Consider the following 144,179-nt stretch of genomic DNA (forward strand, 5'->3'; position numbering starts at 1 on the left):
CATACAACTCCTGTAACTTGGAAGAAGTAAATTCAGAATATAAGTCACCTTTATGGAATTGGAGGTTTTATCTTATCTACAGCTGTCATTTCTGAAGTTATCTATCTGCTTTACCTACAGAAAGGCTAAAATTAAACACTATTGTCCAGAAACTGGTCTTATATCAGAGCCACCTAAATCATCAGAATCTATAGGAATATGTACTTTAAACAAACCTTCACTCATTTAATATAATGCAGCAGATCTTAGTCCAGTGCATGACAACCACTGGTGTAAATAAATAAGAAAAAACAAAAAAACTCGACTCTCACTAGTGATGTAAGATAAGCAGAATGAAAGAATGAGATATAACTTTTTAAAAAATTTACCAATTGGTAAAATTGTTTGTTTAAAATACAATACTACTCAGTGAGGCTGTGAGGAAGTTGATACTCATATTACTTCTGGGGAAATCATAACTGATGGAACCTTTCTGAAGGCAATTAAGAGATAAGAATCCAAAAGCCTTCAAAAAAAGCACATTTCCTTTGACAAAGCAATTTTCCTTCTGTAGATCTGTCCCGAGGACATAATCATGGATATGTGTAATTGTTTGGTTATAAAATTTTTCCTCATAGGATTTATTTACAAATTGCAACAAATAAAAAATAAAAAGAGAGAATCCTCTCTGTGTAAAAATACGCAGATTGGTTTTTGTCTATTTAATCAACATTTAAAATTATGTTGTAGAAGACTAAGGATTCAGATACATGTAACTACTAGATTTTTGAATCTCTGTCTTATGGGGTAACAAACTGTAAGAGCAGGGACTGTGCTGATCTTTTTCACTGCTATATCCTGAAGGCCTACAACAGGGCCTGGGAAAACATTTGTTGAATTAATACCTACACCAATGTTCATATTGTATAGAAAAGTCAAGGATCTGATGCTATTTTATAAAAAAGTGTAGATAATTAGAAGTCGATTGGTTTCCTCTGGTTGACAGAATTGTAGGTAAAAGCTATTGTCTTCTTTTTACTTATGTATAATATACCACAGATATATTTCCATGTTAGTAAACATAAACCTACATCACCATTTTAAACTCTGCACAATAGTATGCCATTATATGAGCTTACAAATATTTATTTGAACCATTATTTAACATTAAAGTTTTAGGTTGTTTCAGATTTTTCAACATAATTTTTTTTTAAGGGCTACAACAAACACCCCGGGCTTATGTGTATTTTGAACTTGTCTGATTTTTTTTTCCTTAGAAAAAAAGGCTCCAGAGTTAGAATTAGCATGTCTATTTTCATCTGTAGACGATCTCTGGCAAAAAATTTAGCTGTTCATTGGAATGTATACTCTATTTAGATGACACAAAATAACCCCCTCCCCCAATTGGAATGTCCCAGTGAAGTAGGGACAATCCTGAGAATGGGGAGATGGCTATAAAGGAGGCCTCTTCTTGGGTACTCCTCCAAAAAAAAATTACGTAGACAAAGAACATGCCCTGTGGACATGGTCTGAACGCTACAGCTGGACTGGCCCAGCCTGGTCTTCCTGCCAGGGCTGAGACATTTGGTCATTCTATTTTTTCATGTATTTTCAAGGGAAAAGATTTCATCATTAGTTTACATAAACCACCACTGGCTACATCACCATGATTATAAAAATGCTCCAGTTTTCATTTTAACAGTCCTATGTTACGTGCTCGTGTGGACATGTGTGGGTTGCTCATAAGACCGGCTTATGTTTCAAATGTTACTGAATTCTGAACATATTCAATGTAATATTTTCATAAAATATCTACAAAGTAGACCTTGTGTTTATACCCCTCCTTTATTTTTGGCCAGCAGTCCATGAAGCAATGACTATATGTCAAGGACAGAATCTGTCTTCTGGAAGATGAAGAAGGTTGCTCAGAGAAAGACAAAAAACAGCAAACATGGGAGAGCCATAGAAGGACATGCTTAGGATCATCTCTGCTCTCCAGGTACCAAAACATCACATAGGCATCAGTGAAAAAATAGTGACAGAGAAGCTGATGGACTTTGGCCGAATTATTAAACAATCCTGGAATTATAAATAGTAGCTTTTCTTGTTTTTGTCTCTATTTTTTTAATTGGTGCTTTCAAGCACCAAATTGGAAGAGCTAATCAGTGGATAGAATCAGAGAGAGGTGGCGATAGCAGTATTAGAGGTTTGGGAAGTGAAACAAATTTGAATGATCTCACCAGTGTCCTGTGCGATGGGAATGACGGCAGTCCCTTGAATTTCTATGAATGGTTTTCTGAACATTTTCCTTCTAAGGCCTGAGGAAGTGACCAAAGTTCTGAATCATCCAGAAAGCTGAGAGGATAAGGCTCCTGGGAGGGAATCATAGCAACCAATTCTAACTTCCAGTGCTTGGGAGGAATCCTAGCAAAGCAGTCACTTCATTTGTGGCTCCATTTTTCTCTTTCACAAAATGGGCTGACAATCTCCTACCTGCTTCACCAGGGAGGAGTAACAGCCAAATCATTATGCTCCTATTAGAAGATGATGGCTCACTTCTTGGAGGCTCTGAAACTCTTCCACACCACTAGACAGTCTCCCTAAGACCTGAGAACATGGTCTCTGCCTCACCTCATATCATCCTGGTGTGTGAAGACCAAAGAACAACAGCATACACAATTCCCTAACAACTTCAGCTACAATACCAGCATTTTTGTTTTAGAGATGTAACCACATACAAGGCACATATTTCCTGATACACACAAATAAAAGACTAATGCCTATTTCATTTTCAACTGAATTTTCTTGAGTATCTACTATGTGCCAGATACCATGGTAGGCATTTTTGCATATTTTATCTTATTCTACCATCATCATTTCCCAGCAAGTAGTTATTATTATCTTCACTTATGCAGATGAGGAAAGAAACGAAGGTTCAATTGCCTAGCTAACTGATGGTACATCAAGCAGCCCAACCAAAATCAAATATCTTCCAGAACAAAATAATGTTCAAAGAAAACCAGAAAGACCTTTCTAAGGAATCCTTTCCTTCTTCCTTTCCTTACTTTCTCCCTTCCTTCTGTAAGTTTGTGAGTGTCAAGCCTGTGCCAGATACTGTTCTTAAAATGAAGAATTTTCTTCCTAACATAAGGAAGATGGCAAAGGACGGGCTCAGTGATTGGTAATGCTTTCAAAAGCAAGCAAGCATAGAATTGGTCTCTGGATCTTACTGGACAAACTAAGGGCTTGCATTGTGGTGGAAAGGGCATGAAATTTGGAGTCAGGCAAATCTGACTTCCAATCCTCTCTGCCACTACCTAGCTAGGTGAGCACGGAAGGAAGGGCCATATATCCTCTCCAAGACTCTCAGTTTCTTCACCCGTAAGGTCAATATAATATAATTATACAGCACCTTAAAGGATTGTTCTGATCATTAACAAAATAAGGTGCTTTACACTTGAAAAATGCTCAATAAACAAGAAATAGTGGTGTAGCCATGTGTATATATTTTAATGATTTCCATGTAGGCAAAGGTCCTGCCAAACTGCCTCTGTCTGGGAGGTCTATCCGTCTGCCCATCTGCAGGACTATCTTGTTTGACCTCTCCCAGGCATCCAACGCTAAGTCTTAGGAAGCAGGGGTTGGGGGCATCTCTGTGCATGAGGACGTTGCAGAAATGGCACTGAGGCAGACTCCATCTCCTTTGGCTTGCAAATCCCTGCTCCTTTGGCTGGCAGGCACTTCACGGGGTGGAGGGCCAATTCGCCATGGCGGTTTGTATCTGCAGCAGGCCTGACAGGCTGGGAGAGGAAGGCGTTAATGTTTTCTGACAGGCGACCCCTAATTGTGGGAGCTTTTCTTCTCGGCCTTTCTGTGAAATTCTGACTTAGGCGAGCAGCATAACCAAGTGGTCAGGCATTGAGCCTGGCTTGCACTACACTCAGCTGGGGAGGGGGGTGCTGGAGGTGGGGGGCGCGCTGGCCCCGCATTATTCATGAAGACTTTCAGCTGTTTTTGTCTTTTAACTAACCTTTGAGTTTGATCAGAAGGCTGGCCGGCCTCCCTTTCGCCAAAGGCCCTGCTGGCACCTGGACAATGGAGACAGACTGTTTTTCCTAGTAAAGAGATAGCCGGGGAGCCCACGGGCTGTGTACTGGGGGGAGGGCTGGGGGAAGGACATGCCAGCTTTACTTCTGTCTCCTCTTTGGGAGAGGGGTGGTTATTGATAGAATTTCCAACTCCTTAACACAAGCAGCCGCCCTCTCTGACTGCTGCCTCTCCGGCTCAACAACTTCATCCAGACAAACGCACACAGTGGGCTGGTTTTCTGACTTTCTAATGCCACATTCTCTGTCCCCAGCAATATCGTTCTTCCCTTTCTCCCACCTGCCCTCCCTCCTTGCAAAGGGCCCTTTGGCTGGAGTAGGGCACTAAGCTAAAAGTGTTTTGTTTTTTGTTCTTTCTTAATTAATGACGGTGAAAAGGAAAGAGCAAATGAGTGAAGAAAGGAGAGGGGAAGAAAGAAGAAAAGGAAGAAAGAGAAGTAAGGGAGGAGAGAGGAAAGTGGCTCGGACGGCAGACTGAGAAAGACTCAAAGAAAGGCAGGCAGAAGTGGTTTGGTTCAGAGAGGACGTGGAGGGCGGGACCCAGCCCGGGTCCAGTCGGGAGAAGGCGGTGCGGGGCAGCGCCCCAGCTCAGCGGAGCTGCGTCCCGGGCGGCGGGGCAGCGGGCAGCCGGGAAGGGAGGCGCTCTCTAAGTGCTCTCGCTTTTGGCAGGTGCGGAGCTTTTGTCCCCTGCATCCACTTCCTGCTTCGACAGCCCGGACCCAAGGCCCAGTCCTCTCCAGCGTACTTTGCAGAAAGTGACTCCCTTCAAGGAGCGTGGGTTGGCGGCTTTCCCCCATCTCATCCCCAAAATAGCCCTGGTAGCCAGCGCATCAAAAGCAGCTTTGTGAGCGGCCGCCCGCTGGCTGCCTGGAGGGGGGCGCACGCGGGACATTCTGGGAGCGCGTCCCACTCCTCTCTCCAGCCTCTCTCTGTGCGCTCTCTTATTTGTTCTCCTCGCCACATCTCTGCGCTCCTGCACTCTCTCTTTCCCCCTCTTGTTTTGCTCTGCTTGTTTCTTCATCTCTCCCCCCTGTCTTCCTCCTCCTCCCCACCTCCGCAATCTAGCCTCGATTTTCTCTTCCTCTTCTCTCGTCTCCCACCTTCCTTCCCTTCTCTCTTCCAATCTCTCTCCTTTTTCTTTTCCTCTCTCCTGTCTCCCTTCCTCCATCTCTCTCTCATCTCCTACCTGTTCTTTTCTTTCACACCTTTATGCTCCAGGCCTGTCCCCACGCCTCCTCTCCTCCCCCCGCCATCCCCGCCCCCGCGTCAGGTAGCTGGGCTAGCATTGCGAGTCCCCGGCGCGCGCAGCTGACAGCGGACGCATGCCTGCAGCCAATCACCGCCCGGATGCGCTGCAGCTTGAATAAATCATTAAGCCTGACACCCGCTCAGGGCCTGCGCTCCGAGCTGCAACTTGCTTCCTGCCATTAACCTACACACCCTCTTTTGTAACAACCTAATCTTGCATACAGAGGAAGCAGGAGTATAACTTCGACCTGCGCTAGAGCCAAGCCGTTGGCTTTCACAGGGGGGAGGGGGGGGAAGAACTTTAGTGTTATGGAACCCACTTCTGTGTGTCCTTACCTTTGACTCCGGATAGCCTGGAGTTTCTGGGGAAGTCCGAAAAGGATCATTTCTTGGCTCAAGAGTGAAGAAAGGGAGAAAGAAGTTCAGAGACTTTTCAGAAATAAGTAAAGGATTGCCGAGATTTAGTACACCAGCGAAGCATACTTAGTGTTTGTAAAAGAGGTTGCAATAAGCCATGCTTCCTGGAGAGCTCCTATCTCTAAGGTACAAATTAAGACAATTAAGTTCTAGAAATGTTGATTAAATTTAATCATTTGTCCCTCCTCTTTTAAATGAGTGCATAAATGGTCAAGTGAATGAACCTGTGAAAGAAAGTGTACTAGCTTCCCAACAGCAAGAACACCTTTGTTTATCTTAATGGCAAGTCCTCAGCACCATCCCTCTACCTGGTTCATAAAGATCATGAGAGGCAAATATCTCTTGCACTGATATAATCATTGGTAGCTCTAAAGCCCTTTCGTTTTCTATTCATCTGGTGATGCAAAGGGAGGTGTTGTTACCTGCATTTTCCAGAAGAGAAAACTGTAATTGACTTTTTTTTTTTGGGGGGGGGACTTTCAGGTAATTCATTCTTGGCTCAAAAAGACAGTGATTTTCTAAAGTTAGATGTTGCATAGAGTTAGGTTCACCTCTATGCTACAAAGTTTCTTACTGATACCCCTAGGAGTCCCTGAAAATTTTACATAAAACTAGTATATCCTGTGGGAAATGGCCAATGTACCACTCAGGGTTGGCAACAGCCAGTGGCACCAGGGTAAATGAACAAAGTTTAACAGAGAGACAGAGATGTGGGTGGGGCTTATGGGAACCAAAATGATGCAGCACCCAGAGACTAGTAACAAGGGAGAGCTATTACCACCTTTGAGCCTGAAGGGTCAATAGGAGGAAGCTGTTACTGGACCTCAACAAGAGTTGTAGCTGTGGGAAAGGAGACTCCTGACAAGAGTCTGTGGCCTTAGACCAAGGAGCAGAGCCACCGCCAAAGCAACTGAGCCCAGGCAGGGAGAAAGCAGGGATATAAACACCCAACCTATTTCTTCTCCCACCTTGTACTCTTGTGCTGGTGCCACCCACTGGCCAAACCCAACACAAAGCCAGAAATCATGGCAGCTCTAGTCATGAAATCCACAAAGATCAGTCTCCTGAGATTCAGAAAAGAGCAGAGAAAGGTGGCAAGTGCATCTGGAGGGAAAAAGAAGAATAAGTAACACAGCTATGGATGGAACAGAGCAGACTAACAATTTGTCCATTTGGTCAGCAAATACCTATCTTTCTAGGGGTGGGGGAGATAACAGTGAACAAGACAGGTAAGGTCTCTGTCTTCAGGGAGTTTGCCATCTAGTGGGGGGCAATTGATAACAATCATATAAACAAACAAAGATATGCGGTTTTGAGATAATGGTGAATGTCAGGAAGGAAAAACAGGATAATAGGTGGAGACTGATTGTGGCAGATGGAGAGCTGCTGTGGATAGGGTGGTCGGGGAAAGCTTCTCAGAGGAGGTGGCATTGGGGTGCCTTGAGGTAAGGAACCTGGACTCCCAAGGAAGGTCTACCTTGATTCCACATCTACTCCCAGACTTGATTCTATGTGCTTTGTGGGTAGGAATCAAGTCTGGGCTATGATTTAAATGCATCTGACTAGTCCTCTGGAAAATGAGAGACAGAACTGGAAGATGAGAATAGCGACAACAGTGGGCACTAACATTTGCATACAGCTTGTAATCTCTGACATAGGTCTTTTGCTAACTTCATTACATTTTTTTTTTAGCTAGCTGTTGTGGGTACCAAGGAACTGAGCTGTTAGCTCTGCATTGGGTCATCCCCAGCCTGCAAGAACAGCAACGTGGAAATGCACATTCTAGCCCTCTCTCTTGGGGCATCTCAGCCCTACTCCTTTGAAGGTCTATGCAGCTGCAGAACGGTTTCTTCTTTCTTCCTTGGTGGATCTGCCTCATATGAACTTGAGATAGATTCTTCTTCATACGTACCCTCCTACTTTCAATTGAAAAATTTAAAACGTCCGTGTCAGGGAGGTGAAACGCGTGCCCCAAGTAGCCCTCTCTCAGCCTCTGATAATACGTGCATACAACAACTCTGCAGCCAACGGCGGGCCCGTATTTTCTTTCTCTCCCGCACTCAATGCTCCTCCAGGTCGATAGCAGGCATGTCTCCAGTCTTAACTCGGTGGTCTCCAGGCCACTTTTTTGAATAGGTAAGATTTCTCAGTCAATAAAGTCAATGCCAGTTTTCTTTCCCAGCATCCTCCTCCATCAAAAAAGAAAAAAAAAAAAAAAGTGAGGTGGGGACCAAGACGGGGGAGGCTGCGATTGCCAGCCTCTGGGGTCTACATTTTGTATTTCGCTGACAGCCCAGGGCCGCTGCAAAGCCCGCCGCGCAGCCAATGGGCAGCGGTGATTTATGGAGCTGACTAACGCCGGCTGAATGCGGCCTGTCAGGGCGCCGTGAAAGGCTCCCTTCCCCGCACAAGCCCCGGCTTTGTGTTGCTAAGCGATTAGAGCAGATGTAATGAGATTTTGCCCAATCCTCGCTTTGCCCTTTCCTAGCTTCTGCAAAATTGTGTGTGTTTTTGTGAATTTTTCCAGTTTGCCTTCGCGTTGTGGCAAACAACAGCTAACTTTGCCTCGACTTTAACAAGACTGGCTATTTCCCATTCAGAAGGGAGTGAAAGAACACCTGTCCCCACAGGAGAAGGAAAAAAAAAATCCCCTTTGTGGGGGCCGAAACATTATCCTAATGTTATATTCATAGCCATAAATGACTTGCTACACTTTCTTTGCATACCTTATCTGGAAAGTTGCAAAGGAGCTAAATTAAACCAAAGAGAGATGGGGGCGGGGTGGGGTGGGGGGGACGCCTAGCCCCGGTCCTCCAAATGAGAAGATAAAAATAAAAGCAGGCATCACAAAAGCATTACTCCTCTCAAGTAAGCTCTAAATTGGCCCACTGCTGGCAGAAAGTCCGATTATTTATGGCGATGAGGAATTTACTGATTTTTTTCCCTTAATTACGTTCATCTCTTTGAAAGGGACTGAAGCCTCAATGTGCATTCTATAGAGGGTCATTTAACAAAATGACATCAGACGCTGTGGCGTGCTCCGCGCATCGCGGCTTTAAAAAATGATTATTCTGTGCCACTAAATGGTATAGATGTACCAACACAGACTAGATTTTTAACTCTGGAAGACGTGCTGGCTACCCGTTCTTTGTTGGGTTTTGTAAGATGCATTTTGCGCTCGGCTTTCCGCTTGGCTGGAGACACGCAAACTGAATCTGCAAGTAATGCAGGCGGCGAGCGAGGAGCCGGCGAGAGGCCGAGTAGGATTCTAATCACGTCTTTGCTAACTGACAAGAAGCAAGCCAGCCAAAAACCCACCAATTTCTTTTTGAATCTTGGTAATTGGGTACTTTTACACGCAGCTCACGCTATTCGGATAGAGTCACAAGCTTAGATAGGCCAGTGTCTCAAAGCGACCACACATTTCTAATGCGTTTATTTGTTAAAATCTAGCTCCTTCTGGAAGGAATTTATATCATACATACCTTTTACTTAAAAATCAACATGGAAAGTGTGTGTATTGGGGGAAAGGAGGAGAAACTGTGTGCCTGGAAGCGAAGGAAGAGGAACATATTCTCCAGGGAGAGCTGCTATGTGCAGAGGGCTGCCTCCCCAGCCCCCAAATTTCCACCCATGATTTCACCCAGCCCTCCCTTAGTTTCACGAGGAGACACTCAGAATAGGGGTGTGGGTTGGAAAGTGGGGTGGAAGACCCTCTCTTTCCAGTTCACTTTTTGGGGGATTTTTAAATGTTCAGTTCTTTTATCAAAGTATGATACAGCTATTAACCACCACCTATTCTCTCATGCATATGTATATTTGCAAGATAGAACGGGAAGAAAGCAGTACATTTTCTACATTCATCACTAAGTCACTACTTGGGTAGGACTGGCTACAGCGCTTATCTTTGTCATTCCTGCCACTTAGCGTGTTTTGCACCACCCTCTTCGCCCCCCACCCACCCCTTTGCTTTGGCATTTCAATAACTTGTCCAGGGGCATCAGAGTCAAAGAAAGCTTAGAGGCAGCTGATTATTTTCATTTTGAAAAAAGGAAAAAAAAGTTTTATTACGAAACTAGCTTGTATAAAACAGGGTTATACATATTTTTGTAAGTTTGTAATAAAACAGTAAGAAAAAAAAGGCAGTGATAGAAATTTCCAAAAGGCAACCCATCAAAACCAACTGGCTGCCACTTTGTGTTTGGACAGTAGCTGCATAAACTTTGTTCTTCTTGAACAGTATTTAATAACATCATTAATACATTAACAACGTTTCTATAAAGTAAGACACATTGGTGCTGAAGTACAACTGGTGGCCTTTTGATCTCACCTATGAGGAGAGTTCTTTACAAAACCACATAGGGGAAATGGCAGTTGTAAGGTGGACTACACATCTAAAATATGCAGAGGTAATAGCATTACATGTTAAAGTATCAAGATATACACATTTTAAACCATTTGTACAAAAACTTCTATAAATTTTTTTTCTCTCTCTTTCTCTCTTATGTACAAAAATATCTTAATATATCCCCAAACTGGTTAGGATAGATACAAATAGATTTTTCTTATAATAAAAAAATTCACAAAAGATTGGAAGCATTCTATGATGAAAACAGTAGAAAAGACATTGTGAGGGAGATGGTAGGAGTTTGGGGATGCCCCCCCCCAGACGGAGCAGGGTTTCAAAGGACTGAGTAGAACATAGTTTCACTGTAGACTGATGTCTTCAGCTTATTGGGGTGGGGGTTACTGAGACGAAAGACACCAACTCATTTCTAGAGGGCTACGAACTGCGCTTTGAGAGAGGGCGGGGAGGTGAAGGCGCCCGAGCCAGCGCTTTCAGCTGTGCGTGTTAGTGGTGGGTGGGAGTTACTATAGTGCGTCTGCTGCTCCTGTCTGCCAGGAGCCCACTGCTTTTGCACACGAGCTGCATTTTGCGCGTCGACTCAAGTCCTAGTCGCTCTTCATATCTCCTTGAATGATTGGAGTGCAAAGATAGTGTTCTGAGCGCAACCCTGTCTTCTGAGGGCCTTGCCTCTTAGGCATGCGTGCTTAGTTGCTGTTGGGGTTGGGTTGGTTAGCTGTTTTTGTTTTTTTGCGGAGTTTTTTTTTTTTCCTTCTTCTTCTCTTCTCTTCTTCTTCTTCATTTTTTTTTTCTTTTCCTTTTTGCTCCCTCCCAACGTCGCTGACGCTGACGGGAAAGCACTAAAGACAGCAGGCTGTGCGGTCACCCTGCAGCAAGGAGAGTAACGGGAGAGGTTAGTTTACACTTGAAGGCTAGTGGCGGGGGAGATGGAGGTTTGGGGGAAGAGTCTGCCTGGTAGAACCCCTCTTTTGACACATCCCAGTTCTCGGTTTGCCAGCGAGCATCACCGCACCTCACCCCTACTACCCTCCATTGCTTGGAGAAGTGGGCAAAGCCACGTTCAGAGGCCAGTGCTAAAACTAACAAGCTAGGATTTGAAATTGACAAACTTTAACAAACGCTTTCACTGTAACTCCCCCCATCTCCATGGAGACAGCCCCCCTTCCACAGACACTCAGAGGGAGGATGAAGACAAGAATACCCCCCCCCCCCCCGTGCATCCCCAAATGCAACCTACCTGCTTCCGAAGTCCATTCGCACCAGGGCCTGACCAGGCCGAGCCCCTCAGAACCAGTTGGTGAAGTCGAGCAGCTCCTGCTCCTCGGGGCTGAGCGGGTCGTAAGAGCCCTCGTCGGACGAGTAGGACGACACCGGCGAGCCGGCCATGGAGTTCAAATCGTTGGAGTAGTTGGGGGAGATGGTGGGCGACAGGACCCCAGCCTGGAAGGCGGCGCTCACCGCGTCGTGCTCGTCGAGCAGCTGCTGCAGCGCACGGATGTACTCGACGGCCGAGCGCAGCGTCTCCACCTTGCTCATCTTCTTGTTGGCCGCACCGTTGGGGACGTGCTCCCGGAGGGTGGCAAAGCCCAGGTTGACCAACTTGACGCGGTTGCGCTCGCGCTCGTTGCGACGCGCCACGGCGGCCGGCTGCTGCTGCGGCAGGCTGTAGCCGAAGCCGCTGAAGTTGAGCCGGCGTTTGCAGCGCATCAGTTCGGGCGAGGACGAGCGCTGTCGTTTGACTTGCTTGGGCGCTGACTTGTGACCGCCCCCTGAGGGCTGGCTGTCGGCCGTGGGGCTCAGCTGCCGCGCCTGCTGCTGCTGCTGCTGCTGCTGCTGCTGCGCGCCCTGCGCCGCCGCTGCCGCCGCCGCCGCCGCCGCCGCCGCCGTAGCAAAGAAGCAGGCTGCGGGCGGCAGGAAGGGCGGCTGGGGCTGCGGCTGCGGCTGCTGGCCCGCGCCGCCGCTCTCCATCTTGGCAGAGCTTTCCATGCGCAGCGGCGGCCAAGGGGGCGCGGGATCTGAGCGAGCTGGGACGCGAGGTGCGGGCGCGCGCGGGGGACACAGACAGGACTTGGGTGCACGAACAGAGACAGAAAGAAGGGGAAAGATGAAGAGGGAGCCCCGAGGAAGTTAAAAAAAATACAAAATCCCCAGGAGACTTCCTAGAGAGGGAGCAAAGAAGGTGCAAACGCTTTTTCTCCTCTGTCTACGCCTCCTCCTCCTCCCTCCCCTCCTCCCTTCGCGGGTTGGCTTCAGGAGCCTCGCGTGGCGCTCGCGTGTGAGGCTGTCGCTAGCGCCTTCTGGTTTCTAAGAAAAAAAAAAAGCAGAAGAAGCAGCAAAAGTCAGTACTGAGCGCGCTCTGCTGAGTCTCCCGTTCCTCTCCCACTAAGGCTGCGCTCTCTTGCGCCGGGTCTCGGTCTCTCCAGCCGTGGCTCAGGCTGTTTTTATTTTGTTAACCCCCTTTCTTTCTTATTTCCTTCTTTCACTCGCCCTCCCTGGCCGGCTCCCTGTCCGTGCGCCTTCCACGTTCCCTGGCCAGAAGTGAGAGAGTGCTGGGCGGCCGGAGTGCGGCCGCCTTTTCAATGGGACACCCAGCCCCACGCGCAGCCCTGGCCCCGCCTCGCCCCCCACTCCCCGCTGCTGCAGCGAGCGGCTGCAGCCCCCATTCCCCCCTCCTCTTACCTCCTCCTCCCACCCACTCCCTAAACTCCCCCTCCTCCTCTCCTCTCCCCCCTCCGGTTCCCTTCGCCCGCTCCTTGCAAACTCTCCATTCAGCCGGGTTTGTTGTTGCAGTGCGTGCGCCTGGCGCGTGCCGGACTCCCGGCTGAATAAACAGGCGGCGCGCTCGGGGCGGGCTGCAGCGGGGGGTGGCTTTGGAAAGGGGGGGGCCGGCTTCGCAGAAGGGACAAATAGCCCTGGAAATTGGGGTGCATGGGTGGAAAGATTTGGGGTGAAATGCCCTTGGGGTCTCCTGAGAACGTGCAGCAAAGCGCAGGGAAGAGTTTGGGCAGAAAAGTGGCACGGGGCGATGAGGAAGATTAGGAGGTAGTGGAGCTCCATGTTTCCTGTTTTCTTCTCCTCCCCACTGTTTTACTCTTGAGGTTTTTCGCTGACCTTAGAAGTTCAAGCAAGTTAAGGTTGAAAGATGGGAGGAGGAATCTACGTCCAAGACAGTGAGAAAAGTGCTGGAGTATGTGAAGACTTGGGTTCTAGTCCTGAGGCGTCCTCTCACTAGCTCTGTGGCTTTTGGTGAGTGGCATCCTCTCTGAGCCTCCGTTTCCTCGTCTTTGGCCACAGAAGTTTGCATGGTCTCAAATGCCCCATCCAGCTCTAAAAATTAGGATGTGGTCCCCACCACCGAGCAAATATAGAGGGGACCCGAGGAGAAGGGACACCGAGGGGCGGTTATGATCAGTGCTGTAGGTAGGTGTATGTGACAGGACGCCCCCCTAGGGTGACCTCCCGGCCCCTGTATCATCGCCCCCCCCAAAAGGATTATTTCCTGACCAGCTGGGGGGGCGGTTATAAAGAGGGGAGACCTCTAGGATATTCCCGGATCCTCTGAGAAGAAACATGGGGAGCACGGGGCAGGTGCTGGAGCTTGGGGAACTGGACGAGCTTCCCCAGTTGTTCTGCCGCAGGCACCTCGGCGGCCTTGGCTCAGCCTCCATCCCGCCCCAGGCGTGTGCCCGGCGGGCCGGTGGCAGGCGACTGGGAGCAGAGCCCGGCGGGGCCGCGTGCTGGCGCCGCGAGGGAGGGGGAGGCGCTTGCAGCAGTTGCTCGGCCGCTTGGACAGCGCCTGCCCAGCCGCCCTTCCTGGGCCCTCGGCCCTGGCTGGCTCTGGCCGGAACCCTGTCTAGCTTCGGGACGTCTGGGGACACGGCGCTGCTCTTGGGAAAGCAGACGGAGCAATGGACCCCATCCCTTTAATGCCCTGCTGGGTAGAGAGGCTGGGGCGAGCCTCCAGGCGCGTCTACACAGGCAGAATTGAGCGGAGGTCCATCGTGCATTTGATTTGTCCAGCAGAAATAGTCTGTTTGATCAGGTGAATTATCAGGATCATTGCTTCTCATCGATCTTCGCTTTGTGGAGATGGGTTTTTCTACAGGGCTAGTGGGCGTGACCAGGGGGCCGCCCTTGGTGTGTGTGGCTGGCTATGAGTGTTTTTGGAATGATAGGGTTGGTGGTGGGCAGTAAGGACCAGTGGCTCCCGAAGTGAATCATCTCTCTTCGCTGCCTGTTTTCACTGCCTGTTCGAATGGGTAACTTCGAGAAGTATAGGATGGAATGGTGCCAACAGAGATCAGTTCTGCAACCCTCCCCACCCTCATGGCCCCCTTCCACCCCAGAGTAACCTGTGGCTTGCTTGTCTCACAGGACTTTGCTAAAGCCCCTTGAATTTACAGCTCAGGCCTCCCCCTTAGACTCCCAGGAAAGGAGCTGAGAGGTCTCCAAGGTCATATTTGTCTTCTCTTCCCAGAAGTGTAGGAGGTAATTACACCTAAAGTAGAGCCACACCACTCAGCTTGGGCATCTTGCCCTTTCCAACCCAAGTGAGCCCCAGACCACCTGGAGAAATAGGGATAATTCAGGCATTCCCCACCCCCACGTGCCTCAACTGTGAGCTCTTAGAGCATGTGCCAGGAGGCCACATGCCTGTTCCCCTCCTCTTCACCAAAATAGTCAGGGCTGGGGGTGGGAGGGCTTGTCCCTAACAGGGATCCATCTAAATGTGCTTCCTTTCACATTAAGCCGAATCATGAGCTCCATTCTAAGTCAGACTCTGTCATTCCACACTTGAAAAAGGTCCAGACTCCCAGCTCTACCACTCTTGTGCATTGTAATCTTGAACAAGTCCCTCTTCTACTGGCCTCAGTTTCCTGATCTGCACAAGAGGGGTGTACACTAGCTAGTTAAAAACTCGTATCTAAGAGAGGGGAAAATTTGCTGGTAGCCAACATGTGTTCACAGTTTCCCTCTAGGGGACTTGAGCTCCACCTATACACAAAGATCGCATGCAATTACCAGGGACTTAAGGCCAGAATCCCCCATCCCCACCCCAAGCACACATGTATACCATGATATGGGCACCTGAATGGAAGCATATAGTAGGGAAGCCTTCTAGTGATCCTGCCTATGGCATCAGCCCAGGAAAAAAGATAGCAACCTTCCTGCCAAAGCTACTGAAACATTTGTTCCCATTTTCCCAACTCCAGCCCTAACCAAAATGCTGTCCTCACTGTCTCCTCCCTTGTGTACTAAGCCTTCTTTTTCACATGCTTTGCAAAGCCTTCTAAGAACCCAGAGAATGCTCTTCAACACTGTCATCACCACCTTCTCTTCCAATCCTAAGGTGGAGCAGTCTGGAATTTTTCTTTAGGGGTTTACATCTCTGCCATTGGGGGATTGTGCACTACCTAGGAGAGTTTTCCACTGATACTGGTTTTCTACTTGTTTTCACCAATGTGGAGCAAAGGACTGAGACTCAAAAGCCAAAATTAGAATCCTGCTTCTGACCCTGTGACCTAGATTATCCATCCCCCTTCCCCTCCCTGCTCCCCACCAGAAAGAACTGGCTACATGCTCTACTAGGGAGACTTCCAGAAAGCAGATTGACCTGACTGGGTGTCCGAGTTCTGTTACTCAACAGCCGTGTGACCTTGAGACACACAAGAGTCTCTGGTTTCCTCATCTGCACCAGCCAAGAGTTATAATACCTACCTCCAAGGGTTGTGAGACTTCAGTAAGATGTGAGTGGAGCACTCCAGAGCAGGTTTAAACAGGATGGGATTAATCAGAAAGTCAGGCTCACACAGCCCACCCAGGAAAGGGTCCTCTCTCACTGTCCCAGCACCTCGAGGGGAGTAATTCCTGTCACTTTTGAGGAATGGTGGTGATGGATCACAAATCAAGGTGATAAAGACAGGAACCACATTTTTTAACATGAACAGTAGTAAGTGGGATAAAATATGGAGATGCTCTGTGGCCTTTACATGCAGGGAGCTTCAGCAGAGCCCCTGGTCCTGACTTCCACATCAGCTTTCTGTGGCTCCCTTGCCACGCAGTGGGCCTGAATCCCTACAAGTCCCCAGAGTTTTACTTGGCTAAGACACTTGAACAATGTCCCATTTATCTGGGCATGGAGGGAGAAGAAAACAATTCACAAAAGGAGGGTTTGATACCTTCATCCATAAATGGAGCAGTGGCACTCCCCTTGCCTATGTGTCAAGGCTGTTATGAGAATTAAATCAGATGTTGTTGGTTAATTTGCTTTGCAAATCTCTCCACATATATCAGGGATTGCCTTTTCATTCCTCCAAATAGCAGCATTCAAACAGTGTTCTGTTTTGTAAAGGGGGAAGGCAAGACATTGAACCCCTTTGGGGAGTATCACCCAGAACATATACATTCCAGAAAATAGAAAAGGTTTTCTTTCTCCTTCAATGCAATAAGAGACTTAATTTCAGCACTTTCAGGCCTCTTTCCTATGTCAGGACACCCTGGAGCTGAATTATACTTTAGATAAGACCTTATCTTCATTCAGCACCAACGTTTATAGAGGGAGATGGCTTTTCTTGTGATCTCGTCTGCTGCCCTCATATTGGAGACACTGTGCTCCAGTCTCCTGCCACCTTCATTTCCACTCACGACTGAAGACCACGCCAGTGCTACCTTTGCTCACGTGCTATGTCCAAGCTCCAGGATTATGCACCTTCTCTCTGTGAAAAGGAAATATGTCTCATCTCTTTGAAAAATGCCCCATCTATGCCTTTTCTTTGGAGAGAGAGGTTAATATTAAAAATGAAACTAGAATTTCCATGGGTCAGATAATTTAATAAAGTTATATTTATAGTGGATCCTGAATAAGGGTCAAAGAGTGGACAAACATGAGCCTTTGTATTCTAGATTTGGTCACAAAATTGTTCACGAAATCTTCAGTTTGGTGGGCAACCTGAGTCTCAGAGGCCACGGATGCTTGGAGAAAAGTGAGTGTGCATGGCAGTCCTAGTGTGTGTGTGTGTATTCCTATATCTATTCCTATATATATTCCAATAGTTATAATTAAGTTAGGGCCTCTGTCCTTGGCTGTGTGCAACTCTAAGCCTGTGCTAGATCATGCACCCAGGGAAAATGAAAAGGACATGACTGTACAATCTAGTGTCTCCCAGAACAGTATTCCCAAGGTAACTTCAGAAAAAGCTGCTAGCCAGCCTGAGTTTAGTCTGCAGAAGCCTCGGAGGAGGGCCTGTTCAGGGGGCAGAACAGCACAAACCACGTATTTGGCTTGGCCCAGCTTCCTGGTCACAGCAGCCAGGCCTGCACCTGCATTAAGGAATCCAGGCTTCTAACAAATCTATTCGCTTTTTCAGTATGCCTTAAAAAGAAAAAGGAAAGTTGGAAAAACAAAACAAAACAAAAAAGCACAAACTATATTTTATTGTGCCTTTTTTGGTTAGGGAGGGAAGGTGGAGGAGGAGGAGGTAATTTGCAGCCACCCTCACAAGTCCTTTTGAAGTTCTCCAAATAAGGAGAAGTAACGCTAAGTCTTTATTTTTTTCTAAAGCCCCATTTACATTATGATTAAATACCTTCCTTGGATAAGCATAAAGAAAGTCGTTAATCTATATAGCTCTCCAAAGAATCAATACATTCAAAACTTTTGTAGGATTTGTTACACTCTATTTTGTTACAGTAGGCCAGCTCCTCTCTGTCTAGGCACATGGCTCTCCTTCCCTCCCCTCCCCACCTCCTCCAAGAATGAAAATAAAGTAAAGGTCTTTCATGGTAAACAAAACCAGCTGATTCTTCACAGAGAACCCCTGAATAGCTGAAAAAGAAAAAAAAAAAACTTACAATAAATGGTGCATTTTTTTCTCTGCTGGGTATAGTATTCAAGGATCAGGGCAGTATTCAAACAGAGGTCCATTTTTTGCTCAGCAAGAGAGTTTAGAAAAGAAGCGTGGAGTCCATTCAGAGCTCTCCCCCCTTCACAATCGAAGGGCTCTATGAAACCTATCTTCCATGCCTTGTCAGAGTGTTTCTGGGGACCAATTAGTGCTTTGTTGCACGGCTTCTTTGCTGAATCTTTGAGCAGAAAAAAAAAAAAGCTCTCTTGAGTCTCCCCTTATTTTGACCATTTCAGTCATTACTCAGTGTAATAATTAATATGACAACTGGACGCTCGAGTTTGTATAGAAACACCTCAGCCACAGGAGCGAGCGTGCAGTGGGTGGTAACGAGCCGCACATCAGCCCGAGAAGCCACACACACAAAAAAGGGAATGAATGGCGAGACAGAAAGAGAAGGAATAAAGATAAAATAGTTGGCACAACGCAGGGGAACATAAAACAGACTCGAATGGGGAGAGGGAGGGGGAAGGGGGACAATTAGAAGGGGAGGGGGAAGAAAACCACCCTACAGAGGTTAACTTATTTTGAAACTGTTTTCTGAATAGAACCGTGGATGTGAGCGGCCGGATTTCAGCCCATCATATTTCCCCCCCAAGTTTGTGAACCCGCCTGGAACGCGAGGCTGGGGGAGAGGCACAACTTGTCAGTTCTCTTGGAAGGTGCACACAACGTGCTACCCAGCCCAAGTCCCCAGCCCCTTGCTCCGTGTCGTGTTTGACTTCTTCTTCTTCTTCCCCCCTCCCCAAGAATTCTGCACCCCTTCGCTCCAACTTCGGTCTTAGGAGTTGGCAGTGGAGAAGCTCGGGAGCAAGTGTAGACGAGTCGGATGAGTGCTGCACTGTTATCCTGGGGATGAATTTGGTGAAAGGGCATTCCAGATAGACCCCCAACAACTCGGCCACGCTGACTGGCGGCGCGGCGTCTCTCTGGGCCCGCGAGGGGTCTCCCCGGTCGCGCGCAGCAAGGCAGGACCCTGCGCCCCGGCCCCCGCGCCCTGCCCAGCTCTGCCGCCCCGCTAGCGCGCCCCGGGGTGGGGTTGCAACCCGCTCCGTGACGGCATAATAAATAATTAGAGGGTTTAAGCGTGTTAGCCACAGCTCATGCTAATGAGCCAGATAAGGGCTCCTGCTAACCCGAAGTGACAGTTTGCATATAGGAGGGAAGAAAAAAAAAAGCCCTGCTATTTTTCCCCCAACTTGATTGCTCCTTCTCAAATTTATACGTCCCCAAATCCCTTCCCCCATTCCCCTGATCTCCCTCTCTTCGCAAGCCCCCACCTTCAGCCACACAACACACACTGCCTCGTTTTGACCCTTTCTCAGCCTTTCACCCTGCGAGACCGCATTGTGACGTCACAAGACCCCGGTGCCTACATCTGACCTGCGCGGAAAGTTCACTCTGGGCGCGCTCCAGCCAGTCTCGGCCCCCAGGCGGAGACGGCCTTTGTGCCTCTCCTTACACACTGTGAAACGCGCCGAGGCTCCCATCCACAAGGAAGGACTTTAAGGCTCAGGGTCAGGGGTTTCCGAGAGCCCGTGGGGGCTAACGCGCCCTTGGGTGCTCTCTGCGGTCAGCAGGGCGAGGGGAGCTCCGGGCTGGGGCGAGGAGCGCTGGCGGCGGGAGCCCGGGAGCTCCTGCAACGCTCCTGCCGCAGCAGCAGGAAAGCAGGGGCAGTTTACCGAAGTGACTGAGGTCAGTCGTGTGTCCCCATTGTGTGGCCACGTGTCCTGTGTCCATCACCACCTCCCCAAAGTCCAAGCTCAGCCCGACTCCTTGCGGTGCGGCCCGGGAGTGCTCTGGCCTATAAATCAACCCGGTGGCTGGAGCCGGCTCCCCTGAGGCAAACCTGGACGCCGGCCCTGCCGGCCAAGGGAAAAGTTTCTCCTAACAGTGGAAGGAGGATGCCGCCGCAGCCTGGGCGGTGTCTGCCACGGAAAATGTGCCCCCCAAAAGGTTGGCCAGTTGACTTTCTTCCTCCTTACACTTCTTCCCTGGGCCTAGTATTTGCAGCATTGGCAGGGGCTGGTAACTGATTTTCAGCCCTTTGGGGAGGAGAAAGGAGGAATGATGGCGGTGGGGTAGGGGTCATGGAGAAAAAGAGTAATTTCTAATAGGTGGATATTCACTGACATGGAATCTTAAAGAAACAGCAACAAAGACAAGATTAAATGAGTTACTTTTTGTGAAATATCGACAACAGTGCCTGACACATAGTAGACACTGGATATGTGTTAAATAAGTACAAGCATACTGATATATATAACACGAGGTTATAACAAGAGGTATATGCTATTCATTTACGATGTTAGAAAATACCATTGAGATCTAAAAATGATCAAGGTTGATATACTTACTGATTCATCAAATAACTATGGAGCATAATCAGAGAGAAATAAGACACAATCATAGCTTTCAATAAACTTTAGTAGACAGAAAAGAAGGTGTATATGTATGTCGCTTCTCGGCCTTTTGGCTAAGATCAAGTGTAGTATCTGTTCTTATCAGTTTAATATCTGATACATCCTCTATCCAAGGACAATATATTAAATGAATTTTTGGAGCAGGGAAATGGAATAGGAGCTTGCTCCGTCCACTCCACGCATCGACCTGGTATTGCAGTACTTCCAGGAATGGTGCACCAAAAAAGTAAAAAAAGAAAGAAAAGAAAAGAAGGTGTATAAGAAAAGAAAGTCCATTAAAACACGAAGTGGGGGTAGCAACGGAGAACCTTCAGTCCCCAGGCACCATTCTCTTTGTGTTCCCACCTTCCCCCATCTGCCAGGCTACCCCCCAAATAAATACACAATCTAGGTAAAAGCAATGGATTTGTTATACAAACACATCCTAAAGTCACCTCTTCTCCAACCAGATGGTGGCCCCTAAGCTTCTTCTATATGACAATTCATGAACAGACACTGATGAACTGAACACACATACACACACACACACACAGAAGTCACTTAAAGACACAGACTCCAGGAAGTTCTGGAACTTTCTAGCTCTGTGAACCGTGGCAAGCTGCTCATCCTCTCTCAGGCTTTACAAAATGAGAGGGTTAAGATGCCTCACCTCCAATTCTGACTATACAGGCAATACAGGCATGGCCACATGACCCTCTAGTGGCAACCACTCCTCTCTGTGAACAAACGTTTTTGCTGTCCTTTTCTGCCATGAGCCTTCAGGGGGCAGCTGACGTCATCCTCAGCCTTCCAGACGTGAGGTCAGTCCTTGCTGGTGCCAAGATTATGGCTCCTGGGAGTAAGAAGGCGGCACCATGCGGTCGGTATGCCTTTAGTCCTGGGGACCAGAGCAAGAGGTGCGCCATTGGACGCATCGGGATGCACGTGCAAAGGGATGACACTCACCTCTGTCGCCAACAGCTTTGCATGGAAGTAGGATTCCCCTCTACAGCCTGGACAGTTCTTGGTCTGGGATTTGGGTGCCCGGAAGCGATCGAGCCCCATTTCCGAGTTGTGTGGGTCGCTCGCCACCTGCTGGTGATTTCCCAAACTGCAGCGGAGACTGTGAAAATTCTGCAATTGGATTCATTCAGTACCACTCAATTCGATTCTATTAATTCTTCTCCATACAGTTCAACCACAGAGCACTGTCTGTATTGCTCTTCCCCACGATTCACAAATTTGAGATAAGTGAGATGTCTGTTAATATTAAGATTCCGAAGCTTCATCCGAGACCCACCAAATCAGAATCTGGCCAATCGGCTCTTCCACAAGCTACGTGGGAGTCCTTTAGGACACTGAAGATGGGGTACTATTTTCCTAGAGGCATTCAAGGTGCTAAGACACAGTTTCCATTACGCGGACGCGTGAATAACTAATCTCTTCTGTTAAAGAAGTTAAGATAGTCCTATAAATATGCAGGGGGTCATCCTACACTCTGCCTCCATAACCTAGCTCACACGCTCACGCCCCAATCTCCACGTCTTAACAACTTTATATAGATAGACAGATACTGTATATAATGTAAATTATAATATAAAGGAAGGACGAATGTATATAATGTAAATTATAATACACACATAGACACGGTATGTGTACACATGTAATGATATATACACATAAAATGCACAGTTATGTATTTAAAGCATTTCCCTCCTCTCTATCACGGACATCATTGTCTTATTGCAATATTCTCCCAGCTCCGGCCATCCCATGTCCAGTTTCATCTCCCTCAAATACCTTCTCCTCACTGCCACAACAATAATCTAACTAAATGACATAGTCACACATATGAAATGCATGAAAGCGTAAAGAAGTGGTACTTTATATCACATCCGAGACAAAGTGCTCTTTTCAAAGCATAACATACCCCACTGCTCTTCTGCTCAAAACCATTCGATAGCCTCCCATGTTCTCTGGATGAGAGCCGGCTGCCCTTGAAGCTCCCTAAGAGTGGGAATTCTGCTTCACCCGTTTTGCAGGCCCAGCCCTCAGCGTGGTGTCCAGACTAAGGCAGGTGCTCAGTAAACACTTGTTGAATGAATATATGGACTTTGGGGGCCAAAGTTGTTTAGAGGGTGTAAGGTGTATGTATCTGTGATACAGAAAGTGGCGTGCAAAACACTTTTAATTAATTTAATGGACTCAGAAAAAAAAAAAATCCTCCCCTTCCTTGCAGGTCTGAGGCCTCATTTGCCACCTGGCACGGGCTCCCTGGGATCACCAGTGATCTTTTCATGTGAATATCTTCCTCGTCTCAAACAACTGGGTTTTCTCTCCAAGGAGTACTAGGAGCTTGGTGCATGGCAGGCACTTCATAAATGCTCACAATCAGAGGCATGAGTATTTCCACAAATGTGTGAGAAGGGGAACAGTGAGGGGAGCAAGGGTCCTGTGTTGGTGAGTGCTAAGGAACTGGGTTGGTTGGGTAGGGTGGTCTGGGCTATGGGAAGCCTTGAATGACAGAAAAATGGTTCAGGTATGATGGCCTGAGAGATTTTTAAACAGAGAGATAACACCATTATATTCATGGAAGATAAGTCTGGAGCTATGGAAGAGGGATTGGAGGGGACAGACTCTGACTACCTCAAACCCTTTTCCAAACATCACGTTTTCCTGAGATGATTCAGCATGTGTGCCACCATTTATTCTTTCCACAGATACTAGAACGTAAGCCCTGGGAGGGCAGGGACTGTGTCTGCTTCATTTACCAGTGGTCTGCAGTGTCCATACTGGGCTTGCCACATGATAGGAGCTCAATAAATACTACTGCATAAACATTTATTGGATACCTCCTATATACAAAGCATGCGGTAGGTTCCAGGATGCAAATATTGAGAAAAGAGACATAGTGCCTGTTTTCAGGGACTTTACTTAATATTTCATTTTTGCAAGAGGGCAGCAAAAAGGCAATTCTGGATGCAAAACCGCTATGTCAACAGTGTGCTGAGAGAGACCACCGGTAGGGGCAGCAGACTCCCTTGGGGGAAGCGAGGCAAGAGGCAAGGAAATCCAGGGGAGCAGCAATGTTAGAAGAGCTCCCACACAGAAGTCATCAAAGCTTTGCATTAGAAACAATTCCTGAAACTTAGATCAATCAGTGAAGATTAATGCTATGTCTCTGTGAGGCTCAGGGTAGTCTTTCTACCTAAGAAATCTTCACCCTCCCCTTTTCTGCTTGGGTATCCTCTTCCTTCCCTAACTATCACTATCAACCCTGGAGCCAGCCAGGGCACCTGCTGCCTCCCACAGTACTAACACCTAACACTTACCCACCCTATGGCCATTCCCCTCTCATAAGCTTTAAGCTGGGTGTCAGCAGAGTACTTTCTTGTGTGGTTCACATAATTTCTGTGTGTGGGAACATCTGAATTTTGGGAACCTGAGGCTTACAAAACTTTGGCTCTCTATTTAAGGGAAGAAATACAAAAATTTTAAATATAAAATTAGGTAGGAGATGAATACATCTTCAGAACAGAAATCTCAAGAAATGACACATTATTAAAAGTTGGCAAAATGCCATACATTCCAGAAAAAAATGAACACTATTTTTTAATTAATTACCTAATAAACCTCTACAGTAACTTTTCTACATTCTTTGGTTCATTCTCTTTGATCATGTGATAATTTTTACTCTCATCTTTAGAGGGAATGAAAAGATAATTCATTTTTTTCTGTAACATATGATTGAAATTTTTTATTATTGGGTAGTATGGGTACTTAAGGTATATTACTTGACACACACATATACCAGAACTAGTAGTTGTAGAACTACCATATATTTGTGCCATACAAACCCAGGAGTTCTGATAAGTTGATTCCACACAATTCTCATCAAAAAAGGAAAAAAATTAGTATGTGCTTGTAATTGTTTATGTTTGATCGTCAAGTATATTCCTGACAAGGAAAGAAATTCTGTTTAGACCAGGGATTAAAGAGAACCCAACACCAAAGAATATGATCTAAAATGCCTGCTCAAGGCCTTAAGACCCAGAGACTCAGCACAGTGGACAGCAGGAGTGTACCTGGAACCTCGTTTTCCATCTCAACAACCAGGAAAACAATGCTCTGTGAAAGTGGCCGCGAATGATGTCAATATATCCACTACCTGCACACCAAATATATCTCCATTTTAGCTTCTTCTTATCTGGATCTCGAAGATGTCTGTGGCCACTGCACGTGGGGAGTGTGGTAGAAAGGATGTCAAAGTGGAAAGAGATGTCAATCGTACCTGACTGTGGTTTAACTATGGTACTTTGAAAAAACTTACAAAACTAGATAACCATATATAACCAGCTAAACCCACTTCTAGGGTCCCTCCAAGAGCTTTGGAGTCTAAGTAGATGCAGGACCTTCAAGTTGAAGCTTCATTAGTTCCGCCATGAATCTACCTCTGGGCCTGTGAGTAGGTGGTAAACACATATCAAATGAATAAATGAATAGCAGAAATAAAGAAAAAAGGGCGTGGAATTTGGGCTCAGATGGCCTGTATGACTTTGAACAAATCGCTTAACTACTCAGAGTTTATTTCCTCATTTTCAAACTGAGAATAACAATCTGTACCTTTACAGATAATGTATTTGAAAATATTCTGTACATCAAAAAGCAAAATACAAACAGAAAAATTGTTTTTAGAAATACAACACATAGAGGAAAGTCTAGGTTCCCCTCCCTTAATATCCAGTGAGTCCTAGTTCCGCAGGAGTCTTCTCAGCCACTATCCTGGAGAGACCAGCTCAGATGGATCTCTTTGGCCCTTCCAGAGCAGGGACGGAGCCATGGCTGAGGACGGGGTTGTCTGGCTCCATACACTTAGGAGTCAGCGCAGACCTGCTTCACACCCTCGCCCACCATATCTAAACTAACTCCTTTTTTCAACCTTATAAATTTTTGTCAAATCTAGCCCACTTTCTTCATCTCCACCCTCACTACTTTAGTCTAAGGTGCCATGGCCACTTCTCACCTGGACAACTGCAGTCGCCTCTTAACTGCTCTTGTCCCCTACTGCACTCTCCTGGCTACAGCCAGTGGTCTTGTCAAAACACCCATCTCCAGGAGCCACCCTCTGGCCATGCACTTCAGTGGCTTCCAGCCCTTTCAGGATGAAGATGAAAATCCCTTACCATGGTTTACATGTCAATCCTGCACGGCTTGGCTGTCCCTAGCTCTCGAGCTGCACCTTCAACCATGTTCAACATCGTTTCCACCACATGACCTCTGCTCATGCTGATCCCCCTGCCTGTAAGTTTCCAGAAGGTCCTAGGTTCTCCCCTCGCCCTTTCATCTAGATATTTACTACTCCATATCCTTAGATTAAGAAAACTTCCTGGGGAAAAGTTCTTGGAGTGTCATGTATATCTCCTTCATGGCACTTGTTATGATTATAAATTTGAATTTATTCTTGTGATTTGATTAATGTTCATTCCCTAAAAGGAACATAAACTCAGGGAGGCAGTTGCATGCCTGGAACCTGGAGCAGTGGCTGCATTTATAGCTAGAGCTGAATAAATATTTTTACGATGTATGAATGAATCTCACTTATTTCTGTTAATAGTTCCCCAAGTGTCTCCTTAACCTTAGAGTTCAGTCAGGTTTCCCCCCAGTGAGACGGACACAGAGGAATGAGAGAAGGAATCATACCCAAGATCAAGTCTGTGCCTTACCAAGAAACTGAGCACCCCGTGGTCTGATGGACTGAGTGCCTTAGTATATTCACCTCCCAGAATGTTTACTAGACCAGTAATGACTGCAGTCACAAAGACTCAAGTTTTCAAATTGTCAAACCTACCAAGTCTCTGCAGAGGCCAGGGGTTTCTGACTGGATGATGTGTTTAAACCACTCTCCCCTTCTACTAAGTAGTTTGTTTCCCTTGAGAGACAAAGGGGAAGAATAACAGGGACTTCTTCTAACCCTGACATCATCTCAGATCTTTTGCTTCTTATCCCACAAGACCACAGTATCTCAGACTAGAAATAAATCTCACTGGACCCCAGAAAGCACGAAGGAAGATGACCTCTGCAATGTGCCTGGTACTAAAGACATGTTTAAGTGCTGAATTAATTTTTATGTTTTTCTCTTCCCAGAGAGAATGAAATAGAATAAAACTGAGGGATATTTCATTTATCTCTAACTAGAAACCTGGCATAGCTTTGGGCAACTTCTCTAGGCAAACTACTTTTTTATCTTTACAACTTTTCTGCCTCATAGACGTGTAAATGAGAAAGTATAAATATGACAAACAAAATATCACTCTTAATCTGACAATCTAGACAAAATGCCTCTTCCTGGGTTGGATTCTTTCTTTTTTATTTTTTTCCTTCTTTCTTTCTTTTTCCTTTTTTATGTGTATGCTTCTTGACGTATTTACATAATGGAGAATACAAGGCTTTATATCTTACTTTTATCAGTAACTAGTTTAATTGTGTTGATTTTAAGATATCATACTTTTTTACGATTTTTAAAATAATATTTTGTAGCTGCATCTATTACATGAATGAATTGTAATTAATGTAGTTATTTCCTTAGTGTTGAAGATTTCATTTCTCCCCACACTTTTTAGAGTAATCTTGCCCCAAACTCTTTTGTGTATATTTTTCTACATTTCTGATGATGCTAATAAGAATCAAGTGCTTAATACGCATCAGGCACTAGGCTTAGTCCTAGGAATTTAGGAATACTAAGATATGGTCTCAGGTCTAGGAAAGGAGACAGAAGAGTGAAAATTAAGACCACAGGGGAGTTTGTGAGTTGATGGTGGAAATTTCAAGGCATTATCTGAGTCAAGGAGAGGTGACCACCTCTGACTAGGAGCAGTGAGTCAGAGAAAGCTTTTTGGACGTGGTGGTACTTGAGTTCGCCAACTGAGTACCAACCCTTGCTCCCAAGCTCGTCCATTGTGGTGGCCTCCCCTAGCTTTGACCATAGATTTTTCTTCAGACCAAACTCCATGCTGGTGCTCTGCTTGGATTTTATGTCCTCTGCTGTGTTAACCAGTGGCTGAGCCTGCTCTGCTCCTATTAATAAGTATCTTCAACTCCTAGTGACATCATTCCCCTGCCCTCTGAGGCATCTGGATTCAGTCCAGCCCTACTTGTGACTGTGCTGCCATAGTTATAGTTAGTGGGGTGGCGGTAAATGTTTAGCAACCCACCCACCCTGCCCAACCAAGACAAACAAAAAGTGTTGGCTGATTTCCATGGTATGAGTAGTCATACTGTGATGTCACTGAACACAGAATTAGGAGCAGATGTGCCATGGCATGTTATTATGTAGTATTTCTACCACACAGATACAACGGACATAAAATAACCTTAACAGCATAGATAGTAATAAAATGCAGTAAAATAATTGGAAGAAATGTGTTTTCGGTATTTATTACCTTCATTTTTTAATATAACTTATTTAATTGCCAGTTTACATAATTTAGTTTTTAATTGTGATTGTGTCCAGCAACACAGTCATGAAATTACTGAAGAATAATCTCTGGAGAATCTGTATGAGCTGTCTTTAGCCCACCACTGGTTATGATGAATTGATCCCCTGCTCACCTCTCCAAACTGAGCCAACTCATCTCTCCTCTTTATTCTCTCTACTTCAGCCTCAACTGACCTGTGCATGTTCCTCAAAAAAGTCCCACTTGCTCATATTTTAAAGATTGTGTACAGGTGTTCCCCCTACCAGAAACCTCTTCCCCAAGTTCTTTGCACTTGGCACCTTCCCATAATTCGGTTCACGGCTCAAATGTTACCTTGTCAAATAGATCTCCCCTCAACACCTAACTTAAATCAGCCCGCTCAAAACTGTCAGTCTCTTACCTCTTTTTAAAACTTTATGTCGTGTTAGTCATTATAAGTACTGAGTTTATCTTGCCATTTTTCATCTATTTGTTTAATGTTTACGTCCCCTAACAGAAGGTGAAATCACTGTGAATAGTAACCTTGACTGTCCCGTTCATTGTGTCTACAACAGTGCCTGCCACATAGTGTATCTTCAACAGTTATTCATTGAATGAATGAGTGCATGAATGACAACACTCAGTGATCTCACTCAGATGTTGCCCAGAAGGGATGCTAATGCAATAGCTCCAGAGTCTTGAGATTATGTGTGTGTGTGTGTGTGTGTGTGTGTGTGTGTGTGTAGACCTCAGATCAAATTCACTTGATTTACTAACTGATTTTATTATGATCCAATGTAATGTCTAAGTTCTGCTAAGAATTCCTGGAATAGCTGCCTGAAATCTTATTTTGATAAAAACCATGACTTCATACCTTAATGACATTGAGTTTGTGTGGGCGTTGGCTGATAGTGATCTAAAGATTTCTGGGTTGTCTGTGGGAAAAATTAGCCTGAAAACAAGGATGCCATGGAAATGAGGTTCTGAAGATGCTCAGGAACCAGGCTGACTTTGTAGGACTTTCCTTAGTTTTTGCAATGATACATTAGTGTTCTCTAAATTCTGCTGAGGAAAAGAATAGTTCTAGGACAAATAAATCCATCTTAAATATCATTCCCATGTCTCTTATAATATTGTTAGGATCAGATTCAGCTGTGAGTAACACAAACTAAAATCATGAGTTTAGGCAGAATATTAATAGAAGTTAATTTTTCTCCTACAACAATGTCTAAGTCATCAATCCAAGACTGTAGAGTGATGCTTCATAGTCTCAACAACAGGATCCTTCTATCTTCATCTCTTTCTCTCTCTCTTTTTGCTCTGGAAAGCATGGCTCCCATTCCTAAATTTACCTCATAATCCAATCAGGCTGCTCCTGCTCCAGTCCATATTTCTGTATCCCAACCCATAAGAAGGAGAAGATGGAAGGAGAAGCACATGCCTCCTTTAAAGGGCACTTCTTAGATGGTGGGCAGACTACTCCTTCTTGGATTTCTTTGGTCAAATATTAGATATGTAGCTACACTCAACTGCAAGAAAGGATGGAAAAAGCAGTTGTTATTTATGAAGCCTTGAACATAGCTAACATTCAGAGTTTCTATTTCCATGAGAGAGAAGGAGAGAAAATTGGCCAACTAGCTGTATATGCCACAGCTCCTTTTCTTCCCTGTCAAGTGGTCAAGCAGCTCTTAGACATCAGTATAACTTTGAGGCAGACTTTCCACACTTCCATGACATTGGCCAGTAAGTAAGAGCAATGAGCCCAAATGAATTTAGACAGTTTATTGCTCAGGGCACCATAGACAATATGAGTTTCATGTTTTCCTTGATTCCTATTGTCCCTCAAATCCCATGGGTATCCATACGAAGTGGATATGGATGGATGCTGGGCACACAGTAGGTCTGTTTCACAGCTGAGGAACACTGAGCTTAAGATACTCTCATATAGGGTTAAAAATAACTAACTACATATATATATGTATATATCATATATACAAAAATACAATATATATAATCTCCAAGAAATATATAGATATTATATATATATACACACACACTTACATAAGAAATAAACAATACCTACTCTTTGCTAGCATGGCTTATCACTTATAAAAATAGGTCATATGTTCTTGGCCACAAAGAAATCCTCAATAAACTCCAAAGAATCAAAATAAAGATTGAACTCTTTAACCATAATGTAATACAGTTAAAGATAAAAACGAAAAATAAAAAATATCCCAAGTACCTTGAATTAAAACAATATATTCATAAAACCTCTTGGAATATTTGAGAAAATTATATTCAAAACTTAGAATGGAACAATAGTGAAAACATTAAATGTAACAAAGTAATGGAACACAACTAAAATAGTGCTTAGAAATACATCATTTTCAATGTATTTATTGGTAAACAAATAAGTTGAAAGCAAATGAGCTAAGTGTTCAACTCAAGAAGTTGGGAAAAACCTAATAAAGCAAACTCAAACAAGAAAATAATTTAAAAAAATGGGGAGAAATCAGTGAAATAGAAAACAACACAAACTTTAGAGAAGCTACATTTTATAAATGCTGATTCTTAACAGAAAAACATCTGGCAAGATGAGAGAAGGTGTAAATAAACAACAGAGCAAAAATGAAGAAAACAAATGCAGACACAATAGATCTTTAAAAAATAAAAATGTTTATTTCAGTAAGACCTTGAGAGACTGAATTAATATCTGGAAAAATATAAAATAAGAAGAAATAGGAAACACGAATAGATCAATAATAGTGAAATAAATTGAAATATAATCTACTACTTTTTCCTGCCTCTTTCCCAAATTTCAGACCCAGTATACTTACAAGAGGGCCTACAAATCATCAAGAAACAAATTTCTATCTTCATAAGATATTTCAGAAATTATAAAAGCAGAGAAGGCCATACAATTTCTTGTATACAGCTACTGTAATCTTGATTTCAAAATGAGATAATGACAGTACAAGTAATGAAATTGCAGTTCCACTTCACTAATAAACATAGATGAAAAAAATCCTACATAAAATATGAGCTAACCATATCTAATAGTGTACTGAAAATTAATATATCGTGAACAAGTGAAGTTTATCTTAGAGTCCAAGAAAAGTTTAATGTTTGAAAAATCTATCAGTGGAATTGACCACACTAATAGACTAAAAGGAATACATCACATAATTTTCTCAGTAAATGCAAAAAAGGCATTTATTAAATTTAATACTTCGTGATACAAACAAACAAACTGTCTCAGAACACTAGAGACAGAAGGGATGTTTTATACATTTGATAGTGGTTATTGCATCAAAAACTTAAGTCAAGCATAATAGTAATGGAGAAATTTTAGCTGCATTCATAACAAGATTTGGATCCAGCATATATGCCTACTATTACTGCTACTGTTTATAAAATGCCCTCAGATTAACCAATAAATTCAAAGCTAAACCAATCAAAATAGCAGCTGAAATATGGAATAATAAATGTGCATTAATAGATGAATAAACTGGGGGGGAAATAAAAGCTAAAAGGGGACTTGCCAACCAAATAATAAGATATACTACCAAGCCATACTGTAGTGATAAATGCGGGATGGTTATGACACAAGACGAGACACAGTGGAAAAACCAGTGGAATAAAACTAAACATCAGAAACAGACGCAGGTACAGGTGGGATCTTGAGAAATTGCGCGTGTGGTGCCAAAAGTCAAAGAAGCATCTTCTGCTTTGCATCTCTGAGACAAGATCTGAGATCCTTTCATCTTGTCTCTCAGAAAATTCCACATAAACAACGTCAAGGAGGAAACGTCTTTGTTCATAGTGTTGACTCACAATGTGGAGGGACAATAAAAAACAGAGTCCATACACAGAAGAGGTGCAGGTAGATTAAAGATCTAATTGGGAAAGATAAAACTATAAGGATGATAGAATAGAGAAGAGGAGACTCTCTTTGTAACTTAGGGGTAAAAAAAGGAATTCTTAAACAATACTCCAATGGCACAAACCATAATTCTTTTTAAAAAAATAGGCTTTTATTATATCAGAACTACTTGTTTTCGTTGTTCTTTGCTCAAGGAAGGACACCAGTTGGTAGCAAACTGATAGTGATATATTGGGAGATGATATCTTCAGTGACTGAAAAAGGCACAAGACTCATTGACATTTTTGGCCCTGTGTCTATAATAGACCATATAAATTATTGATGTAAATCAGCAAGACAGGCATCCTAGTAAGAAAACAGGCAAAGGATATGATGATGAACTATTCATTCACAGCATGGGAAATCTAAGATAGGTAAGTGTATAAAGAAATGCTCAAACTCATTAGTTGTAAGAAAAATTTAAATTAAAAACAGCAACAAGGCCGGGCGCGGTGGCTCACGCCTGTAATCCTAGCTCTCTGGGAGGCCGAGACGGGCGGATTGCTCAAGGTCAGGAGTTCAAAACCAGCCTGAGCAAGAGCGAGACCTCGTCTCTACTATAAATAGAAAGAAATTAATTGGCCAACTAATATATAGAGAAAAAATTAGCCGGGCATGGTGGCGCATGCCTGTAGTCCCAGCTACTCGGGAGGCTGAGGCAGGAGGATCGCTTGAGCCCAGGAGTTTGAGGTTGCTGTGAGCTAGGCTAACGCCACGGCACTCACTCTAGCCTGGGCAACAAAGCAAGACTCTGTCTCAAAAAAAAAAAAAAAAAAAAAACCAGCAACAAGACACCAATTTATGCTGTTCAGATTGGAAAAAAAATTCTGATCTTTGGAGAATGCCAAGTATTAGGGATACCCAACAACAGGAACTCTATTGCCTGCTGGTGGACATGTGACCTGGTATGAGCCACTCTTTAGGGCAATCTGGAAGTACTTTGTGAAATTAAGAATGAGTGGTCCCTATGACTCAGAATCCCAGTCTTCTATCCCAGAACATTCTCCCCTCGATCTGTAAGGGGACAAGGATGAGGATGTTTATTATAGCATTGTTGGGGGGGAGGGAGGAGAGTTTGAGACAACCTAGGTGCTTTCATCACTGGGGAATAGAGAAGTCAAATGTGCTGGATACACATGGGAATATTCTGCACCATTTAGACAACCAAAGAACTAGATGTATGTTCAGCAACATGGCTAGATCCTAAGAACACAGTTAATAGAAAAATGTTAGAAACTATGCAATCTATGGTACACTTACATACTATACTAAATCTATAGTGCAACAACATCACATGTCCATGAAAAATACACATAGGCACAATCATTTTTATGTATTTTATAAGTTCAAGGCTAAATATCAAACATATTCAAGAATTTGCCTCTGGGAAAAGGCAAGTTAGGAGTGGCAAATTAAGAAAAAAAGGAGAATAAATAAATAGAACAAGAGAGGGGTCATGTACATTTTAATTCTGTGCTGTGAACTCATGGATTATAATTAACTTAACCTTCTGCACATGAGGTTCAACAAAAAGGGATTGGTAAACTTCCAACAGTTGGGAAATCTTCAACTTCCAAATCAGTGAAGGTCAGCTCTAAGTTTTCCAAGTACACAACTGCTCATCTTGTGACATGGCGCCCACGTTTGCATGGCCATGAACATTATCTCAGTGATATACAAGCTGACTTTGTGGATGCAGCTTTTAGACTTGCACTTTCTCCTCAATTTCCTCGCACCCAGAACAGCTCTCATTTCAGCAACACATTGTATTCCACCCAAATCTAACATGAAGATAGCTTAATATTCATCTACAAAATTTATGGCACAAGCAATCTCATATTAAATGAATTTTGATCTTAGTGCATAAGAAATTCTCCATTTTTGCCAGAATCATTTCTTTAAAAGAAGTTATTCGTTTTTGTTTTTCTCTGAGGCAGCAAATGATTAAATGTGCTCTCCTCCCAGCCCACACCTGGGGCATTTTTATGTGAGATAGGATTAAGAAGTCCATTTTCAGCTGCTGTGGGATGAAAAGAGGAGAGCTATCATTTTGTTGTCTCCAAAAATCATGCTCTCCTCATTCAAACAGGAAAAAAAAAAAAGTATTTGAGGGCCAGGGCCTTGGTGGAGGGTGAAACATAGTTTGAATTTGGGCTATTTATTTAAACTTCCTGGGCCTCAGTTTACCTATTAAGAGGAGATGCATAGTGCATAGGATTGTTGAAGGGAAGAAATGAAACCAGGCAGCTGGAGAGCTTGGCACAGTGTCTAACACACAGTGTGCATGCAAATAAGCAGCTTTAATTTGCTTTATTTACTGTTTGCTTTTATTTATTGCGTGCCTGTAATATTTCAGGTGCTGTACATTCATTGCTCTTTTTAGAACATTAGCAGCATCAAGGGATGAAATAATGTTTGTAAGGCAATCCAGGGGTTGAGGAAAACATTGCATTTTACATTTACTAGAAAAATCCTGGAGTCAGATAAAGGATTTCTCTTGAGGATGGAGGTCAAGGTCTTGGCCAACTATGTTCAGTAACATCGAGCTTCCAACTTACCATAGGAAATATTACTCAGGTACCCAGGTCTCCTTTTGGACAGAAACTATACTTATTATGTCTATATTCTTAGCAGACAGCAGAAAGCCTAGAACATTATAGAGGCTCAAGGAATTCTATACAACAGCCCTAAAAATTCCTCTTTTGAATGCAAAAATAAAAAACCAAAGCTACACAGCTAATCAATCAGTGATAGAACAAGGAGTTAATCCACTTGTTTTGGATCTCAAACCTGACGTTTTTACTTTTTCCCTTTTTTTGGCAGATGCTTGGTCATTTGGTCAAAAAATAGTGGGAGGAGAAGGGGTGGATTTCCAGCAACCTCTGTTATTGGCTTGTTTTCTCACAGACCACTAACCTTTTCCCAGAAGGTATTAAGCAGATGTTTAAGACCTTGAAGCCCCTTTCTGAATCTCTAACTTCCCAGTGCTCTTTTATATTCTGTTTTACTTGCTGGCCACTCATGCTTTGCCGCTGTTCCCTCAACTGAAAAACAAAATGTGGTGGATGACATCTTCCTGCCTGCTTGAAGAAGACTACCCCCAAACACCCACCAGCTCACTGCTAGCCCACCCCCCTATTTTATTTTCTTCAGAAGGCTTAGCCCTGCCTAAACTTATCTGTTTATTTTCTGCCTGTCCATTTGAATTGCAACATGACAGTGGAGGCAGAGTCCTCTATTTTATTCACTGCTGTATCCTCAATGCTTCCAACTCCACCTGGCCTCCGTCATTATTTGAAGTCAAATTTATGCAGACATACTTTTAAACAATATCTTCCACTTTACTGAGTGTTCAACTACGTGGCAAGAACTGTCCTAAATTTTAATGCATTTCTTCATTCCTATTCCTATTCACATTCTTAAAACATTCCAGCAAGGTGGCCCCACCATCCTCTTTTCTGAGCTCTCAGCGTTTCTGTAAATACCTGGAGAACATGAGGCTGGATTTAAGCCCCCATCACTCTTACCTTTGCTCTTTAGCTACTGTGCTCAGGGTTCGCAATGTCATCTGCCTGTAGTTTTTCTAAAGCCAAAGCACAGCGAGGCAGTTTGCTTAGTGGTTAATATGATAGAAGGGACAAAAAACAAAAACAGAAAACCACGACTGAATTAGGATCCCGATTCTGTATCAGTGGGGGTGGGGGGTGCACAGATCATTTTTGGATGCACGCACCATAATTGTTATCATCAGCCAGTCGCAGGTTTTCTCCAATTGCAGGGAACTCGCTTCCCAGGCTTCTGAGAGTCCAGAAGTGTCGAACCTGTCTAATCGACTGGGTTTGTGGGGCCCTGAGCTCCCTGGCGTCTTCCCATTGTGCGGGGCTGGCGGCCAAGTCAAGCTTCTCTGGCCTCCGCCCCACCTTCCCGGGCCCCTCCCCTCCTGGCCTCTGTCCAAGGCAGGTGACTCGGAGGAGCAGCAGGTGGGCTGCCCTCGCCCACTGCGTCAGAACGACGCCCACCGGGAGGTTACTGTGGGGCACACGCGGCAGGAGACACCCCCTGGAACCTCTCCTCTCCTCCCTAATGCCACGTTAAAACCCTCAACCCCACGTGCTGTTTGCAAATCTACCAGCGACTGAGGGACTGACGCTGGGAGCTAGAGACCTCACTCTAGAGCTAGAGACCTTGCTCTTGGAGCCAGCATGTCAGCTGTGGTCCTGGAGAACAGAGGCTTGGGCAGGAAACTCTCCGACTTTGGACAGGTGAGCCAGGGCCTGCCTCAGATGCTCAGGTAGGGGAGTTTGGTTCCCTGCAGGGGGGAAGAAAGAAGTCTGAGAAATGTTGGTGTAACTTAGTTTCATAAGCTCACCAAGAAGTCCAAATTCATTTGAAGATGAGAATGTCTAGCAAGTCAACAGGTGAGACATGTCCTCAACAGTTGTTTCCAAGTGGGACAAGATCAGTCCTATGTGGCTTTCAGAGGAAAGAGCGCTGCTTTAGGGATCGGGGGTCTGGCTTTCAGAGCTGCCACCAACTAGCTGTGTGTCTTTGGGAGAGTCACTGTCCCTCTCTGTTTCATTTCTCTTCTGTATACTGAAGAAGCTGGTTCTTAATGATCTAGGGTAGGAGATGGGGGTCCTTCTAGATCTCTTCTGTGATGCTTATAAAGGGTTCTCAACCAAGTATTGAAAAGGCAAAATTGTGAGAAACATCTTCTCACATTGGGGAAAAGGTGAAGCATGAAGAGGAGTTGGACAGAGACTTACTCAGACCTGGGAAGGGAGAACTAAGCAGAAAGGAAAAGGAACGGGAGTTAGTTAGCCTCCTAGGTGTAGATCGTGAAAGAACCATAAGTTGGCTTGGGGATAATGCCCAGGGTGTCCTCCATTCCCCAGGATTTGCTGGCATTCTCTTGAGGTGAACGACTGGAGAATACATTCTTTAGTTTGACTTCTATGTTCACAGCAAATCATGCTCCTGCACCCCAAGATGCAGCTGTGGGAGGTTATCTGAGACTGCAGTCCCCTGTCACCTGTAGGATTAGGGAGAACAATCCTCTGTATAGAACAGGGAGACTGGAGAGAAGAGGAGGGTGGGTGTTAAAGTTGATATAACTAGAGAGACTGCAGAACTTTGGACTGACTTTCTTTGGATCCTAAAACAAAGATTTCCTGTGCAAATGGTGTGTGGTGCTGGGAAAACAGAAGAAGTTGCTGTTGAAGAGGAACAACGTGGGAGCCAGACAGATCCCAGGACAGACCCCAGCTCCATCCTGCAGTTAGTTTCTGTGCTGCCAGCAGTAGCGCCCCCATGTCCACGGGAGGGGGTTAGGTGCAGCGATCTGGTTAGGGAAGCATGGGGACTTAAAGCTCTATTCATAGAGCACTTAGGAGGTTGAGAATACACAAACTGTTACTGCCAATAGCTGGGGCACTAGTAAAGAGGAGGGTTTCGAGCATGCCCTGGCACCACCTCTGCATTTAAAGCAGCGCATATAACTTAGCAGAGCTTCAGGTTTATTCATTTGAAAAACAGGAATAAAAATCTTCATGTCCTAGGTGTGGTATGAGAATTAAATGAAATAGTGCTTATAAAGCTCTTAGCGCAATTCCTGGAGCATAAGAAAGTGTCGATGTGTTGGTCTAGACAGAACTGATTTGTTTGTTTAAGAAACTGATCTTAAACACTGGCAGGAAGGATGATCAACATGTCAGGCACTGAAGCTGGTAGAGCCTATTCATGGAAAAATCTACTGAATGTGGAGTCAGGAGGCCTGCCTTCTCATCTTTGATACAATGTAATAGGGAAGTCACCTAATTGGGGCGAGGAGGCTGAGTTTGACATCTGTAAAATTGGGGAGGAGGATGTTGGACTGGATTCATTTTTAGGACTAATCCTAATCCTTCCAGCTCTGACGTTCTGCAAAAGAGACACACTTTATGCCTTCTTAAAGTTCCCAAACCAGGTAAATACACACTGGATGGGATTTGGACGCAGTGCAGACTGTGGGAAGGCCCCACCATTTGATGAGGGCCCGTGATTGTCAAGTGCTTCACACATGCAAAAAACATGCAAATTCTATAAGAGAGGTTTCGTGCGTTCAGTCATCCAACAAAGACTTATTGAGCACCTACTGTGTGCCAGGCACAGCAGAGTTTCTGTCCTGGTGAAGCACATAGTCTAGAGCTGGAGACAGACAATAAAAAATTAATAAAATGAACATATAATTTCCTATAGATAAATACTATACAGAAAAATAGAGCAGGGTTATGGGCTAGAAGAGAGGAACTCAGAAATCATAGCTGAGGACAGTGAAGCCAGTGTTTAGACCTAGATCCGACTCCAACCATGTACCTTTCTCTGCTATGATACTTTCTCCTGTAAATAAATGCTGAATTTAGAGACACATTGTGTCCATGGCAGGAGATCTGCATCTTGTTTCCAGTAATCTTACACTGCAGATGTGGGTGCGTGTGTGTACTCCCACATGCAAATATACACCTCCTACCATGACCCCAAAAAGCACTAAGATTAAAAGTTAGTACCCTTGGAATATCTTTATCAAAATGTATTGCTTGTATATTTGTACACTGCTCTTTTCCAAAGATAACAAAATACACAACCAAAGAGAATATTTTTCTATTGTTGAATGTATTGTTAAATGATCAAAAGTCTTTCTTCCTGGTTCCTAGAAAAAATCTTTCTTCCTGGCTGGGTACGGTGGCTCACACCTGTAATCCTAGCACTCTGGGAGGCCGAGGCAGGAGGATTGCCCAAGGTCAGGAGTTTGAAACCAGCCTGAGCAAGAGCAAGACCCCATCTCTACTAAAAATAGAAAGAAATTAATTGGCCAACTAAAAATATATAGAAAAAATTAGCCAGGTGGCGCATGCCTGTAGTCCCACATACTTGGGAAACTGAGGCAAGAGGATCCCTTGAGGCCAGAAGGTTGAGGTTGCTGTGAGCTAGCTAGGCTGACGCCACGGCACTCTAGCCTGGGCAGCAGAGTGAGACTCTGTCTCAAAAAAAAAAAAAAATAGGTCTTTCTTCCTGCCCTATTTCTACCTATATAGTTTTTGAGCTACTTTTCTCTATCTTTTACCCATCCTGTGTATACATGTGTTTGTTAGTCAGCTCACATGTCCTGGTTGAGTCTGTCATTAGGAGGCAGAATGGACTTTGGAGTTGTTGCATCTGTGTTCAAGTCCAGACTCCAACACTTATTAGCTAGGTGTTCTTGGACAAGCCAACTCTTGCTGAGTTTACGTCTTCATTTGCAAAATAACAGCACCTACCTCAGGGAGCTATTGTGAAAACTAAATAGGTTACATGTGTAACCCTTAGAATAGTGCTAGTTGCCGCCAATGATGATGTTTAATTAACTGTGAAAAGTACCAAGTATGGCTCCTGGCCCACAGTGCATACTCACTCATTCAATGTCAGACCCTAGTATTTATACTGTTATACTAATAACAGCAAAGAGTGGCGCCTTATCATATAGTATATATGAATTTGCAGATACATTTGGAAAAAGTTATGATAAAAAATTGGCTGTGTATTTGTTAAGGACCTCAATATTTTCTGTGGTTATGAATCATCTGGGATGGCTTTGATATTGAAGATTCTAAGACCCTACCCCAACTATTCTAAGTTGATAGGTTTGGGTGAGGCCCAGGGGCCTGCATTATAAGAGACTCACTGGTAATTTTGGAATGGAGAGAAGGAACTCACTGAGAAGCATTGACTTAGAGAGGGTATGGGGAGGACACAGCGAGTGAAAGGAGCTGGGCATGGCGGAAACGCAAGCTCTTAGGAGTGGTATTGAGTAACTGGTGACTGGACCAAAGTGAATGTTTTATTTCACAAGAAACAGAGACCTAAATTCCCACATTATGTCCATAGCAAATGGAATCATGTAGAACAATTGATACTTGGGAGCCTGAGTTTTTGCCACACCTCCACCACCTGTGTGAACTCAGGCGAGGCATTTTAGCTCTTTGGCCCTAAGTTTCCCCATCTGTGAGGCAAGGGAGTTGAAGTAGGTGAACTCTAAGGACAAATCTCAGTCTGTGAATCGGCTGCTATCCAGTCCCAAGTGGGTATCAGAAGCCGAATGGAATGCATGGACCCAAGAGGATACTGCACAAGGCTGAGGGGCACCCAGGTTTTCTGAGAGAAGTGAGCCCCAGGAGAGCCTTTGAGGGAGGCTGAGGTATTGCAAAGGGGAATTCAGTGATTTACTCTAATGAGGAGTTAAAAAGTCTAGGAAGGGGCCGGGGCACGGTGGCTCACGCCTGTAATCCTAGCATTCTGGGAGGCTGAGGTGGGAGAATTGCTTGAGGTCAGGAGTTCAAGACTAGCCTAAGCAAGAGTGAGACTTCTGTCTCTACTAAAAATAGAAAAACAAATTAGCTAGTCAACTAAAAATAGAAACCAAAAAAAAAAAAAAAAAAATTAGCCAGGCATGATGGATCATGTCTGTAGCCCCAGCTACTTGGGGGGTGGAGGAGGCTGAGGCAGGAGGATCGCTTGAGTCCGGGAGTTTGAGGTTGCTGTGAACTAGGCTGATACCATGGCATTCACTCCAGCCTGGGCAACAAAGTAAGAGTCTGTCTCAAAAGAAAAAAAAAAAATGGCAAGGAAAGAACCAGCTTGGCTGGAGGGGAGGTTCTTGTGGGTGGCCCATTAGAGGTGGACTGTTGAACATCAGCGAGAGGCATTTTAACCTGATGGCCATGGGGAGGGAGCCTTGAAAGAATGCTGAGTAGAAGGAGGCCATGAACAAAATTCTGTTAGGGCTGGATCAATGCACATAACTAAGAGCTGGATTCAAGTGACGGCAGACCTGACACCAACAGTCCTCTCTGGAGAGGGTCAGATTGGACTTGGTGATTGGCTGGATACCCAGAGGAGTGGGGTAGGGACTGAGTTTCAAGCATGGGTGCATTGAAGTCTGAATTGCCCTAGTCAAAGGTGGCATCTGTGTCAGGAATATATTACTTTTCTTGGAGGCCCATAGGAGAAAAGAGTCTTGCCAAGTAAACTATAATACAAACAAGGAAATCCTTTGTCATTTCAAGGAAACCATAAAAGATGAGGAGCTTAGTGTTCTCTGGTAGGAAGAAAGAGACTGAAGTCAGAGACTCAACTGCACCTCTTTGGGAGGGTTTAAAAGAGGGAGGGGGGAGATTCTGCAAGAGGTTGTAATTCACGGACATATGCAGGGCTTAAATGGCCTGGGTTCAGATCCTAGCTGCGCTGCTGATTACATAGTCATGGGAAAGTTATTAACCTCTCTAAGGCTTGATTTTGTCATCAATAAAAGGGTGCATAATAAAGTCTACCTCTAGACTGTTACAAAAATCAAATGAGATATCCAAATCAACTGCTTATTATAATACCTGGGACATTATGGTCTCTTAATAAATGGTCCATTAACAAAATTTTCTGGAAAGGTAACATCATGATCCAAATAGGGATATTTTATGGTTCAGTCTTCCAATTCACCTAGAGCTCTGTATAATCATGCTTGCTGATAAATTTGGTTTTTTCACCACACCCCTATATTCATGTGAGGTTCTGGGAAAACTCTGAATTTTCTGAATGGAAAGAATTTTGTCCTATGATCATCAGTATTCATGCAGGACTTATTATTCTGAGTCACTGTTAAAAATCTGCCCAACACAGCCTTCTCTCATTGAGATGATGCAACATCCATCCCATTAAGTTCATTAATATGCTTACAAGAGAGTAATTGTTCTGCACATTTTTTTTCCTTTCCAATTTTAGGTACATGCTGTTGTTGTTGGACACATATAGAATTTTATATATTACTTTAAAACTTAGGCAAATGTTTTGGCAAACCCTGGAAGGTCAATCTTAATCCCACCTTAGTTTGTTGCCACATGCATGTAGTAAGTGTTAGATCCTGGACATTCTTTGCTATTTAGTTTAAGACATCCATCTTCTGAGAGGATATCTGTGTACTTGTATGTATTTTGTGACTTTTTTACACAATTGGATATTGTAGAGTCCAGCATATAGGAATAAGTTAATGCTTCCTGAGATCTTTGCCAAAGGCCAAGAGGTCATTCTTGTGTACCTATAATATCTCCATCACTTTTATATATTTCCTTAATATTCTATTTAATAGTCTGTTAAATATTTAAACTTATCTTTTTCTTTCTTTCATCATCTGAATACTGTATTTTGATAGGGCTTATTATTATAATGATTTTACAGATGAATAAACTAAGAAGGCATAGTGATTTGCCCAAAGTGCTTTAGCTGGGAAATAACAAAGAGAGAATTCCAACCCAGTTCTTTGGACTTCAAAGCCTGAGCATGTGTATGTGTGGTACTTTCCACACTGTGTTTCTCAAAAGTTTTCCTGGGACATTTTAAGTGTCATCATATCACCTTTGGATTTGTTGTGTATATGTCTATTAAGTCAGACTGTGAGCTCCTAAATGATAGGGTATTGTCTCATTCATCTTTGTATTTCTCAGAGCCTGAATAGTGCCTGGCACTTGGTATACATTAAAAGGTATTAAATGTATAGGGTCGACTGGTGACATCAGTGAATAACCAAAGCTACCTTGAGTTGAAAACTGACCCAGTAGCATCATTGATCACTTTCTTGCCCTTGACTTGCTTATTTTCCACCATGCTATATACTTCTGCATAGAGTATATGTGGTTCATTATATTTCCAAGGCTTAACTAGAAGAAAGAATTCATGCTTGCCTCATTCTTGGAGGTTTAATGGGAATGGATTGCTAAACTGTGGAAAACGTTTTAACCAAATGCATCTTATCCTGTAGGAAACAAGCTATATTGAAGACAACTCCAATCAAAATGGTGCTGTGTCACTGATCTTCTCACTCAAAGAAGAAGTTGGTGCACTGGCTAAAGTCTTGCGCTTATTTGAGGTAAATGCTTTATTCGTGTTTGTCTTGGACAATGGCATAGCACATGTGCATGTTATTTTCTAGTTATATGCAATGAAAAGAACACAGGATCTGAAACTGAAAGACTTGATTTTCAACTCAGGCTCTTACATTAACCCACTGTGTGACCATAGTTAAATCAGTCAATCTCTCTGAGCTTCAGTTTCTCTGTTTGTAATATGGTGCTGAAAATGCATGCCTTATCTGTTTCAACAGGGGTTTTGTGATGAAATTTTGTGAAATGCCTGAATACATGTTGCAAACTATCATAAAGATGAGACAAAATGGAAATGAAAGAGCCATTAATTCTTTCATTCACTAAATTAGTATTGTCTTCTATGTCTAGGCATAAGATAACCAATAAGACACCATCCCTTTCTTCAAGCAGCTTAACCTCAGACTATGTTCTAGAAAATAGCTAATGTTCTTTAAGACATTGGTACATGTCTTATGATTAAAGTGGTTCCATGGTAAATACATTTAGGAAACTTGGGGCCATATCATTTTATCAGATTTCTTTATTGTAGGACTTTTAGAGTCTATAAAACTGTAATATATACTAGGTCATTCCAAAAAATAAATTATGTATCATTTTCCAAGCTTATTTGACTGTGGATCCTTTTAATTTTAAGAACATTTTATTAATACTTTGAAACAGAGTTTAGGAAATGCTGATTTTGGCTTTAGCCAGGCATTCGAACTTCATATAACTCCAAATAGGTTTCCTCATCCAGATTCCTCCCAAGTACTTTTCTAATGTTCTACCTGAGATTTTTCCTACCTGAGGATGCATTGCTTTTTACTCACTTTTCAGTGATATCTCTAGCTGATTGGAGGCCAGGGGTAGCATGGTGGTCAGTGTTGCACACAGCACTCAATGTATTTGGTTACGAATTCAACAAATCCTTTTTGGATATGGCTGGATATAATGAGAGATCTTGTATAAACCTATGATGTTCTCAGGACTATGGGAGGGGAGCAAAGATGGGGAATACATAGAGTCAGAAGGAAGAGAAACTTCCTTTTTTTTAGGATCTAGCAAGGAAAGCAAACACTCTTGAGTAGATGGGGAGCAGGGGTGGGAGGTGGGGGGCACGTGGGATGGTCTCTCAGTGACCACACTTAGCAGAAACAGGCTCACCAAATCTTATGAAAATAGCATGAGGTAGGGGCTATTTCTATTCCTATTTTTCAGAGAAAGAAATGGAAGCTTAGATAAGTTAAATAAACTTGCCCAAGGTCACATAGCTAGTAAATACTGGAGATATTATCTGACCTCAGGCATTCTGACCCCAGACTGCTAACTGCTATTTAGTACTGCAGGGATCTGGACTGGCTTCATAGTTTGCAGGGCCCAGTGCAAAATGAAAATGCAGGGTCTCTTCTTCAAATAATAGGAGATAAGTGCTGTTAGAAGTACTAAAACATATAACTTTGTCTTTTCTTTTGTAGTCACTCTCTTGTCCTGTAGTGGTGTTTTTGGTTTGCTATTTTTGTTTTCCCTTCCCCTGGGCACTGTGGCCCACCAGTTGTTGGATTCCCCCTTCAGGCAGCACTGGACTGACAGCGATGTGTCCATCAAGGGCGGAGAAACCCATCTCCCATTTCCATGGGCCTGCTGTACCAACCCACAGTGACAAGTAAGCCCCTCCCCAAGAGATGGCAACTTCTGGATGGAGGGTAGAAGACAGGCTGTCCCATGGCCAAGTCACCCACAAAATCACCTACCAAATCCCCAGTGGGGGAGGGTGGCAGCAGAATAGGGGCTTCCCCTCCCCTCAAGTCACCTGGCCACAACTCTGGGCAGAGGGCAGCAGCAGTGGTGAGGGGAGGCCAGGGAAGGGGAGGCTTGGCAGGCCTTGAGTGCAGGAAGCTGGGAGAAAGTCCCCTAGAACCCCTGCCAGGGGCAGGGGGTAGAGGACAGAGGTGGGATTGCACGTGAGCTGAGGCTCCAAGCAGCCAGCAGCACATGCTTCATTGACCCATTGGACTTTGCTTACCAAACACATATTCAAAAACACATTATTAAGAATTTCAAGAGGGCCACAAAAAGCATTCAACCCCAAGTGTGATCCTCATGGGATGGCACTGGTCGCACACCCAGGAAGTTGGCCTTCCTCGAATGCATTATTAACGCCATCTTCTCAGTGTTCCCAAAAATCTTTATACTTTTAACTGCAGCACAGATTTGCCTTGTTCAGTGTGTACATTTCTGTCTGGCCCTGGGGATAGTTTCTTCAGGAAGAGAACCTTGTCTCAGTCTTCTTTATAATCCTCAACGGACTCAGAGTTTTATATATATTAAGTGTTCAATTAAGAATGAAATTGAAGTTAAATAGGAGAAAAGGACATTAGAATATTTTTACTCGTCTGCCCTGGATTTTAAGAAGGAATATATTTTAGCCTGTTCATTTTTACCCTGTGTTCTTTAAGAAAATTAAATTGAGTGATTGAACCCATGAATAAATGGAGAAAAGACAGATCTCTCATGTTGAAGAATTTCAAATAATTCCAGTAGATACTCCATCCTCAAAGAGGAAGAACATAACTCTTTAAGTGTGGGCTTTGCATAGTGACTCCCTTCCAAAGAGTATGATATGAAAGGGGAGGGGAAGAGTAACTTTATACTGGAGAAATATGACAAACACACCCCAGCCAGGTGACCAAGGTCAGCATCCTCAAGAAAGGAGCCAAATACAATGGTAAAACAAACATTTTTTTTAATAGTAAAGAAAGAAAAATCAATGTCATCAGTGATACATGATAAGTCGTGTTGATAGGATGTATCCTTGATATGATGTAGTGAAAATGACACTTTACCTCTGTGGTCTTCCTCCCCCAAACCCATAACCGCAGCCTAACTAGGAGAAAAAAAAATCAGACGAATCCTAATCAAGGGACATTATACAAAATGCCTGACCAGTCTGGCTTAAAGCTCTCAAGGTCATCAAAAATAAGGAATGTCTTGTCACCGCCAAGAGGAAGGCTGTGACATGAGACTGAATGTAATGTGATATCTTGAATGGGATCCTAGAACAGACAAAGGACATTAGATGCAAATTAAACAAATTTGAATAAAGCATGCCCTTTAGTTTATAAGAATGCATCAGTATTGGTTCACTAATTGTAACTCATGTTCCACTCTCACGTAAGATGTTCATAATGGGGGAAACTGGGTCTGGGGCTTGTGTGAACTCTTGTACTGTCACGCCAATTGTTCCATAAATCTAAAATTATTCTAAAATAAAGTCTATTAAAAATAAATCTATCTATCCAAAGTGGCAGAAGTGTATGTCTGGGTGAGAGCAAGCAATGTGTGCAGAGAAGACAGAGCACTTTCTAAGTGACGAACTGTTCCTGAGAAAGAATATATCTGTAAAATGTGCTGTGTAACTTTTAGCCTTTGTATTAGACAACAAGTCAGTGTTTTCTTTCCTTGAGAGTTTGCCCCTTAGAACTAAGTCAAAGTTAATAGATTAAATAATAGTAAATGAACAGGATGTTTTCAACCTAATAAATAAACCATAAGTAACTAAATTATCAGAACTGGCTGGAATACACTCAAGAATTCTCTCTCTCTCTCTGTATATACAAACACATACCCTGGGTGAACTCTTTGAAGCATTATCCAAAATCTCAACTGCACAGATCAGTAAGTGATGTTATTAAACCTATTTTACAGAGGAGAAAACAGAAGTCACTGGGTGATTGGTGAAGAGTTGTTAGTGTGTTTTGGGTTTTTTCCCCAAACGTATTACAGAAGTTGTTCTAAAAATCATATAAGCCAGCATAATTTCTCACCTTATTAACAACCTAGCAAATTGCAGAGTTAAGTTATCATCATTCAAAGGGAAAAAATCAAATTCTAGTATTTGCAGAACCACATTATGTGATAAGCCAGGCACATATGGTTCTTGATTTGATCCTCATTGAACTCAGTGGAGAAGACAGTACTCTCACTTTATGGATGGTGGTTCTGAGAACTGGTGGTTCTCAGTTCTGAGAACTGAGGTTCTGAGAGGCTGAGTAACCTGCTCAAAATCACACAGCTAATATACTATAGCAACAGACTTGGACCCTGGCTGTCAGAGTTCCAAAGCCTATGATCTCCCTGTTATACCCAACACCTCTGCCAAATGCAGCATTCCCTGCACATCTGAATCACTTCTGGAAAATTTTTTTTTTTTTATGCAAGTATCCTGGTCCCAGTGTCCTACTCTTGGGGGAAGGAGTGTCTGTCTCTGGGTATTATTCTTTCTTTCTTGCAAATTGAAAAGTACATCAAAGTACAAGAAAATTAACTACTAATATTCCCACTATTCATTATCAGCCACTGTTAACATTTTGACATATTCACTTTCAGCCTTTTCATGTGTGATTAAGTTTTCAAAAGTTACAGATTAACAAACAGTTCTTTAAGAAAAAAAAAATCATACATTAAAGGTAAAGCTATATAGTCCTTTCTAATCTCCTCTCAATCCTGATCGTCCTAAAAATGTCCTGGCCAAGGCCACATTATTTTGAGCTTAGTGTATTTCTTTCCAATCCTTTGAAAAATTATGTTGATGTTGACAGTTGTCATGCTGTGCACATTGCTCTGCATCCTCTTTGAGTCAGCACAGTGAGGTAGTCAAGAGGGTAGACTTGGGACAGACAGGGCTGTGAGTTGTAGAGAGTTGCTTGACTCCTCTGTGCCTCATCCATAAAATTGGAATAATACTAGTGACTGCTTCATAGGGTAGTTCTGAAGATTAAATGACTTAATGCATGTAAAACCCTCACAATGGTTACTTATTAACTGTTCAGTAAGAATTACTGTATATTTTATAAATGCAACCTCTTTGAAATATATACATGTTGATGATTCATATAGATCAAGTTTGTAGCTTTTAACTTCTGAAATGCAATTCTTACTATGTGCATACCACATTTTAGTTATCCATCCCCCTATTTTTGGTATCCATGGTGTTTCTGTTTTCTTCAGTCACAGATAATTCTGTAGTATTTATTTTGTTCAATTTGTTTTATTATATAACATGCAAATATTTCTCTAGGTCAGATATCTAGAAGTGGAATTGCTGGTCCTAGAGTATGGGCATTTTTAATTTTAATGGAAACTATTAAGTTGCTGTCCAGATGTTCTGTAATAATTTATACTCCCAGTAGTTGAAGATGGGAATACTTATTTCTCTATAAGAAGTTTCGCTTATTATTGCTTTTTAATCCTGGACAATATAATGGGTGAAACATGGTAATTTATTGAGTTAATTTTCATTTCCTTGATTAATAGTAAGATGAGGATGTCTTCATCTTTCGTGACATTCCAATTTTTTCCTTTTTGTAAATTGTGAATTGTCCACACACTGCCATTTTTTTCTAATGCAATTTTGTCTTTTCCTTACTGATTTCTTGACATTTTATATAATCTGAATACTATTATATGTGTGACAAATATTTTCTCTCAGTCTTTTTCATTTTACTTGGATTTATGATATCTTTGTCACACTGATTAATCAAGGTTTTCTGCTGCTATCTTTTATGCATAAATCAACTACTGGATGAATCTTGAAATTATTTTTGAAAAATTTAGCTCTAAACCTTTCTTGCCTTTTCCTAGATGTTACCTTAGAGTAGTATCAAGAGTTCTTTCTTTATCCCCCACAAAAGATGTAGTGAGTACGTATGCATCAATTTATAAACCTGCATTGACCTCTGGTTGAAAAATATAAATTCATTTACTAAAACTATGATCCTATTCAGGCGTGGAGATTAATTTCTAAAGCCTCCCTTAGCAATCAAAATTATTGGTTTCTAAGGATCCATACTGGTAAGCTAGACAAATCCCAAAAAGGAAATTGCATGCTAAACTAGAAGGTTAATTATTAACAAATTGATTCATATGGGAAAGAAATAGTTTAAACAATTCAGTTGGATGTTCAGTATATAATTAACCGGAAATTTCACTTCTTATAAGACTTTTGGCCAAAAAAATAGATGTTACACATAATCTTATCATAACCCATTTTGATGCAATTTATTATAGTCTTTTTACTTTTTTAGCCTGGGCATAATTTTTTAAACATGTTTTAATGATTACATATCTATATCTACTGTAAATATTTTCCCAAGTGATTATCTTTATATCCATTTAACATATAAATTTATTTTTTCATTATAAAAGTGATATTTGTTGTTTTTAGAAAAGTTGAACTATGATAAAAATAAAAATACAAAGAAGGAAACAAAACCACCCTTAAACCCACTATCTAGAGACCACCGGTGTGAGTGAACATATCTTGAAGTGATTACTGACACTTCATTTTATGCATGTTGTTGTTCTTACTTGCTTTCTAATGATTGCATAATCTTCTACTGAATGATTATACTACAATCCACTTAATCATTCCCCCATTGTGAGGGTTTAGTTTGCTCAGAAATTTTAGTAAAAAACTTTGTGTTTTTTTTTTTCCATACGTTAGATCTCCAGTATTAGAAAAACTGAGTCATGGGGCATAAATTGTTTTGCAGTTGGTGATTCCCAAACTGAAAATCTTCTCTGTGGAAGTGGCTGCTTCAAGTGGAGGGGAAGGAGGTGGGGGTGAGCCCTGCTCTCCTATGGTCAGCCTTCCAACACTTCTTGCTCCCCATGCATAACCCCCTCCTTCCCCTCCCCCCCTCCCACCTTCCCGAACTCTTCCACAAATAAGTGTGCCAGAAGTGTGTCCATTCTTGGTTTTGCTGTGTTCTCTGCTCTACACAAAGCAGGGATTGGTTATCTCTTCTTTTGAAGTTTCAACTTAGGTAAATAGCAGGTGAAACCTACCCGTTCTCTTTCTTCCTGAGCCAAGAAGGGTGACATTGCACTTTGCTTTGTTTAGGAAATAACCTCTGTTTGCCAGAGGAAGTTTCAGAGTTACTGCTATCTCTCTGGCCTTCCCTCCTCCCCATATTCTCTCCAGCTGGGGCCCTCGAGGAGTTGGTTTACCTGGCCACAGCTGCCAGGGGTGTGCGCTCTGCAGCTAGAGCCATAAATAATGGCTGCATCATGTGCCCTCAGGGAGCACAGAGCAGAACCAACAGGAAGAGCATCTGTTTGAGGTTACTTGTTATTATATTTACTATACTCTGTGGTTTTAATTTTTTGTGTTTGGCTTAATAGTAATAATCATAATAAATTGACATTTGTGGAGTGCTCACTGTATCCATGGTAGGAAAGGCAGTGTGATTAGGAAACCATTGACTCTGAGATTAGAAAAACATATCCCCCTTCCCTGCTACTTACAGCAAGGCACCTACATCTTTGATTTTAGTTTTGATGTCTTCCATAACCTCCTCAAAGCATTGTGGATATGATCACAGAAAAAAAATTCTATACTATAAAGTGATATGTTCATATGAAAAAATATTACTGTAATTATACATGTTCTCTTCAATCTTACACCATTAACAATCAAGGCAGTAGATACACCTCTTCAGCTACAAGATTGGTGAATTTCATTTTCTGAAATTTTAGAGTTATTCAAATTACTATATTTTCAGGATACTTTGTCCATTTAAATATTGGGGTAATCCCTACTGTTTTCTTTAATAAAATGTAGACAACACTCCTTGGTTTCTCGATAATGAGCAGCATTACCAATGAAATGACAGACTTTTTGAATAAGTAGCAGTTGATTTGTCAAGCATTTACATTTGAGGGCTAACCTAAGCAAATAACTTTTTTTTTTTTTTTGGTGATAAAAGCTGTAAGAGCTAAAATATCAGTATCTAAAGACATTGAAGTTGAGTAGCTGTTGTAAGTAATCATATTTTTGCGTTTTTATGACATTTAATAAAAGCAAGCTTCCCAGCTGTTTGCATGAATGTGGGGGTGGGGTGTTTTGACAGGTTGTGCGTGCTTACAGCAGAGAAACACGGACTGATGACTGCAAGTTGACTTCTTTGTGTTGGGTGTTCAGTGTCCTTTCCTAGACTCTGCCAAGTTCTGCTGCTGACCAACATTCATTTTTTAGTGCATTTCTGCTTCTGAACCATTTTAAAGAGTTCAGGTTTTGCAAGAAAATAGAGGTATCTCATAATGAGAAATGTGACACAGTCCTCTGCAACCCTTCCCTTTCTTTGAAAGGGATAATCCAGACGTGAATAAGGCTTTTGAGTCATGCAGCCTCATTTTATTTTTTTTAGGGGGTGAATTTGGACACATTGCTTAACCTACCTTGTGTTTCGTCTTCCTGTCTGGTGATTTTGCAACTAGCACTCAGTAGATACCATAATAAACCAGAAAACCCCAGGGAACTTACTTAATTCTAAAATTAGGCAACACTTGAGATATATCAGGAAAATCTTGATACTCAGGCAGTGATGACGAAGAAGTTATTGTCTTTTTCTGAGAACATATTGAAGCTACCTTTGTTAAAAACTATAAGACTGTTTACATTTGTTATTTTCCATCATTTTTGGGGAGCATTTAAAAAATTGTTTTTACATGGAGGTATTTAGGAATATTCAAGGATAAATGTTAAAATTTGAAAAAATTATATATAATAGAATTCATATCAATATATACACTATTATTACTAATCATTAAAAATACTCTATAGAGGCCAGGCATGGTGGCTCACACCTGTAATCCTAGCACTCTGGGAGCCCAAGGTGGGCAGATTGCTCAAGGTCAGGAGTTCAAAACCAGCCTGAGCAAGAGCGAGAGCAAGACCCCCTATCCCCCGTCTCTACTATAAATAGAAAGAAATTAGTTGGTCAACTAAAAATATATAGAAAAAATTATCCAGGCATGGTGGCATATGCCTGTAGTTCCAGCTACTTGGGAGGCTGAGGCAGAAGGATCGCTTGAGCCCAGGAGCTTGAGGTTGCTGTGAGCTAGGTTGACACCACGGCACTCTAGCCCAGGCAACTCTATCTCAAATAAAATAAAATGCTCTATAGTAGGAAAATGGCATCAATTGGTAATTCATAAAAGGAGAAATACAAATGGCCATTTAACCTAGGAAAAATATTTAGACTCATCAGTAATTAAATAAAAAATTGAGCAATGAGTTATGAGCTATCAGATCAAGAATATTGAAAATCTTAAAAGTTGGTATAGGTGAGAAGTATACCTATTCTCTTATGGAAAAGTAGAATAGATGAGTACAGGCTTTCTGGAGGACAATGGAACAATATATAAACAATCTTTAAAGGGTAAATACTTTTTGATTCAACAATTTGGCCCCTAGACATTTATGCTGAGAAATCAGTTAGGCAAGCAGGCAAAAATGTATTTATAATGTTCTCCATCATTTCTAGTGTAGTGACAAAAAACAAGAAGCAACTCACATGCTCATTGCTAGAGTATTGGTTAAAGAATTTATGACCATGTCTATACAATAGGCCATCAGACAACCATTAAAAATGGTGTGAAGGAGGTAGGAGTGGCTAATGTCTAAATAGGAATATCTTATTCATCTTTGCATTATATTAGTACCTAGCTTAGCCCACAAAATTTGATTTAAAGAAGAGACTCTCCAGGGAGATGTGAGATGCCCTGTTCTTCCTCTTAGATTTCTGAGAGCTTCTTTATTCGGCCACATTATAAATCAAAGTCATAGTCAAACCTGAGAGTGGTATAATATTAATACTTTGGAATATGATAGACCTTTTTCCATTTTCTGACCCACCAACTCTTCTCATTCCCCTGGATAATTTTGATCCTTTTGAAAAAATTGTACAGGATATCCAGAAGATAACCTCTTCTCGACACCTCCACCCTACCACCCTAGGCACAGCCACCATCAATCACACCTCACCTGGGTTTTAGCAATGGCCTCTTGACAGGTTTTGATAGGTCTGTCTTCTCCCCCAAAGTTTATTCTCAACATAGAAGACAGACTGATCATTTTAAGTCCATGAGATCCTATTATTCCTCTGCTTGAAACCTTGCAAAGATCCCTATTTCTTTCCGAATCAAAACCACATTCCTTAAAACAACTGGCAGTGATCTCCATGACTGGCCACCAGCCCTGTCATTATTCTGATACAATCTCCTGCTATTTCCTCCTTCACTTCCTCTGCTCTGGCCAGCCTGGCCTCATGGCTGTCCCTTCAACAGACCAGGCATGCTGCCACCTTAGGACCTTCACCTCCCTCAGCTCCTTCAGGACTGCATGTAAATCTTGGCTTCTCAATGAGGCCCCATGTGTCCACCATATTTAATACTGCAATCTGTCTTCACGCCTCCTCAGGGCTGTCCATCCCTTGCATCCTGCTCTGCTTTGTGTTTTTTTTTCCTTAGTTATCTTTTATGTTTGTTATTTGTATCCCCTAAACTTGAATGTAAGCTTTATAAAGGAAAGCATCTTTTTCTGTTTTGTTCACCAATGTATCCCAAGGAGCTAGAAGGGTGAGTGGCCACTGGTAGGAGCTACAAATATATATATATTTGTTGAATAGTTTGAATGGAAGGTAATTATATAAATATATTAGTGGCAATTAATAAATAGATAATTTTTACTGAGCATCTGCCATGTGCCAGGAGGTATGTATCATCTCATCGAATGTTCCCAGTGAATTTATGAAGCAGTTATCATTAAGACCAGCAAATGACAGATTGGGAAGATGAGAAATGGAGACATGAAAGTTCATTATCTAAGGACTCATAGCCAATATAATTTAGAACTTAGATGTAAACTCAATAAGCCTGACCCCTGTAGACTTTATTCAGGCAGAACACTGTTATTTCTGTATTATTTACTTATTGAGATTCTACAGAATGTCATTTGGGAAAGAGGAGTTTTCTATATAAATATTTTTGGCAACCACTGTCCTAAGTATTTGAACTAAACCAAAATCTTATGAGGGCAATTCCAAGCCTTTAGCAGATTTCCATGTAACTAAATTCTGTGACATTTGAAATCTGTCTCCACTCTTGCCTTTGGTACTTGGTTTTAAAGAAGAAAAAGTAAACAACTTTTGCTTATTTAAGGACTTTTCTTCTATTCATATTAAAAGAAAAAAATCCTATTCCTCAACTCTACATCTTCATTGTGCTGAGTTTTTTGTTTTAGTTTTGCATCGTAGGTCACTGTTAGTCCCGAGGATTGTCCCCTCACACTCCTCATTCTCTCTTCTAGGAGAACGATATAAACCTGACCCACATCGAATCTAGACCTTCTCGTTTAAAGAAAGATGAGTATGAGTTTTTCACCTATCTGGATAAACGTAGCGGGCCTGCCCTGGCTAACATCACCAAGATCTTGAGGCACGACATTGGCGCCACTGTCCACGAGCTTTCCCGGGATAAGAAGAAAGACACAGGTAATAATTAGATGAATTTTGTGATGTTTGTGACTCTACACTGTCTTTATAAAATAACAGCAAAAGTAATATCTACCCTGTAAGACTGATGAGTGGATGTAGGTTGCGGACCTAGACAAGTGCCTAGCATATTGTATTGTAGATATAGAATGAATGTTAGGTCTTTTTCCCCTTCCTCAAGATAGTAATTGCTTATATTAGCAGTTTTCTTTCTGTTGCTGCAATTTATATATATTTTTCATTCCTGGGTTATCATGCTCTTGATCTTCTATCTCCAGAGGTGAGATGATTAGCGTGTCTGGGGTGCTTTCTATAGAAATGCACATTCAATCAAAGTCTACTGATTTAAAAGAGGAAATTTTATGATAATAATAAATTTTTCTATTTTATATATTTAAAAAAAAAGAAATGCACATTCAAGATAAGATGCCTAGTTATCTCTGTTCCAACCAGAGGGCTCTCCCTAAATTCTTCTCGTGACATGCCACTCTCGGAGCTGGGACTGTGAGTCTCCTTGTCCCTAGAACTTTCATTGTCATTGTCCATCTCCTTATCTGTGGGCAGAAAGGCTTTCTTTCCTATATTTATATCCTCAGAGTTTAGCATAATGCTTGGTACACAGGTGCTTAGCAAATATTTGTGAGTGAATGACTAAATACAGAAATTGCCAAGACTTGCTTGGTCCCATTATCTGCTTACTGAAATGCTGCCCACTGTCCTTTGGAGGGGAGGAGAGCAATAGAGTGTAGGTATCATAAATATGGACTTAGGATTGAATCGATTTCATTCAAGTCCTGCCTCTTCCACTTGTTGCTTTGAGACACCTGACAAGTCCTTTTAACTGCTCTGACTTTAATTTTTATGGGGCTTTTGCAAGGATGCAATTAGAACCATACCTGGCATAGTATACGTCTAGATACATGATGGCATGTGGTGTTTGTCATGATTATGATTAGCCTAAAAAGAATACAGAGGCACAAGGTGATCACTTTTTAGGGTTCAAATTCATATTCCGATGAACCATTTTCATAGACTTTATTTTTTAGAGCAGTATAGGTTTACAGAAAATTTGTACCAGGAGTATAAAGAGTTTCCATATGTCGTCTTTCTCTCCCATCCTGCCCCCATCCCAGTAGTATGGGTGCACTCTTTTATAACTGATGAGCAAATATTGCTGTACTATGATTAACTAAAGTCCATAGTTTACATTTGGGGTCACTCTTTGTGTTTACAATTCTACTGGTTTTGACAAATGCATGATGTCATTTGTCATACAGAATTGTTTCACTGCCTTAAAAATGCCCTGTGCTCCTGCTGTCCATTCCTCCTTCTGTACACCCTCCCTCCAGCAACCACGCATCTTATTATAGTCTCTATCATTTTGCCTTTTCCAGAATGGTATCTAGCTGGAGTCCTGCAGTAGCCTTTGTAGAACAGCATCTTTCACTTAGCAATACACACTTAAGTTTCCTCCATGTCTTTTTGTGACTTAATAGTTCATTTTTTTTTATTGCTGAGTAATCTTCCATTGTATGGATATGCCACAGTTGTTTTTTTTTTCTTTTAATCCATTCATTTATTGAAGGACATCTCGGTTGTTTTCCAGTTTTTGGTGATTCTGAATAAAGCTGTTATCAACATTTTTGTGCAGGTTTTTGTGTGGACATAGGTTTCCAACTCATGTGGGTAAATAGCTAAGAGTGTGATTGCTGAGATGACCTTTTTTTAAAAAAAATAATCAGTTTTTTTCCTACTGTAAAATCAAGTTTCTTTGCAAAATACTGAAAACTTTAGGTCAAAAAGATGTCAAGCACTGTAGCTTAAATTAGCATTTTAATAGGCAGAAATACTTTAAAATGAGACAAGATCCATCTCATAAACAGGGCACAGACACATTTTCTAAAAGGTAGCTCCAAGGCCTTCCTAAGAGAGCCCTTCTTTTCTGCCTCCTGTAGATATAACTGAGGCAAGGAAGCCCAGCCCAAGGTTCTGGCTTTGCAGAGACTAGACAGCCACGCAGATGGGCTCAGGTCTCGGGGGGCAGGCACTTGGAATTCCTCCCCGGATCAGCCCTATCTGCCTTTTCCCCCCTCCAGCCTCCCAAGCTGCTTCCCTGATGGCTGCCCTCTCCTGCTTTTCCGGCCACCTGCTCCCGACAGGAGCTGCAGGCCTCCGGACAAAGGGGCAGCCTGATCCTGGGGCTACTCTGCCTCTGGTCAGAGCAGGTGGAGGCTGGGCCAGCTGGGGCCCTCGGGGAGGAAATCAAAGCAACTGACAGGCAGGCAGGCAGCCCCCAGGGGAGCCAGGGAGATGGAGTAGACCAGCTGGAGCGCTGGCAGCCTGAACGGGAGGCTCAGAAAGGAGGTTCTGAGCAGAGATATAGCAGGAGTGTTAGGAGCCCAGACCCCCGACCCGGGGCATACCACGCTTGGTGTGACCTTGGGTGAACTATTAACCCTTGAAGTCTCCCACTGTATCAAACGGGAGTAGCATGAGCGTACACCTTGAAGGATTGATGAAATCACACTGAGGACAGAGCAGAGCATGTTTAAATGCTTAATTGTTATTATAAACACTGGCATGAGCGTAGGAGCCACCAAAAGCCAGCCTGTGCACAGCTACTTTTTCAGAGATTGTGAGATCTGAAAGATGGCCTCAGAGGGCATGCAGCCCTACAGATTCCTTAATTTTTCATTGTAAAAACAGAGGCCATGACTTGCCTAAGGCATAGAGTGGATTCTGTGCGGTCAGGGCTGCAGGCTTGTTGAGTGCCCTCTGTGCCGGGCACTGTGCTCGGAGCTGGAGAGAGAGGGCCACCTGCCTGTTGTTTAGGAGCTCACAGTCTGCCAAGGGGGATCGCGACGCCAGATAAACACCGTGGAAGGACCAGCGCTGCGATGGAGACAAGGTTGATGGAATTCAGTCTCGTCTCCACTTGTGTTTAATTCTAACGACCCAGGAAGTGTGAAAGCAAAAAAGCTGATGTTTTCACACAGCGGTATCATGCGATCACTGTCAGCCTTATCAGAGGCTGGTGTAGCACAGGTTCAGTTCCCTGGCAGGGCTCCTCACCTGTTGCTCAAAATGGCGGGTGTTGGTATCTGAAGTTTGGATGATATTTTACCGCTGCAGGAAAAATGCCTGAGACCAATCCTTTAAAACCACGTGTGTTTCATGACCCTTATCTCTTCGGATAGTTTGTCACCGCATCCACAGTGGCTGCCCCCACCTGACTTTAATTTACATGTACCGGAGCAGCAGATGCTGAAGCGGCTCAACTTTACACCTGCTGAGAGAGACAGCCCTTGGGTTTCTTTGGTAGTTTTTGTGAAGTGGAGTCTGGGCCCAGAAATGGATCTTTTTAGGGAAAACCGCCAGCCCTTTGCAAAATCGCTCTTTCTGTAGGACTCAGTGGGAGGATGATCAGAGGAAGAAAAGCATCGTAGTAGATCGGAACCTTTGATTCTTTCTCTGGACAAAATACCCTTTTTATTGAGGGACTCAGATCTCAGGGGTGAGTCTGACAGCAGGCCCAAGTGGGAGATCTGAACCCCTCAAATCAATTAAGTTAAACCACTTTCCACTCTAGTTTTTCACTCATTCAAAGAGCCATGTGGGTGATAGAAAATGAAAGTTTTTCAGTTTCTTAATTGCTAAAGTTCCCCACCCAAAACAGCTTAAGGGAAGGTTAATTATGGTGACATGTTAAAGAAACCCCAACCTTCTCAAATGCCTCCTGGAGAAGTTGATGTGAGTTTAATAGGATTTTAATCCAGAGAGTCTTTTGAATACTTGAGTCTATTCTCCTGCCACCCTCTCTCCTGATGACCTCAAATCCTTCTTCAACCCAACATGAAAGAGCATTAATATCTTCCATCGATCAATCTACTAATCCTTTTACCTTTCCCTTTGAGTCTTCTGCATAACATTACATCTAGTGGGGGATAGAAAACTCCTACATGGAGACAGATTGCAGGCGGAGGAAGCAGACAAACAAATGTCTTGGGCAAACAGAGGTATAGGAGCATCACCTTTTCAGAAATTTATCTGTTTGGAGTTATTTTCTAAGAGCAAACGGACATTTATTGGATTTTGTTTAAGCCGTGATTATAAGGGTCCCGGTAGGGAAGCAGAGTGCATCCACACTGCCCGTGAAAGTCTGCTTTTGTGGAAAGCAGAAAGGCGACTGATCCAGCTAGCCCACGGGCACTTATGATATTGTGGAAGACAAAAGCAACAGTGTTACCCTTATTCCTTCCCTCTTATAGTTCCTCCCTCCCCTCTCCAGTTTCCTCTTTTCTGCTTCCATACTGCTGCCCTGGAGAACAGTGCTGAGTAAGGCTGATGTCTCAGATCAACTGGGGTTGCCGGGAGGATAGGATTCCTTCCAGGACTCTGAAAAGCCTCTGGGATTGTGGGCAAAATGGTTCAGGTGTCTGTGAATGCGTATTTTTTAAGAGAGAAGAATTTTCAAAGGGGCCATGGTTCCCAAAGAGTTAAGACTCTTTAGAAAGAAGCTGCTTAGGGCTGCAGGGGAATCCAGATGCTTGGAGTTTTCCCCCATTTCAACCACTTGTGCCTTTCTTTCCTCCCCTCCTCCCTCTGCTTGGCCATTCTGTCTCCACCTGCCCACTGCCCTCTTCTCAGCTCTAAACCTGCATTTCACTTTGCCCCACGTGTATCTCTCATGGCTGTACATGCCGTGGCCCTGGGTCTGTAGGAGACCAGGTATCTGCCTGTTTGTAAAAACACACAGGCTCGATCGCCTTTTTCAACCTTTACCTGAATGCTTCCTACGTGCCTTGATGTAGCCCTAAGTCCTGGTGGCTGAGGAAGTGACATTTGCCTCAGCAGACGGCCACATTGAGACAAGCAGGCCCCAGCTGGGAGGACAGGCCCATTCAGGAGGAGGTGACACCCACCCAGGAGCTGGAAGCAGAGTCTCTTAGTGTCAGTAGCATACTGCTTGCTCCCTGCAGTCTATTAGGGGCAGCTCTCTTCATTGGCATGGAAAAATCCCCAGCAAATGTTATTTCTGTAGCCCACCCAGTTTGCCAGGTCACAAAGCTTCAAGCTCAGGAAGACCATAAAATTATAAGTAGACTCTCATTCTATGAAAACTTCTGCATTAGTAGGCCAAGTCCAGTGTTTTCAAATTTCTTTCCCATTAGATTATCTCATTTAAGCTTTACAACAGCCAACTCAGATTGCCAGGGCAAGTAGATAACATTATTATTGTTTTCAATATTAGGAAACAAGACAGAGAGGTAAACTTGAAAGGCAGTATGGATTTTGTAGTCTCCACTGTTCCAGTTCAATCCCTAGGCTGTGGCTGTTTGGCCAAGCTGCCTGCCCTTGTTACGCCTCCCTCTTCTCGTCACTAAAATGAAGATATCTGGGTGCCAGTGTGGTTGTGTGGATTATATGATATAAGTTGCATAAAGTGCCTGGGATGCAGGATCCATGGAAAATGTTAACAGTAAACTTTATCCTTGAGTCTTTCATAAAGATACACTATGAATTTTATGGTTGAGCAAGCCCAGAATCCCAAAACTCCTGATCTTTGGTAAAGAAAGGCCACCATGACATGCCATTTGGGTCAATCCAAAGGACTGTGAAAGTTAGAAGGAATTAGGCTGAGACCCCTTTTCTCTGTGTGACAGGTGTGTCCCCTCAATTGAAGGAGGTAATAAGAGGACATGAAATGTTTGTGACTCAATTTCAATGTGCCGTTCATGCTGGATTGAGGGAGCATCCTAGAGACTCAGAAAGAGCAATGAATGTAGAGTAAAGAGCCTGAATTTGGATCTGCATTTTGTACATGGACAGCTAGGTTTGAATTCCATCCCACCCCCTACCAGCTGGGTGACCTCATTCGCCTCTTCTTCATCTGTGAAATGGAGCTAATACCCACCCTGCCACTTCCTGTGGTTCATGGAGGGGATCTTGTGAGATCCTCTGCGTGTTAGAGTGTTTGAAGGATCGAGTGGGATTGGAGGTGAGTAGGCCCTTGATCTTAGACATCCTTAGGTCTCAGTAAGGAGAGACCTCTGTGCGCTATAACCCCAGCCAAGAGCAGGCCATTTGTCACACCAGCTCCATGGCTAATATCTTACATGAGGAGTTGGTGGCAGCCACCCCATCATTGGGGATAGACTTACCTAGCAGCCAGGGAGAAAACTTCCTGTGTGGGATTATGTGAGGGGCCCTGTGGGCGGCCTTATTTCCAGATATAACTTCCTGTGTTTGACATCAGCCACCTGACTGTACCATATTGGACACAGCACTGGCACAGGGACAGACGCCAGCTTTGCATGCATCGACCCCCTCCCTTCCTTCTTCCTCTTTTCTTCCCTTCCTTCCTCCCTTCTCTCTTCCTTCCTCTTTTCCTTCTCTTCTTCCTTTCTTTCCTACTATTCTGACAACACCCATCCCCCCAACCAACAGCCCTTTTGACATTTTTGGAGCATGTGTCACCATTACCCCCCAGGAACTCTCTCTTTCCTTAGCATTTCATAAATGATGTGGCCCTTACTTTTTAAAATCTTGACAATTGGGGTTTTATTCCTTCTTCTCTTACTACATCTCAAACACCACAGAGCCGCCTTCTTCTCTTTTGTTCACATTTACCCCCTAATTAAGTGGATCATTTATTCAGGCCACTGATACTGACTGGGTGCCCATTCGGTGTCAGCCACTGATAGGATGCAGCAGTGAAAAAGACAGACATGGTACCTAGGCTCACTTGTCCTATAAGCCACAGCTATATGGCATGATCCACGGCAGTGACAGGGAAGGTGGCTTGACTTGGGGGTAGACTTAGGAGGGGCCCCGAGCCCAGTGGTGGATTAGGGTGATAGGGGAGTGAGAGCAAGGAAGAGTTCCTGGAGTGAGGTAAACAGCATATGGAGGAGGCTTTAGATGTGTTCTGTTTGACCCAGTGTATGTTGACCCTAACTCTAGCTGTAAGCGGCAGGAAACCAGATCTCAGTACAACGTGAACGCTGAGGAGACAGAAGTATTTGTGGATGTGGTGAGCAAGCTGCCTTTAGATGTATTTGTAAGATATGTGACATCTCAAAAAGGATATTAGAAGGGTAGTTCCAGCTTGGGTGGGTGGTTGGAATAAATAACCTGGAATAAATGACCTGCAGGTCATGATTGTATTTGTTCATCATTTCACTTACATCCATTCACTCACTGTATTTATTCAACACATTTTCACTCTTTACTTCACGCGTGAAGTCCCTTGTATGTATCTGGTTCCAGGATTCTCATTTTAGTGTGTGAACAGATGCTTTTCACTGAACACACCAGGCCTGCTCCCTGACCACTGCTCTGTCCAGGAGACAGAGGGTAAAAGCTTGGCACCCTTAGCCAGCCTGTGTCTCCACCATTCTTGCCAAGACCTTCCCGAAGCCTGTTCTGCTCCAGAAAGAAAGGAGAAGCTCCTTAAAAGAGAAAAATAAAGCCCTTAAGTCTTCATCCTGTGGGATGTGAGCAACCCATCCCTTCTCCCTTGGCGGGAGCTGTTGGGATCAGCACAGGGTCTGCTTGTCTGCAGGGCTGGTGGCTATTGCCTTGGAGGAGACATCTGGGAGCCTGGGACGACAGGGTGAAATGCCCTTCTATTTTGGACCCTAGAAACGAGGATTTATTGCTCTCCGTGAGACAGGCTGGAGGCCAGCCTGGGTGCCTTGCTGGCTAACCCCCGGGGCTGGTGAACGTCTGGTGGAGGGAGGGGGTGAGGTTGGACTCAGCCTGTACCTTGAACTGCTGTAAATTTAATGGGCCTGCTCCGACCCACTGGCCAGGAAGCAGGCTCCAGCCAGGCCTGTGGGGCCTTTCGCTCAGGAGCCCCCCTGAGCCAGCTGCCCCTGGCAGTCCTGGCTGAGCAGTTGACCCCGACTTAATGGGACCACGATGTGGGTGTCCGGGGCCAGCTCTCCAGCGGGCTGCTTCCTTTGGAGCCAAATCAATATTTATTAATGATCTGCCCCCCGCGGGCAGAGCCACAGAGGGCCTCTGTCACACCAGCCTGCCCAAGTCATTCATTAACTGCTGAGGCCAGCAGCCCAGGAGGCCGTGGAGGGGCTCGCAGAGGCCAGCCCACCGGCCGAGGTATTTAGCAAGGTCATTAATGAGCTAATCTGATTTAACTTTTCAAAATGGAGGCCTGGGTCGCTGGGGTCAGTCTCTATTCCCAGCATTGTGAGAGTGACCGTTTGGGGGAAGGGACTCTCACTGAAGAAGAGTCAGGATGTGTGAAGGAGAGCTGAGGTTAAAATGTTTCTATCCCTTGATCCAGGGTGCTGGGGATGGAAAGGTGGGGAGGACCCAGGGCTGTCCAAGTGGTCTTCCTCAAACAGCTTTAGAGCCCACTTGAGTTTGTCACCTCCTTTCCCTCTCGAGGAGAGACATTGGGGATCTCGAGGAAAGGAGCCCGCACCCTCCATTTATTCCGAGCCAGCGTCGCATTGTGGAGATAGCACAGGCCACAGAACGCTAGTTTCGGCTCAGCCAGCTCAGTGATCGCGAACAAGTCGCTTCATCTACTGGAGCCTGAGTTTGCTCATCAGCGGACTGAAATGATATTGTCTGCCTCCTAGGGTTGCTTTGAGAGTTAAAAAAAAATGAGGCAAGTAAAGTGTTTGGCACAGTAACTGGTGCATAGTGAGCTCTCAAAAACATATCTCAAGAACTTTAGAGGAAAAGAGGGAGCTATAACTCTTTGGCTAGGAAAGTTGGAAGGCGTGGAGGTGGGGAACACATGCACGAACTCTGGCTCTGCACCAGGAGTCTGTGGGACCATACTTTCTTAGCCAGATGATCATCTCTGGGGTGCAAGTGCAGTCACTGATGTCACAGAGGGACCTGCCATGGGTCAGTTTCTTCCCACCGCAAACGAGGAGACAGGCGAGGGCTTGGTGCCGCACCCATTTCACAGATGCAGAGCCAGAGACTCAGGAATCAGTAACCTGCCCAGATTTCTATAGTGTGTGGGTGGGTGAGATGAACTTGAACTTGACCTGCTGGCTTCAGGTGCAGGATGAGCACACCCTTTGCACACACCCTCCCTGTCTTTTGCTCCTGGTGTCCTCACACTGCTTGTGTCACAAGGCTGCACAGCCGGGACTGGCCAGAGGACGCAGGGAGCCACATCAGGACTTCATCCCCGTCCCCAGCACGCAGAACGTGCCTGTCCTGAGTCTCAGTTCCTCAAGCGTGTCCCTGCTCTCCAACGTGACAGCCGCTGAGCTCCTTCTCGCAACTGTTAGGCCTGATCTGGGTCCTTCTTCCTTCCCAGATGACACATAGGCTGTACCCAAGGCCTTAACCTCAAGGGAGGCCTGGGGAGGAGGTGGGGAATGGATCAAACGTGGGGCCAGGCTGCTGCCTGGAGGACGGAGTACCAGGCCTTGTCACCCTCTGTCACTTGACTTTCTCTAATGACGACAGTGGCTAATGATAGTAACAGTGCTGCCGAATACTTACAAAGCACCTGCCACGTGCCAAACACTGTTCAAAGTGCTCTTCATGCATTAGTTCATTTTAATCCTCACACCATACCTCTGAAGTAGGTCCTATCATTATAGCTATTTTGCAGATAAGAAATTGGGGAACAAAGAGGTTAAAGAACCTGCCCCAAGTCCTGAAGTTACAATGTAGCAAAGATGAGACTGGAACCAGGCCGTCTGGCCCCACCCAGAGTCTCTGTGACGAGCTCGGAAGCTCTGCCACTTCCCCAGCCTGGCTGTGTTTGTGCCTTTTCTGGGTGATGAAGGGGCTCCGGAGCCTCCAGAGGCCCTTGGACTCAGGTGAGCACCCCACAGCCATGCCATGCTGCCTCAGTGTCCCTCACAGCCCCTATGACAAGGTCCCAAGCTCAGAGCTCAAAGGTCTGGACATGCTGGGCTGCTTTGGTCTTTGCCTCCTCTTTGCCAAGACTTGAATCTTTTGAGTCTTTGCAACTCTCTCAAGTTGTCTGATTTTTTTTTGTTTTTGTTTTTTATTTCCCACCAAAAGGTCTGAACTAAGCCCTGTGGTCCAATTAGTATTTTTTCCTTTGGAGAAGGGAAAATTAAAAAAAAAGTCACCCAGGGCTGTAAATATAATAAACCGGTTCTGCTGCCCTCTGGCGTCCGGCTGGGTGCTGGGCAGACGGTGGGGCTCTGAGGCAGGTGGGTGGGGCACGCTAACTTCCTGCAGGGAGGAATGTGGTTTTTTTTTTTGCAGAGAGGGGGAAGGGAAATGAGGGGATGCATTGGGAGCTGAACAAATGCAAGGACTGAAATAAACAAGGGTGACACACTGATTGAAGCAGAACTGTCTTTTCATGTGTCCTCTGGCCCAGCCTCGGCCCTTCCTGGGATTCCACAGGTCTGGGAATAGGAAACCCAAAAGGGGTTGTGGCAATGGGCGGATCCGACACCGGTATGTGACAGAGAGGAGACTGAGGGCCAAGATTAAGAGCTGTTACTATCAAAGCTGGACAGACAGACAGCTACCTGCCACCATCTCTGTTCTTTCCTCCCCCTTCTTTAATCTCATCTTCATCATCACCATTAAAATCTTTGTCATCCTCATGGTTAACACTGATGGAGCACTTACTGAGGCCCAGTCACAGTGCTAAGATGTGTCACATGTGCTATAGCATTTAATTCATCCAATAATATGGAAAGATTGACTTCAGTTCATTTTATGGATAAAAAGACTAAGGCTCTGAGAGATAAAATATTTAATCAGTTACACCCCAAAATATGTAGCAGGCTTTCTAGCCTTGCTGAAAATCTTTCCACTCTATCCTCTGTGCTATGGTGAGCTAAGGGCAGAGTGAAAAAACATATATATATATATACACACACTATATATACACACTACACACACACACACACACACACATGCACATATACATATGTATTTTACAGCTTACACCTGAACAATAATAGTACTTACTACGTGCCAGTACTGTTCTCCACAAATCACAAATATAAACTAATTTAACCTTATACTGTTCTTATAAAGTAGTACTTTTTAGTACTACTATTATCACCATTTCACAGATTGGAAGACTGAAGCACAAAGAGGTTTAATACCATTTCCTGGGTCTCACAGATAACAAGTGCAGAGACATAATTGAGACCCAGGCTGTCTGGCTCTGTCATGGCACTCCTGACTGTTGCTAAGTGACTCTCCCTGACACAAATAGGAAGCCAGCCCTGGACTAGGGACAGGCCCTCACTATCCCAGACCCCCAGACCTCATTGAGAGTTTGATGGCAAGGCTGTCAAGTCACCAGAGTCTTCACCCTGAGGTCTGGAGCCCTAGAATGTCATAGAAAATAGCATCCCTTGACTGACAGCAAAAAGACAAGAGATAACAAGTGTTGACAAGGGTGTAGAAAAGAGGAAACCCTTACACATCATTGGTGGGAATGTAAGTTGGTACAGCCATGATAGAAAACAGTATGGAGACTCCCCCAAAAATTGAAAATAAAACTACTATACAGTCCAGAAATACCACATCTGGGTCTGTATCCAAAGGAAATGATATCAATATTTCAAAGAGATCACTCCCATGCTCATTGCAGCATTGTTCACAGTAGCCAAGATATGAAAACAACCCAAGTGTCCATCATGGATGAATGGATAAAGAAAATGTGGCACACACACACACACACACACACACACACACACACACACATACAGGGGAATATTATTCAGTCATAAAAAGAAGGAAATCCTAGGCTGGCTGTGGTGGTTTACACCTGTAATCCTAGTACTCTGGGAGGCTGAGGCAGGATGATTGCTTGAGCTCAGGAATTCGAGACTAGCCTGAGCAAGAGTGAGACCCTGTCTCTACTAAATATAGAAAAAAAATTATCCAGGCACCCCAAAATAGAAAAAATTAGCCAGGCATGGTGGCACGTGCCTGTAGTCCCACCTACTTGGGAGGCTGAGGCAGAAGAATTGCTTGAGCCCAGGAGTTTGAGGTTGCTGTGAGCTAGGCTGACACCACGGCATTCTAGCTAGGGCAACAGTGAGACTCTGTCTCAGGAAAAAAAAAAAAAAAGCAAATCCTGTCATTTGCAACAACATGGGTGAACTTTGAGGGCATTATGCTAAGTGGAATAAGCTAACTAGACACAGAAAGACAAATACTGCATGGTCATACTTATATAGGGAATCAAACAAAATTGAATTCATGGAAGCAGAGAGTAGAATAGTGGCTGCTAGGGGCTGGGAGGTGAAAGAAATGGGGAGATATTGGTCAAAGGGTGCAAAGTTTCAGTTATAAATTCTGAAGATCTAATGCATACCATGGTGACTATAGTTAATAATATTTTATTATGTAATTGAAATTTGCCAAGAGATCTTAAGTGTCCTCATCCCCTTTCCCCACACACATATGAAAAATTGTAACTACATGAGATGATGGATTTGTTCATTAATTGTGGTCATTCCACAATGTATATGTATATCAAATAATTACGTTGTATACTGTGAATATACACAATTTTTATTTGTCAATTATACCCCAATAAAACTGGAAAAATTTTTCAAAAATCAATTTTATAAGAAAGCATCCTCATCACTCTCTAGCTCCTTACCCTGCTTTCTTCTACTTCAACAACTTCCTGGCCTTGTTAAATATTTAAATTTATTCAAAGCTTATTTTGTGTCTTCCCCACTAGAGTATAAGCACCACAGGGGTGGGGACTCCCCTGTATGCACTCCTCAATGTCCAGAGCCTGGTACACAGTAGGTGCGCAATACATATTCATGGACTCTCCTTTGGGGAGTCTAAGGGTCCCCCAAGTCAGAAGTTGGGACAGCAGGAAAGGCTGGCTTGCCCTATTTCTGAGGCAGATGTTACTGCCAGAATTATGGATGATTCTGTGGTAAAAGAGGGATAATGAGTGAATGGAGAGGGATGCCTTGAAGTGAGGGGATGGGTTATCAACCGTCCTGAACACAGAGGACAGGAACCAGCCTGTTGCCCAGGTGGGTGCCACTTGCTAAGCCCCTTGGTGGCAAAATTCTGGAGAAACAGGAAAGGTCTCATAGGAGACCCTGAGCCCTGGCTGACTACAATGCAGTGTCCCTTCCCAAGCCCTTTCAAACCTTGGCAGGTTTCCAGTGCTGACAACAGAGGTTTATCGTGCAAGGCAAATACTGGCTCAAAGAGAAAGGAAAGCTTGGTGGTGGCGGTGGTTAGGGGCAGTTGGGTGACAAAGTGGAAGCCAGGTTCCACGCCAGGTGAGCAGAGCATGGTGCTGAGTCATCTGAAGCACCAAGGTCTCAGCAGTTAGGACCAAGGAGGTCCATCAAGAGACTTACTATCCCTGTTCCTCAGTTTCCCCATCTGTGAAACAGGGGTGTTAATAACACATACCTCATGGGGCTGCTGTGAGGACGGCAGGAGGTGGCATATGTAAAGTGTTCAGGACAGTGTCCGACACAAAGCAAGTGGGAGCATTAGCTGGAATGACGACTACTCTGCTTCTGTTAGTACTGTCTGCAGAGAGCCAATCTGGAAAAGTGCACCGGGCTTTAGGGGCATAGAAGCTTCCGGGTGGGAAACTGCAAACAGCTAGCCAGGCAGTCAGGCTCCAGAGCCAGCCCTCCTAGCCGGCATGCTCTGCCACCTTCCCAGAAGTGGCAGGATGGATTAGTGGTCAAGATGAGAGGCCACGGCGTCAGATAGACCTCTGCTGGAACCCGGGCTCCACTGCTCACTAGCAGTGTGTGTATTTGGGTTTGCTGCTTACCCTCTCTGTACCTGTTTCCCCACCTGCAATATGGGAATACCAATAGTACCCATCTCGTAGGTAAAGACTTCCAACAGCACTCGGTGTTGTTATTATTAACATGGGCAGTAGAGAGCTTAAGCACCACAGCTCTATGGACACAAGGCTCTAAATTGACCTTTGTGAACAGTGTTCAAGGATAAACACTCCTTGTTTGGCTGGAAAATAGCTGCTTCCTGTGCTAAGGCTCCTGTTTAGAGCGTGGATGGCATTTCCCCGGACTGGCCACTAGATGGCAGGCATGCCCTTCCCCGCCCTACCTGGGCGGCTCAGCGTCAGAAATAGCGCCCGCGTGGGAAAGCCGCCTTCTAGGTGCCAGACGCTGAGCTGCGCCCTGCGCCTACTTTCTCACTTACTTACTGCTCACAGCAGTGCTCAGATTAAAGGAGCCGCTCCCCACGAAATTCTAAGCACAGATCCTGGCATATGGTAAGGCTTCAAAACACATTTGTTATGCTTCCTATTGTTGTTATTATCCCTGTTTTATAGAGGGGGGGACTGAGGCAGAGAGGGTGAGTAGACAGATGGAGCCTGATTCTAAGCCAGGCTGGATGCCAGCTGCAAGCTCAGACTCATTGCAGGGGACACTCCCTTCAAGGTGCCTTTCCCCATCGGCTCTTGCCCTCCGGATTCCGCTGGCTCCACCACTTTCTTATTCCCTGTGTGATCTTAAACCAGTTATTAGGCTTTCAGAGCCTCGATTTCATATCTGTACAATAAGGGTTACACTACCTTCCTTATTTTGGACATACTTGAGAGACAGACTAGAGTAGACACTCTGTGGATGGTGGTTACTGTTCATGCTACATGTTAACATAACCAGAATGAGTTCATTAGTTCCCTCCTCCCCTCCCTTTCTTCCTTCCTTCCTTTCCTCTGTGTGCCTGGAACTACAAAATACTCATGGTTTCTGCCCTCATGGAACTTACAGTCCAAAATTCCCCAGTCTCTGTCCATTCCTGGGACAATTCTACCCCCAGTGTGTCTTTTTCTCCTGTAAACCACAGGGATCTGGTGCTACCCTGGGGTCCCTCTCTTGGCAGGACCCAGTTGTTATAGATCACACAACTCACATCCCACCTCCTCCCCTGCTGTGGTGCTCCCAAAGCAAGTCCACAAGTCCTTTAGATACTGCAAGACATCTTCAACTGCCAAACCACCTGATTCTGTTCATTCAGCTTCCACAGTGGCTCTCTAACTGGCTTTGGGATCAAAAAGATTGTGCTGGGGTGCCTGAGCCTTTGGGAGGGAGACATGTGGTGGGAAGATGGGGTCTCATGAGCTCAGTCTTGTTTACAGTAGAACAGCTCTGGTTTTATATAATTTATATGTTGGACTGATACGTAATGTTCTGCAGCTAAAGAAAACCACTGAAGACAACTATCATGGCAGGTGGAAAGGAGAAGAGTTTTGAGATAATTGAGAGAAAATCTCCAGGAAAGAGATTTGCCTGGGAATGTATTTTAAAATGAGTTTCCAAGGGAAAAAAGAATTTAATTTTTGCATCACAGTAATTTGGGGGTTATCTGGAACGCCACTCACCATCGCTGCTGACTTGACTCATTTGGGCTGGTCACATGCTCCCGACCTCAGCAAGGCCTTGGGCCCCGTCCCACCGGGCTGACTTAGGACTCCGCCTTTTCTGTGTTGCAGTGCCCTGGTTCCCAAGAACCATCCAAGAGCTGGACAGATTTGCCAACCAGATCCTCAGCTATGGAGCGGAACTGGACGCAGACCACCCGGTGAGTCCGTAGCCCTCTGGATGAGATGCTCCCAGCTTCTACCCTCCTCTTCCCTTCCTCTCTCCTCCCTTCTCCACCCTTTCTTCTCCCACATCCTCTGCTTGAAGCAATGTGTTTGTTTACTTGTTCAACAAACACCTATTGAGTTTCTACTTATGCCAGGGTGGAGGAAGTAAAGATAAACTTGACATTATTGTCATCATCATTATCGTCATCATTATTATTGTTGGAGCAAATATGAATCGCTGTCCAGATGACTGTCTCTATACATACACAGACACACAGAGACGTAAATGGTCTTTGTTTCTGCTTTTGTACCTCTGTGGAGGTTTAAATTAAGTGCTTGGGAAACGGGGACCCATGCTGACAACTCTGCCAGCTACAGGGGTGGTGGTGGGGGGGTGGGGAGTGGCGACACTGGAACTGGATCTCAAAAACTGAGTAGAAGATTCTGGTCCAATAAGGAAAGGGGCGGCCTTAGGGCTGAGAAGATGGAACATGTGAAGCCCCAGAGTCCTGAAAGCACCGGGATGTTTGGGGAATGCTGGTTGGTGCGTTGGGTATGAGGATGAAAGACGCAGCTAGGCAGTGTTTGGGGACAGGTTTTAAAAAGTCTGATATGCCAGAAAGAGGATCATGGAGAGATCCTTGTGTCTTAATGGTTTTTGAGTAGAGGGTCAGGGTGGGGAAGACGGTCCTGGGAGAGCACAGTTCAGTTCCAGCAGCCCTCATGGGTGGAAGGTGCCACCATCCTAAGCCCTTTACTCTGCCAGGCAAACGACTCACTTGTCTTTAAAAGACTTGGAAGCTGTTTCCATCACAGGGCTTTAGTGTGGCTCAGAAGGAACATCTTTCTTCCCGAGGAGCCTGGTCTCTTCCCACGTTTGTGTGGGTCTTTACTGTTGACATGGAACTTGTTCTTCGTGAAGGCACTTTTCAGGAAGCAAAGCAGATGTTTCCATCTTAGAGACAGATGTGGGGAGGCCCAGCGAGGGTGAATGACTTTGTGAAGGTCCCGTACTAAACTCTGGTCCTATGTGTTCTCAGTGCTCAGAGACAGAGGCCCAGCGAGGGGCAGAAATCCAGGTCCTTCTCCTGAGGCAGAGAGATCGCTGCTTCAGGGGCAGGCTGGCCTCTTGAAATAGGAACAACTGATGCCTGTTCTAGTTGAAATAGTAAAACCCTTTTATAGTGGACTTGAAAATACAGAAAAGCATGAGGAAGAAAATGAAGGTCACCCAGAATTTCAGATATTTCTATTTTTCTCTCTGATTCCGTTCTGCATTTTTTAATGATGAGAAAGTATATATAAACAGAAATAAAGCTAAATGTCCTCCTGTCTCCCAGACTTCAAAACAGAAAAAAAATCACCTATTATCACACCATCCGAATATAATCAATATTAATATTTGAGTGTGCTTCCTCCTCCTCCTCCTCCTCTTCCTCCTCCTCCTCCTTCTTCTTCTCCTCCTTCTCTCTCTCTTTTTCTATCTCTCTCTCTCTGCACACATGTAAATCTCTCTCTCTCTATTTTTAATACAGGACCCTAAGTTACTATACAGCCTCCCATAGCAAGGATGTAAGAAGTTTCCAGTCTTTCACTATTAGCATCACCCTGCAGTGAACATTCTTGCATCTTTATGTGAATGCCCAAAGGCTTCCTTGAATATTAGTTGTGAAATGAAATTAACTATGTTTTAACCAAGAGTAGAAATTATATTTAAGTCTTCTAATACATATTTTACTTAAATATTCTCCCTCCCTGAAACCAAGGTGGAGCTGGAGTTGTTTGACCTCCAGTTCCGTCTCCCTGTGTGTGATGCAGCGAGCTCCGTTGGAACCAGGGGTGGCAAAGGGCACTCCTGGCAAAGCTCTGTATGTGGCTTTGACAGTTCTCTGTCTGGGGCGTCTTAGCTGTCTCTCCCTGTCTGCAAAGCATCTACATCGATCTTGTTTCTCAGAGAAGCTGCCTGTTTGACCCTGTCCCTGGGATCTGCCCATCAGGGTGTTTTCTTCTCTTACCAACCCCCAGTCTCCCAGCCCTGACCCCACATTCCTCCAGTCGGTCCTGCAGGGCAGCGGGAGAAGCCAGCCCAAAGAGACAGACACTTCCCTCCCTTTATCCTCGTGTCCCCTCCGAGGCAGACCAGGCTGGCCTTGAAACTCTCTGGAATTCACTGCTCTTTACAAGCCTAGCCCACATCTTTGGCTCCATGACCTCTCAATGTCATGCATTTTATCATAAAAATACAACTTATCAGGTACACAGTCCCCTGAAGAGGAGGCGCCAGGCTCTCGCTGTTCCTTTGGTTTTTCATCAGATCCCAGGGACATGGGCCAAGAACACCGCAAACCCTCCAGGGTGCTTCCCCACGGCCCCGGGCCCACATGCCTGGCCTCAGTGTGTGAGCTGCAAACAGACACCGGTCCAAGGGGTGGTGTTGGGGGGCAGGGTGTTCTTCTTGAAAGGACCCTCTGTTCTCTCTGTCCCCTCGTATGCAGCATGATCTCTTCTTCCCCTGACCCCTGCCCTTGGCAGCATGCACTGATGTTTGACCCAATATCTCACATCAGGGCCTCCAAACAACCACTTTGAAAAATGAGGTAAAGGGAGGATTGTTCCCGAAACGCAGGGCAAAGAGCATCTGCCTTTCAGCTTCGGCTAAGTGGGAAAATGAAATGGGCTCGCTGCTCTCCCCTCTGTCCATCCTGCCTCCTTTCCTCCGTTGCCATTCTCCCTCCTTCCCTTCTTCCTCTCTTCCTTCCACAAATGTTTATTAAGCTGATATTCATAGCTAACATTTCTTGAACATGGGCTGTGTGTCAGGCATTATGCTAAGCACTTGGCATGCATTGTTTAATTTACACGTCAGCACCACCCTGTGAGGGTTGTGTGTGCCATTTTCTGATGAGAAATCTCAAATGGGGACGGCCGTGTGGCCTCACGTGTACTTGAACTACTGGTATGTGCCAGGCCATGTAAAGGAAAGGGGGTTGAAATGACAAGTAAGACACGATCCCTGCCCTCCAGGGGCCTAGAGTTGTGCAGCGCAGAGGAAAGGGTGTTGATTCTTCTCAAAGCCACACCAGGGAGAACTGGGATAGCAACCGTGAACTTGGCAGGCAGAATCCAAGCGGTCCTGTATGATTTCCATTTTTAAAACTGAGTGACCATTTTCCAGCCGCTGTCCGTGTTGTTCTCTTTACCTGAGAGGCTTTTTCTTGTCATTCCACCTGTTCTTTCCCCACTGGTGAACCTCTGTTCATCTTTTAAGATCCAACTCATATATGTGACCTCCCTGAAGCCTCTTTCCTATTTCTTTCCCAGTGGTAAGCTTTTCATACTGTTACTGTAGAAAGAACTGCATGCATGTCTTAGAGATGGTAACTATCACATTGTGTTCTACACTTAGTACACAGAGCATCAGATCACAATGAATTTACTTCTTCAGGACCTGCAACCTCATAAGAAGCACAAGGTGTATATATATATATATATACACATACATGTAAGTGAAAGGGCCATATTCATGTTTCCCAAAATGTAGTCCATGAAAAAAATCTCATGTTCAAAGAAAGAAGCACTGTATTCTATGTCCCTCTTTTTAAAGCATGTACAAGTCCCGTTATCTCATTAGGGCTTTGGAAAGTCCTGCAAAAATAAAACCTATTCAGCCTAATCTTTTCTCAAACTGTTTACCCATGGAACCCCATTGAATGGAATACTTCGTAACATTATCATGAATGGTAGTGTTGCATAGAACACAATTTGGCTAGTAGTTGAATCATAACTCAAGAAGGTTCATAATTAAAGGCCAGGTTTTATGAGTCAGATAGTATGTGCTATCAGTTCCAAGTTCACTGTGGACTGGATGGTTGGGGGGATTTCTGGAAGGAAGAGATCAGAGTTGAACTCTCTGGCAACCAGGGTAGGCTAACTGCTTGTCAAGCAACCTCCATGGCCTCACCCAATAAAAGTTTACTTCCAGTGTGGGCCAGTAGGGAAACTGCTCCACATGGTCTTTCAGAAATCAAGCCTCCTTTTACTAATAGCTACACCCTCCTCCAGTTCCCTGGAGTCCTCTCCATTCTGACAGCGACTGGGAGAAGAAAGACTGAAAATTGCTCCTGGCAGGCTTTTGTGGGCCATGTCTAGAGATGGTTCATGTCCCTCTACTCAATTCCATTGAGTGGAGCTCAGTCACATGGCCACTACTTACTGCAAAGCAGACAGCGAAAGCAGTTTAGCAATGTCCTCTGAAAAAAAAAAAGGGGAGAGCAAACCTTAGGAGCACTAGCAGTCTCTGACACATACACCCTAACCCCGTGCTCCCCTTTCTAGTTTACTGGGCACCTGCACTTGAGTCTAGGCTGAAGATCTTCACTCCAGAGGGCCTCCTGGTGGAGAAAATTTCAGCCAAGACAACTGTCCTTCTGTGTATATTTATACTTTTGATCCAAGTCTCCCAAACTGAGCCTTAATCTTTCAAGGTGTGGGCATTGAGTTTCCCTACTCTCCAGAAAACTCCTCAAGAACAGAGGTATATTTTTCAATACTTTTCTCCTTTCTTCGTCTGAAAAGCCCACCCAACCTTCTCTACCTGAGGGCTCTATCAGAGTTTATTCTGAGGATCAGCCAGTTAAGTTATCAAAGACTGGTTGTACTCTAAGTTGCTCTATTGAAGCATAATTTTCAGAAAGCTAAAAACGTAACTGTAATACGATTATATAGGGAACACCTGTCAAAGATCCATTTGACACATTAATGAGGGAACCAGAAGAATGACAAAGACACAAAAGACCAAAGTATAAATAGTCATTGAAAAATAGAATGCTGGAATGAGATCAACAAGATGGATGCACAAAAGCAATAAAACCATGAGTTATCCTTTCTAGCAGACAGAAATCATTTACAATTTGATCATAAAATAAATATTTTGCAACTTACCTATCTTTGAAGTGGTTGGACCTTACTGAGTGTTAAATATATGTCCCGCTAGAGCATACAATGAGCTTATTAGACAGTGATATAATATGACATTTAAAAGGTGCACAGTTAATTTTTTTCTTGCCTTTTTCCCTAGGTTTTGCATAGTTTTTCTTAACAGCTCCTACTCAGGGGTATGCTGAGTATGCTATGCACTGAAAATCCTGACTGACTTGAAGGAGAAGCATTCAGATTGCTGAGGGAGTGTGTTATAGAGAAAAACCAATAAGCTTTGGGAAAATCCAGGAAGTCCTCTAAAAGTGCAATTTAAACAAAACCGGAAAGAACAGGTAGTAGCTCACTGGTCTACAAGGGTGGGGAAGAGGATTCCAATCACAGGGAAGGGCATGTGTGAAGTCCTTGGCGTGGGAAAGAGCGTGGCATGTTTAAAGAATTACAATGAGACCAGTGCAGTCTGGAGCACCGTGTGCGGCTCAGTGTAGGCTGGGCACATGATCAGGGCCAGTCACATAAAGCCTTGTGCACTGCCTTAGGGTCTTGAACTTTAGTCTAAAAGTAAGGAGAAGCCACTGAAGGTTTTTGAGGAGGTGGTGAACTCACCAGATTTGCATTTTCTAAGTCTTCTTGAGCTGAAATGGAGAAATAGTAGGCCACTTGGAGTCCAGGCAAGAAATGCTGGTGGTCTGAATGAGGTGTAGCAGAGAGAATGAAGCAGGAAGGATGGATTTGCTATGTTTGGCAGGTAGACTGGGCAGAAATTAATAACTGGATGTAAAGGGGAAAAGGAGGGGAGAAGTAAAAACAGTGACTCCCAGCTTACTGGCTTGGGCAATCAGGTACCCAAATCCTTCCAGAATCCTTCTTGGCCAACCATGGCATGAGCAAGGGGAAAAGGTACAGTCAGTACTCCCCTAAGGTCTACAGCATGGGAATGGCAGATACATAATAAATACCAGTTTGAACCTTTCATCTCCTGTGTACCATCTTTCCCCCAGTTGGCATTTGACTGTATGGAATGCAAAAAGCCTCTTGTTATTGGCCTGGATGAAATATGAACAGTGAAGTAAGAATTCTGCAGATTTTATTTAAAAAGCCCACGGGTTGATGATGGAGATCAATGGCCTATTCCAGAGTACATCCTCTTTATGTTCTGAGCCAGACAACTCAGCTTTTGGATTACCCACCATTTTGCACAAATGTGTCATTCTTGATTGCCTTCTTTGTGCTCAGAATTTTACTTGATGTCCTACCTACACCACCTAATTTAACCCACACAGCACCATGAAGTGAGTATGATTAACAGTCTAAATGAGGATACTAAGGCTCTGAAAAGCAAACTGACCAATCCCAGTCCATGCTCCTAGTGAATGAATGAGTTAATATTCCAACCCAGCCTGTCTGACTTTAAAACCCACGTTCTTCTCCTCATTAGCCCAAAGATGGCATTTCTGAGGTTTAACCTCAGCTATGATATCAAGAAATGATGAAATAAATAGAAAAGAAAAAATAAAAAAAATGAAAGCATGAAATAAATGTGTCAGTCAAGAACTTGTCGATATGCAGTCATGTGTTACTTAAGGGCAGGGATATAGTCTGAGAAATGTGTTAGTAGGTGATGTCATCATTGTGTGAACACCATAGAGTGTATTTACACAAACCTAAGTGGTGTATACTTAGGCTATCTGGTCTAGCCTCTTGCTCCTAGGCTACAAACCTGTAGGGCATGTTACTGTACTGAATACTGACAGTTGTAACACAATGGTATTTGTATATCTAAACATAGAAAACGTACGGCAAAAATATGATATTACTGTATAATCTTATGGGACCACCATCTTATATGTGTCTTTTGTCTAAAGAAATGTGATGCATGACTGTAGTTACCCTCTCCCCAAAACCACCCACAAGAAATCATACTCCTCAACATATCCCAGTAATAAAATTTCTGAGATTAAGAATAGGATTTGCATGTAAGCTTTAGGTGATGTTACAACTTTGCATCCTGTAGTATTCTCTCCACTTTCTCCCATCCTCTCCTCCTCTCTGCCCCCTCTCCCCACCACTCCTTCCCCAACAATATGTTTTCCTGTCAAAACACACTTGGTTGCATGCAGTGCAACCAAAATTGCTGCTATTAGTTTAATTGAGACAGAGTGATTATAAATAAATTACATGCAGTGCTACCAAAATTGCTGCTATTAGTCTAAATCGAGACAGGGCGATCAGTCTTCACCAAGTGTAGCTTAATTCTGAATGCCCTCTACGTGGGTGACCACAGAGGATCTGTGGTCATCTGGCAGCCCAACAGATGCAAGGCCAAATCCCCAAGAGGCTGGGCTTTAAGGCCATAGATCTCTCTGACCACAGAGCAAAAGTCCGTGCAATCCAGTTGGTGGGGGCCCGTTTGCAGGCAGATAATGAATGTTTCAGAAGCTTGGAGCTGGAAAGGACCATGGTTAGAAACCCTCCCACATGGAAAATCTGCCCAGTAAATTGTATATGTGTACATTCATGTGTCTCAATGCACTTACTTATCTTCTGCCACTTCCCCAAAATGATCTGAGATGGATTTTTAATATTATTTTGCTTTTTTTTCTAATTATAAAAGAAACTCATGCTGAAAGTAGAACATTCCAAAAGCATAAGTAGTATATAGAGGAATAAAACAGTTACTGTTATCTATTTTTTCCCCTTCCTAGAGGTAGCAGCTATTAGAGTTTGGTGCATTTCTTCCATCATTCCATTCATATATTTATAGATTTCCTCTAACATAGTTGATGCCTACTGGCTATATAATGTTATATTAAGCTGTTAATTTTCATAAGTGGAAAAAATTTTAAGCCACCTAAACAAGGCATGTTAAAGTTAAACAATAAAGCTGAATAGGGGCGAGAAATGGTCATGGACATCTCATTCCTGGAGGCAGCACGTTGAAGTGGAAATTTACTGGTTAAAGGAATTCTTTTGGCTCCCTGGTTTCCTGCTTCAACCCTCAAATCTCACCTCGCCAGCCTGGGTGTGGCTATACAATCCCAATGGAGGTGCTGGTTCTGCACTTCAAGGCTTTTGGACAAATAGCCCTATGGGCTTCATTTTTGTCATTTCTAGATCAAAATGGAGAAGTAGATGGTCTCTGTGGTGCCTTACAGGTTCAAAAGTCTACATTTTATACTTAGAGCCTGGAGAAAGCAATTAACTACTGACTGTTAAATAAGACTGGCAGGTGAGGATGACTGTAACAGTCAAACCTTAATGTTTGACTAATACTAGAGTTTTATTTTGAATTCTAAGTTTGGAGATATGGATAAATAAGTATTCTTCATTTAGTCCAGTAGACAGGTTTTTAAAAGGGTGTCTTAGTGCTGCTTGGAAATCAATTCATGGTGCCCAATTTTCTTACCATATCATCTCAAACAAACTTACCTTCACCCAGTAAAATTGAGACCCAGCAGTAGCTTTAATTTCTCAGATTCCTAAGGTTTATTATCTATAATTAATGATAAAACCATTCAGTGCTCTAAGGAAAACAGAGTTAAACTTTGAAAATAGAGTTAAACTTTGTAATAACCATGGCATGGAATCTTCTGTAAACTGAAGAATCAAATTATCTAGAAGTTAGCTTTGGAATACAAAAAGTGTAATAATTTTACTTTACTTTTCCAATGTGAAACATTTGGATTTTCTGTTTTTCAAAATATATTCTAGGAAGCAAACTAAAAGACTCTTTTCCTCCCTCTCTTCCTTTCTTCTTTCTTTCAAAAAGTGTTTGTAGTTCCTTCTGTGTGCCAGACTCTATGCTACAGAATCTCAGATGAAATTACATTATATATATTGACCTCTGTTTCTTTGCAATTACTGGTAGACCCTGTTTAAAAATCAAAAAACAGGCCAGGCGAGGTGGCTTATGACTGTAATCCTAGCACTCTGGGAGGCCGAGACGGGAGGATCGCTTGACGTCAGGAGTTCGAAACCAGCACCAGTGAGACCCCTTCTCTACCAAAAATAGAAAAGATTAGCCAGGTACAGTGGCATGCACCTGTAGTCTGAGGTACTTGGGAGGCTGAGGCCGGAGGATCTCTTGAGCCCAGGTGTTTAAGGTTGCAGTGAGCTATAAGGATGCCACTGCAATCTAGCCTAGGCAACAGAGACAGAGTCTGTTTCAAAATAAATAGATAATAAAAAAACAAAAATCAAAAACTCAACCAATTAACCAAACAAAACAAAAAGCAATATCTAAAATTCAGGAAATAGTTCTCTTTTTAAAAGTCTCCTTTAAATATTGCTCTCCATAATACAAGCCTTTGTTTGGATTCATTAACTCCTTGGTTTGGAGGGTTGGTAGAGCAGGGAAACTGCAAGCTGCGGTGGTGGGTGGCATGGCTTATTGGGAAAGGCTTGGAGGAAACAGAACAGAGCTCTACTGTGATGACGCCAGTCTTTTGTCTTGCAATCAACTGTTTTGGAAAATGCTCTTTTAATCAATGGGGATCACTGCTGAATCAGGGAGGTCCCCCCACCCCCACCCCAAATACTCAAAGACACACTTAGCCTCTTTTTACCTGGAAGTGTGCTGCTTACAAATCCTTGGGAAAAGGCTGTCTGCAAGTCAGCCACAGAGGAGAAACATTATCATCCTTTTTAGATCCCAAGAGACAGATTTCTCAGTTAGTTGAGCCCCTGCTGTGGTCAGCAATTACTGACATGTGGTCCAAAAAGCATGGAACTGGGTGATCCAAGTCCTGGCCTCATCTTCACTATGATTGCAATTATCTGACTCACTGTTTCTTCTGGGCAGGAGGGGCTGATCATACTGGTCTACCTTACAAGTTTTTTGTGAGAGTTATAAATAAATTAAGTCCCTAGCACACATAGACTGGCACATAGTAGGCACTCAATAAATGGAAATGACTCACTGTTTCTTCTGGGCAGGAGGGGCTGATCATACTGGTCTACCTTACAAGTTTTTTGTGAGAGTTATAAATAAATTAAGTCCCTAGCACACATAGACTGGCACATAGTAGGCACTCAATAAATGGAAATTTAAAAAAATTGCAATAGCAGTAAGCATGTACCTGTTTGTCTACCAAAAAGTTAGGAGGCAGTGCTAGACACACACCATTCATTGGTCAGAAGTTAAATGGATATTGTATATCTTCATCATAGACATTCATCTTACAACTTTGCCTAATTTAGCAAGTTTATAAGTTAGATGTGCTGTAGATGAGATAGATTTCTTTAAGACTAGGGTGTACCTGTGCATCGTTTGCACATTGGAAGCCCACAGCAGGGTGGCTCATGCTGAACTGAAGGCGGCACTTCGGTTCACGATGTGAGACATGCATTGGCTCATGCACTGAGGAAAGAGACATGAACTGTCATAGCCTGAGAGTCCCCGCTCAAGGCGTTCATAAAGGTGCCAGGCCTTTCTCGGAAGCCTTGAGGAATCAGGTGTCTCTTTTCCTTTTTAGGGTTTTACAGATCCTGTGTACCGAAGAAGACGGAAGCAGTTTGCTGACATTGCCTACAACTACCGCCAGTAAGTCTGCCGTGTTTGTCCGGGGGGAGGGGGCAGTGGAAAGAAGAGCGCACCCCTGACCTGCCTCTCCCTTGCCTTCCACCAGCCGAGGCTGGAAAACACAGATGTGGAGAGTCTTGCATTCTCTGCGCACACGCGCACGTGTTCGTGTGTGTGTGTGAGAGAGTGTGTGTGTGTGTGTATAAGCCCCGCCCCCCCCCTTGATAACATGTGTGTAAAAATTGCCGTTAGACAAAACAAAATTACCCACTGTGCGGGGGCCCTGCTCTCTCCCCAGCTTTGTTGTCTAATTATGCAGTGGCGTCTGAAGTAATTATAAAAGGCCTCAGTCCTGAATAAAACAGCCTCTGCTCTTCTCCACATTAAACAGGGAAGAAGGAAAAAGAGGATCATTTACATTCAAGAAGGAGCTGGCTGCTTCACTGAAATAATGAATCATTTGAGATCTCAGGCCAGCCAAGCTTCAGCGTTCTACTTTTATCTGGTCTGACCCAGTTGTGAAGGGCAATTTTAGGATGGGTTCGGTTTTTTTTCTGTCTGGGATTCTATGCTCCTCCCTTATCCTACTTTAGCCAAAAGAAAATGCAAATATCGAATATGTTGTTTGGAAAGAGAATAGTTTCGCTGTTTGGAGTGCTCAGGGACTACAGAAATGCTACCATGGGAAACTTAGTGTTTTGGGGACAGGGCCACTCCTGAGTTAAAGAAGTAAGAAAGACAAGCACAAGAAGAAACTTCAAAGTTGTTCAGCACACCGCTTCAACAGCTTTGATAGACTCTTAGGGAAACAGAGATGATGGGCCTCTGGTATACTGAATACCAAGTGACCTTCAACATGAAGACTTCCACAGAAATTGAGAAAATTCTCTTCTCTGAATGACTCCTGGTATTGGAAGGATCCCAAACCATGCTACCTTTGGACAGATCTAGGTCAGTCTGAACCTTGGCTTGGGCCAAGCAGGGATGACTGAAAATGGTGACCCCTGTCCCCACCTTTGCCCCCAGCATGGACAGGTAGACACCATCAAATTAGGTATAGGCAAGAGTCCTTCTTCTGATAGTCGATAATAACAGATCATATGTATTATGTCCTTGCTGTGTGCCTAGGGCTCTGCTAGATGCTTTGCATGTATTATTTTGTTTAGTCTTGATAACATCTCCTCTTTTTTTAAACTAAAGCTTAAAAAAGTTAAGGAACTCACCAAGGTCCTACACCTCCAAAGTTATTCTCAGCCACATCCCTGAGTGTCTGGGGACTCTGGGGCTGGAGACTGCACTTCTCTGTACATCAAGGAGGAGGTGTGTGGGGGCACATTCCCTCTCTTCTGGGCTGTTGATATTCCAGGGTATAAATGATCTTCTTCACCCTCCTTTCCATAAAAATGTTAAATCTAATGAAGAGTGGAATTGATGGAATAACTCACAATTCCTGGATGGTACTCAGTTAACTTGGTTATGAAATCCATCCATAGATGGCTGGGCTTTCAGAAAGACATTAAAGATCTTCTAGTCGACTTCCTACCTTTGATAGACCAATCCCAGATGGCTAAATGATGTGCCCAAGGTCATGTCACTAGTTAAGGGCTGAACTTGTCCTCAAACTCAAAGCCTATTTCAGGCCTCAATTTATCTCATCTCTTACAAGCTTTTAATGCTGTTTACCATCCCTTCCTTTGAAATTGCCTCTCACCTTGGCATCTGGTACAGTTGATCCTCATGATTCACACATTCTGTGTTTGTGAATTTTCCTACTTGCTTAAATGTGTTTGTGATCCCCAAATCAGTACTCACTGTCTACTTTCACCATCATTACAGGACCTGCAAAGAGCAGGAAACATTTGGTTCTACTGAGGCTAACGTCTCTAGCTGAGGTCGAACAAGGCAACACTCTGCCTTCCTGTTTGCACTCTCATACTATAAACATACATCCTTTATGCAGCCTATTTAGTGTCATCTTTTCACATTCGTGTGTGTGTGTGTGTGTGTATGTGTGTATGTATTTTGTTTTTTTTTTTATGGTGATTTTGCTTTCTAAAATTTGCCCAAGTCCTCCACCAAGCTAGGAAGCTGCAGAGTTAGAATTCAGGCTCTCCCGCCTTTTCCCAGGAAAGCAGGGGCCCTGGGGCACCAACATATCTAGGTCAGGATGAGCTGCCCCGGAGGTATACAAGGGGCATAGGGCTGTCACTGTCCCAGACTTCAGAGAGTGGTGCTGTGCAGATAAACCTGCAGGAAAGTGCAGTCAGAGCCTCAAACAGGTACGTGCAGGCTGAAAAGATGACTCCAAAGTGAAGCAGGGAGCCCTCAGCTCCTCCGATCTTTACTCAGGTGTCATCTTCTCAGCCAGATGCTCTCCACACACTGTTGTGAAACCGAAACCCTCCCTGATACTCCCTATACCTTTGCCCTCCTGCCCCACCCTCTTTTCCCTCCACAGCACTTTCTACCACCTAAGCGAATCATGCCGGCTTTCTGTCTCCCCTCACTAGAAACGTCAACTCCGTGAGGGCAGGAGTTGTTGACTATTTTATCCCCTGCTGTACAGAGCACGCTGGGTGCTCAGTGAATATTTGTTGAATGAATGAATGAATCCAAGAGAACATATAAGAGTGAAGAGTCAAAGTGGTGAATTGGAAGCAGAGCCAGGAATTGTGTCTAGAACCATCTAAAAGGCAGCTGCAGCAGTTTTTGATTGTACTGGGGTGAGGATGGGACTCTTAAGTTTTGTCTAGGAATAGATGAAATGGATCATAGAAGTTTGTATCTTTCAGCTGCAAGTCAGTTCAGACAAAAAGGGGGATTTCATGGCTCCTATAAATGAAGCGTTTAAGGGAGGTGGTTTAGGCACAGGCAGCTCCAGGTCTCCCCTTGTTTGACTTTAGTGTCTTCTGCATTGGCCTTGCCCTCAGACATTGGCCTCATCTTTCTTGGAGAGGGACCCGGCATCTCTAGGCTGATACCTCAACTCAATTAGAGATTCTGTCCTCCTCCAAGAAAGTTGGCCAGAGTTCTGTCATTGAGTCTCACTGCTCTGATTGGGTGATGGGCCCTTCTCTCAGGCAGTCACTGGGCCCAGGGGACTGAAACACTCCAGTTAGCATAATCTGCATAATCTGGTCATATGCCCCCCTCTGAAGGTAGGTGTTTCTTCTCCTTCTCACAGACTGAGAGGGGAGAAAGGTGCTTTCCAGGAAGAAGTGGGAACAGATGTTAGGTCCCTAGAACAGCAAATGTCAACCAGAGGGACTTCTTGGTCCAGGATGTTACCATCTCTTAATCTTTTCTGCAGAAAGAGCATATACCTTTCTCTTTTAAATGAGCATTAGTAATGATGATAATGATCAATTATCCAGTGATGATTATTTGTCAGTTCCAATGGGAAGAACTTTATATGTAGTATTTCTCTTAATTTTATCCACACCTTACAAATAGTTACTTATTATTAGCTCATGTAACAGCTGCACAGACTGAGGCTCAGAGAGGCTTACTAAATTGCCAGGGATCACTCAGCTGGTGAGTGGAGGACCAAGCATTGAGCAGTCGCTCTCTGCTCTTCTCTTCCCTCAGTGCTTAGCCCTGAAACAGTGCTGCCTTCTTAGGCAAGGACTGACTTGATATGCCTTTCACTGTCATCCCTTTTGGCTACCACAAGGCCCTCTGAGCTTGCCCTGCTTTCAGTTCTTAAGGAAAAATCTGTCTTTTCTCTCTGATCCCTGCCACCTTTCCGTAGAAAATAACAAAGAGTTTGCTTTAGTGTCCTTGGATGAGCTACAACTCTGAAAGGACAGGAGAGCCCTAGTTTTGGAGCCTGATGATGATCTATGATTCTGTGGTAAACAGTTTCACTTTGTCCCAGACTCTGTGTCCCCTGCGAGGGAAACAGACCTCCAGCCCAGGGAATAGTCACTGATCTTTGAAGTCAGGCTTTGTTTGGTTTTCATTTGTTTTTGCCGTTCAGGGCACGGCTCATTCTTACGTGGTTTACAAAAGGACTTTTCAAACGAATGGCTATAAAACTGTAGTTTGCATCAGAGTCACCTGGGGAACTTATTAGAATCCAGGTACCTGGGCCTTCCCTTTTGCCAAAGATTCAGGATCTATGAGGCAGGGTCCGGAATAGGTACTTTAACAAGCTTGGTGTGAGTTAGCTCCATGTAGGTAAGGTATAAGGTATCATAATATTGGATAGTTTAGTGTGTATTTATTTATCGGTTCCCTCCTTGTTCCAATATTTATTTATTACCTTTGATCTAGAACGTATTTATTTTTTAATTGACAAATAAAAGTTATATGTATTTATGGTATACAACATGATATTTTGATATATGTATATATTGTGGAATCTTAGCAGGTATTTAAATACCTTTATAACTTCCCAGGAGCAGAAATGTCAAATCCAATAAGTGCATGCCCACTAAACAAAGGGATCTCAAACTCATGGACCACATAATAAGCCCAGTTTAGCCCACAGGTATAACATAATTGCTTTAGTTGAAATAATACAAAGCACTATGTTGCTTTCACTGAACTTAGATGTCTTTGTTTAGAAAGAGAATGCATTCTTCTTTAATTGTCTCAGCCCTCACTCTCCCTGCCTTATGCCTGTTACTGTATGCCTTTATGTTACCTGCCTGGCCCCTGAAGGTAAGTGAATTTCCACAGTAGGTAAACAACTGGAGAGTTAGAAGACAGAAAAGCCAAGTGATTTCCCAAAGTAAGAGCAAATCCTCAATGTATTTGTAAGGCTTGTAGCATTGCTTAACCAAATCGCTCTTTCCACAACAGCGTTCCCTGTCTCAAGAAGTGAAATTGTCCTCTGTCAAATAACTTCTGAAATCCACTGTAGTCAGTGGTGGCAGCTCACAGACTCTGGACGCCCACTCCCTCTGTTAGCCTTACCTGTGTCCTCCGCTCTGCCCCTGCCCTGCTGGGGACACAAATTTTATGCTTGTGTTCTAGTGGGCAGCCCATCCCTCGAGTGGAATACACGGAGGAAGAAAAGAAGACATGGGGCACAGTGTTCAGGACTCTGAAGTCTTTGTACAAAACCCACGCTTGCTACGAGCACAATCACATTTTTCCACTTCTGGAAAAGTACTGTGGCTTCCACGAAGATAACATTCCCCAGCTGGAAGACGTCTCTCAATTCCTGCAGTGTAAGTCCACATCAGGGCCAACGGCCCAGCGGGAAGTAGGGGAGGGCTAGGGCAGAGGAAAGGGAAGAGGAAAGAACATACACAGAGGTGAGTATGGGCATGTGTGCTTGTGGGATGTGGGTAGGTTGAGTCTCCCAGAAAGAAAGGAATTTCACTGTGCTATGCCTTCTCTTTAGCCTCCACTGTTAGTTTACTTTCATCCAAGCAAAGACATCAGGTGTGGATTTGGCTGTATACATAGGAAAAGTATTTTCTTTCACACTTGAAGCTGTTGGTTCCCAGTGAGGGTTCTCCCTGCAGCTCTTTCTGTGTTATGAGCTAACTGCAGTGTGTGACTGTCTAAGAAATGAGTTATTTGTGGGGGCAGAGCCAAGAGCCCTGAGCTCTGAGTCTGTGCATCTGGTGCAAATCCTGTCTCTGATCCCCTCTAGCTGGATGAACTTGCCTCAGTTTTGTCATCTGTCAAATGGAGACTGTGTCAACTCTAACTTTTTTCATAGGGAGATTGTGGGCATGAAATAAGATGTTGCAAATGAACGCACCCATCGTAGTGCTGCACACACAGTAGGCACTCTGCGAATTTGGGCTGAATTGGAATCTGAGTAACTCAGGAGGCACATGCACTGTCTGGGAGGTGGGCCTCTGCGCATCATGTGTAGGGGTGATTAATGTTTTCTTTTTTGCCAGGAAGGTGTTAATTCAGCAAAAACAAAACAAAACAATCAACTGAAATTTATTGAACACCTACTATGTGCCAGGTAGAATGAGAAAAAGTAGGGAGACCGACGACAGGTTATAGAAATAAAGAATTTTCTATGCATCAGAGCCATGTGGCAGTGGACAACACCAGGGCAGTTAGCCAGGGAAACGAGGTAGCAGGGAGGGAGGTTGTAGCTGGGATATACTGGGATATATTGGGGGTGGGCTGGATGACCTTTTGGGTCCTTTTCAATTAGAGAGTCTTGCCTTCTCGGACAAAGAAACGTGTGAGAAACCAAGCAGAGTGTGCTTTAGCCCAAAGACACACAGAACATAAGGGGAGACCCAAGGGATCCTAAAGATATTCTTTAGCTGATTACCCATGTTGTCATGGCCAATGATGAGAATAATAAAACAGTAACACTACAAGTTGGAAAGTCTTCTAATAGTGATTAAGAGAACAAGCTCTAAAGCCACACTCCCTGTGGTTGTGACTGTGGACCAGAGCTTTAACCTCTCTGTGTCTCAGCTTCTCATCTGTAAAGTCGGCCTACTAAGAACGTTTATCTCATAGGATTATTGTGAGGTTTAATAGTATACATAAAGTACTTAGAATAGTGTCTGACATATGGCAAGTAATATATAGTGTTAACTATTATTATCATTTTCACCGTCATTATTGTTCTTCTGCCAAGTTTCGAACAAATTGAGAGACAGATGCAGGAACCAGAGAGACAATGATCAAAATGTCAGCTTAAAAAACAAAACAAAAACCTATGTAGAGAATGTGGTATAGATGTGTAGCCAAATGGACTTCCTAATATTTTGCCCCTTGATTAGTAAATTTAGCTGCCAATTTACGGAGCATAGTCCATTGCATAGCCAAGAGCAGAATCTGAGTAGCTCAGGAGACACTTGCGTTGTCTGGTGGTGGGCCTCCCGGCAGCAGACCAGCATGTGCTCCTCTGTGGGCAATCAGGAGAGAGGGCAGTACAGGAAGGGTTAACTTGAGAATATTCATTTCCTCTTCCCAAATGCTACACCCAGACTAATCACTGCTCCTTATGGGGTAGACTGTGTGAGGTGCAGTAAGAAGCAAGAAGGGTTCCTTTCATACTCTTCCCTTCTGGAAAATGGAGTGAAAATTCCCTCTCTACTTTGGAAACAAGAAAAGTAAAGCAATAAGTGTTCTGCCCTCACAAACAGTAGTGAAAGCTAAATTTGTTAGGTGTCTCTAATGTGCGGGTTCTGTGCTAAGCACTTTATAGTTATTAGCTCTTTTAATTAGTGGAATATCCCTAAGAAGTATCTATCCACATTTTGAAGATAGGAAAACTAAGGCTGAGAAGTGTGAATTTACTTGATCTAAATCACACAGCTAGAAAGTAATAGGGCAGAGAGTTGAAGCCAAGTCTGCTTGGCATGTTCCCGGGCAGTTGTGTGTACTTTCTTCCCTGCCTGGAGGTCTTCAGGCCTCTCTGGCTACGCTGTGATGGGCTTTGAGTTTTCTTTTTCCTTTGCTTCCCAGCTTGCACTGGTTTCCGCCTCAGACCTGTGGCCGGCCTGCTTTCCTCTCGGGATTTCTTGGGTGGCCTGGCCTTCCGAGTCTTCCACTGCACACAGTACATCAGACATGGATCCAAGCCCATGTACACACCCGAACCGTGAGTATTGTCCTCTAGCTACCAGTTGCCAGGCACAGCGAGCGTCACCTCTTCCTGCTCCAGGAATGAGGTTTGGGTTCATTGCTGGCTGGTCCACAGGACTAGTTGCCTGTATTGTTTGATGGCAGAAATATGATCATCTACTCTGAGTATTTTCTCTGTCCAAATGGACCAGACTGATTGGAAATTTGGGCATCCTGTGATCCAAGGATTCAGAACTCCCCTGGCAGTGGAAATGAGAGAACCTACTCAAATTCTGAAGTCAGAGATATGAAATTACAAATGGGAACAGGAATAAGGGACAGCTAAACTCTCTCAACACCTCCTCAATACACATCTAGATAATTCTAATCTTTCCTTGTCTAGATCGTGTCTTGGCTAGAGGTAGAGAATGGCCAACCACTGTGCTTCTTACTTTGGTGTTTAGCCATCTCCTTCATCAGATAAAACTTACACAATTTAAACAAAACAAATCAGTAGGATATCCCCAAATTATTTTTCCATGGCTACAAAATTCACTGCTACAAATCAGAAAAGACCTGTTTCAAATGGATGTGGCACCTAAAGTGTTAAATAAATGTAGCTTTTCTTCCCTTACCGTTGTCCCCCTTCAGACTCAGAAAAGAGCAGCACTATTTTGGGGGGTTCTTTTAGTTCTCAGTGGGAATAACTGAGCATATTGTACCTGCCCAAAGAAGTTATCATCAAGGAGGAGACTTGGGATGAGAAGTGTCCAAGACCCACAGCTCACTTAGGTGTGTGGGAGGATGCCCACAGGAAGACTGGCTCTTCTGCCCTGCACCCCACTCAGCATACTCCTAAGACCACTGGCTGATATGTCTTGTCCCTTAGTTTTCTTTCCCCTTTGTCCTTTTCTCTTCTACTTTGGCTCATCTGACCCGAGCTCTGCATATCCCTTAATCCTGGAAAACAGGTCATAAGTCCATGAGTTACTTCCTGTCTTCCTGCCCATTTCTCATGTGGAAAGACTGGGTCTGGCTTAGCTTAGTCTTCCTTCCCCCAATCTCTGTGCTTTCTGTCTTTCAGTGACATCTGCCATGAACTGTTGGGACATGTGCCCTTGTTTTCAGATCGCAGCTTTGCCCAGTTTTCCCAGGTAAGGAATGGATCTCCTTAGCCTTCTAGTTATATGGCTGGGACCTGGATTGCTCAAATGAGTTGAGCCCATGGAGGGGCCCTGGCAACCTCTGCAAGAACGGAAACCAGAGAATTCTATGACCCCACCTGAGATGAGTGTGTTGTTCTGTGAAGGTAGCTGAGTACCCATTCCAGGGACCATGCACGACATGGGTTTGGTTAATTGCGCATCCCCTGACTCATATGTGTGTCATTGAATTTGCCAATTTCACTTGTCCTATCAGATGTAGTTTAAGAGCGTTTTTATCCATGAAAATCTCTTCCTGATCCCCATGCAGGAGTTATTTCACCTGCTTCCAAGTTTTCCTACTACTTCCCCTCAACCTTTTTAAGGCTTTTGCAACTTTCTGCCTTGTCAGGTAGTCATTTGTGTATATGCTTGAATTAAGTAAGATGATATTTGTCAAGAATCAATTCCAATAGCCTGACTTATAGTTGACAAAAAAGGAAGAGCCAAATGTCACATCACCATCATCAAAGCAGCAGCCTAGACTTTGATTCATCTTCCACAGTGGTGAAAAAGCTCAAAACAATGTTTTTGGATGAGTGAGGGAATTCTACTAATGCCAGGCACTGAAAGGCAGCCTAAAGCCATGGCTGGATGGTTGGGCTTGTGGAAAGGTTGCATGAAGACTCTGATGCACCCATTGACCCCAACACTGCCAGTGACCGGCTGTGGGACCCAGAACTCATTGACAGCCACTTTGTGCCTCGATGGATGTCAACCACATACCTGCAGTTCTCCTGTGGTATTCTCAGGGTACATGATTAAGACTCATCCAATACTCCTAGAATGTTCCAATGTGCTGTGGAAGAATAATTACTGATCTAGAGTCAAGAGATAAAGCATTAGACACTAACTGACGGTATGACCATGAGCAGGTCACCTCCCTTCTCTGTGCCTCAGTTTCCTCCTTTGTAAAATGAACACAAAGAACCGAGTGATGGTGAAAGGTTTTCTCTGTTCTAGCAATCTGTGTTTCTAAAATGTGTGGCCAGGAAAGACTTGACAGAATACTCAGAGTCTATCTGGGTCCTCCTGAAGGCGTCTGGCCACCATCACCTTCCTGTGGTCAAGTACCAGGTTGGGACTGAGGGCGAAGGTTGAAGATAGGCAGATCCCAGCTATTCCAATGACTCTGTTTCTCCCCATTTACAGGAAATTGGCCTTGCCTCCCTGGGTGCCCCTGATGAGTACATTGAGAAACTCGCCACAGTAAGTCCCTTCTCTCCCGGGTTGATGGTGGGGGTGCCATGGGTTATGGCTCTCAGTTCTTTGAGGGTTTGCTCCTTCCCTGGAACCCAAGTCATTTGGAAAAAAATATCAGAATGTTATTGGTTACATCTGCACAAATGAAACTTCATAATTTTGATTTCTCTTTAATGGTTTGATTTTGAAATCAGCTGCATATAGATGTTTACACATAATTTTAAACGGAGTGTCTTGAAAACACCAAAAGGCTGTAGTAATAACTTTCGAAAGCCCTTGGACACAAAGTGTGTTTATGAAGTAGTCTGGATTCACAGCTTTGAAGGGAGCATTCTTCGGGGGTTTCCCAGCACCCTTCATGCTTCCATCACACTTTGCACTTAGCCAACTCTTGGTTCAACTGGCGACTGGATAAGGTGAGATGCAGGGCCCAGAGAAGTGATAAGAGGTCATTGCTGATTCAGAGAACAAACCTGCACAGGAGCCTACCTCAGCAATTCTGTCCTTGGTCCTAGAATATCTGCTGCCTTCCCCTTTCCTGGAGTGTGTGTGTGTGTGTGTGTGTGTGTGTGTGTAGAGAGAGAGAGAGAGAGAGAGAGAGAGAGAGAGAGAATGAATGAGAAAGAGAACCAGAAAGATCAGTGGCATGGCTCAAAGTCCGAAAGCCCCCAAACCAGGGAAGCCAATGGTGTAACTCTCAGTCTGAAGCCAAAGGCTTGGGAACAAAGGGGTAAGGGGAGCCTGGTGCAAGTCCTGGGGTCCAAAGGCCAGAGAACTTGGAGTTCTGATGTCCAAGGGCAGGAGAAGAAGGGTATACTGCTCTGAGAGAGAAAGAGAGAGAGAGGAAGAGAATTTTTGGCTTTCCTCTGTCCTTTTGTTCCATCTAGGACCCCAGCCAGTTGGATGGTGCCTGCCCACATTGAGGGCAGAGCCTCCCCAGTCAGTTCACCAGCTCACAAGCCAATCTCCTCCCAAAACACCCTCACAGACACATCCAGAAACAATGCTTTACTAGCTGTCTAGGTATTCTTTATCCAGTCAAGTGACACATAAAATTAGCCATCACAGGTGTGCTCTCAGCTTAACTGTCTATTCCAGATTTATTGGTTTACCGTGGAGTTTGGCCTCTGCAAACAAGGAGACTCCATAAAGGCATATGGTGCTGGGCTCCTCTCGTCCTTTGGTGAATTACAGGTATGACCCTGGAACCAAGAATGGATTTGAAAATGGTGGGTTCAGGAGACCATTTTTGTTCTTTCGGTGTTGTTGAAACCCCATTTACATCCATTGTGAGATGCAACCTAGGGGCTCATTCATGCTCCAGTGATTGGTACCTTAGCAGCTATGATTTGATCCTGGCTGTGGGTGTTCATGGTAGCAATTGAACTGCAAGTGCACAGGTGCCTAGGCAGGAGGGGCCTCCTTATCCCAAGGTCGAACTGCGCATGCAGCCTTGTATGTACAGAAACATATACCAGAAAATGTGGTTGCCTTCCACACTATCTGTGGATCACCTTACTCAGAAGTGGTTGGAATGGATTACTTCTTTCTATCTTGGCTGGAGGTTTTAGATGAGCAATGAAGAGTAGCATCTAGTATATGCAAAATAATGTGGGCTGCATTTGGGCTGGGGTGTAGAGGACATGAGGGTGTGATGAGAGAGGATACACAAAGGACCTGTGGGATGTAGCAGGGACAGGGATCCTGAGTTAACCATGGAAACTTTTCACCTGGGGCCTGCAGTACTGCTTATCAGACAAGCCGCAGCGCTTGCCGCTCGAGCTGGAGAAGACAGCCATCCAGAACTACACCGTCACGGAGTTCCAGCCCCTGTATTACGTGGCTGAGAGTTTCAATGATGCCAAGCAGAAAGTGAGGTGAGGTGGTGACCAAGGTGAGCCAGTAGCTCTTTGGGCCTCGTGACGTGGGCTGGTGCCACTCCTCTGTGGGTGGTCAGCCAGGAGAGTGGACTCCCGTGCCCACAGAAACTGTGCAGCGGACAGCGCTTATCTCCCCACTTTCTCCACCCTCGTCCCTTTCCACTGGCTGGTGGGAGGCTGGACGTGCTGACCCCTGCGGACAGCCCTGCCACCTGGACCCTGTTCAATGCAGCCACCATGCCTAGTCACTGAACCCTCCCAGGCACAGAATGGCCACCAAAGTTCTCCCCACCAAATCAGAGAAGTCTTGTCATCTGGGAAGCCCTTTTTTCACTTTATTCTCCCATCCTCCCAGACATCTACATAATTTGTTCTCTTACCTCCTCTGTATCTTCACCCAAATTTAATCTCTGTGTGTCTTTCTCTAACCAACTTACTTAAAATCTCTACCCAGCTCTGCCGCCAGTGCTTCTGTGATTTTTCTCCTTAGTGCTTATTATTAATAACATCTAATATATTATAGAATTTAAGCTCCATGAGGGCAGGGCTTTGTGTTCTTTCTGTTTCCTGCTCTTTCCCCAGCCCCTGGAATGGTGCCTGACACAGAGTAAACACTCAGAAAACAATTGGCGAAAGCGTCAGTCTCAGAGGCAGTTAGTTCAGCGAGAGGCTGAGGAATGGTGCCGGGACCCTCAGTGGCCCAGCCCTGCCGACTGCTTGCTGGGGCAACCCGTCAACCAGGCTCTCGTCCGAGAGGAGAGGAGACAGGCCGGGCAGAGGGTCTACCTGGATGCGTATTCTAACACTCATCATTTGTTACTACTAAAAAAATATATATCTTAGCAGTGATGAGTGATAGACAAAGGACAGACAGGCCTCCGGGAGTCTATGAAGTTGGGCTGTCAGCTTCCACTGCACTGGGCTTGAGTAATTAACGGTACACTGCTGGCCCACAAGTCTACTTGGTTTGGCCTGAAATGCCTTCCTTTCTCCCTCCTCTCACCAGGGCTGTCAAGTGCGGTTCTGGTTCTCTCCTAAACCCCTTGAAGGTTGGATTTTAGTGGATTAGTGCATGACCCCACCTGGGTAATTAATAACAGTAATAATGGATAGTACATGCCCAGTTCCTATTGTGTGCCAAACAGTGTTCTAAGCGCTCTTCATGTTTTAACTGTTTAACGATTTAATCTTCCAATAAGACTACAAAGTTTGTAGATGAGGGTGCACAAGCATTGAACGATGAGAAACTCACCGATGTCGTGACTGGCCCAGGGCTTGGAGCAGGCAGTGGTGTTTAGCACCAGTGTTCACAAGCACCTGTCACACTGAGATCACATTTGGGTGGGCCCTTCTGGAGACAGCTCTCTAAGCAGCAAGTGATCTGTCCCTGACCAGCAGGGCACGGGCCTGCCAGGCCTTTGAAAGCCCACCTGCTTTGCCAGGGCCCAAGTGAGACAACCACAAAAGCTCCATTCTTCTGAGAAGTGGCTCGTGGGGGTGAAAGAGAGTCCCGAAGAGCAAGGGTCAAACAAAACAAGGAGGGGCCCTGGGCATCTCAGAGCACTCAGTCTAAGGGAAACCAACTCCAACCATTTTCAGTTTCCAGAATCAAATTCTAGGCAGAGGTTTGATTGGCTGGGCATGGATCACGTGCTACCTCTGGGCCAGAGGAGGGCCGGCCCCGGGACTGACTGCCCGACAGACAGACGCGTCCAGCGAGGTCGGGGCAGATTGCGCACAGCCAAAGCGAGGAGCTCTGTGGGGAGAAGAGGGACATGTGTGGAGCAAGCAAAGTCACAGACATGTGTCCTGTGGCTCATGCCACCCACTGGGCTGAGGAAGAGGAGGTGGGGAGATGCACTCGACCATTGTCCTTCGTGAAAGATACAGCTAACACTCACGGAGCACCGACTCCATTCTCTAACAGCACTCGCTGCAGCCCTCTGACATAGGTACTGCTGCCACCCCAGTTCTACAGAGGAGTCAGGAGACTGGGGTGCAGCGAAGTAGAGCCCTTGCCCGTGCCCACAGGCCACAGTAGGCAGAGACAAGATTTCAGCCCAAGCAGCCTGACGCGGGACCTTGGGAACCACGCTTGCCAAATGCGGAGGGCTCTACTCTCTCCTACCGTTGTCTTTTCAGTACTGGCAGCTTCTGCTTTCACCAGGGGCCAACTTAGACATAGCATTTGTGATGACTTTGGGACATCTTAATTAAGTTGTTTGAGAGTTAATTAAGTTGCTTGAGATCCCTCACACAGGCCCTCATGGCAGATTCCTCCCAGATCTGGGAGTCGTGCACTGGGAAGGCAGGAAAGCAAAGAGTGCAGGCCAGAGTCAGACTGCCTGGGCCCCTTCCCAGCTTCCCAGCTTACTGACAGTGTGGCCTTGGTAGTCACATAGCCTTCCCAAGCCTCAGTTTCCTCATCTGTAAAATGGGGATAGTAATGGTACCTACCTCCTAAGGTTTTTGTGAGGGTTAAATTAGGAATGATATTTGTAAAGAGTATAGAGCAGTAAGGCACATACATAGGAGGCGCTCGACCCACATTTAATTTCATTATCAACATAGTGCTTTCTTCAACCCTTGAGAACTGTTTCTCCCTTTGCATTACTTGTCAAGCATTTCAGAGATTTTTTTCTATAGCATTCTTTGGCTATATTTTACACTCTTGTGATTTTATTTAATGATAAGAGCTTGTGGCTTTCCTATATTATGTGCTTTCATTGTAAGCTACCTCTGTCTTTTTGGAACAGGTGACTAAATAAATATGTGTACCCCTGTGTTTGTATCTACACACAGACACACAAAGGCCTTCCAAAAGGACTCACTGAAACTCCATCCCCCTTCTCAGTCTGGCTTCTGAAGCCCCTGTTCTAGTGAGGTCTCAGCGCCACTCATAGCAAAGTGAAATGCCACTGAGAAATCCTTTAAACTTACTTTTCTCCAAATGGTGCCTTTCACTCAGTCCTGTGGTTTGGGTTTCAGGAACTTTGCTGCCACGATCCCCCGGCCCTTCTCGGTTCGTTATGACCCATACACCCAAAGGATTGAGGTCCTGGACAATGTCCAGCAGCTTACGATTTTGGCCGACTCCATCAACGGTAAGTAACTTATACCCTATGAAACCACTCTCATTTGTAGTAATAGAGGCACAAGAAGAAATTTATTAAATAGTGCATTAAGGAGAACAGCATTTCCATGCAAGCCATGGGTTCATTGAGGATGAGGAATTTTGCAAAAATGCCAGAAATGCCCGACTGTCTTTTTCCCGTTGACCTTCCTAGATTCCACCCCACCTCCTACCCCCAAACCATATTTCCAACCCTGGACTGTCCCTGCCATGCTGCTTTTTCTCCTTTGCTTCTCCATCCCAGTTGGTATCATTCTGCCTGGTTCCATCTACTTTGTCAACCATCCAGCAGCTCATCTGTTGGCCTTCCACTCTTCCTTGATAATGAGGATATTACAAGTTTTTCTTAAATCACCTTATTCATCACCCGATTCTCTCTCTAGCCCGTCATACTCCCTTCCAGCAATGCTGGTTGATTTTTAGTTCCTGTGCTCTCTCCTGGCTCCCAGCCTGTGCCCATGCAGTTCTTCGTGTTTAAAATACTCTCCTTCCCACTCCCATTTAGAGACACCCAACTACAGTTTATCTTTTAAGTCTTGCATAGGCATTTCTTCTTGTAGGAAGCTGAGTTTGGATGTTCCTCCTGTGTCTTTGCATTCCTACAGATTCCTCTGTCAGAGGACTTATTGCATTGTTATATAGTTGTTTACTTGTCAGTCTCCCCAACCAGACCTGAGCAATATGCTATGTCAGGTTCATTGTCAAATCCCCAGTACCTAGCCCTATTTCTAAATATTACATCAGGCACTCAAGAGCTGATGAAAGAAAGGATTAAACTTCCAAAGGGGGGAGGCCAAAGGGAGAAACTCTAGGTGAAGTGGGGCACCCTGCCTGATGCAATGCCAATGAAGGCCACAAGGGTAGATAGGCTTGAAGTGATCCTCTAATATCCTTGGGGCCACTTCTAATACAGAAGACCAGAGCTGGCCCTGACCATGATAGTCATTCCCCATTAGGTGTGAACACCTGTGATCAGCCATGTTGAAAAAGTCCAGGGCTGATTCCATCTTAGACACTCAGCTGGAGTAGATTTGTTCACTGAAGAAGCCAGCCAAATGCTCCAGAAGTTAGGATATAAGACAGAGAAGTGAGGCCATAGCTGTTTTTCCTCTCCTTCTCATCCCTAAAAAGGCAAAAATAACTCCATATGCTATTATGGGAGTTTTTAAAGTCATGGAATAACAAATTTAGGAAACAAAGTGTCCTTAGAGCCATGTGACCTTATATAAGGCCTCATTGCCTCTCTATACTTCTGCTTCCTCAGGATATAGGAGGGAGTGAGACTCATCCATTTCCAAGACTTTTTCCACCTCTATGAAGAGTCTATGTCCCTGTGGCCCCCTTGGCATGTGAGAACATGGCATGAATGGAAGTGGCTGCATCGCACCTTCATCCTAGCCTCCTGGGCTGAGTTTATCTGCTTAAACCAGGCATTCTGAAACCTCAGTGTGCATGAGGATCACTTGGAGAGCTAGTTAAAAATTAGCAGTGCTAAGCCATAGCCCCAGACTAAATTTACCAAATTTACCAAATTTGTGGTTAGTCTCGGGAATTTGTAGACTTCAAGTGATTCTGACACCAGAGATTTGTGTGAACCATACTTTTAGGTTCAATTATTTAGTTTCTTGAAGCATCTGTTAGATAGTAATGTGAAAGAGAATCAGAGCAGCTAGTGATTTGCCTGGGTAGAAACCTGTTAAGTCCTTCTCTGGGAAATGGCCTATGGAAAGAGGAAGCTAATTGCATTAATAGCTCTAGCACTTCCTAAAACACGTCAATACCTATACCATCCACAAGTGCCCAAATCCTATCTTCACAACTAGGCTGTAAACTCCTTGAAGGTTGGGGTGGCAACCAGCTTATCCATACAGCCAACTGGTCTCCTAGAGCTATGCACATTGTGGACACCTGAAGGGTGCTTGTTCTTTATATGAGTGGCTTATTTGGGTGGTGTTCTTTTGTAGGTGAAGTTGGAATTCTTTGCAGTGCCCTCCAGAAGATAAAGTGAAGCCGTGGGCATAACTTGATCTGTGAACTGAGCGTCTCTTGGTGGGGATCAAACTGCTTCTTTCATCAGAAAAAGTCTGACAAGGACATGTTAATTTAAAATAACAGCCCTGAATCCTTTTGGAACAAGACAGAGAATCAACAAATAAATCAAAATAATCTGAAATGACAGTATATTAACACATACCCAAAAGCATAATGGTAGATCTTCGGGGTTCATCTTTGATTTAGAGAAGATAATTCCAGACTTGCAATTGAGTTAAATCAATAATCTGTCACATTTTATGAGATTAATTAAAATTGAGACATGCTTCATTCAAGGTTCATATACGCTTTTGTTATTATTTGTCATAGAGAACTCATAAAAGAGTATATATGAGTAAATGTAAAAAAAAGAGACTGTCATTAGAATTGAATTATTGGGTTTAATATAAATCTTGACCTACAAGGTTCATCTTCTATTTGAATTAACTATGATTCCAGTTACTGCTTTGCTATTGTGTCTGTGTAGATCTCCTTTAGTTCAGGAGCCCATTAAAATAGTTACAAAAATTTTCTATAGCATTATATAGAAACATTTCTGTATTTTTTTTTTGTAATCACAAATACTGTTGTATAAGGTAATGGAACTCCCCACCTAATCCCCACAATTTCCAGTATCATTTTCCAGTTGATTGTCAAGTCTGTTTTAAGAGACATTTTCCATACAATTATGATGCAGCAGATGTTGACCAAAGGCCTGGTTGGTAGATGCTCAGTAAATATTCATTGAATAAATTAGTGATTATATTTTTTTAAAAGAAAATTTACTGTAAAAGTGAGAAAAGTCCATTTCCATTTTTAAAAACACTAGATTTTACAAAGACACTAGAAAATAGATGCAGACATGAAAATTCAAATTTCAAAGCAATGAAACCTCAGACACATTGAGAATAAATTACTCTTCCCTCCCAGCGTATATTTAGGTAGTTCTTATGATACCCCATTAGTGGATCAGGGACAGCTATTTGAAGACATATATGAGCATTTGAATCATATGTCAAGACTAGAAAGGACCATAGTTTACATAGTTTAACTCCTTCATTGTTAGAGTGAAACTGAGGTCTAAAGAAGGGAAGTGATTTATCCATGTCAACATCATTGGCAAGTGGCAGACTGTCAGAAGTTAAGTTTTTTTCAAACTTAAGGTACCCAGTATATTTGGCTGTGAATATAAAACTAATAACCTTGGGTTACCTAAAAATGCAGGTCTCGGGACCCATCCCCAGAGATTCTAATCAGGTAGAGCTGTGATGGTGCCTAGAATTTACTATTGATGATGCCACAGCTGGTCTGAGAACTACACTTGAAGAGACACTATGCAAATCCTTTAAGACTTAAAGGACTTTTCTCCTCTGACCTTCCCCTAGACACAAAACATTCTGCTAATGGGCTATTTTGATGTTTCATTATTTCACACTAAAAGTAAATTAGTTACTCTGGAACTTAAATATGAAATAGTAGTTTCGAATGACAGTGATTTTGGAACAGTGATTTTTATTCCTAGTAAAAATATTTTCATGTTGAAGGTAAAGTTTAGGGTTAAGCTGTGATTTTCACAGAAAGAAATTAAATTCTGAATGGAATATAATCTTTGCATTTTTAGTGATGTGCTACTCAGTTCTTAGCTCTTTTTATCTGGATATAAAAGCCCAGTCTACAGCAATGGGATACAGTACATTGTCAATATGTTATTATTATCATTTGTTTAATTTCTAGTAAATGAACAGTCTTTTGGAAACAATAGTAATGTTTTACTGATGGATGATCCTGCTGTGTACAATCAAAATAAATGCATACAAAAATTACAAGTGTCTAGCATTCATATTCAATAAGTTTCTGAAAATAGGAATTTAAATTTTAATTCTAGGTTTCCAAGTTATATAATTTGGTTGTGTTTCTAAAAATCTACCAATAAAATGTTAGCTTTATAGAAACAGAAATTTTGACTTTATTTTCACTTCTGAAACCCTTAGCTCCTAGCATTTGTAGGAGTCTATCACCACTAAACCTTACAAGAAATGCTAAAGGGAGCTTTCCGAGCTGAAATGAAAGGACAACAATTAGTAACATGAAAACATATGAAAGTATAAAACACTTTCATATGAAAGAGATTGTAATGGTGATGTATAAATCACTTAGCATTTCTACTGTAAAGGTTAAAAGACAAAAACTATTAAAATAACTATAACTATCATAATTTATGGGATATATAATAAAAAGGATATAAATTGTGGTACCAAACACATAAAATGTGGGGAAGTAATTAAAGTATAGAATTTTTATACATAATTTAAATTAAGTTGCTATCAGCTTAAAATAGCCTGTATAAGATGTTTTATGCAAACTTCATGCTAACCACAAAACAAAATCATATAGTAGATAAAGACAAAGGATAAAGAGAAGCGAATCTAAGCATACACATATAGAAATTCATCAATTACAAAGGAAGGTAGGAAGAAATGAAAAAGGATCTACAAAATAACCAGAAAACAATTAATAAAATGTAGGTAGTAAGTCCTTACCTATCAATAATTATCTTGAATTTAAATGAATTAATTCTTCTATTAGAAGACATAGAGTGGCTGAATAGATAAAACACAAGACCCAACTATATGCACACAGAACAGCCTCCAGGGTAGATCATATGTTAGGCTGCAAGATAAGTCTTAACAAATTTAAGAAGATTGAAATTGTATCAAGTACCATTTCTGACCACAATGATATGAAATTATAAACCAATAATGTAGACATTTTGGACAATTCCCAAATATATAAAAATCAAACAACATGCTGCTAAACAACCAATGAGCCAAGTAAGAAATTACAGGAGAGATTTTGGAATATCTTGAGACAAATGAAAATGGAAACACAACATATGAAAACTTAAGACATAAAACAAAAGCAGTTCTAAGGGAGAAATTTACAGCAACGAATGCCTACATTAAAAAAGAATAAAAGATCTTAAGTAAACAAACTAAGGTTACATCTCAAGGAACTAGAAAAAGAAGAATAAACTAAGCCCAAAGTTAGTATAAGGAAGGAAATAAACATGAGAGCAGAAATGAATGAAATAAAGACTCGAAAAGCAATAGAAAAGACTACAAAGCTAAGAGCTGTTTTTTTTTTGAAAAGGTAAACAACATTGACAAACTTTTAGTTAGACTGAAAACAGAAGACTCAAAGAAATAAAATCAAAAATAAAACAAGACATATTACAACTGATACCACAGAAATACAAAGAATCATAAGAGACTACCAAGAAAAATTATATACCAACAAACTAGATAACCTAGAAGAAATGGATAAATTTCTGGAAACATACAATCTACCAATACTAAAGCATAAAGAAAAAAATCTAAGCAGACAAATTTACAAGAGATTGAATTAATAATAAAAAGTCCCCCATCAAAGAAAATTCCTGGACTTGACAGCTTCATTGCAGAAGTCTACCAAATATTTAAACAAAAACTAATAACAATCTTTTTCAAATTCTTCCAAAAATTGGAGAGGAGGGAATACTTCCAAACTCACTCACCAGGCCAGAATAACCCTGATATCAAAGCCAGACAGACAGTGTAAGAAAATAAAACTACATGCCAATATTCCTGATGAACATAGATGTAAAAGTCCTCACCAAAATAATAGCAAACTGAATTCAACAGCATATTAAAAGGATCATTCACCATGTCTGATTGGATTTATTTCAGGCATGCAAGGACGGTTCAACATATGTAAAGCAATACATTTTATATACTATCTCAACAGAATGAAGGACAACAACCACATGATCATCTCAATATATGTAGAAAAAGGCATTTGACTAAATTTGACATCCTGTAATGATAACAACTCTCAACAGATTAGGTGTAGAAGAAATACACTTCAACACAATCAAGGGCATCACAAGCCTACAGCTAACTTCATACTCAGTGGTAAAAAGTTGAAAATTCTTTCTCTAAATCAGGAACAAGGCAAAGATGCTCACTCTTGTCACTTTTATTCAGCATAGTACTGAAAGTTATAAACACAGAAATTAGTCAAGAGAAAGAAATAAGAAGCATCCAAATTAGAAAACAATAAAGAAAATTCTTATATAGAGAAAATACTAAAGACTGCAACAAAAAACTCTTAGAACTAAAAAACAAATTCATTAAAGTTGCAGGATACAAAATCAACAAACAAAAATCAGTAGCATTTCTACACACTAACAATAAACTATCAACAAAAAGCTTTTAAAAATCCCATTTACAATAGCATCAAAAATTTAAAATACTTAGGAATAAATTTAACCAAGAAAGTGAAAGATCTATACCCTCAACACTATAAAACATTAAAGAAAGAAATCAAAGAAGACACAAATAAATGGAAAGATATCCCATGTTTGTGGATTGGTAGAAATAATATTGTTTAAATGTCTGTATAATTAAAAACAATTTATAGATTCAATGAAATCCCTATCAAAATTCCACTGATATTTTTATAGACACAAAGAAATAACCCCCAAATTTCTATGGAACCAAAAAAGACTCAAAATGGCCAAAATTGTGGCCCTTGGGTTTCTTTGAGAAGTCACTGATTTTTTTTTATTTTAGTGTATTATGGGGGTACAAGTGTTATGGTTATGTATATTGCTCATGCCCCCTCTCCCCACTTGAGTCAGAGCCTCAAGTGTGACCATCCCCCAAACATTGCATATCTCATTCATTGTGTTTGTATATACCCATTCCCTCCTCCCCCCTCCCACCTGCCTGATAGCTAATAAGTGTTATTCCTATATGTCCACTGAGGTGTTGATCCATTAATACCAATTTGCTGGCAAGTACATATGATGCTTGTTTTTCCATTCTTGAGATATTTCACTTAGTAGAATGGGTTCCAGCTTTATCCAGGAAAATACAAGAGGTGCTATATCACTATTGTTTCTTAAAGCTGTATAGTACTCCATGGTATACATATACCACATTTTATTAATCCACTCGTGAATTGATGAACACTTGGGTTGTTTCCACAACTTTGCAATTGTGAATTGTGCTGCTATAAACATTCGAGTGCAGGTGTCTTTTTCATAAAGTAACTTTTGATCTTTTGGGTAGATGCCCAGTAGAGGAATAGCTGGATCAAATGGTAGAACTACTTGTATCACTTTAAGGTATCTCCATACTGCTTTCCACAGAGGTTGTACTAGTTTGCAGTCCCACCAGCAGTGTAGGAGTGTTCTTCTCTCTCCGCATCCACGCCAATGTTTATCATTTGGGGACTTTTTGATAAAGGCCATTCTCACTGGAGTTAAGTGATATCTCATTGTGGTTTTGATTTGCATTTCCCTGATGATTAGAGAGAGAAGTCACTGATTTTATCACTATCCTCCTACATTCCTCTCAGAGGCCCCAAGATAGGGCTCAGTTGAGGACTTCACCAGTGAAGGCACAGAGTGGCTGGCTCATTCACCAAGCACCCATGCTACTGTATATTGGAGAACACATTTTAAATTTGTTTGTTACAGAGCTTTCAGCCATCAACACCACCCAAAAGCAGAGAATTCATCTGGAAAAGCTGCTCTGCTTGCCAAGGGTAACTGTTGGTCTAGAAAGTCTTTCCAGCTCCTGCAGTGCCCAAATACGCCTCCTGTTCACCCACCTTGAGTCTGTGAAGCTAGATGAGCTCCATTTCATTGGCCTAACAAAATAAATAAAATTTTGGAGTGGGGAAGGAGGAAGCAGAACCTTTCCCAAACTTTTCATTCCCAGAATGTCTTTGGGAAAGCTAAGGAGGCAGGAGGCTCTCTCAACACTCACTTTTGGGAAAAACATCTACTACTCATTTCCTGGAATTACTTGGTAGAGAATTTATAAGTGTGAAGTGCCTCCTAAGACAAGGCACCTGAAGCTGGGATGAAGGGAGAGAGAACCAGACTACCCGTGCTTTCTAGAGTGGAGATTCTCAGCACCGAGGACAGCACCCATGCCTGGTACGGTATTGAACTCAGGGAAGGGTGAGCCTGAAGGCCTATCTTTTGTGGGGCAAGAGTCAGAAGGAGGAAAGAGAGTGAGTTAGTACAGAGACTGGAAAACAAGACGATGGCAATTATCTTGCTCACAGCAGACTTTGAATGACGTTTGGCTGAATAGAGGAAGACAGAATGGAAAAGTGTGACATTCATCCCCTCAATGACAATGTCTGACATCTTTTTTATACAGAAAAAAACCAGGTGCCATTTTTTATAGCAGTACATGCTTATGTGTTACTATTTGAGATTGGAAGATGTAGCATCTTGCAGCAGACTGCTCTGGTGATTACAATTCGAATGCCAGTTTTCCTTAATGTGAACCTGCTTGGACCACAGAATCTTAATCTCCCTGAGTCTCATTTTTTTATCTGTAAAATGGAGAAGATGCATGCCTACCTTATAAGACTGTTACAAATATCAAATACACTTTGTGTGTATAAAAGCCCCTCAATCATTTTTAATAGCATTTAACACTTTTAAATATTTATTGTTCTGATATAAAGTACAAATAAGCTCCCCAAAGAATTGTTTATTATTACTCAGGTCATCTTGGTCTAGCAACATGATCCCAATTGACCACTCTGTCCAAAGAGATGACAGAATGACAGTTATGGAGAAGCTTCCATTTGAGAAAAGAGTTTTGACTAAAGCAGAATTAAAATTTTTCAGCACAATATATGTGTGTGTATACACATGCACAAAAGATATATGTGGTATGAGCAATAAAATAATAAAATCTGCATCAACTTGAAGCTAAAGCTATATCTTGAAAAAGGCAACTCTACAGATTGAAATAAAAATTTCCCATTCGAAGTTAAAAACAGTAGACTTTCACTCTTCCACCCTTATTTCTGACATTTGCTCCCCATGTTGCATTTTTCTTTTTCTCCCGGAGCTGTAGCATTGCTGGCACAGTAAATCATAACCTCTGAAAGTCCAGTGTTCACCCTACTGCTAAAGACACTTCTTTCAGCTGGGATATACTGCTGTGCAGGTTTTATAAAATGGTTAACATAAACCAAATTGATTTAAAAATAGAGCCTTCTCTGACAAGGTTGCTTTACTAAGGAACCAACACAAGAAAACATGGCTTCACTCCGCTGCTCCATCCTAAGGTCACCTTGAGGAGTGAGAGCTGGGAGGCCTTTTTTTGTTTCCAGGAGCAGGAAGTGGAGAACAATTTTAAATATAAAAGTCACTGGCACTGTGGTCCAACCATTTCCTCCTGTGGGCACTTTGCTCAAATGACACTCCTAGAAGAAGCCAATTTAAGAGGTTGAATGTAAATAACAAGTCTTGCAAAATGCAGTAGGACAAATCAGTCCCTCAAGTACGTGGATGTGATAAGAAAGCACCCTGTTCCTCCAGGAGAATGGAGGAACGTTCACTCATGGAAAGAGTGTAGAATAAAAGTCGCCAAAGTCTGCCATCAGGTGTACAGTTAGACAGGGGTGGAGGGGGAAGAGAAAAACTCCTAATAGGCAATATTTAAAAACTCAACCTATTGTATTTTTCGAGCTTCATTCTACAAGTATTTATCTGAGTGCTTGGTTCGTGCTCAGCGCAAGGCCAGGCGCGTTAAAATGATTACTGCAAGGGCGTTGCTGTAGAACTTCTATTGCCCCACCGCTTGGAGTAGATTGAGCAGATTTGTGATTCTGCCCATGCACTGCTTCATTCCTCGACCTCCTTTTCTCTTGCCTCCCTGGGAATGCTCCGACCTGAAGAAGAGCGCCTTGCATGCATCAGTCCTGGCTCAGAATCAGTTCACATGAAACTGCAGCACACGCTCCATTTTCAGAGATTCAAACCTCACGGCTCCAAAAATGCAGTTTGTATTTGAAGGACTTAAAATTGCATCGTCTTGACCTACAGGTCAGGGCGGTGAGTTTTAAACCAATCCCAGCTCCAGTCTGCCCTGGAATTACCAGGGCCGGCGTGACTGGTTGGGGATCAGGAGTAAAGCTGGATATGACCACTTGGCCACGCAGCCCGCACCTTGCACTTTTCCTCCTAGATCTTGTAGTGGGGCAAGGGAGGGAACTGGAAGGGGGTGAATAAATCCCAGGGGGTAGGAGGCATCAAAACAGTCAAAGGTTCGTAAGTCCTCACAGAGAGATGGCAGTGAGGGGAAACATGGAAAGAACTTTCAGATTCTCCCCAGCAATGACTTGCGCCGCAGAGGGCGCAGAAACTCGCCTCTCAGACCTTGCCTGTGCCCCGGTTAATTAAAACCAATCGCAGCTCAGCTGCCCTCTACTTCTCCCTGCCTTTTAGCAAAAGGTAGGCGGGCTGTCCGACCACGCGCCGACGCCGGCCAGAACCACGGACAGCTCCCGCCCTGTGGCCCTTGTACCCTCCCAGCCCTGGGCACTCTCCAGTTCCACCGGGGAGGATCAAGAGTATGGTTGCTGATCGGATCTGCCTTCTTTTGCTCTGCGCCTTCCCCACCTGCCGCCAGGTGTCTTCTAAGATACTGGAGTCCGGGCTGTCAGCTAGGCTCCTCAGGAGTCAGAACCCTAGAGAGGAGAAGGGGGCGCCCCATGAAGACAGAGGTCTGCAGCTGGCTGGGAGCTCAGCTTCTGCGCCCGCGCAGGGGAAGCAGCAACTAGGGGGATGACAACTGGGAAGAGGTGGCTGCGGGACGGCTCCCCTCCACCCCCACCGCCAGCGACAGAGTGGAGGCTGGCTTTGAAGGTAGCCCACATCATCCAGGTACTGCTTCCCTTGGGACATGCATTCACTACCAAAAAGGAGGGGGAGGGAAAGGGAAGAGAGATGTGTCTGATGGCCTTTCTGCACAGTGGGGCTGATACTTCCCTACACCGTAAGTGCAGTCCCCTCAGCCTTCCCCTCCCCATGTCATCTTCTTGCCCTTCCTAACCTGGTTCTTTGAGGGGAGAGGTTGGCTAGACATGGAAGGAATTCCCTCACCCATCTTTCTTCTCAGTGTTCCCGTTTCACCAGCCAATGGGAGGTCTCCACACGCCCCATCCCTCCTCTTTCCTGACCTGCCAATCTCCAGGTCCTGTGGTGAGAGCTGAGAGAGAGGCCAGGTCTCCAGGGCCCAGTTGGGTTGGGGCTTGGGAGTTCTCCCTTTCTATTGGAAGGTGGGAAAGGAGTGTGAGGTCCTTCTGCTTCTGGATGATCTTTTCTGCTGGCTTCCATTCTAAGTGTAGGAGCTGACGTCAAAGAGAAGTCTTCCTGTTGTTCCAAGAGTGAAGTTTTGCACAGATTACAGCCTTTATTCAAGGAGTTAGATCTTTTGTTGTGTATGGGGGTGGGGTGGATAGGGAAGTCCTGGAAGCATATTTTAATTCCTCTGAACAATGGCTTCTAAGCCTTGGTCTCTTTGAATGCCAAAAGGACTCAGGGCTGGCCCTGAAGACAGTAGTCAGAGTGTCAAGTTGGACCTAGGTTGGGGCAAGGGGTGGAAAGGAGAAGATGGAAGAAGGAAGCAGAGAGATGTCTACTAAGCTTTCTTCTTGGTTGGGCATTAGAATGAGAATGTAGACATGCTATTCTCTTCAAGGATTTAGAATTTAAATAATTGCTGTTTGTTATGGGCATCTAAACTAGAATTAGAAGCTAGAAGTATCTGTGGAAGGGAGTCTGAGAATCTGAAAACTCAATACTCAGTTATTCTTTTCCTACTTAGTTCAGGGGGAAATGTCCCAACCCCCGATATCTTCAGGAGGCAAATGCTATTTGCCCTAAGAAGACACCAATTGGGGAATGTAAAAAAATATACAAACATGATCTTTGTAGCAATTTTTGTATTAGCAATTATTTTGAAACAACCCATATGTCCATCAGTAAAATATTGGCCGGATAAATTATAATCTATATAATAAAATATTATGAAGAAACTAAAATGAAATTAAGTAAATTCATAAATACTGACTTACAGATGTCTGAAAGGTATTTTTAAGTGAAAAAAACCCCAGCATGATTACATTTTCATTTTTTTTTAAAAAAGAAGCTATTAATAGTGTATATGTATAATAGTGTCTATATATATTTGTATAATGGCAGAGGAAAAGGGATTGGTGAGTAGGAATGTTGACAGTGGTTACTACTGGGGTTGAACAAGGGTCAGACACTGTTCTCTCTTTACATACTATTACTCTTTACATACTCTATATACTGTTATAAAGAGAAGGAAAATGATGTGATTGGAGGCAATTTGAACTTTTTGTTGTTGTTTTTATTTTTTTATTTCAATATTTTATGTATTAAAAATACTACTAAAATGAGAAATAAACAAGTACATAAAGACATCAGTTGCTGATCCTTTTCAATCCTTTAAAGCAAAGATCTACCATTTTGAATCCAGACTTGCTTCCAAGGCTGAAGGTGCTTTGGTCCAAATGAACATTTACATAAAGCATGGCATTAATAAGTCTAGTGTCAACCTGTTTATTGATACCTTAAAACAACAGCTCAGAGATGTGCATGTTCACCCAAAAGAAAGAACTATGTCGTTGTATTTTCCTATTCAGACTTTCTGAACCAAAACTGAGAATAAAGTTCAATCCAAGTTCTCCCTGGATTGGCTAATGCTTACAAATCTGTTCCACTTTAAAGGAAGTTTCTGAAATTGTCAAGTGCCATACTCTACTCAAAACTTTCTCCTTTCATATATTTCTAATTAAGGAGATAGCAGAACAGTGTGAGTAAACAAGGATGTTGAAGTCAAACTGAACCCTGTTTTTCCCATTCTCTGAATATCTAGCCTCAAGCAAGTTATTGATCACCTTGTGCTTTGGTTTCCTTATCAGTAAGGTAGGACTATAATAGTACCTTCCTCAAAGGTTTGATGAGAGTATTAAGAGAGACAAATCTGTAAAGAATCTAGGAGAATGCTAAGCATCAGTTGTTCTTGTCAAAAATCCCACCTGGAAAAATACAAATCAACAGGAGTGGAAACCTGTTAGAATTAAATCAGATCCTTTCTGGATAAAAATATCCAGTGTGAAAAAGAGCAATGGAGCTAGAGATTACTAGGTTGAGGGGCCTGGAGCTACAGTATGCATAGTTACATGGGATAACATGATGGGTTTAAGGGTCAGACCCTTTGAATTCAACTCCTGGCTCTACCAACTCCCAGCTTTTCCCACATGAGCAATTATGCTATCTCTCTGTACTTTTTTTAACTACAAAATGCCAACAATAATACGCACTTTATATGGTGGCTGTGATAATTAAATGAATTCTAAACATTCAGTAAGTGTCAGAATTTTTTAGACCTTCCAGTGACATGGAAATGTAAATGTGGTATTGTTAAGGTATTATTGGAGCTTTCTAGAAGCTCTCCTCTAAGTTGCACACAGTTGAGAAATGAACAAAGTTTGCTGAACACACCAGACACACCTAGATCACCCAATAAATCAGGGGTCCCCAACCTATGGTGAGTTGTATAATTATTTGATTATATATTACAATGTAATAATAATAGAAATAAAGTGCACAATATATGTAATGTGCTTGAATCATCCCAAAACCATCCCCCCTCACCCCCAGTCCGTGGAAAAATTGTCTTCCGTGAAAGCTGTCCCTGGTGCCAAGCAGGTTGGGGACTGCTGCCATAGATGGCCATGCAGTCTACTGGGGAATCTACTAAGAGAACCTACTGAGTAGAGGACAGAGGGGAGGCTGCCAAGGTACCTGGCGCCAGAGGTATAGGAGAATTGAAGAATTGCCCCACTGCACATTTGGGGTGGGGAAAGACTCTGTGTTCTACTGGAACAACAGTGTACTTCAGAGGAGCTATCCACGGTGAAGAAGCAGGCTTTAACAGTTGAGCTCCTGGATACTCCAGTCACCTACACATCCAATCTCTCCTCATCCCTGTCTTAATAGAATCACCATGGTTGCTTTTCCTTTGGATGCAGGTTGCTTCGGTCTTTTGTTCAACAAATAATTGCTAAGCCTCTATTATGTGTCAGACACTATACCAAATAATACAGGCAAGATTTCTACTTTCAAGGAGTTTGCATCCTTACATACGGATAGGGAAGCAGGAAGGAAGACATAAAATAAAGAAAGAAAGGATGTAATTCTTTGATGTGATAAGGACTGTGAAGAAAATTAACATCTGATTGTTCATTAAAATAATTTTTGATGATAGATCATAATATACTTTTGGCAAATAATCTAAAAGGGCTTGAAGATTTGAGTGCAATTATTATAATGAACCTTATATTTTCATTTGTCTTCTTGTATCAATAAGATTTCTTGGCACCCACAACTATAGAAAATGAAAAAAAAAAAAGTAGAATCAATACAAATTCCTGTTTTATTCTGGCAATAAGTAAATTTAAAATGAACTAATATAGACAAAATAATCCCCCTCTATCTAACTGATAAATGCATTTCCAATTAAAGTACACTTTTGTGATTAACAATTATTTATAAATTGTATACTAACAATATTTATAAATATTACTCAATAAAAAGGAAATATTTTAACCCTTAGGTTTTTATGGCCACAGAGAAAGCAAATTTACTTTTAATTTATATTCATATTCTTGTTGCAAATATCAATAAAATGCTTTTAGGAATAAAATACATTACATTGAGATAAAAATTTGTGTGCACTATGGAATGGAAATAGGATTTTAAGAAAAAATAAAATATGTAAAATTTCTAATATGAAAAATGCTTGTCACAATTTTTGACTGGATTATTGGGAATAACAAATTGCAATGGAATTCAGATTTCGATGGATACCAATAGAAGAATGATCTGACAGTTTTATTTTAAATGTCAATAGTTTAATATATAAAGAAGTATATTATTTGCAATATATAAAATATTTTTGATGATAACTTACATGCGAGGGGTGTAGAAATTTGCAATATTCTTTTAGGGAGTGTTGAGATAAAGTTGGAATACCATGTGTGTAATCTGTAGGCTGCACTATATTTAGTGGCCCCTAGAGGGAGTCTCTCCTCACACGTTGCCCCAGTTTCACTTCAAGGACAATTTGGAGAGATAGAGAGCTTTCATTTGTATTAACTGCTCCACAGATTATTAGAATGGCCCTGATGGGAAGCTCTCTGGGAGGGAAATGTGACATGGTGGAAATAGCACTGGATGTAATGCAAGTCCTGATTCTCCTATCTAGCTCTTTGGTCTCTGAGCCTCAGTCTCCCCATTGGAAATAAGGATGGTAGAATATAGTGATAAAGAACACAGACTCTGGGATTGGACTGCCTGAGTTCAAATTCCAGTGGTAAGCTTTGCCACTTATCAGCTGGGTGACCTGATATATGTTTTTATATCTCGGTGCCTTCTCTCTGTCATCTAATAACCATGATAGGAATTATGGTATTAAAAGCACCTGTTGAATAGAGTTATGATAATTGACCACATTAACATGTATACAGTACTTTGAATAGTGCCACCACATAGCTATTATTATTCTTTATTCCCTTAGCCATTACTGTTAGTATAATCATTAACATGGCTATTGAGAAAAATCAAATGGCACACTGCATGGGAAATGCTTTAAAAACTATGGCTGCTACACAAATAAAAGAAATACAGATAAAAGTATACCAGGTATTGTGTTTTCAGCAGTAAATCACAAAAATCAAACCAAACCAAACAAACAAAAAACTAACACAGGCTTAGCCTATGAGGAGATTCATTATTTCCCATAGTAGTAAGCTCATAGGTGTAACAATAGGGCTCCAATGCCATTGTTCTGGGCTCTGCCCTGTGAGCTATTGTCTTCATCTGCACTGGACCTTCCCTCTCACTCACAAGGAGGCTACTGGCAGAAGCTGAGCCAGGTGCTTCCCTTTTCTTTTCCATCTTACTGGCCAATGTAAATAAGGTGTCCACCTCCACATCAAAAGTATTTCCTAAGGGAGCACCAGGCACTGATCACCTTAATCCTGCCATCTGCACTGATCACTGGTAAGTGGAATACTGTGACCAGGTTAGACCAGTCAGAATCCAGCTTCTGAAACTGGAGATGTGAGTCACACAATGTCTCAGTCAGTGTCCCAGCAAGAAGGTGATAGCATATTAAAGCAAAGTCCTGGTGTGTAACCAAAATGTTTGTATCCCCATAATATCCTGAAATTTAAAAGGCTAGTTTAAATGAGGAGAATTTAATGAAGTGACTATTTATAAAGTTGTGGGCAAAGCTTAGGGAGCTCAGCAAGGGGTGTTGTGGTACCCAGGAGCTGGGAACAACTGGAAGCCAATACTGCCCTCAGCCAGAGGAGTAGGGAGTGTTGTTAGAACATACACCACAGAGAATTGGATAGAGAGGGCTGCCCACGAGGATCTTTGTCCACTCATAGAAGGATGCTGTCAGCTTGCAACTACCTAGCAAAGGAGGAAGACAACACAATAAATACCCAACCTTACCCTGCAAGCCACAGTGCAAGGGAGTCATTAATGCCATCCATGCACACCTATCATCAGATCAGCCACCCAGACCCCAGGTCAGAGTGGGGAAGCATAGATGTGCATTTAGAGGAGCAAATGGATGTTGAGCACACATGAACTGTACAGAAGAGAAGAAAGCTACCTAAATAAATTCATGCCCTGATAAGAAAGAAGAGGAATGCTGGATAGACATCTAACAGGATTCACTGTAAGTATCCTCATTCAAAATAAAATTGTTCTGTTTCTTTTTCAAGTATAAATTGTCTACAATTGCAGACATATTTAATTTGTAAGTCAAATTCATCCTCAAGGGAGTGGCTCAAGAAGATAACAAAAGGCTGAACTGTCACTACTTGATGAGGGATTCAGGGAAAGCAGGAGGTCCTGACCTTTCAGGGAAAAGTGAAGAAATCCATTCCCAGAAGGGACTGCAAGGGGAAGTGGCTGTTCTCTTGATAAGGCCAAAGAGGGCAAGCCTAATGAGGCCTAAGCCAGTTACATGGTGTAATTTACTGAATGGTGTTGGCTGCCTTGCAATGTTTCAAGGCAACTTTTTTTTTTTTGCAATACATGATTAGTAGGAAAAAGAGATTTGGATGTTGCCATTTTCCAAAGGAAACTTGACTACATTTGGTAATAGAGAAAAATGTTCTCCTTGGAACGTCTCATATTTCTACGCGAAGTGGTGTCCCAAGTCAGAATTTACACAATGTATTATTGCCTAGTGTATGAGGACCAGCTAATTAGTTCTGAACTAAATGTCAAGATAAACAAACCCAACCCCAAAAGAACTCCGAGAAGCCCTCTGACTAAGTGGCACCATGAGGGCGAGAAGAGTCTACACCAGCGGTTCTCAACACTGGCTGCACGTGAGAACTGTCTGGGGAGCTTTAAAATTTTTTCTATGCCCAGACTCCACCCCAGAGCAATTAAATAACAATCTCTTTTAGTGAGGTCCAGGCATTGGTACCTTTCAAAAAGCCTCTTAAGTGACCCTGATATGCTGCCGGAGTTGAGACACTCTGGTCTACAGGACACCGACGTTTCCCATAGATGCATTGTGCCCAAATCGATCCGGCCAGTTGCCCTGCTGAATGACCCTTCCGATCCAACAGCGATCCTGGCATGGGACCCAATGGCTCTGCTTCGCTGTGTCTTTCAGGCAGATATGGAGTCAGTACACTAGAGGGGCTAAAAATGAGGACTCTGAGGTCAGGCCACTTGGGTCAAATTCTGAGTCTGCTCATGGGCTATGTGACTCGGGAAAGTCACTTAACCCTTGTGAGGCTTAGTTTCTTCATCTATAAAATGGGGGCAATGGTAGGAATTATAGCATAGATTGGTTTGAGCATTAACTTAGAGAATGTTTATGTAGGTCTTAGTGCAGTGCCCACCACAGGGTGAACCCTCACTAAATGAACACTATTATTGTGTGGCTACATTTAAGTCAGCTGAAAGTCCCAGAAGTATCCCTACATTCTGCCCAACTGGCTTTGCAGAGTCCTGTCTAACATGGGGGGGGGGGACATCTTTGGATGACAGGCAAGGACATTAACGATGACAGCTGAAAACTATGACTATTTCTGCCAATACTAGCCACTATTTCTGCCAGTCCTGTCTAACATGGGTGGGGGCAGAATTGAGGATGTCCAAGTAGCTTGATATTTCGGCCCCTTCCAACTCAGAATCTATGGGTCTCTGGGATGGAGAGTCTCTGCATGACAGGCAAGGACATTAACGATGACAACTGAAAACTATGACTATTTCTGCCAATACTAGCCACTGTTTAATGAGTGTGCCAGGCATCATGTTAGGCACTTTACATCTTCTCTCAGTTCTCACAAGCATCCCACAGAAATAGGATGTATTTCCCATTTCACTGTTGATAATCCTTTGGCCCAGAGAGGATGAGTAACTTCCCTAAGGTCACCCAGCTAATAACTGACCAAATTAGGATTCAAACGCAGCTGTCTCTGGCTTCAGAGCTTATACCTTGTCAACCAGGCCATGCTGCCTGCCTTTAATGACATTCCTCAACATTGGGACTGCTGCAACTTCTTCTCTTGGGGAAAGAAAACAAAAACAAAAATCCTTTTGGCTGAACAAATGGGCCCATGTCCCAGGGATGGAGCCCTTTCAGCAAGTCTCTTCCTTTCTAGGGTACCATAGACCTAAAGTACAGGAAGTTAAGGGCAGGCATTGTAGAACTGGCTTTGCGCTACAGAGAGTAAGTAAACCCCTTATGTAGTGTTCTTGGGTTCAGAGCTTTCCCTGGAAGGAGTATTATTTTCTCCATGGGGATATTTTTAACTCTGTGGGATGGGTTAGCAAGTAGTGTTGTTTTCTGGGGGAGGGCAGTGTTCACCTTTGGTTCTCCTCTAAGGACTGGTTCTCACTGTGTACAGCAGCTGTACTCGATCAGTGGGTGGAAAATCTATTCACAGTCCATCTGCAAGATGTTAACTTGAGTCGACCTGTGACCACTGAGAACCTGCTACCCACCTATCTCTGGGCAGGACCCCAGAACCATTCTGATCCCACTTTCCTCTAGCCCAAATGGTGATACTAGATTACACATTATTTTTTCCTGAGTTTGAAAAGTGCTTATGTGAAAACTCTTAGAAACATACCATTTAAATCACATTTACCTATATACATATATTTAATATCCTCATTGCAAAGACAAAATGATGATACTTATAGTCTATATGTATTGAGGGTTTTTTATGTACCACATTTTACATGTATTAACCCACTTCAGCCTCACCATAACCCTGTGAGATATTGACCTAATATTTCAGCTAGGGAAACTATAGCCTGGAATGTTTAAGTAATTGTCCAATGGATTCTATGGTAGATCTCTGGTACCTACCAGGACCCAGAAGGAAATAGGAGACAGGGATATTCAAATTCGGTATATTGGGAAGGGATTAATATTGGGACTGGATACAAGGGGTGGGCAAGGCATAAGGAAATCTAAAAGGGATAAACAATGCCCTGGCCCTAGGCTTAAAGGGAAAGACATTTGACAGGAGCTATGACATGGAGTAGAGGGAGGGAGCCAGGCCACGTGGCCCAGCAAGGAGGAAGCTGGGGAGATAAATACCCCCAAGTCACCCCTCCCTTTCCCTTTGATCTCCTACAGTGCTTCACATCAGCTGAACCTGATTGGAGGTTAGAGGGCAAAGGGCCCATGACTCAGTCTATACAGGTTGACCTCCCTGGGACACAGGCAGTGTGGAAAAGGGTGGGAAAGGGAGAAGAATGGACTGGAAGAAGCAAACAGAAAATATTCACTACATATGACCTCAGTTTGGCCAACCAGCTCCCCTCTCTCTAGAAGTTGAGATTGAAAACATGGAGACACAGAGTCAATAGAAATGTCAATAGAAATGAATACAGTTAATGACTCATGACAGAGAGTCCATAGATTTCCACTGCTGAGGGGGGCTTGAGCTTTTCTGCTTCCATTCCTTCTGCACATTGAGAGCTGAGCTCCCAGGGCCTTTTTGATAAGTCCTTAACCTCTGCTTCACCCTACCAAAGGCACTTACTGCTGCTCCTAACCTCAAGTTGCCTAACTGAACAACGCCCAGGGTTTCTCTCAGCCACCCCGGTCTTCCCTAATATTAGATCACTGCTTTTATGTCTAGATTCCCAACTGTGTTCAACAAAAGAGCTCATATTTAATAGCAGTAATAAAGAGGAGAAGGAGGACAAGGAGAAGGACAACAGGAACAAGCAGTAATAATGATTTTAGAAACTTGGAAAGGAGAACTTCTTTGACATGGTCCTGTGAGAACCACTGGTCCCACTTTCCACTTTCTCACATTGCTGTTTTCAAGAAAAACTTAAATTATAGGGTTGAAATTTTTATAGAGCTGGCTGCCCTGGTTAGCTGAATTTTCTGGTTGACTTTCAGCACCTTTGAATTTTAATTCTGGTTGACACCTTCGTTAAAATGTTATTAGCTTACTTCCCTTCCTTGATGAGTCTAGAATTATCCCAGGGAAAAGGTTCCCAGCGCTGCTACCTGGAATTTAATATCCATCTTCAGCAGTTCCTTGAGCTCTCTAGGGAGCCAAATTACAGCCATAACATTCACTCAGATTTTCTGCCCCTCCTTGTAGATAAATCTGTCAGCTAAGTCATTTATTCTGCAAATATTTGTTGATCACCTATCATGCACCTGTCTGGACAGTGCTCCAAGCAGGGGATACCAAACTGGAAAGAATGTCTTTTTTATGGGGAGTAACTTAGAGCCTTAGCTCTTGCTATTTCCCTTTGCCTGGCAATATCTATTTTTTACACTTAGTATTTTAGCAAAGAACTCTTCTTCAAATTATTTTAAAATGCTTCTTAACAGAAAAATCATTTGTCCCACTTTCTCTGAACAAGACCTTGGAAGAGCTTGGTGCTGCAGATTCTTGGTGTCTGGCCAAGGTCCTTCTGTCCACCTGGGGGCAGCAGACTCTTGCACATAGGAGCATCTTGAAGGAAAACAGCTGCTTTCTGAGCTCCTGGCTTTCAAACACAAGCCTTCGGAGTAGTGTTTCCCAAGTTATTGACCCATGAAGAGTCTAAAGAATTATATTTGAAGAAAGGATTCCAAAGTCAAATAAGTTTGGAAAACTCTGCATTACACAAAGCTAAACAGGTGTTTAATTCTGTGGGGCTTCTCAGAACGTTTAATATTTATTTTGTGGTACAAAATCAGCACTATGATGTATTTACTCTGAGTGGCACTGTGCTAAGTGCTTTACCTGCATTGACCTAGTGACTCTTCACAATAACCCTGTGAGGTAAGCCTAATATTATTCACCATTTTACAAATGAGGAAACAGAGGCTCAGGGCTTACAAGGGGTGGCTGAGTTTCAAATTGGAGACAAGTAGTTACAGAACTTGCATGTTTAGCCATTACACTGTAACACTTTTCAAAGGGAGATGGTTAATATGGCAGGTGGTTAATATGTAGTGTTTCCCAAATTGATTTGGATTTGGGACTCTTTTATTTCTTCTGTTCAACATAAAGGACTAGGGTATAATGGAACACGCTTTGAGAAATGCTTCCATAAAGTGATGACTTGTGTCATCCATCTTTAAAACTTAACTGAAAATATAAGTCCACAGGCCTATTATATAACTGAGCAGGTCATGGCTGAATTTTGATTTGATGGGAAGTTTCCGGTCATGTTGATCTCTGTTCTCAAAGCAAATGCTAGTGAACCAAGACTATTCGGTCTATTTAAAGTATATCAGATACCAGGCAGAATCTGGGACTGCTCTGGAAGGAAAAAAAATATGGCAGAGAGGTAAGGGTAGAAAGCCACAGGTCTCAGCAGGGAAGCTAAACACAGTGTGGAATGTGTTGGGGAAATGGGGAAAATGCTCACTTCTTCATGGAAGTTCAGGAATAACACTGAAATTCCTAATAATGTTGGAGTATTAGAGCTGAAAAGAGCATGGTACTTGGTACCAACACAAGGCCTTTTTAGAATAAAGTTGAAGCAGCTAAGAGATGATATACCAGGAGGTCTATGCCAGGTAATACTGTGGCTACTGTAAGCAATATTTTCTAAACTTCTGTCCTTTACATACTATTTTTTTTCTATAAGGGTACCACTAATATTTACCCAGAATTTTCCTTAAATTATCTTATATCTTTGCTTAAATTTATTTTTAGCTTAATATCTGAGAATTCATTATTTTGAAGGAATAATTATATTTTTTGTAAGATATAATTTTTAAAAATTTTTAAAAGTTGTCTATATGCTGTCTGTAGTGATATGTGTGCCTTTCTTTGAAAATGATTTTTTAATGGACAAAAACTTGCCAGGGTTGTGAAAAAAGAAAAAGGGAGACTTGAGACTGAGTTAAAGAAGATGAAAATAAAGTTGAAAGCTAGGACTAAAGGTGAGACATGAAATACAGCTATCTCTAATTTGAGGTAAAATTTCAAATTCTTTTCATAGGTTGTTCTAAAAATATCACTTTTTCTTTTGCTTCTGTTTCAATACAATGGTTGAATAAACAGATGATTAGTTTCATAAAAAGATTATCATTATCTTAGTTCTGTCTGACCACTGCAACAAAAATATCAAATAAACTTGATATAAATTGTCAAACCAAAAGGATGTTCACTATATGGAATGTTTGATTCATGACTATCTATATTGCAGCTTTGAGTTAACTTTAACTTGTGTGGCTTTTTAGAAATATACTTTAAAGTTTTAAAAATTCGCTTCGTGCTTCTAACAAGTGAAAGACAAATGAATGTAATACAAAATCCACTTCATCAAACAACATTTTGTCAATCCATTAGATTACCCATGGCACCAAACATGCTTCCTTATTGGTATTTGAGATAGAAATTGAAACACAGATAATTAAACCTGATTGAACAAAATATAAATTAGCAGATTATTTTCTAAGAGCAAGAGACATTTCTTATAGCAATACTATCTGTAGAACTTTCTATGATGATGGAAATATTCTATATCTAGCTATATGTGCCCATTGATCACTTGAAATGTGGCCAGTGTGTCCAAGGAACTAAATTTTAACTTAATTTTATTTTAATTAATCTACATTTAAGTTTAAATGACCATAGGTGGCCAATAGTGAACTTTCTGCCCAGGATTCTGTCTTTTAAATAGAGTTTGGAGAAAACTCTTTCATTCACATTTGATTCCCTTTCTTTACAAAAGAAGTCACAGTTATTCATGCTTATATTTTAATGAAATGATTTGAACATTCTATTTAATAATTAGTCTCATAATTAGTCAAGATCAAAGCACTCAACTACAATATGGCAAAATAAAAATAAAATAACTATATTGCTATTTGATGACCTTTGTTTACACACTCAGTGGTATTAGAGGTAAATTTATCAATTTACACAAACAGGCAAATGTTCTCACTTAATGGAAATATAACTCTATGCTGAATTTTTTTCTTAAGAAATTTTAGAAATTATATTTTAGAAAATTTTCTCTTTAAGGGAGCTGGACTTTTTTTTTTTTTTAAAGAAAATTAAGTTGCTTTAACTCTAAAGGAGTATTTTCTGATATGAGAAAATTGTATCCTCTAACAAAAGATATCACTATTGCTTGTAAGAGATATTAGCCAATGTTGCATGATAGTTTTTAGCCAGGTTGATAGTAAAGGATAAAATGAAGTCAGAACTAAGCCAAAAGCTAATTGTACTGAACTACGTATGGCAAGGCCATCTGTCCGGAGAGTTTTATGCAGCTTAACCAATTGGCATAGTGTGATGTAGCCAATGACCAAAGCAGGAGCAATGATATTATATAGACATCACATCAAAATGGCATAACCAAAAATTTATCTAAATATGCTGTAAGATGTTCATTATTTTCTCCATCTGGACCCCAGATAGATAGAACAAATGCCAACCTTGTTTTGTCAAACGTATGTCTACCTGCCTTTAAATGCTATTTTCAGATTTTCTAGTAGGTTTAAATTCTGACTACCTATTTCCTTTATTGCCATTTGGTAGCAGGGTAAAAATTGTAAAAGCAACTGGAGTTCAATTATTTGATAAATATTTCTTGCATGCTTACTCTTGGCAAGATCCTGGAGGTGTGCTAGACAAGACGGACATAATTCCTGTCTTCATGAAACTTAGATTCTAGCTGGGTAAGCGATGTTGGTATCATAAATCTTCATTAGTGAGACAACAGCCTTGTGAGAGGATTACAAACATAGATGATCCAGGAACTAATGTGCACAGATCTTCTCAGTCATGTATACTTAACTCTAGTACAGGTGTAAGGAAAACTAATCTAAAATAGAAAGTGGGAATCTACTTACAAAATGTCTTTCTTTGTGTTTTCTCTTTTTCCCTGTTTTTCAAGTGATGATCCTTCCCAAGAGTAGATTGTACAAACCACGAAATTTCAACTTGAGCTATCCTATTCATTCACTCATTTGTTCATCATTCATTTACATAGATTGACTTTGCACTTTGCAAAAAGAGTTTCAAAAATCATCATGAATGTATTCTTTGTGTAACTTTTTGTTGATGGCTATGCCATGCAGGCTTAGGAAATGGGTTGCTCTATATGTCAATCTCCTCAGCATCATTAAGCAGGAGAATAGAGGAGCTAAGGCCTGGATCTAACCAAACACATATTCCTTATCAAAAATAGATAATTTTAAATAATTGAATAGAGCCAATTGTATACCTCAGATATACCAGCCAATGGGATGTGCTACAACTATATTTTGTAGACCGGGACATTTCCATGTATAAAATAATAAGAGTTGGGGTTGGAAGGCATCTTAAATTTTTTTCCATAGTAGATAATGGGTAAAAATTCCAGAGCCAGGCAGATAATAAGAATTGGATAGCAAAAAATGGATGGTGTATAAAACCCTAGAGGCTAAGCATCTTATATTTCCATCAAGCTAACTCCTGACTAGTTTCAGTGCCTGTTAAAATACTCTGTTAGTCGAACACAATGAGAGTAGTTTCTTCTATTAGAGAAACTAAAGACATATTATTTATATCTAGGACCTGAGATTTTTTAGACCCTCTAGAAATCTTTAAGACCTAGAAAAAAATGTTTTGGCTCTAAAACATAAAAATAAAATTACAAAATAAAAACTAATATTGAATTAGATAGTTACAAAATGTAATATACCAACCACCCACCTGCAATTCAGCTATTTAATAGCTAATTTAAATCATATTTGATTTAGAATGAGGGACATGGTTGATATTATTATAACATGCTTGATAGATTTGATGGGCCTGCAAGAAAAAGAGTGCCTAGAGCACTGAACAAAACAGCAATACCAAACCTTTCTGGAAGTCATGTGGAGTCACCAAGCTGCCAACTTGCAATCCCTGAATGATGTGCTAATTGTCTAGATAAGAAAGACACATCTGAGGAGGTCAAGTGAATTGGATAAGTTCCTGTAGTTCATAGAGGCATGTCTTAGGCTAGAATTGTTTATCTCTTGACTCTGTCATGAAGGCTTTTGCGCCCAGTGTTGTGCCAAGGCTTTGTATCATCTGCATCTGACCCATCAGGATACTTGTTAAAATGCAGATTCACAGGCCATATTGCAGCTCTACTGGATTAGAACCTCTGGTTTTCCAACCCAGCAATCTGCATTTTGCCCCACACTATGCTGCCTATCATTTTACTTCTTTCCAGTGGCATATTTAGGTGTTTATCTAGTCAGCTCTAATCAATTCAGCTAGCCAATTTGTTTTCAATGAGCTGCTACATTGGGTTCAGTTGACCCATTGGCACAATGTGGATATGATAAAACCACAAGTGGTTTCTTTTTTTTTTAAATGGCCCTAAAATGGAATAATAATAATACTTAGATTCTTTCCTCAATGATGCTAATGGATCAAACTTTTCAAAGCTCTCTTCAAAGAAGAACCCTGGATCTGTTGATCAAAATGCCAGGAGACAAGTGTAATGGAGGGAGAACTGGGGACAGAATCAGAAAAGCTCACTCTGCAAAAATCTCACGGGTAAACACTGCAGCCACTCATGCTTTTGTTCTCTCTACTTCCTTGACTTCTCTTTTCTAAATATATTGGTTCCAAATGGCGAATGTATGGATATATGAGTTGTTCCTGATATGTAAGTGCCAGACACTGTCCCAGGTGCTGAGGAATCCAGCATGAGCGTATTAGACTCAGCCCTTGTCTTAAATTTGCTTACCAGCTCAGGACAGAGCAAGCTAGGCTCTATCCCAGCTCTGCCACTCATAAGCTGTGTGACCTTGGATAAGCCACTTAACCTCCATGGGTTTCTGTTTTCTTATTTCAACCTCTTGTTCCAAACAGCCTCTACCAGACCTCCAATGGCCTTAGAGAGTCGGTGGGGTTACCATCTACGTTGATATTTCATTAGGATTCGTGCCTCTGTCTTCCTACCCATCAATTCTTGTTTAGACAGAGTGAAGCCTTGCCAGCCCAATGAACATGTCCTCTTCTCCTCATGGCCCCACCCAGGGGCCCTGGGGGCCAGTTACATCAACCTTTTTGAAATTTACTCTCCAAATTAGCTCTGGTGCACTCTGGCTGTGCGAGAGGGTATCCATTACCTCATGTGTGTGAGGGCTCCAGCAACGCCCCTGGGGAGCTGCGTTGCCCACTGCAACCACCTCTAAGGGCTTCCAAGGAGTGGTGGCACCATACTTCTCCCACCCCATCCCCTGCAGTGCCTCAGGTCCATAAAAAGAATAAAAAATGATCCCCTAGTCAAAAGATTCACTTCGAAAATAGCTCCAGGGCTAAGACAAACTGTGGTGGAGAACTGGTGGGAAGAAGGAGACAGAATGGTACCCACAGAAAAAAGTGTGGCATCAGTGGCTATTAAGGGAAAATATGCATTTTTTCAATCACAAGCCTAACCAAGTCTGGCCAATTATGATATGGGAACTTTAATGAGCATTTAGGCTTAATTTAGGCTTCTCGATTACTAGATTAGTTCAGAATACGCACTCTAGAAGTATATACACATAATCACTGTAGATTTACCATGTATTGAGCACCTATCATGTGCTTGGCATCATTGTGTTGTGCATTGATGGTTTGACCATGAGCAAAACCATCTTTGCCCTCATACATCCTAGTTAGGGGGACAAAAATAAAAACAAACTACTTCAATAAAAAGACATCTGTGACATAATTTCAGATACTGATAAGTGCTGTGAAGAAAAGTAAGGAAGGGGATAGAGAAAAAAGAAAGAAAGATATGCTCTTTAAGAAGGGGGTGGGCAGGAAGACTTCTTGATGGAGGTGACATTTGAACAAAGACTAAAATGAAGGGAGTGGGGAGATCAAGGCAGACATTTGAGGAAAGAATATGCCACACAAAGGAAATAGGCTAAGCAAATGTCTAACAGGGCTGGCTTCTAAGCATTTTACATACAGTATAAGTATTTGCTCAATTAGTTCATAAAATATGATATGGGAGTTTTTACTGATATTTGAGAAAACTGAGACATAGAGAGGTTAAGTGATGTGTCCAGGACCACACAGCGAGTTAAGTGGTAGAATTGGAAAGTGACTCTGTTTCAGTGCTTTTCTTCCTATGCCAAATTGTTTCTGGGACTAAGCACTGCTAAGATTCACTTGAATTCAATTCTCTATCCCCCAAATGTAAAGCACAGTCCCCCACCACCGTGAGCTTCTACCAGCTCTGAGTTCTGGAATTGGATGCAAATCCCCAGAGACAGAGCTTGGTGTTAATGCCTGACTGTCATAGAAAGTTAAATGAAGAGCTTCTGAGAAACCACCTGACGCCTATGCCCAAAGGTTGCTGGGTCTGAAAGCACTTGGGGGGATCGGTGGAACATGTCCTAATTGTGTTGTGGGTAAGGCCAGACTATTCCCAGGCACTCAGTGTGGCTGCTGACTCCCTGGCCTGACCCCATTTCTGTCTTTCTGGGGAGAGCTGGGTGTGGGAGGGGGTGTCAGTTATACCCGCCCTGACTGAGGAAATGTGCAGAATGGAAAGACAGCCATTACCCACGGCTGGCCTTTGCCTCCTTAGCAACAATAGCCGCGTACACATTCACTCACAAACACTGCACCAAAACAAGCAAAGGTCACTCTCTCTGGGCACTTCCAAGAATGATCTCAATTTTTCATAAAACAATGTTTATAAATTAGATGGAACCCCAGAGCAGTCCGGGAATAGAAATAACCATTTTATGAGGCTTCCTGCCATTCCATTATTATTTGTTTGCTTTGAATGAGCAAAATACAGTGTGCAGCCGACCCCTTCCAGAGCCAAGCAGAGCCCTCTTTACAAATCCTCCAGGCAAGTGAGCTTGAGTTGGGAGGTATCTTTGGTAATGGGGACATCCATTCTGGGTCTTTTGACTGGAAAGATCTTAAATGCAGGGGCTGTGCCCTATTCACCTTTCCGTCCCAGCCCCTACCACAGTGACCAGCACATCATACGCATTTAAGAAATCATTGAGTGAGTGAATATGCGACTGAATCAGAGAATGAATGACTAACTTGATCCCCAAGGCTAGTGCTAAAGAAAATGAACATCCTCAGGAAGAGCTGCAAACACTTTTGAGCCCTTGTTACACGCCAGGCTCTGTGTTCTCGAGCTTTACGTGGGATGACATTGAGGAAGTGCCCTGTGTTCTTCACCCTGCTCTTACTGGCTCTTCCTCAGTGCCCAGGGCCCTCACGTGACTTGCTGTGGCCCCTGACACAGGCTGCTCTTACCTCTAACCCCAGAATTTACTTTCCCTCTTTACCTGTGAGCATTCCCACTATCTCAACCCCCCAGATAGAACTGGCTGTCATGAAGAAAAGCATTTGGCAAACTAACTGGCTTAGCTTGAGTTTCCTCAGAAGCAGACCCTGGGCAAGAATCCAAGTGCAGGTATTTTATTTGGAAAGAAAGTCGGGGAAAGGAAGACAGCCAATAAAGAGCCATAAACTTAAGCTAGTTACCACCGGAGGCAACCTAGCCTTCATCCCAGGTGAAATCTCTGAAAGATGGCATGGAAAATAGGCCACCTGCTCTGAGTTATCCCACCCAGGGACTAGAGAGCCAGGGTATTCATACACCATCCTATCAGGCATCGTTTGAGGGTGTTAATGCTCAGGCTCTTCCAGGCTTCCTTGCACATGGGCAGATTGGCCTTTTTTCAGCTCTGGAGGAAGCACTTACGGCAAAGCAATGCAGATACCTATGGTTGGAAATAACTGGGGCTCATTGAAGTGGAGATGTGTGGGTGGAGACCTCAAGAAAATCTCCTGGGTGAGGTGAGGTCCTTTGTCACAATGGAGTGAAAATGCAGCCAGTATCCTTTCTACCAGAAACTGAGTGGCCTCTATCAAACCCACGCCTGTGAGCAGAGCATGGATGCCTTTCGGCTACCAGAGAAATTCCATAGCTGCTCAGAGGACCACATTGCTCAGCTGCAGAACACACCTGGATTCTTAGAAGGCAGCATCCTTCCCTCCCCACTCTTTGTTTCCTCACAAACTTATCAGAAAGAGCTTAGAGTTTCATGGAATTTGACTGATCTTAAAACTAGAAGAAAACTTAGAGGTCATCTCCTCCAAACCATCATTTGACAGAGAAGAAGTTGAGGCCCAGAACAGGGAAGTCACTTGCCCAATGTACGCCATGGTTAGTGGCTGCTTTTTATCAGGCAGTTCAGCCAATAAAACATAATCACTCTAGGGCTGTCAAACAAGAAGGGATTTAATGCTGAGTAATAAGGCATTACAAATTATTGAAAAGGCTAAGAGGGTAAGTGAGGAGGATTGCCATTAGCTTTTAAGCTGTGGTTCCAAGAGCTGTAAACCTTTTGAAGCTCTCCAGAGCTCAGAAACCTGCTATTTCCACAGGCACAAGGCAGGTGAATTTCAGGTGACCATTAGAAAACCTGTCTGCCTGGCATCATGCGCTGCTCCTTCCAGAAGGAAATAATGGCATTCTTCTCTATTCCACTTCCATATCTTATGCTAGTGCATCTCACTGGCAAACTGTAAATCATATTTAGGCTTAATCACATTTAGACAACCCTGGAGGCAAAAGAGTCTGGGAGATGTAGTTCCCTGACATCCAGAGGTGAGCATAAAATGGGTAGAAATAAATGCAGTTGGACCCACATAAAACAAAACAATGCCTAGCATTGTGATGAGCCCCAGTTTGTAGGGATAAGGGCAAAGCTGGACAGGAGAGGGGGCTTCTGCTCAGTGACACATGCTTCTCATATGTGGAAGGAGGCAGGGAAGAAGGCCAGCCCCAGCCAGAATTCTGTACCTGGCCCCACCTTCGACAGCAGTTCTAGAGACCCAACACAGGCACATACCAGCATCATCGTTCAGCGCATCATGTTCATTGTCTTCAGTGTTGCCACCTCCCCACACCTATCAGTCTGGAATGTTGTGTCCTGGTTGTGTAGTGACAAACCTCAGAGGAAAACGTGGGGTGGGGGGGGATAGTCCTTAGGGCCTGCAGTGGCTACGAGTGGAGCAACTAGATATGAGCATCCAGAAAACCTCCATTGGTGAAGCCCCCAGATGTTCATCAGAATCTCTTGCCCCTGCCTCACAGGTGTATAGAAGTTTGGAGTAATGTGGCTCATCAATATCCACAGATTTGGGATAATTTGGTTGGGGTTATGAGTTTCACACTAACTTGATGCATGGCTTTGGGCAAGTTATCTCAGTTTCCTCATCTCTAGGGGGAACGTTATTGGGCTACATTATCTGCATTCCCAGTTCTGACATTCTAGTATCTTGACTCAAAACATCTTATCTTTATTAAAAGGTTGCAACATTGCCCTGAACCCCAAAGTACGGCCAGGTTTCAGGAGACTCTGGGCTTTTCCTTCTTAAGGGGAAATGTTCTGACAATTCCCTCCTGATCCTCTCTCCTTTAACCAGAGTTAGGACTGACCCTCTGAGGCCAATAAGGTCACTATAGCGTTTGGTTCACAAACAAGTATGTAGACTATAGTGCATGGCATAATTGTGAAACATCCATCAGAAGCCACTCTAAAGCCCTGAATCCTGTGTTGAAAACAATCATTGTGCCAAACCTTGGGGGTGGCAAGACCTCTGTTTCCTGCAGACATCAATGCCTTCCTGTTGTTCCCCTGCTTCAACCTCTTCTGGTATGGACACATCTCACGTTCCTAACCTCTTTCTCACTAATCAAAACTTACCAAGTGTTACTCCTTCCTAGGCTCTCTGTTCTGAGATGAGGGTGGCAATGGTCACATGATCAAATTCCTGTTAACTAACATATCTCATCTAACTTATAGAATATTCAAGTCAATTTAAAATGGGACATTTGTGATGGGTTGATTAGAAGTATTATCACTGTTATTATTACTTAAGTAATAATAATTATTATTATTGATGATGATAGCACTTTACTTTTGCAGAGAGTTTGTGGTCTTCAAATTGTTTCATGATTGATTTTCTATGGAAGGAACTAAGTCTCAGATCAGTTAAGAGATTTGCTCACGATTACCCAACTGATGAGTGGTGGAGATAATGGAAATAAAAGTCAAGTCTCTTGGCTTCCAGTCCATGCTCTTTTCACTGCATTTCTCACTGCTGGGAAGAAAAGCCTGTGGAAGTCCCAGAGTAGGGATGACTGGGGCGGAAGGATGAACCGAGCAAAAGGACTGATTCCGTGATATGGTCCCGTGTGCCAATAGACTTGCAGTCCTTCATAGCAAAATGGTTCACAGAATGATCTGATTTCTGAGTTTCAGAGATAAACGGTCTGGATTCTTGCCTTAGAAAGCACAAGCAGGGACACTCTCTTTGCATAGGTTAGACACGGCACAATCCCTGGGACACCATTCCCAAGATAGACACTGTAGATTATATACTTATTGTTAAAATTTTCAGGACGATGACAGTAAAATGTCTTGTTCTAACAAAATCAATGTATTATGATGATGTTCTAAGAGATGGAAGTAAAGTGTCTTGAGGAAGGGGGTTCTTTTATCCTAATTGACTCACATCCAGATAGGTGGGTGTTTGTTATAGACACAACTAGGGTCCAGACCAGGGGTCCTCAAGTTTTTAAACAGGGGGCCAATTCACTGTCCCTCAGACCTTTGGAGGGCCATTGGAGAGTGCGGCGCACATTCCACACATGCGCACTGTGGGCCCGGGACAAGTCGTCTGCTAAGCAGGACAGGGAGTGGCAGCAAAAACACCCAGTGGGCTGCATAAATGTCCTCTGCAGGCCGCCTGTGGCCCGGAAGCCGTAGTTTGAGGACCCCTGGTCCAGACAGATGGAAGATATGGAAAAGTAACTTGGCTTTCATTTTTTCACTTACTAATTTATTCACACATTGATTTGTTCATGCATTCATTCATTCTGCACTGTGCATCCATTTAAAAACTAGACTTTGAGTGATAATCTGTGCTAAACATTGTACCAAATGCTGGGATTAAAAAAGACCAAATTCCTACTTTCAGGGAGTTCAGTCTGATGGTGGAATCAGACAAGTAGATAAAATGCCTTCTAGTTGCATGGCGTTTCATGGGAACCCAAAGGCAGGAAACATGGTCCAGCCTTGTACAGGAGCAGATGGACAGGGTGGGGAGAGTCAGGGAAACTCCCTTCCTTTCCCTGGAGGTGGCATGAGGGTGTTCCAGTCTGAAGGAGCAGCATGACCCAAATCTTGGAGGAACAGGCTGTGTCTTCAGCATGTGACATGTATTTGCTTACTTAAACCTCATAATAACCCTATGAAAAAGGCACCATTATTATTCCCATTTAACAGATGAGGAAACAAAGGCACAGAGAGATTAGGTAACTTGCTCATGGTTACACAGCTGAAAAAGACAAACCTAGAATTTGATCCTAGAGAATCCAGCTACAGAGTCCACACTATCTCCCTCTGTCTTGAGAGAGAGCATGGGAGCTTTGGGAGAACCCTAAGATGTTCAGTTTGACAGATGCTCAGGACTGGGGTTGGAGGTGGTGAGGCAAAGACCCTTGGAGTCTGTGGGTGTGAGCCAAGCCAGCTCTGGTGCCTGGGGGTGGTTTGATCCAGGGTTGGTTACAAGAGCCCCAGTTGGTGACCCCACTTTCTCTTCTGGCTGCTTCCTAGACTCCATTGCCCAGTCCCCAAGGGGCATATACCTAACAAACTATGGGGACCCCAGGAAATTACTCATCTTCCCCAGCCCATGTCTGTACTGACTCCAAAGACATGTTCCAGAAGTTGCTTTGTCAATTTTTAAACTAAATTTCCATCCACTTGTTTTGTTGCTATGAGGCTCTATTCTCTAAATATTGAGTGATGGGAAGCATGGCCCAAAAACCGAATTTCAGTTATTTGAGGGCTCCGGTTTAGGTCAATTCCAGTTCATTGTGAATTTATTCTATTGTGTTATTACATTATTCAAGTTCTAGAAAAGCTGAAAGGAATACACAGATTTCAAAAGATCTCTTACTTGCCCTCTTGGAACTTTTGATCTATTTGGTCAGATGCAAAATTTAGTCATGGGAGATTATTAGAAAAAAATAAATTAAAACTTGGTTGAAAAAATAACTTACCCTGTGCATAAGTATATAAACCCATTAAAATCACTATGCGAGTTCCTGCCACTATTAAAGAGGTTTGATCAAATGAGCAGAGAGTATTTTTTTTGCCTCTATTCTAGGTTAAATACACAGAGGATGATTTAATCATCGGATGCAAATACTCGACCATTCAAGTATCAGATCATTGCACACATACAAGTTATAAAATATTTCTTTAGCAAATACTAGAAGATCTTTGTGTAATACATAGCAAAAAGATCTTAATAAAATGTCCCTTCTGAAAGCCAGTTTAGTGTGGGCATTTTGCTATCGATCATGGAAAGCAAAGATCTGTCACTTTGGTTCACTTTCTGTGGGGATCAGCTCTCGTTGGAAAGAGTAATGACGTGGGAGCCAGGAGGACACGACACCAACTCCAGCTCTGCCATTAACTATTTCTGGGCAAGTCACTTTCATTTGTGAGCCTCAATGTTTTGTGTTGTTTTTTTTTTTTTCCCCTTTATCTGAAATAGATGGAACTCTGTGATTTCTGAAGACACTTGTTATTCGTCCAATTCTATAGTGAAGAAAGACTAAAGCCTTGACATTAATAGAGCTAGACAAGCCTCCAGTAACCTCAAATTGTATTTAGGTCAGGGCTGTACAAACTTGTGCTGTAGGGAACGCGGTCATGAGTGTTTCAGGCTTTGCAGGCCATGTTCTCTCAGTCGCCGTTACTCAACGCATGCCTTGTGGCACGAAAGCAGCTGTGGATACTACATGAATGAACAGGTGTGGTTGTGGGCCAGTAATATTTTGTTTACAAACATAGGCAAAAAGCAACAGGCAGGCCTTGGCCAGTGTTCTCCAGTTTCCCAACCCCTGACTTAGATGATGGCTGTAATGAAGAGGGTTTGGGAGAAGCAGAGGAGGCAGAGCCGTGGCCCATCTCAGGGATCTGATTGGGAGCCAGGAGGCCCCAGGAAGGCCCCGGGGACCTGCTCCAGGTCCACCTTGCAAAGGCCACTCTGCCCTGAACACGCTCGAGAGTGTCTCCTTCTCAGGGATGAAAGAGTTAAGGAGGCAGGGACAGACACAATTGTTTCTTTCTAGGGAAACTATTTGGAATTGGGAATTTGCTCTGCCACACAGCTGGAACTCATTACTGCCCAAGTTTTTTAAGTTAAAAGTTGTATTTAGGCCCCTGCGAGGGTTTTCTTAGGCCAAGAGTGAAAGCTTGAGCTCGCTCTGCAAGCTCTCTGCAGCCAAGCGCTCCTGTTGGTCCTGCCCGAGGACCGTCACCGTCTCCTTGTGCATCTGGCCCTCCTTGTCCTCCTGCCACCTTGACTCTTCCCTGCCTTCCTTCTTCTGGTGTCTTTCAGAAAATATCAGTCCACAGCGATCCTCTTTGGCAAGTGGGAAGGGCCTTTTGCAGCAATATGGAAAGCTGCCTAACTGAGCAATAGGAATCTTCACCTTCCTGTTAGCTAGGGTTCCAAAATGCTAGTGTTTTAGGTGGACTCTGGGATCTCTCACTCAGAGCCTGAGGTACAGACACAGAGGGTGGGGCTCCCAGATCATTGCAAGTCGGGTCAACACACACATTGAAAAACAAGTGGGAAAAAAATAGACTCTCTTTCCTTCTTTCAGTTTAATTCAGACATAGGAGGCAAAGGGGTGGTTTGGCAGCTGTGAATGACATTAACTAAAACTAATGAGCAATAAATAGCCTTTAGTTAACTAGACATCTCTTTTCTTTTTTTTTTCCTGCTCCTTTAGGCTATAGACAAAAATGGTCTGGGACCAACTGGTGTCAGGGTTTGGTAAACAATGTTGAAGTCAACTGCCTGGCATTCTTCTTTCTGGGATCTCGTCTATAGGCCCAACCTGAGCGACCGTTTGGGGGAATGGTAATAATTTAGGTTCAGAGCAGCCATCCTTTCACACCGCACATTCAGAATCAGCACAGTTCATCTGCATTCCCATCCTGCGCTTCAACAAAGCAGGGGAGGAGCCTCAGCTTTGCCGACAGGACCGTCAATAGGGCTAATCACAGAGGGTTTCTCTGGTGAACCTCTATTTCATCAGAAAACTGCTAATAAAAAGAAACTTCTTCTCCAAGCATTGTGTTATAGAGCCACTGACTCTGGGTCACTGTGGCCATCCTGGTCAAGTCAGCTGTCCTTTCTGAAGTTTGGTGGCAAATCTGTATGTGGCTGGGGTAGAAATAGGGTTCAGAAGATGCAGAGGCAAAGATTCAGGTCTAGCTCTCACTGAATAAATCCAGCATTCAGCATTTAAACTTGGATTGAGCCAACCACAATATTCTGAAGTTAGAAAGGAGATAGCAATAGTTATCATACGAGTGATGAAGAACATTCTTTGAGTCTTTATTGTGTGCCAGACACCCTGATTAAAAGCTTCCCAAGAATTACACGAGGGAGATACAACTGCTCTCATTTTATAGACAGGGCTACTGAGGCTCAGGGAGATAGAAAAGGGATTTCTCAGTGACACATGGTTACCATGAAGCAGAACCAGAATGCGGGCCACGGTCTGGCCGATGGCAAAGCCTGTGCTCTTAATCTCCATGGTGAAGATTGGATTCTAGTTGACACTTTGCTACCCTATCTCTTCCCTGGGCCTTAAAACCCACCCTTACAGTGAGGGGTTGTAAGGGTGGGTTGTCCCAGCAGACCTGGCAGTACGGTGGTGGCCTGGGACACTGTGGCAGAGGTCCGGCTCATTCTCTTCTCTACGTGCAGACAGAACAGACTTTTCTGTGTGACCCACTGCAGGACTGCTGTCAGTGCAGGACTTCCTTGCTGGCCTCTCTCTTCGGGTCTTCCAGAACATCCAGTACATCCAACACCCCTCGTCCCTGCAGCATTCTCTCGAACCGTAAGTGCAGCGTGGGTTGCCCCATCCCTGCCTGCCTTGTGCTTTGCCAGATGTGCTGCTCTTGCTATGCGTGCCTGCATGGCTGAGCCCCAGGGCCATGTCTCTGAACACTCTCCAGGGAGGGCGCTCTTCCCTGCAAGGGCACCAGGCAGGGCTAAGATGCAGCCAGGACCCAGGAGAGAGGTGACGTGGTTGTGAAAATGTTTATGTATGTCTGAACATCTTGGCAAAAGTAGCTGCTCTAAACTTCTTGTGTGAGCCCTTATGACTCCAGCCTCTCTGCTGGTGCCCCTAGAGCATGCTAGAGTGCAGCCACTGAAGGGCTGGTGGCTGGCCCAGAGACCAGCTCCAGTCTACCTCTACCGCTGGCGTCAGAACTCACAGGTGGGCACCACCATAGCAGTTGTTATATATTTTCAATACCACTCCTGGCCCCAAGCCACCCGCACTGCTCAAGGAAAGAGCAGATAGCACTCACTCTCTGGGTCAACTTTTGCATGGATATTAGAGTAGCTCCTTCTTCATCCACCCTCATATACTTGCTAGTAAAATCAGACAAAACTTCTCTTAATACAGGAAGAAAAGAGTCTTACTATTCATACATTCCTTCATCAGATGTCTGATACACTCCTACTATGTACCAAGTACCCAATTACTGCTGAAAACACAATGGAATGTGCATACAAGGAGGAGAGAGAGACACAAGTGAACATGTCCCATGTGGCTCAGCATGACAAGCACTTGAGGAATGCACGAGTCGTTCTTTCGACAACAGTTATCATCCCTAACAACGTACCAGGCTCTGTTCTAGGTGCCAGGGAAACCGCAGAGAATGAGACAAGCTTCCTTGGGGAGGAGCTTCAAGCTTCATGGAGAAAGATAGACAATAAACATGAAGCAAATGTGTCAACATATCATAACAACTGAGGAGAGTTGTGAGTGCTATGAAGAAATCAAAATAGGGTTAGTGAATGACTGCAAGAGGCGACTTGAAGTTCAGGTTGCTCTGAGAAGGGCTCTCTGTGGAGAGGACATTTGGAAGGAGGATGCATTTGGAAGAGTCAGCCAGGGGAAGATCTGGCTGAAGTCAGGGGGCCATGAGGGGAATTGGCACATTCCTACATGCTTCCAGAGCCCAGGGGAGGAGCAAAAACTCTGCCTGGGAGTTAGGACCTCAAAGGCTATAGAGAGAATTTGACATCTATTTAGGGTTCCTTAAAAGATGAGATTAGAGGCTTGGTGAGGGGCAGCCGGGGGTATGTGTTGGGCTAAGGGAACAGAATATTAGCTGTCACAGAGCCTGAAAGTATATTGTTACAAGGGGCAATGCACGCGGTGGGAGGGGACCCAATGACTCCTTAAGGGTGGTGATTTTGGCATACATTCGCACCAAAATTGGTGTGAATTGCTGGGATAAATTGCTGGTACTGGCTTATCTGGAAGCATTTTTGATAATGGAGAGCATCTTGAGTGTTTTGTGGTATTTGTGAGGAAGTGGGGAAGGTAATAAAAAACTAAAGAAGAAAGGGGAGGTCAGAGACAGCATAGCCAAGGTGACCCTCCTCCAAAATGATCCTGTACAGCCCCAGTGCAGCCCTTCTTGGCAGGCCTCCCTGTGGCAGGCCAAGAGGCCGCTGTGCACAATGATGTGTCTAGCCTGGCATACTCAGAGGCTGGTGAGGGGACTCAGCCCTGCGTCCTGAGGCATGGAAGAGTTTGTGATTGTTCCCTCTGGAAGTTCTTGTAGAAACCATCTTCAATTTCTCCCTCCACGAAGGGAGAACTTTAGCTCAGAGAAGTGAAGCAACTTGCCCAAGATCACACAGCTCAGGTTCAGGAACCCCTGCCTCCCAGCCCCAGTACTCCTCCAAGCTGCTTATTATCCAAACTATGGCTCATTGTTTGAGGCAGCTCTTGATCTTTTTCCTGCCAATGCACACCTGTGGGTGTCATTTAATATTTTTAATGGATGCCCCAAAATGTGCCAAGATAAAGCACTGTGAGATGGAGATCCATTGTAGAAGGTGTATAATTCACAGCTGAGACTCAGACGCTGTCTCTTCCACATCGCTATGCAAATGAGTGGTGGGAAGGATGTTATAACAGAGATAAACTTTGAAAATTATTAATGTGCTTTTTTAAAATGTATTCTAATTGCAGCATTCCTAATTTCTCCTCTTTGCAGATTGATACACTAGCCATGCACACACTGGGAAAAACAAATGTAAAGTGTATTATTATCCTCATTTCACTTTCTCCCTGGTAAGGGTTTGCATACCCATAGATAACTTTTACTTACATCTAAGGGCCACCCTATTCAAGTGGGTTGGGCTTAGGTTTGTATCTCAATCTATTTTCCTCTCCACCCTCCAACCCCTCTCCACTCCTGCCCTGGTAGCCTTCAGTACTGATGAAATCTCACTTCCTACCACTAGGGGTCGTCCCTCAGTCTAACATTGGCTCTATGACTCCCCCAAGGAGCTCATCACTGGAGCAGATAGTGTCCCTGTGCAGAACTAAAAATCACAAGTGGATCCTATATAGTTGGGAGTGGGCAGCTGGTTTGTTACAGCAAGTATCAGCTGATAATTCCACTCAATTATCCATCATGTTCCTTTCCCAACCTCCTCAAATTATTACCTCAGGCTCCTGCCTTCCTGGCTTGGGAGAGGAAGTAGTACTAGCTGAGCTGGCTCCTGCAAGACCAGAATGGCTGCCGCCCTGCCTCCCAGGGACTTCTTCAACAGGCCCTGGTGTCTGCATTGCTTCTTGGGGGGCTTCATGACCATGGTATGGAGTTCCATCTCTTCTTCGAGATCTCTCAAAAGTCAGAAGAATTAATGATCTGAGTTCCAGCTGGAATTGGACTTTCCTTTCTGAAAAAACAAATTAGTCTTCTAAAACCTTCAGAATTTAAGAATGGGCTGCATGATAACTTATCTTGTTCCTTCCTTCTGCGGAATATGCCACATCTGTGTCTGACCTTGGCATGACATGCCTGCCTGAGTTTAGTTTGAGCTATTTATTAATCTTCCTAAAATGCAGACAGAGGATGCCCACAGATCTAGAAATCCTAGTGGAGCCCTCATATGTAGCCACAAATTCCCTCACCCAACAACTTGAATCTGCAGAGAAAATGAAATTTCATTATTTTATCTGTAATTCTGATCTACCTCCTGATAGCAGGGGAAAAACAACTTTCAGTCCTAGCTATGTACTTTAAAACTTTAGTCATATTTGATTACTGAATAGTCCCCTTAGGTAGTGCTCAGTGTCTTAGAGTATTCGGTTTTTTGATTGCCTCTGTGACTCCTCTGCAAAGTGGCATCTAGGTATGTAGAGGGGAAAGGGTGGTTCGTGTGACCCCATGAAGAGTGGGAAAAGTTAGGGACCGTGAGGGATGATATCCTTGGACATTCCTGATCTCTAAGGTGACATTTCTCATTTCTGGAAACTGGGCATGTTGCTGGCTTCTAATGCTAACTATTCTTTGACTTGAAGAGTATTCTTAGGGAAAATTGTCTATTCCCCTCTTTCGTCCATTGGCTTTCTTTTGTTCTCCTGGTTAAAAGCTCCACCCAGCTTCTGCTACAGGACCATTTTGGCCACTGTGATGGTTAATTTTATGTCAACTTGACTGTGTCACACCAAGGGAACACATAGCAATAGTCTGCAGTCTAGCTTTGCAAAACTTCATAGGTTTCCAAGTTATCCCACAACATGATGCAAATTTTTAAATAATAAATTGTGTTTATTAATATTCTAAAATGCACCAGGAGTTGGTGAGTACCTGAATCTCTGATGCCTCTGAATCATTATTTTGAGCCATGGTTGCCATTAAATCAAGTACAACTGAACATTGAAAGGACAGAAAATTGTGCTGAAAGGATGTTTAACCCTGGACACTCTGCAAGTTACCCTTTCCCCCTTACTACATTATTTAAGTCACTTGATTTTCTTCTCACTTCAATTGTTATTTTAAATGTAGCTCTTGTTACTTTGGTTCTACTTAATCAAGATGTTGCTGTAATTCAGATATAAACAATCTTCTTGTTACAAACTTGAAGCAAACCTCCTGTACTTTTCTTATAAAAGCCAGTCAGGACTATTCTTCAAAATCTGGCCAGCCGTAGAGTACGTCTGCTTTAAAGCTGTTGAAAATCTCAGGCCAGCTCCAGAAAATGTTGGGCAGAAAGCCCCACCGTCACCTCTGAGTCTCAATATTCAGAATGTTCCCTTCAGTGCTGCTTAATTAATGTTAGCCTTTGTTACATTGGCATGGACAAAGGGTCCTCAGTTGAGTCAATAATTTTAGTTTTTCTGCTTCTCTCTGGTCATCATGCCCTGGCTTGAAGGGGACCTTGAGAAAGAGGGTCAACTTTGTGCTTCTTACTGTGAATTTGGTTCTATACATCTCCATTGAAGAGAGACTTCAAGAGTCTGGGCTTCCAAAGCAGACTTCCTGTTCAAAGAGCACTTCCCACCCTGTCTTTGGGCAATCTGACAGGTAGAGGATAGATATCAATCCATTAGCTGTCTGAGACTGTGCTGGAATTCTTCCTTCTCACAAATGTTCCTTGGCTGCAGGTAAAGAACACTACTGGGCAAAGCAAGGCCTATGAGAACTAATTTTAAGCCCGCAGACTTCCTGAACTCTAAAAATACCTGAGGATTTTGGCTGTCCATGGGAAATGGAGGTTTCCTTTTAAGATCATTAAACTTGTTGATAGATACTTTCTTTTTTGACAGCTATATACATTTAGCCACCATGAAAGTATACTTATTCACACAAATGAATACAATATTATATTTTTGTATTGTGCAGAGACATAGTGTATAATCCAATGGAGAGTATATTTTTATTATCTATTTCCTTTTATAAATATTGTAATCATTCAATAAGTGGTTTTTGAATGCCAGCTCTATGCCAGCACTGATTCTAGGCCAATGGTTCTCAAATTTTTCGGTCTCCGGATCTTGTTACATTCTTAAAAATTATTGAGGACTCCAAAAAGTCTTCGTTAATGTGTTTTATTGTTGTATCAATCAATTCTACTGATTTAGAAATTAAAAGTAAGAATTTTAAATATTGATTGGTTTATTTTAAAATAATAATAAATCCATTATGTATTAGTATAAATATCATTTATAAATTTTATAAAATAGCTTTATTTTTCAAAACAAATAATTAGTGAGAAGAGTAACATTGTTTTATATTTTTGAAGATTTCTTTAATATCTGGCTTCATCTAGCGGCTAGATTCTCAAATTCTGCCTTCAATCTGTGGTGATACATGTTTTAGTTGAAGTATGCAAAGAAAATATGGCCTTATATAGTTATGCAGTTAGAAAGGGGAAAGTATTTCAATAACCTTTTCAGATAATTGTGGATAATATTCTTTGATGCTAAAATAAAATTCAGCTAGCATTAAGTTCTTAAAAATCAGTTGCAATGAGGAAGTTGAAACTATATCAATTAACTTTTTATACTCTTACATTAAAATCCATTGGATTGAAAAAAGAAAAAATAAATAAAATCCATTGGTCTAATCTTAAAGTCAGAACAGATCCTTTAGTCATGTACAATTTTATAACCTGCTGTATTGCTCACTTGGAAAATATTGGTTTACTAAGTTATTAACACAGTCTAAAAGTTGACACATTATACCATATATACCAGATCCAAAATAATGATACATTTGTTAATATCACCATCAAATTCATCAGAAAAGGCTTTAAATATTAGGAATGTGTCAAACCAATGATGACAGACACAAAGTTTCCAAAATGTTAATTTTCATTCAAAATTTTGAAAATCATCATGCACAACTATACTGTCAGTTGTTTTCTTTGACGTGATATTTTTATTTATTTTTGAAGAAATATCTTCCAGATACTCAAATATAAGTAACCATCATTTGACTGTCAGTCACTTTTCAGGTAAAAATGATATTTCATAAAAATGCAGCTAGTGTAGCTCACAATCAAATAATCCCACAAATGCTTTTCCTCAAGACAATCATTATACTTTGTTATGTAGGAAGCTTCCCTTTCATCACATAGCATATTAAAAATGTGTATTCAAGGATCACAATTTTAAAACAATAAATTTTACTGCTTCATCAAGAGCATTCTTCAGTGATACTGACTTTTTTTTTTCTACAAGAGCATGAAAAAGAAGAATGAAATCACTATTTGTACAGTTTGGTGCCAGTGCTTGATTTGTGCTAAGGAGCCAGCAGTTTTGCCCACCATTTCATTTGCACAATCATTGCAAATGTCAACACAATGAAAAAGGTATCTAATGTCTTATTAAATAAGTATTATTATGAAAATATTCATAGTTTGATCAGACTTCTATGAATTATACTTTGAGAACTGCCATTCAAGGCCCTGAGAATACCCACAACATCCCTGCTGTCATGGGGATTACATTATTCTGGAGATTAAGCCCTGGGAAGAACATAGTAGACAGATAAATAAGTGAGGAAGCCAACATAGAGTAGTAAGTGCTATGATGAATATATAGCACAGTGGTATTCTAGAGAAGAAAGGCAAGAACCAATGGAATACTTTATACCGGATGGTCATGGAAGCATCTCTGAGGCAGTGACATTGGAGCAGAGCCCTGAATGACAAAAGCCAGCCAGCATCAATAAGCAGCAACATCAATAAGCAAAATTCTCAGTTCAGTTGACATTATTTTTTCATAGTAAGATTTTTCTCAATGAAGGAAGCAACGCACTGACTTACATTCTGGTATTATCCCCTTATGGACTAACATGCTGTGTAGCACGGATGTAGCACAGGTTTATGTGCTGACAAAAATGAGGCAGCAGAGTGGGACAAACTGATGATACAGAAGCCAAGTGCCTGACACAGTGCAGAGATGGGATTCAGACCTCAAACGGAGGGCAGCGGGCAGGAGCAGGAACACAACCTCTGTTGTAACAGGGAGGTGAGCAGAGAATGTGGGTACGGACAAAGGCAGACTCTCGTAGATGTTGGTGCTGGGGGGATAGAGGGCTCTGGCGTCTTGCTCCTGTTTTTCCCAGTAGGGCCATCAGCTGAGAGTTGGGGGAGAGGGAGAGAAGGAGTTATGAAAATGTGAAGAAAGAGGAGAAGGTATACAATAATCATTCCAGAGAGTTGTGAACTGAGCTTGCTAGGAAGTGTGTCAGGTACATACTGAGTGATCACTTGAGATTTGGGATTCTGAAGTTCTATCAAGCCAATCAGGGCAGCAATTTGATTGACTCCAGCAACATTAAGCTACTTAGGTGTAGGCATAGAGTATACACATAGCAAGGTTTAAATGGGGTTATGGTTTTTCCAGGTAAGATGTAAGATGATGGAGGGAAGAAGGGAGGGGGGAGGGAATGAAGGAAATAAGAAAGGGGGAAGAAAGAGAGAGAGGGAAGGAGGGAGGGATGGAGAGAGAAAGAGAGAGAGAGAGAGAGAGAGAGAGAGAGAGAGAGAGAGAGAGAGAGAGAGAGAGCCTCTCAGAGTGTGGATTGAGGGGATTCTCAATGAGTTTGAGACACTGTTATGGTCTAGGTACTAGTAATTGAGCAGCAGAAGAAGAGGGGGTTGTACTTAGAGGGACTAGAAGGGATAATGCTTGGGACAGATTGGGGGAGTGGAGCTTTTACTAGGGGTGCAAGTATGGGGGATTGGTTAAGGTGGGGGTAAAGCAGACTCTTAGTGGCAAAGAGTTGAAAGAACTAAGAAGGTAGGAAGTTGAATGAGCCAGCCTTGTAGGTGTTGAAATTATCAAGAATGTGACAGAAAGAGAGGTGGAGAAGAAAACAGTGAGGCAGGTGCTAAAAACAGTGGGGCCTGTGGTCAGGACATCAGCAAATGTCAGCAGTATAGAGACATGGAAGATCACACAAGCCTCAAAAAAAAACTGGGTTTTTGAAGGAGAAAGTAGAAATAGTTTAGAATTAGTAATTCCAAGCACAGAGAATGCCTACCTCATCTTTAAGTCTTGAGGTACTTGGAGAAATGGGAGGAGAGGGTTACATTGGAGAGGGTTACAGAGAAATTGGTTTCTTTGAAAGTCATTTGAATTGCTCTTGAAAGAATTTTATGGCCAATAATAGGGGAAAGGGCATCATAGCAGTGAGTCTGTAATAATTTCCCCCACTTCATTGCATAGACAGCTGATACACCCTCATGTCCATGTGCATCAGGGCACACTAGGTAACTGTGGAGAAAGATTTCTCTGGCTGTTCGGTTGGGGCCAGATATGAAACCCCAAAGTGCAAACCCCACAGGCCCAACAAAGAAAGCATGCTGTGTCAGCAAGCTGTTGTCAGGCATGTTGGTGGCTTCAGAGGCGTCCATCCAAAACAGGGGAAGGTTCACTTCACTGGGTGGAGGGGCCTCACCCAGATGGATGCTGACTCAAGCCTTTCTCTCCCTGGGACTATGGGATGGCCTTCTGCTTGTTCTAGCAACGAAGCAGATCACATTATAGATCACATTGGATTTAGGGGTCTCTGGGGCTCCAAGGTGGCAGTGACATCATCAATACAGTACATCCTGGGAAGTCCCAGCCTGATCTCTCTTGGGAGTGTAGTTACTGGACCAAGGAAGAGAACAACGTGGCTGAGACAGTTTCCACTGTAATGAAATTCTCCCTAGTTACATAGACTTGGCCTCACTGCTATTTAGAAGCAGGTGGGAAAAAATTTTAATGAAATTGTTATTAAAAAATGTTTTAGATTACCTTAAACAAGCATTGGTAGATGACTGGCTCCCTCCCACATGGCCCAGCCATCTGGTCTGACCAAGTTGTTCCATGTTTTCAGCTGGACATACCTTGAATGAGGTCTTCGACATGGCAGCTATGTAGTTGGCTTCGCCAACCCCGACAGAGAAGCCAGGCGAGCTTACCCCACGTTCCCTCTCCGAAGCACTTCATTTAAGGGTTTGGTGAGCAATACAGCCTGCCCCAGGTTATCCCAGACCTAGCAACCCACAACCATGCAAAAACACAGAGGCTGCCCCAGGGGCCTTCTGCAACAGCTCCATGGCCAAGTGCATTTTTGGCACCTGGAAACACAGCCTTCTTTTGGAAAAGTTTGCCTTCTACCCACCCTGTAAGAGCTAGAGACAGGGCCAATGCTGCAGAGAGGCTGCACCTATTGAAAAGCAGCCCTCTTAACTCTCTCCCCAAGGGGTGAATGTCCAGGAACCAAATAAAGACCATATGGTACAGCTATGAATACTAGTCTATCTTTCCAGTCTCCTATATCACTTTGAAATGGTCCCCATGTTACGTGGCCCTCTGGAGCCTCTGCAGGGTGGGATGAAGAATGCAGCCCCCTTTTGGGACAGCAACTCTTAAAGAGAGAGGTGCTAGAATGCTTATATGTCCACAAATGTATGTTGGAGAAGTCCAGTGGGTTGAGAGGGCATTCCTGTTCTGTTTATCCAGTAGAAGTAAAATAGTGGTAGCTACAGCGACAGCAGCTTCAGAATCAGGAGGTTAAATCTAAACAACACTTATTTCTTTCTTTTTTATGGAATCCTGGCACAATTAAAGACCACAGATAAGCTCATTCTTAATTCTGGTTTCTGGCTCAGCATACCAGCCTCTATTGCCCCAAAGTACAAGACTCCAGTGTATATGCTTCCTCATGCTGCTCTGTGCTCTGCTGTCTGCTCAGAGTTTCCATGCTTGAGACCCCTCACAAGGTCAAAGAATGCCTCATCTCCATCTATAGGAGCCTCTCCTCTCTGCGGGTTATGTGACTATAGTTTTCCATTTTTCCAAATCAAAGCCCTCAGCACAGCACTTGATATTTTCCAGGATAGCTGTTACCTATTAACTTAGCAAATGCAGACACTCTACCTAGCAAACTTGAGAGCAGACACGGCCATCTGTCCAAACCCGTTTTCCATTCTGAGCCTACCATCTGAGAATAGAAATGGATTGGGCTTTGATGTCAGACAGACCTGAGTTTGACTCTTGTCTTCTCCACCTACTAGCTGGGTTACCTTGATTGGTGTCATGATCTATCAGAAACTCCTCCCCTGTATCTTTAATGATAGTAATATCTACCATTATGAGATGACTATAGTAGTAATAAAAATTCTCAGTATATGTCAAGTGGTTGATACAAGGAATGGATAAGTAAGTACTCAATAAATCTTATTATAACTTCCAGAGCTGAGTGATCTTTAAAGAATTCTTCAGTAATCTTACAAAAATCAAAAGTGTCCATGTGCAGTACTTAAGTATGTCAAAAGTAGTTACCAGAGTATTATATAAACCATGTTAAATGATAAAAGTCTCTAGAGGATTAATAATAAAGAAACATGGATTCAATTAGAGTAACTATGCCTAAAGCAAGAAGATTGATGGATCAATATCAATCTGGAAGCAAGTTTCTAGGGCCACATGCCTGTCACTGATTTATAGGAAAATACAGAACACATGTTTATTAAATGTATAGATGGCTAGAGGCTGGGAGAGAGAATGAATCATTTAGGTAACAGGATTGGAATCAGCAAGTATTCTCACAGCTTAAAGTGATAGGCCAAGTTGAACTGTAGTGAGGATTGAGGCAACTCTTGCATGGGGTTCCAAAAGAAGGAATGAGATAGGGAAGGAGGATTAAACACTAATGAGAATAGCAAAGGCTTACAGATGTTAAGAACCAGTGAATTCTTTAGAAGTACATAGTTTGACTACCAAAAAGACCAATGAAAACACAGATTGACAAAATCAGTACATATGTAGTGAGAGAATTATATTTAAGACTGGTCTCCAAAACCTACAGAGGAATATGGACAAATTAGAGGGAAATAAACAGGGTATTAATTTTATACAATATTATATGGTTGAAAGTACTAGGGATGTTTGTCCTAGAAAAGTAAAAACTCGATGAAGATGGGTTGTTATCTTCAAATACTATATATAGAGATGGGCTATGTATGGTATTTCCCAAAGGGGCTGGCCACACTGCCATTGACACATTGATACATTAATTATAATGTGATTAATAATACATTACTATGAATAAAACATAATGATCCATAATATATAATTAATAATACATTAATAATATGATGAATATTTATTTGAAAAACAAAACACATCAGCCTATGATTTCACAGACATTATTGCTTGATTGGAGATTTAAATAGGTGAGGTTATAATGAGTTGAAAAAAATTGAGTGTGTAAGTGTGTGGTATGGCAAGTGTGTAAACATTACTCATGTGAATAGCAGATCAGATTTCCAACTGACACCCAAGGGAGAAAATTATTAATAAAACCAATGAGGAGAAGCCACGTGAAGCAGGTTGAGCTCAAAGTATAGACTTTCCAATAAACTCATTCCAAAGATCAAATGGGCCACCTCAAGCATGGAGTCCTCCAGCCCTGGTGCTATCCAAGCGCAGGCTAGAGGGCGCCTGGTGGGGATGGAGTAGAGCAGATGTATTATCAAGTCAACAGTTGAAATAGGTGACTTTCAGACTCTCTTCGGTCCTGTTACTGTGGCTGAATTCTGTATCAAGATTCACTCAGCACAGCGACTCCCAGTCTTTTGGTGTTAGGGAAATCTGTTGTTTGTTTTCACTTTATTTGGAAAATGTTGGGAGGAAATCAAGACTTCATTATCAGAGATGCCCTGGGTCCCTCCTAGACTGGGGCTGGTAATGATTGCCTTCGGGGCATTCATTTCAGCTAATAGCCATGGCACTCCTCTCCAGCTGTGACACATTAGGTAGAACTCATCCCCTCATCCATTCCCATTTAGTGTAGTCTGGGAAAGAAGACCATGTTCCTCAATAATAAAAATGGGGTCCTGGGAAAGGATAAAACTACCTCTTAAAGGAGAAGGAAAATGTGAGTGTGTTCTCAGGCCACTGGTTTCTTTACTGTGTGTGCTTATAATTTTGAAGCCCTGGGCAAATTCCTTAATATCCCTGAATTTCATTTCTTCTCATCTCTAAAGTGAGAATATTGATACCAAACACCATGGTTGCTAGGTACATAGAGACATGGAAGATATAAAGTACACAATGACATAATTACCACATAACAGGAGCTCATTAATTCATAGGTATTCTCCTTCATTCCCTTCTTTCCATCATGATTACTATCTACCTAGCAAATGGAATTTCAGTAATAATGCTTCTAATTAATTTCTCCACTCATTAGTTAATTCAGCAGATGTTTCTGAAAGTGCCTAAGAAACCAGGTGCAGTGCCAGGTAAGCCCAATGATGTTCTCTGCTCCTGAGCCTGGAGCCTGAATTTGACTACAGTATTGTTGGTGGGTTGTTAAATTATAGTCATATTCTACATTGACCCAGCCCTTCATGTCACCAAATACATTCACATAGCATAACCTCATTTAAAGCTTCTCCAAAATTCTGGGACACAGCAGACTCCATGGGGGCAGGGACCATGTCTGTCCTGTCTGTCTTATTTATTACTGTGTTCTCCTTCCTTAGCACAGAGTTTGACACATAATGGGAACTCCATTAGTAGTTGAAAGAAGGAAGGAAGAGATTAACGAATCAATGAACTCTGCTGAAAAGGTAGTTATTGGTAGCATCCTTTTATAGCCAGAGAAAAAGTGTCACTGGCATTGGTGTTTATTGGTCACTAAGTAGTAATTTCACAAACTATACCACTTGTGGGGGAGATGGCATCTTACCCTTCTGTTTGATTATACAGTAACAGCAAAATGAGAACAAAGTAAAATAAAATAAATTAATATCTAAGAGCAATAATAGTAATAACAAAAAGAAAAGCTACCATCTAGCAG

General features: G+C 42.9%; 2 protein-coding genes, 1 long non-coding RNA gene and 1 other non-coding gene across 4 annotated transcripts; 2 read left to right on the top strand and 2 right to left on the bottom strand.

Moving 5' to 3' along the window:
• Nucleotides 1–9,784: 9,784 nt before the first annotated feature.
• Nucleotides 9,785–12,689, bottom strand: ASCL1 (achaete-scute family bHLH transcription factor 1). The gene is made up of 2 exons (XM_076006792.1): nucleotides 11,354–12,689; nucleotides 9,785–10,982 (listed from the first exon to the last, which is right to left on the bottom strand). Exon 1 carries the CDS (start codon nucleotides 12,100–12,102, stop codon nucleotides 11,401–11,403), a length of 702 nt encoding a protein of 233 aa, XP_075862907.1. The 5' UTR covers nucleotides 12,103–12,689; the 3' UTR covers nucleotides 9,785–10,982; nucleotides 11,354–11,400.
• Nucleotides 12,690–16,643: 3,954 nt separating this feature from the next.
• On the bottom strand, nucleotides 16,644–18,423 carry LOC105875572 (uncharacterized). The gene is made up of 2 exons (XR_001156028.3): nucleotides 17,968–18,423; nucleotides 16,644–16,832 (listed from the first exon to the last, which is right to left on the bottom strand). It is a non-coding gene; the product is annotated as an uncharacterized LOC105875572 (long non-coding RNA).
• Nucleotides 18,424–20,476: 2,053 nt separating this feature from the next.
• LOC142873467 (U2 spliceosomal RNA) lies at nucleotides 20,477–20,667 on the top strand. Its single transcript, XR_012921505.1, has one exon. It is a non-coding gene; the product is annotated as a U2 spliceosomal RNA (small nuclear RNA).
• A 15,172-nt stretch (nucleotides 20,668–35,839) lies between these two features.
• Nucleotides 35,840–98,852, top strand: PAH (phenylalanine hydroxylase). Its single transcript, XM_012772682.2, has 13 exons — nucleotides 35,840–36,063; nucleotides 42,624–42,731; nucleotides 53,876–54,059; nucleotides 69,523–69,611; nucleotides 80,028–80,095; nucleotides 85,055–85,251; nucleotides 87,479–87,614; nucleotides 88,662–88,731; nucleotides 89,932–89,988; nucleotides 91,081–91,176; nucleotides 91,726–91,859; nucleotides 94,851–94,966; nucleotides 96,960–98,852. Exons 1-13 carry the CDS (start codon nucleotides 36,004–36,006, stop codon nucleotides 97,001–97,003), a joined length of 1,359 nt encoding a protein of 452 aa, XP_012628136.1. The 5' UTR covers nucleotides 35,840–36,003; the 3' UTR covers nucleotides 97,004–98,852.
• Nucleotides 98,853–144,179: the final 45,327 nt, after the last annotated feature.

The sequence above is a fragment of the Microcebus murinus genome, chromosome 10 (genome assembly GCF_040939455.1).
Source record: "Microcebus murinus isolate Inina chromosome 10, M.murinus_Inina_mat1.0, whole genome shotgun sequence".
Taxonomy (NCBI): Eukaryota; Metazoa; Chordata; class Mammalia; order Primates; family Cheirogaleidae; genus Microcebus; species Microcebus murinus.

Coding starts and splice junctions, on each gene's coding strand:
- ASCL1 (XM_076006792.1), bottom strand. CDS start 12,102: ATGGAAAGCTCTGCCAAGATGGAGAGCGGCGGCGCGGGCCAGCAGCCG.
- PAH (XM_012772682.2), top strand. CDS start 36,004: ATGTCAGCTGTGGTCCTGGAGAACAGAGGCTTGGGCAGGAAACTCTCC. Junction 42,732..53,875: donor AAGTCTTGCGCTTATTTGAG/GTAAATGCTTTA, acceptor TCTCTCTTCTAG/GAGAACGATATAAACCTGAC. Junction 54,060..69,522: donor GGATAAGAAGAAAGACACAG/GTAATAATTAGA, acceptor TCTGTGTTGCAG/TGCCCTGGTTCCCAAGAACC.